Raw genomic sequence first — 143,403 nt, 5'->3', positions numbered from 1 at the left:
AAAGGCAGCCAAATTTTTACAGGATTTAAACCCAGGAGTCCTGAGTCTTGTTCTGTGTGTTAGGCTCCAAGACCACAGCAGTCAAACCCAAGAGACTCATTTTGCCATCAGCCTCCCCATGGAGCTGGCAACTGTTCTAGGATGCCACATTTTTAGCAAGCTTTGTTGCCAGCATGGTGTCTTCAAGGTTTCTGAAGGTTCAGGCCACACACGGCGTGAAGGGCTCATCTGTCCCCTCCCAAGGGTATCTGTGCCACCCCTGCCTCCTCTGCTCGGAGCGAGGCAGAGCACGCTGCAAGCTCTGTGCCTATGAAATTCAGCAACAAGACTCACTTTCAAGTGACACAACCAGTTCTGAAATGTCAGAACAACCCAGGAAATTAACTTTCAGATCAAGAATATCTGCTGAGGGTGAACCCTTGCGAGGCTGAAGCGATGGCACTCAAGAGGAGGTCATGTTCCAGACACACAGCCAGGACAGTTTCTCCTTTTCGCCTCCAAAGCTCACAGCCCACAAGGCTCAGAGTACCAAGGAGCACTGAGGCACAGATGGACTCCCTACTGAGAGCAACGAGCTGAAAGCCTTGGTTTCTGACCTGTGCCTTTTCAGCCCCACCTTCCTGTTCCCTTAGATGAGAATCCAAAAAAACCCATTCATGCCCAGAAGAGGGTTTGCCATAGAGATTGGGGAATGACAAGAAGACATTTCCTTTTCCTCATTTCTAAATTCTGGTCTCCTAGTTCTTGTTTGTGCCTTGGCACCCCTGAGACTCCCCACTGCAACCCTGCAGTCCACCCATATCCTACCAGCAAGTAGTGGAGTGGGAGATGGTTCCTGGGAAAGCACAAAGGTGAAGTGCAGGTTCACCCTGCCTTGGGTGATGGCAACTGAACACCCCTTTTCCCATTAAGGCTATGACTTCTTGGTGACTTCAAGTTAACTGCAAGTTGTCCCTTGCAGTCAGGTCACTGCAGCCATCTCCTACAGGCTGTAGCTGCAGCCCAGAGCAGCTGTGACACATGAACAGCAGCTGGTGGGAGGCATAGCTGTCTGACAGCTCCATGAATTGGGCAGCCCTGAGCACACCGGGGCTGGGAATAAGGCCCCTTCTCTGTCACCACTCTGAAATGGAGGTCCATTTTTCAAAAAAATCCACAGATGGACCCGTGGCTATATCAATGCCTTCACTTCCCCCTGCAAAACACACCCTGTGCACACACAGCAGCTCTGCTGCCTAGGGCAGTGCAGACCCCAAGGCCCCCAGCAGCTGGGAAGAAAGGTTTATCCAGCCAGGGGGCCCATGGGGACTGACCCCCCAGAGAAGACCAGGTCCCTTGGATGTCTTTCTCCTGTGTGAAAAACCTTTTCCCTGAAGTAATTTAAAATATGAACACTGTTTCTGTCTGTTCTCTTTCTCCCCACAGAAAATCCCTGCTTTTAACAGACTTGAAAAGGGAGAGAGAAAAGGGCTGGACGTGTCAAAGGCTACTATTATTACTGCCTCCTTGTGACAGGCGCAGAGGAAGGTGGTTGCTTAAATTTCTAAGACAGACAGACAATGATAGGTAGCAGATGGATGGACGGGCTCCTGCTGGGAGCAGACAATGAATTTCATTTTGTTACAGCACATCTACTGCAGAAGGGGGATGATACTGCAGTATGTGTGCCAAGTTCCCTTCACTGGAATGGATCCTGCACAGACCAGACTCGCACACAGCAGAGATTTTATATATTAAACAGGAAAGTAAAAGGGCTGACTTACAGCTTTTGTCTTCAAAATCCATTCACAGTAAAAACCTAACGGGAAAAGGAAGACTGTCCCACTTTCTGCAGCGCCAGGAGATGCTTTCGATATAACCAGTCCCTCAGGACGCTTCACAGGTTTGCACAGAAATTGCTTTTCTCCTCGGCGGAGCACGGGCGCTCATTGACAGAAAGTTGGGAGCGCCGAGCAGCCAGGGCTGATGGCAGGCGGCACAGCAGGCACCCCCGGCAGGGGACACCCGGCCCCAGCCTCCCGTCCCCGGCAGCCGATCCTGCTCCTCTGAGCTCTCAGAAGCCTCGGGGCTGCAGCCCTCACGTTTCCCAGCAGTGCCCTCGCTGTCACAGCCGCCATCCCCTGCTGTCCCCTTCCTCCCCGATCCATCACATCCTGCCACCTGCAGTCAAGGTGAGATGTGAGTGACACGGGGGAAAGGGGAGGGAGGACTTTTGCTTGAGTCATCTCAGGCACTGCAAGGCCTTTTAAATTATGTTGCCGGTTTGAAAATGGGTTTAGAGCCCTTCCATGGTAAATTTGAGTCTAAGCACGCTGCTTTGGCTGTCTGAAATACGGTGTGTACACACACATAAATATCTCCAGGCTGCAACCAAGCCCATCCATCCCCATCCCGGGGCTCCCTATTAGCTCCAAAATCCTGGCATGCAGCCTAAAGACCTTTCAAGTGATGCATTTGGGAATGATTGGTTATTATCTATAAGAAAAATAATTCCCTGGGCTGGGGGAGGCAACCCAGCAATGAAGACTCACATAATCCACCTTTGCCTGCTTTTCAGCCTCAGGATGTTCCCTAAATGACATACCTGCACAGCACAGAGATGGGCAGTGCTCCTGACCAGTGCCTGATCTGGACAGCACCTCATCCTCGTAGTGGCCAGCTAGACCATCCAGTTGAGGCTGTTGCTCCTCATATAAATGCCCTTTAAGCAGAAGAGCTCCTTTTCCATGCGTTTTGTGCTATTAGGATGCAAATCACCTGTGTCTCCCTCAAACCTTAGAACCAAATCCATCTCCCACTGCAGCCCTTGCAATGTCACTGATGGCCCCCGGCACTGGAGGCTTTCTAAGTCTCACTACTTAGGACCAGCTAAATATCAGCTCTGTGGCTCTCACAGTATTCTGTGTCATTTAAAATATAAAAAAAAAAACAAAATAAAAAGGAGAGTGTTGTCCTCAGTGTACGCAGTTAACTCCTTCAGCTCTGGAAAGTATTTTAATGTTAAGGCAACTCCTTCTAATAAGCCCAGAAATGCAAAAATGTGTAAGTCTGAAGGCAAAATGTGGGAGGGTACAGAGGTAAAGAAATTAGCATGGAGCCCCTCCTGAATTCTTTGGAACCTATTTCAAGCAAGATTGATCCCCTTTCTTCCCAAGAAAAGTCCAGCCGTTCTTTTCAAGTCCCCAGACCAACAAACATGGCAGTATTTGAAATCTGCATCCCAGTCCCCTGACCTGGGAACAGCAACTCTTGCTCCTGATTCCCACTGGTGAATTAGCAGGGTGCTTTCTACAGGGAGTGCCTGAGGGGAATGAGCTTGGAGATGCACTAACAGCACTATCATCCCACAGCGTGAGCCACCAGAGATTGGGCATTCCCTGGAAGGCTCCACCACATCACAGTGAGTGCTGAGCAACCCAAGGCTGAACCTTGAGACCTTGGCTGGCCCCATTTGCAGGGAGGGTGCTGCAGGTCTGTGCTCTCAGCTCCCTGCAGACACCTCAGGGAGCAGCTGCAGAGGCAGTCTCAGCTAGGATGGCTCTGGTGACCACCACTGTGATCTGCCCCACTCCAGTGCCAGCCTGCACACCCCACAGTTTAATTACCAGCAGGTATATTGCTCTCCAGAGACCAAAGGCAGCTGCTCAGCTGCCAGTGGCAGGGATGCTCTGGTTTGCAACAGAATTGAGTACTCCATGTGCACATCCTTTGAGCACATGTCCTACTTCCCGTGTCTTTGTCCACATTCCTGCAGAAATCTACCAGGCACTGAATATCAACATCTAAAACAGCAGAAGGTCCATAGCTGCTCAAAAATTTTTGCTTTTCTTTCCCCTCATACATTGACTGATCATTTGATCCCACTTTTGCTTTGTAATAAAGAGAATAAGGACAATGTTAAAGAAATGAGATGTGACAAGTGACATTCCCTATAAACTCCATGGACAGAAAATGAGGTTGAGCAGTAAATTAGAAAGTACCTGTCAGAGCTGCCCTTCCAGATCACTTGGAACCACAAGGGAGGAATTGCAGCTATCACCACAGCAACTCTGCAGACTCTATTTTATATTGACCTTACGGTACTACTGAGTGGATAGTGCTAGAAGTGAAAATGGGTATGGATGGAGTGGAACCATATGTACTGTCACTGATTACCCTTCCTGAAGAGACTCTGAGATTCAATGAGGGAAAAAAAATCCTGCTTTTTTTAGTGGCAGTGACCCCTAAGGATAGGAGTGCCTGGATCCTCCAAGTAGTTCTCATTCTCATGAGAATGTCAGAGGAGTTTGGTGCAACCTGGCAAGTAAAATCTTCTACAAGACATCCATCACCAGTCAGTTTTAGTTGACAAATTACAATAGGTGCCTCACATTTCCATGCACAGCAACTATTTCCATAAAAGAATTAGAAAATAGGAACTGAAGTTGCAATACTGTTTGACTTTTGGAAGGGTTTTTTTTTTAATTTTCTTGCTCGGCACAAAGATCTTTTAACTTGCAAGTTGAAGCAATTTATCTTCATGATGCCACCTGCTGACCACAGGGAAAAGGTCACTGCTGTTACCAATGACAGCATCCCAGCAGAACATCCTCTCTTAGCATTTCTCCTCCTCCCTTCCCTCTTTCAAGAGAAGGTCAAGCATCACCTCTCCTCCAGGGAGGAGTGACTTCTAACATTTCCTCTTTGCATTAGGAGCAGTTAATGGAAATGGAAATAAATCACTGTTCATTTTCTCATAAAGACAGTTACAGCGAGCAAAACCCATCTGCCTCTGTGCACTCCCAACAAGGAGCCATAAGATAAGGGGAAAAAATCACCTTCTTCACACAAACCTCCATTTTTAACCCACAGCATGACTAAAACTCCTAGTCCAAGCCTCTTTCACTCCTGTCCTGGAGGAGATGCTGGTGGAATCTTTTGTGCGGCATTGTTAGCCACGTTGTAGCAGTGTGTCACTGCTCTGACAGAGCCACTGCACTCCACACTCTCACAGACCCAAACAGGGTATAAGGAACTTATGATCTCAGTGTAAAGGACAAGGTGGGAGTGGGAAAACCCACGTCAAATGGTTGACTGAGATCCCAATGTGAGGCCACACCTGAGCTGGACACAGTCATACCAACCCACAGCTGCATTGCTGGCCAGCTCCAGGACACACTGACAGCCCCCAGACTGCAAAGCTCATCAGCTTTCCTGGACTTGGACCTGTAACAAGGTGTGGGGGGGGAGTATGGAACAGTCCCTGCCTCTGCAAGGGGGTGCAGAATGGGATTGTCCTGTTAGTCTACACAAAGACTGTACAGGAACACAGGGCAAGAAGACAGGAAGTGATAAAGATGAACTACATCCAGTCCCTGCTGCCTTTTTCAGACAGATTTTGAACTCAACAGAAAATACAGAAGACAAATTCAGGTGCCTGGTGAAATGAAGGAGATGTGCAAACATTTTAAAGTCTCTGACAAAGAGCAGTAATGGTAGTGCAGTACAGGTGCCAGCTGTGGAGCTCTGTTAATGAATTTCCTTTTCTCTCAGATGTTAATGGATGCCACAGACTGGCAGTACAGCTTATTTGAAACCCCATATGACTGTTCATTGCATTTTTCAAGCAAAGCTGGTGGTACTTGTATTTTATCACCTTGTTTTTGTTATTATAAGTAATTTCATTTACAAGGTATGTGGCATGAAACAAGATGCACATGGACTTAGGTGAAGGCATATTTAAATAGGTTATGTTTAAATAGCATCTAAGTAGGTGACAGGTTGTGCTGAACATGTTTAAATAGGCTATTTACTTTTTTTCAAGTTTAGCACTTAATCAAATGGTTTGCTTGGCAAGTATAGAATGAGCGTCCCCAAGGCAATAGGAGCCAGACAGAAAGTATAAAGATTGCCTTTTCTGGTGCTAAAATTGCACACAGATTTTTCACACCCATTGGCCATTCAAGCAAATCAGGAACCTCATCTATCCTCACATGCTTGCTTGCTTGGTTTCTTTCTTTATTTATTTTTATGTGGCAAACCATTTGGAAAACCAGCTTCCAGCTGAGCACATCCATCCCTTGGCCCCTGGAGCCATCCTGCAGCCCTGGTGCTGCTGCCTGCTCACAGCCCAGGCACAACACAGCCTTACCGAGGGAACCTGGCCTTCAGCTTCATCACCGCCCTGCTGCACTGAGGAATGCACAGCAAACATCAGTATTGCTTCTGCATTCCCAATTTACATGTATTTCTGATGCAGACCATCTTCAGTCAGGAAGAGAAGATTCAAATATTGAACAGCATCAAGGCTATTAGGATCTGTATACCCCACATCAAACAAGAGCCTCAAAATTTCAGCTCATCAGGAATTTCATCATCATACATTAGTGCACCCTACCCCTTCTTTGCCAGAAGTGTTCACAGACTTATCAGTTACCTTTGTGTTTATCTGCCAGCACACTGAAAAATGTGGGATTTTAAAAAATTAGTTTCTAAGCAACACCAGCAAGTGAACAGTGAACTAGCTTTAAACAGATGGCACATTTGTAGGGTGACAACTAGAAGTGATCACTGACCAGCAAAAAAACCTCTCATATTTCTTTCCTATTCCTGACCATTCCCAGAATTCTTTGAAATTGGACTGGCATATGAAGAGTAAATCAGGGTGGGGGAAGACTAATACAGGTCTGCATTTCAAAAATATCAGAGTTAAAAGTTATTGGACATTTGTTCCTGCTGAGGTCTCCTGAACTCTTTATTAGATACTTTACCACCTCCACCTAAGATCAGACAACCTGATGAAGTTACAACTCCTCATTCTGTTCTTTTCTAATATTTTTCTGTCCTTAAATACAGAAGAAGGGTGCTTAAGGGAAGACTTAAAAAATTCTTAGTGATTTTTGTTATGTACCATGAAAATATAAAGAACTGGAGCACTGATACAGCAGAGGTTGATAATTCCTCTGTTTCCTCTTTCCTTCTAGAATCTCTCTGTCATACTAAAAAAAAAAAAGGCTGTTTTCTTCCTATCAGTCCCCAGTCCTTTCTTTCCCTGACATCCCATGTTCAATAGCACAGCTGTGACCTCCAGGCTGAGGAAGAGGCAGGAAGGGTATTTTGACTTACTGACCAAATAGGCAATTTTGCTGTGAACAGCCCAATTTGTTTCCCTTTGTGTCTATCAGAAACCAATGAATAATCTGCTGTGTTCAATTCCATCAAGCTTTGAGGGTTGATGTAGGTCTCCTCTTGCTTTCCTTGAGTTGCTTTGAGGGCTTATAGTAAAATAATGAGGCATTTAAAATATTTTCAACCTACCTCATCCATTTCAGACACTTACCTAACTGTGTCCCTTTGATCCCCTCACACTGGGAGGGGAAGTGAATTTGAAAGACAATAGAACATTTTTTAAAAAAGATTATTTTCTGAGGCCAACTCACTTTATGTCCCACTTTGTGGAGAAGCAGCCTCTAAAACAGCAGATAAAAGCCTGAGCTTCCCGTCTTGCTCAGGGAATTCTGGTTTTATGGCTGAATTATAAATAGTTTTTCTTATTTTAAAACATGTGAAAGACATCAAAGAGACACAGCCAGTCCCACTCTCTGTGGCAGAAATACAAATAGTAAACTGAATCTTTCCATGGATGTTAGAGCTACACAGCACCTTGGTCACTCAGGGCACTGGGAGGAAACCAAACCCTGTTCAACACTGCCATGTGGCCCTGGATGAGCCCTTCCCCTTCCTGTTTCCCCTCGGTTTTATCTTGTTTAATCCACATTACTGTAGTTTCCAGTTTCAGCAAGACACCAAACAATAAATTTATAGAAAAGATTGGCATTAACTTCTGATAATGCCTTCAGATGTCTTCAGAAACACCTTTTGTAAACATCCCTCTCCACAGAGCCTGGCTTTGTGGCTTTTCTTTGCCTTTGGGAAGCTGATCCCTGCTCTTGCTTCCAGGCTTTGATCCCATCATCATTCCTCCTCTGCAGGCTTTGCCTGTCCTTTCTCTTGCACAGAAAGGGCTTAGAAAAAGAGGCAGCACCTCTCCTGAAGCTGCAGTTCTGAGGCAGAAGACTGAGTGAGAGCTGCTGAGGACACCCTGCCCTCCCCCCTGCTCAGGAGCCCCGTGCAGGAGGGGTGGAGGTGCCATCATCCTGCCCTTGCTCCCATCTCCAGCCCTCAGTGCCCGTCACAGCACCCCTGCAGGCGGTGCCACCTTTCCCCTGGGCATGGAGGCAGGTGCTGCTGTGCCACAGGGCAGGAGCAGGGAGGGCATTGCTTTCTTTGTTGCTCAGAGCCTGCAGCACCTCAGAAGTGCAGTTTGTAGAGCTGCCCTTGGAAGGTGAACCAGGCAGAGCTGATGTTTGCCAGCGCCTCTTGTGAGGCACCTCCTTTAGTCTGAATTGTTAGACAGTTTAAGAGCTAGTGGACGTGGGGCCAGGTTTTGGCAGGGCTGCTGCTGCTCAGGCCATAATCTCTCTGCCTCTCATTTGTTTTCATTTGCTCCAGCCAGCAGCTCTCATGACAACTCTGTGGCAGCACATCCTTCAAAGGCCAGCAGCCAGATAAACAAACTGGACTACCAGGTATTTCAGCAGCAAGCCTCAGCCAAGGAAGGAAAGACCTTGAGTCCTTATAATAAGGCAAGAGAAGGTAAAGCTTCCTTCCTCCCTGCAAAGTTTTGACCCTTGAAGGTAGTTGCTGCCTCAGAGGGGAGTCAGGATATTTGGGATTGCCTGGACAGGAAGGAGTGAGGTAGGGTGAGCAATGGTAAGCAGTAGGAAAATTATTACATTGTAGGAAAATAGGAAAAAAAAATAGAGTTAAGTAGCAGGGGAAATTCCCTTTTCCAGCCCAGCTGTTACATCAGCATTAGGCAAGGAGAGAAGCAGCAGCACCACTGGAGAGTTTGATGAACAAGCACTGCATTCCAAGGTGCTGGGGAGAAAACACACTTCAGGATTTATTCTTGCTGCAAGTTCTGCAATTCAAGTGTCAGGCTTCCCCAGTGAAAGCTGCCAGTGTCATCTGCTGTGATTTAAATTCCAGAATCCTCTCCCGGTGGGTGTGATCAGTGACCGAGGCAAGGCTTTGTTTGCTCTCAGTGCCTGCTGCTGCAGAACTCCTCCCTTCCCTGGGCATCTCAGTAACACAGGGCAGAAATGAGAAGATGTGTTACGGTTTCACAATGTAATGCATGCCTGATTACCAAGCAAATTTGGCCTTGGTGTCAAGGTAAGCAAAGCACAATAAATTCCTTGGTGAAGGATAAGTCCTTTTTACTGCAAAACATGGGTGTTCAAATATATTTGTCCCAGTTTAATTAGTTTTCAAAAGTGGCTTTAAATGTGCTTTAAGCCTCCAAACTGCTGGGGAAGCCCAATATTTTATCTCTGGGCAGTTAGACAACAAATAACCTTAATGCCTATTCTTCCACACAATTCGCACCTTCTCAGGGCCAAGCACGCTGTGTATTTATGTTACTGACTGAAACAACAGTTTAGTCCAATGCTCAGTTTTGCAGATCTACCTGAGAGCCATCAGTCCTGCTCAGCTCCATCTCCCAGCCAGGTCATGGCTGCACCATCCGTGACAGCTGCACCTCCCTCCCAGGAGAGAGACCTTTAGGGTGGCAATGCAGATTTAGGCACGCCCAGACAAGTCCATTACTCCCTGCAGACCACAGGGCAGCTCTGTGTGATCCCCATGACCCACCAGGGGAAAATGATCATAAAGGACAAGCAGAGGAGCAGCTGCTGCTCTCAGGAACACCCTTCCTGCAGGCAGAGCACAGCTCACAGGGATCTCCTGACGCTGACAGGGAGAGCTGCAGAGCTGCACACTTGCACTCCAGGCTTGTCTCAGCAGTGGGATTTTGATGGTGTGGGGAATACCTCTGATCATGCCCATTATTCTCCCCATTTCATCATCTAATGGTCCCTGGCTGTGCAGCAGCTGCATAAAGAGTTTGGGGCTCATTTAATTTGCCAGAGATTTCATCTGGCTAGCTGCAAACACAGGGCTGTGATTTCTGTGACGTGGCACAGCAACAGCTGCTCAGCCCCAGCTCTGAGATGGCTCTAGCCCAAAAGAAATATGAGGTGCTCATTGACATCAGTTGCAGTTTTGCTTTGGAAAGAAAATAAATTCAACTAATAAAGCAGGACAAATCCCTCTGACACATGCACAGAAACAGCTGCCTAGGAAAATAGAGCAGCTGCATGAGATTGTGAAAGAATAGGAAATATTTCCATGGATTGGTAAAGTTAGTCTGCCACTCCTTAAAAGCAAGTCAGATTAAGTCATTATTGTAGAAAATACTTATATTCTAGGTAATCAAAGCACTTTGGCTGTGTTGTCACTGTTCTGACCTCCAAGAGGATCCACACAGAGGCATAAGTGGAGAAATGTGCACCTTTAGGGGCTAATTCTGACCCAATTACACCCTCTGATTTTTGTAACAAAGAACCAGTGATGAGCCAGTTCATTCCTTCTCTGGAACCCCAGAGGCAGCTCCCTGCCAGCCCCAGACAGACGTGTCTGAGCACAAGTGCCATCCCGAAGATCTGAACTGGGCAATCCAGGTAAATTGTCCTTGGTTCTCAGGCTGTAACCTCCACTGAGGGCAGGCATACTAAATCCCTGGCTTTCCAAACTCTCTGCAGAGGTCTTCAGGATCATGGATTTCATTTTAAAAGAGAGAGAAACTGAGGCACAGCAGTAACGTCCTGGAGGATGTGTGACATTCAGGAGCTCAGATCACACTGAGCACACCATGCAATACCACCTCATAAAGAAGAGCTCAGAGCACCAGGTATTAATTCAATCCTGCTGACTCTTGTGTTCTTCTTTTTCTGACCTCCCTGAATCCCTCAGCCAAGCCCTTATCTCTCCTGCCTCAGCTCCCTCTGAGCCTGGAGCAGGTCAGGAGGGGAAAAAAAGCTTCATTTCTTGGTGGGGCTGTGGGAAGAGGGAGAAAGACAAAAGGAAAACAAGTCTTAGTTTGGAATTCTTCAGCCTTTCCTTCTATATTTGAAATTTTTTTTTTCATTTTTTTAATTACTTCCAGTTTCTGGGCAAGTCACCCCTCATGAAACTACCTTCAAGGGAATCAGCAGACAATGAAGGGTCTTTTGAGAGAGATGAAGAAGGAGCTGTGGTGTTGGAGACGTGCCAGATTTCACCAGACCACCTAAAAATCACAGAGCCATGGGAGATTAGTTCAGCTGGTCAGAGCATGGTGCTAATAACACCAAAGACACGGCTTCAATCCAGGCCATGCACTTAAGAGTGGGACTTGATGAACCTTGTGGGTCCCTTCCAACCCAGAATTTTCTTTGATTCTGAAAAGGGAAACACTCTAGACTAATTTGACAGTTGTCAAAACTGAATCACTTAAACCCATTCTAATTTCTTTCTAAAGGAATAATAATATCTTGTGGGTGAAGAAGCACAAATACCAATTAATCCTAATTTCCTGGGGTGTTGCCGTAGGCAAGCTATGGAAACGTGAACAGGTAGAGCTGTGATGAGCAGAAGGGGCTAGGAAAAAAACAGACTCCAGGAGCCATTTCCATTGGCTTGCTGACAGAGCAAATGGCAGCAGACAGCAGCCCTGGTGTGCTGCTGTCGAACACTTCCAGCACAAATGGGAACAAAGAAGGGACAAATGTGTTTACTCCATCTGTAGACACTGCTACGCTGGGAAGAGCACGTTGTGGGATGTGAAACAATTCAAAATAGTTGTGACAAATGATGGCAAAAAGATTCAATAAAGGACAAACAAACAGTGTCTGAATTTCACCTGGAATAGTTCACAGACATCAAGGCAAACTGGAGAGCAGCTGGTTGAGGCGGGAAGGATCACAGGATAGGGAGGTCAAACAGCTGCTGGTAAGCCAGAAACCCTCCAGGATGAAGAACTCCCTCTGCTTCCCAGAAGACCCAGTTAGAAAGTCTTCCTCTTTACCCAGCACTGCCAGAGCTGTGTCCAGGCCGGGAACCACAGGTCAGAAACGTGGATGAAATGCAGACTGAAATGTTCAGAGGTACAGAAAATTCAGTAAACTAGAAAAGGATGAAACAGGAACTGTTTGGCTTAGAAAAAGGAGAGGGGAAGCACTCAGTGCTCTGCAAACAAGAGGTTACTACATTTTCAAGAAAATAAAGTTACAAGTTTGTCTTTGGTGGTCTGGGCAAGAAGGGAAGGGCTTGGACTGTAGTAGGGGAAATTCCAAAAGTATTCTTAATATTTAGCCAAGGAAAAAAAAATGGAGGAGGACTGGAAATTCTTGTGCATGAGAGATCTGGATGCTCCAGGCATAGAAATCTTACATGAACAGTTTAGAAAAGGATCTTTCAGAGGCACAGCAAGGTGAGTCAATCCTGTCTTTAAACAGAAAGAAAGGCACAGACTTATGGCCTTTCCAACCCAATTTTCTCTAACTCCTGTGACTTCTATTGTTAGTACTTGCCCTGCTAAAATGGAACAGTTTCTCATCTTCCTCAAACATACTTTGCGAAAGACAGAGCAAGGAAAAAAAGGCATTTTAATTGGAATCTTCTCCATTCACCTCCAGTACATCTCCCACAAAATAGAAAAACAGTTAAGTCATCTCTTCCTAACCACATTCTCCCATGAGGTTTTTGCAGAGAGGAAAAAACCCAGATCCATTAAAAAAGCAATATTGCTTTTTTTATTGAAATGAAAAGAACTAAAATAGTTCTTTTCCCCACTGAAAAATAAAGAGGTGAATGGAGAAGCAGCAGACAGGCTTTATGGAGGCGTTTATCTCTGAACTCATCAAGACATCAGTGATGCTAACATTGGAGAAGGACAAGGTCCTGTGTGCTTAACAACCCAGAGCAGCACTGCAAATTGGGGAAGGCTTTGAAGTACAGCAGACTCCTGCAGCCAGTGAAAACTGTGGCAGGGCTGTGGGGGTGGACTTAGGTAAGCAGAAAGAAATTTCCTTCTCAGGTAAATTCAGCCCAGGTATTTCTGAAGGCCACAAAATTGGCTCCAGAAAAATCTCTTAAGCAGCAGCTTCAAATGGATTATTCAAGCATTTTACATTTATACTACAGTTTGCAACAAGTAAGGGGGTTTAACATTGTATGTCTTCATTCCAAAAAGAGAGTTGCCAAATTCAATTTGAGGGCCAGATTTTCCTAGGGGAAACCAAAAGATGAGGCTTTTCTATGGGATCATACTGAAGTAATTCTGAAATGTAATCATGCAAACTCTTTGCAGACATTGACTTTGTGTCTCCATTCTGCAGCTGGCCAAGAAGAATGGTCTTAAACTTTGCATACACACATACACACTTACGATTGTGCATTTCTTTTTCTAGCTGATCCCACAAAAAATCCTTTTTGCAAATATTGATCTGAGAATTCTGGCAAGAAACAAAAGCACTAAATGAGGCAAATGGAACTATAATAGGAAAAAAATAGGAATAGAACTGGAAAGCCACATGGAATTTTGTCTGCCATCTCTCTTTTAAACTGCTCCCAACAAAATTAATGACTCTGGAAGATACTGAAAACTCACATGCAAGCACAGTCCACAGTCATCAATCCCAGTATTTTCTGTGCTAGGCAGAGTCTTGGGCTGTAACATTTTTCTCCTCCCACCCATGTTTTTGACTGGAGAAGCTATCAAAGTTCACCTGGACTTCTCATTCCTTGGCAAAGCCCAGAAAAAAAGCACCAGCTATCGGGGAAGTCAGTCACAAAATAGAGCCTGCCTTTGTCCAGACACATCCAGAGGATTTCACATCACCCCTGGTTCACTGAGTCCCTCTTTCCAGAGGCTTTTGGTACAAGTGCTAAAGAGGCCTTGTCACTGGTGCTTTATAGACACACACACACAGGCAGCCTGACTGGGGTCTCACAGCATCCCAGAGAGCAGAACCCAGGGAACTCCAAGGACCAGAGCACTCCTCTTGCTTCCCCTCACTGTTTTCTAATAAAGGTCACAGGCAAAAAAAAAGTGCTGCCACTTAAGAAATAAGTTATTAAGAGGAAAGGCTCCAAGAAATCCCTTTGCAGGTTCTCCTGAGGACTCTGAGCTGTCATAACTGCCCAGATGGATGAATGACACCCTGCAGAAAGAGACAAAAGTTCTCAGGGAAGCAGAGGAGCTTTATTCAAGATAATTGAATAATGTCTTATATAGGAAAATTTGTGATGAACTGATGGATCACAAGGAAGGAGTTCAAAACATAATATCCAGGGTTTTCTTTAGTGTGAAGGTAGTGAGACATTGGCACAGGTTGCCCAGAGAAGTCGTAGATGTCCCATCCCTGGCAGGGCCAGATTGAGTGGGGCTTAGAGAAACCTGGTCTAGTGGAAGAAGTCCTTGCCCTAGCCAGGGGGGGTTGGATTAGGTTCCTTCAGGTCCCTTTCAATCCAAACTATTCTAGGATCACAGGACAGGCAACAACTCTCTTAGAGCTGGCCAACAATGTACATCCTCTGAGGCAATGCTTATTCTCTTTGCAACTGCCTCAAGAGATTTTTAATTCAACTTTTTATCCTTTTCACTAGACATGTTCCTGGCTGGAACAAAATTAATTACCCTTAGCTATCCAAATGAAAATTAAAAAGCATCAGTAAGACTTGACTAACACCTTAACACATTCCAAATTTCTTCCAAACCCGTATTATCATTCTTAACAGGACAGTATAATCAATCCCCTCCTACATTATTTTCACTGTTCTAAGTAGCCTTTTCCTTTACTTATAGCTGTGGTGTTGCACACTTGCAATCTACCAGAAAAACCTTAAAATATGAAAACTATTTTTGCTCTTTCCCCCATAGTCATCAGGCACAAAAACAGCACCAAAGCCAAAAAAAAAATCATGCAAGGTCACCTTATTCATGTGCCCTCAGATTGGTCTGAATAGTCTGACTCCCTGTTATCCAAAGCTTCATTTTCTGAGAATGGCACTGATTTCATTAAACCAATTCCCACAGGTTAAGGACAGGCCAGTGAGTTTATTTGAATGACAGCTCCACATACCCATACCTTCATCCTGAGAAAGCAGTCAAAGATAGTTGAAATGGTTCCAGTCTAAAAAGATTAGGTTTCTTCAATCCTGAAAAGAAACAACTAAGGGAAGTATAAAAATATCCATAAAATCAGGAGTGGCATGGAGACAGGGAACAGGTATAAGCTGCACATGCACTGTCTCCAAATCAGAACTAAGAGCTATCAGACAAAGCCATAAGAACAGCTTCAAAACCATCTAAAGGAGGTGGTTCTACATAAATGAGTATTGCAGCCAAGGAGCTCATTGTTCTGGATGTTCTTGTTGTGGATGACAGAAGTTGACACAGACTAAAAATTGGAACCTTTATCTGAAGAATAAAGTACAAAGACAGGCACTGCCTTTGCTGTACAAAAGCCCTGCACCCTGTACAGACTGCTGGAAGCAAGACCATTTTGAAAACTACCACTGTACTTGCCTGTATGCTGCTGTAAATGAGACACTGGGCTAGATCCAGCATGTTTATTCTCACACCCTTATGAGATTTTTTTTTTTTTTTTTTGAACGAGACAAAAGATTGCTGGGAGGAAAAACAAGGTTAGGAAATAATGTTACTGAGTGCTTTCAGTATTCTGCTAAAAAGATGAGAGAAAGAAGTATTACTTTTCCAGAAACTTCAATGGAAAACAGTGCCTACAATGTTTTTCCAAAATGTAATCATGCTTCTTGTTCCAGTAGTAACCTTGGTGTCATGCCATGTGCTCCTCATTACAGTTTCGAGTGAAGCTTGCTTTGAAGTGTTACTGTGCCATTCAAAATGCACTTGCTCTTTATGTGTGTTCTCACACAAATCTGCTGGCTTGAGCAACAGAACACATGTCTGCTCCTCCTAATTCCTGCTTGCCCTGAAATTGAAGAGCTTTGCCCTCTTCTGTGTGTCACCAAGAACACTGATCGCAAAGACACAGTTGAGTACCCAGGGAAAGCCTTCCTGAAGGTGTCAGATGTTGCATAAGGAGTTTACATTCTGCTTGCAAGAATCTTATTGATACAGGTAAGTCACGAGAAGGAGGAGACCCAGGACAGCTCCCAGATCCCTGGTATATCTTTGGGATAGCAAGCTAGCACAAAACTTGTAAGGAAATATATTTCTAGTTATAAGATCAGGCATCACTAAGAGATTTTTTGTGCATGGAAAGTTCTTTCTTATATAAAAGCATGTTCAGATTTGCAATGGCATGTACAAACGTTATCAAAACTGAAGGGGGCCTGATGCTGCTCTTTCTAGAAGAACAGGTCTCTGTGGGATGAGCAGGACCTCCATCCCTCACCACTCATCACTGGGCCTCTCACACACAAAGTGTGAGCTCTTCATGAGGCATTAAAAACAAAGGGAAATAAAACAATTCTACCATTCGGCAACAAAACTTAGGAGAAAGATCTCTCAATTTCATATGGAGGAATGGTTCAGTTACATTTGGATGTGGCTCTTCGCAACAAGTCAAAATTCTGGCCTACTATTTCTCCAAGGTACGGGAAGATGGAAAATATTAAATAATCTATGAGACTTCAAATGATATTTTTTTATAACTACTATGGGATTTAGAAGACTTAACCCAAATCTAAAGTGTCCAAATAATACTTCATTTCTAACCACATGTCTGCAACATAAATGACATTCACAACCCTATAAAAACCCTCAACTCTTCCTTTTCTGATTTTCAAATTTATTCATAGGAAAACACTTCAGTTATCACTGAGCTGTGATTGCCTCTTGGGTGGCAGGCAGCACTTAAACTGCTCAGTGCTTGAGGATGCAACCAGATGAGACAGAGCCAAGAGAATTATACCTGGGCAAAACAGCCCAAATCCCCTGGAGCACTTTGGCTCTAACTCTCGCTGACATCCATGGCAGTGTGGCCCTAAATAACTGCAGGCAGCTGTGACAGTGCAGTTATTCCAAGCAGAGTTTGGTCAGCGTGCAGCAGTAAATGCCCTGTCCTCTCCAGGAGTGATGTTGGGTAATGGGAAGTTGAGACACTTTCTGTTTTACTCCTCCTGCCAACAGCAGCCTCCAGACAGAGCTGTTGAGACGATCATGACAGTCTCCAGTTTCAAGGCAGCTCTGCTGGGTGGATGACAATGCAGAAGGCCACCCCAGTGTCCACAGCAAGTCTAAGCATTAGCATTCACATGTCTGTGTCAGCACAGTCCAGCTCTGAGCAGCTCACAGCAATCTGCCAGCCCAGCTTCTGCAAGCCTGAAAAATTCCACTGACAGAACAAAGTGTGTAGACAGACATTATGGGAAGCAAATTATCAGGATTACTATGGTAACAACAGGGAGTGAATGATGACTTCAAGGTCATGACAACATACGCATCTTGTAGGAACAGCTAATTGTCTGACTCTACTCACTGACACCACAACATATTTTTCACTAAATACCTTAGTATTTGAATTTTGCTGCCTCCAGCCACTATTAACATATTTTGCATTCATTCTTTGAATAAATCCCCACTAATGTTTCCAGTTAAAGTTCACAAACATATATTCAATTTATATTTAATGAGACAGTGTGAGTTAAGTAAATGACTGCTAATTAATTGAAGCATATGTATAGTGGGCTGAGAGGATAAATTAGTTAATGTTTGCAGAGAGCTCTAAAAAATGTAAAAAACTATCTAAACATGAACTGTGCTTTGGAAGAAAGAAGAGTGAGGAGATAAGAGATACAGAGCATTATACCTAACATTTAATGAACATCTCAAAATCATGCATGGTTTGTCATCAGTGTTAACTGCAAAGAGAAACTAGCCACACATTAGTTAAAATCTGGTTAATCAGTTGTTACTTTTCAGTTAAAAGTAAAATGGGCCAAATTCTCCAGTTCTGTCTCCACTGGCACAGTACCACATAACATGACTAGCCAAAGTTATCCAGAGTTACTGGATAAGCACCATGAGGGGCCAGCGTGGCCCAAGGGCAGGAACAGTGTTTGAAGAGTTCCCAGTGCTGGCTTGCTGAGTCCCAGTGGTCTCCAGCTAAACATAGAACACAAATTTTTCTAATGGTCCCACCCATTTCCATGGCACCCAGCCAATCCCTGAGCTGAGCACTGGGGCTCAGCTCCTCTCTGGCTTCGGGGTAGAAATCACCAAGGCTCAAACCTTCTGGCTGCAACCCCTATACACATCTTCCCTTTCCTCCTTCCTCCTCTCAATGATTTCGACTCCTGGGCACTGTCTGTATACTTGGAGACCTGCCTGGCAGCATGAATGAAGAGAAAGAGCACTTAGAGCTTTCTAGCACAGTCTGCCACTGGCAGGAGGAAGGCAGCTTGGTCAGAGTTACCTCCACTGCTCCCTGGGCTGTGCTGAGACAGCTCAGACCCTACAGCCCCAAACCTATCCAAATCCACACAGCCCCAGAGCTGAGTCTGCTCTGCAGGCACCATCTCAGGGAATGATGGACCCATGAGCCAGAGGCAGCCAAAGCTGCCCCACGTGCTTTCACCAGCCCTCCCCAACACTCAAAGGATAAGCAGGGAATATTTGTGGGCAGACAGCCAGAAAGATTGTGTTTCTTTGACTTTTGCCAAGGTAGTTCATTTTATACAAAGCTGGAGAGAAGGGGCAGAACAAAGTAAGTCTTTGGGAAGATTTCTTTTGGCAGGGTAATTGATGCAGGGCAGTATAATTGATGTAGGTTTGTATTAGAAGAGCTTTCGAGGACAGCACACTGGTAAACCTTATGCTCCTGCTAAACAGTCCTGGAAATTAATTTGGCTGTCTGCAAACAAAGAACAGAACAGTCTGCCTGACCTCAAGGAGTCTTTCAACCAAAACAGGGCAAGGAATGTGCTTCCCCCCTTCACCTCCTGAAAACTTAATAAAATATGATGAAGCAAGAGAGCCTACCTGTGACAGGCTGCTCAGCACCTGGGCTGTGCTGTGTCCTCAGCAGACCCAGGGACTGAATGCACAGGAGCCCAGATTTCTTCCCACCTTCATGTGAGGCACTGAGTAAGAGGGAAAACCAGCACAGTATCTGTGAGGGGTCCTGCTGGGGCTTAGGTGGCACTCTGGTGCTGTGGCTGCAGCTCTCTGGCCACAGAGAGCAATGCACAACTTTTCCAGGCATTGTCCTGTGACAAGAGCAGAGAAAAGAATGAGAAACAATTCTCATCTTCACTTGCTGTAACCTGTTGTTGTGAACATGTGGAATGTGTTATGGAGATTTGTTTACCAAAGGGTGGTTTCTTAATTAGCCAATGGTGATGGTGCTTGGATTGAAGGACCAATTGGGTCCACCTGTATTAGACTGTCTGTAAGGGTGATGGGTTTCTTAATAAGTAGAGTATAATAAAGTGATGGATCAGCCTTCTGAGAATCATGGAGTCAATGCTAATTATTACCTAGCTGGGGGCTTGTGGTGACACGGTACCATGCGTCCCATGCAGGTGAGCTCCAATACCAGCACCCAAAATCCTAAACCAATCATGTACCTATTAACCCCTGAAGTCAGGGGAAACCTCCCAGCTCTAACTCCCACAGATGGAACAGTTTGTTTAAACATTTTCGGGGCTGCTGTGATCTACCTCAAAAGCCCAGATCCAAAGCAACATATCCCTGGAAAGATTTGGTTAGTTATACACTCCAACAAATGGCAGCCTCACTCCCATAGGTGCCTCCTGCCTGCTGCAGAGAAAGGCAGCTCATTGCAGTTTCAGGGAGAGACTGTGGCTGCTGCCCCAAGCACAGCTCCCCACAGGTCAGGAAAAGCTTCTGCAGCTTGTCTGGATACAATTTTGCAGCAGCACCAAGGAAGAGAAAAGCCCTTGTTGCCAGGGGCAGAGAAAGCAGAAAGCTCAATAGCCAGATGCAAGGATGCCTGGAGAACAAAGCAGCACAGGACAGCTTCATCTCTAGAATTGTCTGCCACTGGGTTTCATTATCCCCCCAAAAGGGCTAATGACCTGCTTGCATGATGTTTCTGCTGTCCCACCTGCCACCCTGCTAACTTGAGGGGCTCTCTGGGCATCATCCCCCAAGAAAAAAATCCATGTAAGCGCCAAGCATGCCTCCAAGCAGCTGCTGCCAGCATGCCTGGCATGCTGCTCAAAGGAGAACCATGTCTTCTTTCAGGAGAATAATCCTCATTTGTTCAGTAGACTTAGAAGGGTCTCATTGGTAAGGAATGCTGCATAATTTATACAGCAGTGCCTTTCTCCTGGAAGGACATAAGCCATTCTCTTAGGAGGCCTACAAAAATCACATTAACACTAGTGTGTTCTTTGATGATTAGAGAGTTTCCCTGGCAACACTCCATCAGTACAGGCTGGCAAAATATATTGTCATAACAGGAGATAGACTTTTCCCCCTTTTGCATTACAAAGTAATCCAGTTGAAGGACTCCAACTGGATTCTTCCACATATGGTGTCTATTTTCAAATAAAACCATCTCCTCTGAGATTAGGGAAGAAGCAAGTTTTCAGGAACTTCCCCACACTGTCAGTTGTGTGCTCATGTGGTTTTGTTTAACACAAAGCAAGAACTGGATCTCCCATCTGTTGCTCCATGGCTCATGCAACATTTAGCTGAGTGTTTTGTATTAATGATGGTCACTATTAATAAAACAGTTTGTAGATTAGGAATTTATACCACCTTTATACTTAATAGGAACCTCTTGCTAAATCTCCTCTATGGTACTTTCTGTCCTAAATCCTCAACGCACTTCCTATCTAGATCCCACTGGCAGGCCATAATCTACCATGGGGAACTGGCTCAGCTTTTAATTGGCAAAAAATGGAGACATGGCAGGGCACCAGCTGGTGCAGCTATTGCAGGAAATCACAGCTATCAGACTTAATGAGAGAGACCACAGCAGCTATTAGAGAAGCTGTTGCACCAAACATCAGTAGAATTTCTTTATTCTTCAGTAGATAAGTGCAGTCAAAACCTCAAACATTTGCTAGAAGCATTGATTAAGCTTGCAAGCACCAGCACCCACTCAGGGATACCAACCTGACCATAATTATCTGTGTAACTAAGTCCTGACAAACACTTCCCTGGAAGAAGATAAGAGGCTTTAGGGACTGATACCTGCCAAGACCTGTTCCATATTCCCAGTCTGGCTACTGAGAAAATTCAAGCAGTTTCAAGCCTCAAAGAAAACTTGAGGCAATCACTGGTGAAAAGACAGAGCCTTGATCTCTCCCCAGAAGTTGGACTTGAAGACTAATAATGGGTCCTGAAGAAGCAGAAAGCATAAATTATTTCTGTTAAAAGTACAGAATTAAAGCTATGTTAATAGAAGTCATTTAGCCATCTGAGCAGTCTCCTAGCAATTGCATAAATTACTGACTGAACAAGGAGTTTCAACCAGAACATTATTTCATGGACAGACCCTGACTGATTTCCAGGCAAGCAATAACAAGCACTCTGGAGGGAGCTGCTCAGATGAATGGAATTAATAAGACACAGAAAGCTGTTCAATAAACAAAGTCCCCCTTTTTCTCCTGTGAAGTGTACAGGAGCAGTGTATATGAACAGGGAAGCCTTTGCTATTTCTCTGGATTTCCCAGACCGTTTCCTCATCAAGCCTTTGCCACTCACTTTAAGCCTATCACTTCTAAGCCCCAGCTGCTTTGATCTGCAGCAGAGAGCCCATGGCACTGCTGACACCTCCTGAGAGGGTTTGTCACCTCTACAAATCCATATGCTCCACTCAAGGCAGTATTTTGACTGGTCTCTCTCTGCCTCCGGGGACAGAATGGCAGAGTTTTGGTTTAAATCTGTTATTCCCCTCTAAGACTCAGCCATTTGTAGTTCATAAATTGCAGTTTAGCAGATAGATTGAGATGCTCAAGTTTATCTTCCCACACAAGTAACAGCAAATTGTAGTGTGAGCCTTGTGTGCAATTTTGCTCAAGTGCCCTGAGGCTGGGAAGTGGCTCAGGGAAGCTGTTTTGCTGGAGATGAGCACTTTCCCAGGCACCATCTTTCCAACACAAAGCTCTCCTCCCTCTGAAGTGGCTCTGGGAAAAGTGATGGATACACTGCAGGCAGAAGCTTTGTAAATGGCCCAAACTGAAAACAGTGAGCTAAAACTGCTTGTTTAAGAAAAACATCTCAGAACTTCTTACTGAGTTGGAAAAAAGGTCATTGGAACTTTTTTAATTGTGCCTAAAAAGGTTCTGTACATTCCTAGGGAACAGCAACAGTCCTGCTGAATCACCATGAGGAAAAGCCTGTATCTAGGCAGATCTGGCTTTGCAGACAAGAAGCTTCAAATTCCTTAGGACTAGAAAGATTTGAAAGAAGAACCAGCTGTGCACACATTTCCCACAGGAGAGCTGGATCCTCCAGCTACTATCACAGTGAAGTTTATCACCATGGGCAGAAATGAGTATGGGAAACTTCTTTTCCTGAGGCACTTCCTTGTGGAACCATGGCTGTAATCACATTCAGTTTATCTATGAAGTGCCTAAAGCAATCTCAGGCCCATCCATGTCTCCACAGCTGAAGGCACAGAGATAGCGCAGTCTGGCTGATATCCCAGCAAAGGTAATCTAGATTTTAATAAGACATAAACTAAAGACTTGTGGCAAATGTTATTTTTAGGACCGTGATGGTGTCAGACTGGAAGGAGCATTTCTGTCCTACCTGGATTCTCAGTCTGTGCCGGTGTCATGGGGCGGTCAGTCCCAGAGGACAGACTGGCACACCTGCAAAGCCACAGGAACATCTCAGGTCTCCTTATGACCCACTCCCACACAGAGCTGGATTTTCTGTTCATGGCAGCACACAGCAATTCCCCCATGCAAGACCCCACCAGGCAATGGTGAGGATTTTGGCCTCATATTTGCTAAGCCTCATCTCCTGTAGGGAGACACTGCAACAGTCTGGCATCTTGGCCCCCTTCTCCCACTGCATTTCTGGGGAAAGCAGAGAGAGATGGGGCTGTCCAAGACTCCCTGTCCCAGACTTCTGTGGCACGTTCCAGACCTACAGCACTGGTGGGTGCAGAGCCTCATCAGCTCCCTGTGGAACCTGGCTAAGCAAATCTTCCTGGTTTTCCAATTAACAGGAACAAGCAGGGAAGGGGAATGGCACAGTGCTCTATCAAAGGTTCGTCTCTGAGAAGCAAACCCATCACTGCTGCTGCTTCCATCCAGCTCCAGCATGACCTCTATTTATTTACCCGCAGCTCTCCACAACCCACAGAGACACCAAGTGGCCAAAGAATCCAGTCGCAGATACTGAGCAGACTGCAGACTTGCTGAGGAAGGTTTGGGAGGAGAGGGGAACATCTGAGCTTAAGCAAAGTTGGGACATTCACAACCCAGCAAGGATTATTTTCTCCACATTTTTTCCTTTCTCTCTTTTGATTATAACCCTTGTAAAAACAAGCAAAAAAAAAAAAAAACCCACAAAAAACTCCACCAAACAAAGCAAACAGAAAACAAACTATGTGATCCCTGAAGACTGAATGTACAGACCCTTCAGTCCACACAGACACTGCCCCTGTAGGGTGTGTGACAAAGCCCCTCAACACAACGATCTGCTAAAGGAGACCCTGGCACTGGGGCCTGTGCTCAGGCAGGAGAGGCATCACAGGAAACAGGTTGTGCAAATTTATTTCCTGGAGTCTGCCTTCCCTCTCCTTCTCCCTGTATAAAGTAAAATGCCTATTATTATTATTATTAGTATTAGTATTAGTATTATTACTATTTGTTTGGGTTTGTTTGGGGGTTTTTCCCTCTGAATCCCTGCTGTGATGTTATCAGCAACACAAAGCAGAACAGAACAGAGGGGAGATGGCTTTCTCTAAGAGAGTTGGAAAAAAACATTTCAAAGCTAATCCTAGACCAAAACTCACATCACTTGCTCCTTTCTACACCTTCCCTCTGATAGTGACAGACTGTGGCTGGGGACCTCAGCAGCAAGTCCAGGAGTCCCAGAGGTGCTGGTAGGTACCACCCCCAGCTGATGATGCTGTCAGGAGCCTGCCAGTACCTTCTGGGAACCAACTTACTAAAACTTGTATTAAATCAGTTGATTCAATCTCACACCAGAAGCTAAGAGGGTGAGGAATTTATGGGACAAGTGTTGTGTGCAGGTGTCAGAGGTGAAGGACACAGTCACAGCTTTTGCAAGCCAGCCTTACAAGTTTCCTGTGCTTCAACTCTAAAACACCTCAACAGGGTCTCTGCTTCCAGCAGTGCTATTTCAGAAGAGACTTTTGCTTTCCTGCTCCCAAGAACTCCCATCATAGTCTGCAAAAGAGCTGAGACCATTCTCATGCTTCCAGGTCTTCAGCTTGCTCAGGAACCATCTTAATTAGATGCACAGTCAATCCCTCCTGCTTGGAGCAAGTAACTCCTCAAGTGTTCAATTTCCTAGAAGGAACAAGAAGGAAGAGTCCTGGGACAGAGACCATGGGCACTTGAGCAGAGAGGCCAGGCTGAAGGCATAAGGAAATCTGTCCCCAGCCACAGAGCAGAGAAGAAACCATGCACCAGGACCCACCAAGGACGTGGCTGGGTCAGCTCTCAGTCTCCCTGCTGCTGTAAGCATGCCAGTGTAAAGGGAAAGCATGTGTGCTGGGATTGTTACAGAAAACCTGGATTAAACCTGCCAAGTGTTTTACACAGGTTCAGGCACTCATTTGAACCAGCAGCCTTTGCAGTCCTGAAACATTAAATCATGACAAATTTCCCTCTAAGCCACACCTTCACTTCTCCTTCTCCCACTGTTGCCTGTGGAGGTTTAATGCCCAACTCAAATTCAGCTGCCTGGCTCTGGGGAGAATCAAATATGCATTGCTTCCTGAGCAGCAGAACATGCCAAACCTGTTTTCCTTCACAAGCACCTCTGTGGATTCTCTTGTTGAGCACCCACAGCAATGCCTAAGATGCCTCTGCCCAATTTCACTAAAGCTCACCTGGTGTAGGTTCAAAGGGTAGAAGAGCACTGACAGAGTTTCAGCTCAAACCACAGGAAGCCAGGCGAGGAAAAAGGAATATCCCAAAAGAATTTCCACAGAGGAGAGTTCCTCCAGCTCAAACAGCACCTCCACAATAGCTAGACAATAACTGTGTTTGACAGAGCAAAGCTTGTTTTACTGCACTGTGGATGTCCTCTCTGGGGAGAGCAGAGCTCCCCAGGGCTCCCAGCAGTGTCCTTTCATACGTTTGAAAATAACATCCAGATCAACTCTTTCCAGCTGGATTTGTCTTTCCAATTCAGGTTTTGAAAGCTGTGCAGTCTGTAAGAACTGACATTGCTGCAGTCTGAACTGCACGAGGAAATTCCACATTTAAAATGCAAAGTTTGTTTGCAATTACCCTCAGTTCAGCACAGGTCCCAGGAGTGCAGCTGGGATAGACATCACCCATGGATGTTCCCTCTTCTGGCAGTGGCACCTCTCTGAAACTGCCCCAATTGTCTGTAAGTCAGGACAGAACTGCACAGAGCTGCTCCACCTCTGTGGATGTCAAACAGACATCTCTATTAAACCCAAAGGACAGTTGTCCTCTCTGTGTTTCAGATTGGTCTAAAACTGTGCTATAGGGGACAATTAATCTTCAAAATCAATTTTTTGTCAGGAGGCTAAATTTCAATTGTCTCAGGAATGGTGGTGCTGGGCTGGTAATAACTGTCTGATGAGGCAGCCTCTGAATTCACTGCCCAAGAGAACACTTTTTATTAATAACTTTTGTCACAAACCACAGGTCCTTTTTTTGACTTTGAGAAAACATGTTGGTTTATTTACTGTGTTAAAAACCTCACGCTGTCAGGAGTCAGAAGATTTGCTTTGGGTTTTCATTGCATTGTGACACAGGGATTATTTTAAGTACGATATTCCCTTTTCCCCAGGAAGGCAAAGCAAACCCCCCCAGTTTCTTCTAGAAAAAACACAACAAAAATGCTCTTTTTCCTTCCTTTGCATTTGTGGCCTTTTCTTCCATGCCCCACTCCACAGTAATCCTGATTTCCCTGCATCTCCCTCTGATTATTTATCCACAGAGTTGTTTGTTGTCTGGCTGCTGCATTTGGCCCCCAGGCTCATTACTTGCCATCATCCAGAGGGACACAGCTCCCAGCAGATCCTTGGAATCCTCATAAGCATCAACTCCATCCATGTGCTGAAGGTGAGGCTGCCTCAGGACTACACATCCAGCCAGTGCTGAGCTTGGCTCCCTGCAGCCTGGATACTTCAGGATTTAATCCAGTGACTCTGTCAATGCCTGAATCACTGCAGAGGCAGGACTGATCCAGGGCTCCCTTCTTTCCAAGGGACACCAAGGCTCCCCCTTGCACCACTTCCCTTGGTCTGGGGCTCAGTTCATCAAAAAGCAGCAGATCCTGAGCAGCAGGGCCTGGAGAGCAGAGTGTTATCAGAGCAAACCTGTGTAGCCAGCACACTCTCCTGGCTCAGTGGAGACATGGCTTTGCATCTCAGTGTGCAGGCAGAAGAAACCCCAGCTTTTCAGCTGGCCAACCACTCCTTTCTGGATGCAGAATGCTGCTGTGCTGATGCAGAGGGTGCTGCCTGGAGTGTGTCTAGATCTCCTGGAGCCGTGGGAGCTGATGCCAGCCTGAGCCAGGCACATCCCACACACATTTCCTTCCTGGCCAATAGTCCAAAGTGTGTCAATACACTGAACTTGTAAGTCATGCTGCTGAAATCCCAGATTTCCCCAGGAGAGGTCTGGTGTTGGCAATGTGTTTCATATACCTTGCTTGGCACCAAGCACCCCTCACTGGTACCCTCAACCTTGCCAATACTGCACTTCCCCTGAACTAGAAGATGGCCCCAGATCTCCCATTTTCTGCTACTACTGTCCTTTCTGTAGAGGAATCCCCAGTGTTTCAGGAAACTGGGCTCTTCAGGAGCTACTTTTTACTAGCAGAGGGATACTAATGAATTGAATTGCCTTTAAGCCCCTGCATGTTCTTTATTTCCAGCTTACCCAGCTAAAGCTTATTTGATTTCAAAGATAATCCAATAAGCATCAGTTAATAAAATTAACTTTGCAAGGATTGGATTTCCCTAGTGCAAGAGACAGATTAAAGGACAGGCCAAAAGGGAAAGAGAGCTGAAAATTCTGTTATAAAAAGGCATTTTTGTTAAATCCTGGACATTTTCCTTTGTGCAAGTGAAGGCTCCTAAGTGAAGGTTCAAAGGACTCCTGCCCTGCAGAAGGCCAGGCCAACACTGTGGGTGAATAAATCCCTCCCAGGTATTGAAAAAGGTTCTGAAAAATTAGGCTTGTCCAGACTGGTCCTGCAGGCCCTGAGAAGCAGGAATGATGCTGCAGGTCCCAGCTCAATGTTGCAGGCTCTGCTGTCCCCAGATCCACTCTGAGCCCTGCCCAGCCCACACAGGCTGGAGCATCTCCACCATGGGAGCACACAGGGATTATCCTGAGGAATGAGACAAATGCAAGACTCAGGAGGAGAATGGAATATGCAGTATGCTTCAAAGTGAGGACAACAGTGTCTGAGAGACCTGTAATAGTGCTCCTTTGCATCCTGTAACATTTGTATTGCTGCTTGCATTACCTGATCACAGCTGGAAGAACTCATTCTCTGTTACTGAAGACCAAATTGAGCTTTCTATAAGCCCTGAAAACAAGGGTTTGGTAAAAGCTGTCTGCTGTCCAAATATGCTTCTGAATGATTAGCACCAGATTAAGCTCTTTCACTTTTAACCACAGAACCACTTTCTTACGACAGCCAGTGTACTTTTGAGACAGTTAACTCTGAATGGCTGAAGGCAAAACCCATCACAAGGACTCTCCTGAGCTGCTGCAGTAATTTCAGAGCAGGTTGGCTTCCGAGCACTGAAACGGGAGTAATCCCCTTAGTGACCCCAAATACATTCTCAAGCACAAAACATACTTTGACACTTCAAATCATATATCATGAAAACACCATTTATGTCAAGAAAAAAAAAGAAAAAAAGGAGCAAGATGCTTAGTTACAAGGAAATGCCATTAACCAGTAGTGTGGGGTTGCTGCAAGCCTGAGCACAGCCCATGAAAAATTAAAGGCAACAGAGACCTCTAATGCATCACGTATCAGGAGAACCATTAAGTAATCAGTCAGCATCCAGTTTTATAGGCATTTTGGGCATAATTCAATCTCCATTCATTTTAGATCATTTCCTTAATGAAGTAATGCACTGGACATAAATATTTCAGTGCAACTCTCCAATGCTCTTTAAGTAGTAAGCAGCTTTCAGTAACACAGAACCCAATTAAGCTGTACAGGATAAAAACTGACATACAAAAAAAGCTAAAGAAGGACTAGATGCAGGAATAGTGATATGCCTAAGTCCACAAGACTCTGGCATATACATACAGCTCTGCTCCTGAAGAGCCATTAAAGACAACAAACAAAATCAGAACAGAAGAAAAATCTGGGGTTATTAAGATGCTAGATTTCCTCTCCCTTACATGTGCACCTCAAGCAATTTGAGGTAAGAATTGTTTTTCTGTTTCAGGTTTGTACATCACCAGCACAGTGGGATGGGTATTTTGAAGGGAATTTCCCAGTTTTCTGCACAGCAGTGATGCTTTTCCTGCCTTCATGCTCAGCAAAAGGGGAATGGGTTAGTAACAGGTTTCCTTCAGCACTAAGGGGTAGTTTTGCAACAGAACATCTCTCCTCCACAGGTTATGGTAGCTCAGTAAGACATTTAAAATACTTACTAGGAGGTTACTACAGCAGCAGTGTCGCAGCCCATACCCCACCCAGACCCTCCTGCACTGCAGGACACACACTCCTGTCCCCTTTGAGGGGAGGCTGCCAGGCCAAGCTCTCAGCTTGCTTGACACATGGGTACCCAGTACAGCCTTACAGAGGTGCCACACATCCAAAAGTCACTGCAAGCTTCAAAGCTGCAGCCGCAAATTTCTCTGGGATTCACACCACAGTATGATAAGAGTCTTCAAAACAGAAAACACTGCAAGTCCAAGAAAAGCTTTTACTGCCTTTGAACCACAGGCTGAAGTATTTCACACCAAAAGTTACAACAAACACGGGGGAGGTAAGCTAGGGAATTAATTTTAGCATGTAAGAGTCCATTTTGAATCCTCTGAAGAGTAAACCAAAACATTTCACGACAAAAGGAGAGAAAAGTTTAAATCAACCAGAAGGATGGGAAAGAGTCTTTCCAAGTGTGAAAAAGCCTATTCCCAGGAGAGCAAGCTGGGAAGGGCTGACGATAAAAGGGAGGAGTCACTTTCTTCAGGGCAGTAAGAGCCTATAGGGGAAGGTGGTGGAGACTCTGGCTCCCAGCAGGAGTTGGGTGTAAATGGTTGTGTTATTTGTCAAGCAGAACTCCCTGTTCTTTGGGGAGTTTCGACTTCATGTAATGCTTTAAAACTTGTCAGTTTTTTTTTTTTTTCCATAATGTCCTAGTAGCTGATGTGTTGTATTGGTAGTGGACAACATTCCCGTGACTGCCACCCCAAGTCTGAGGTCATGGCATCTCTACTCACAGCTCATCACACAGTGAGCTTGCCCTGGCCTGAGGCAAGAGCCAGGGAAAAGTACTGCCCCTGATCTTCCCTGGATTACACTGTGTACTGCCAAAGGGGCTTCTATTACTTCAATTCTGCTAAATTTTTTTTTTTAAGTTTTTGGGTGTTTGGCTTTGCCACATATTCAACACTATTAAAATCCACATTTTCCTGCACAGTTTCTGTAATGAGATAAACAGAAGGTGTTCAATACTGCAAATAAGAAAATTGCCTAAACACTACCCTGCAAGCTCTCAATACTTTAGGTGCCAATGGCTACTACCACCTACGCTGCCAAATGATATATATAAACAAATTTAAAGGAACATAGGACTCCAAAGACTGCTGGTCAGCCTAGAGGAGGAGTCCTCTCTGCTGTCAGTTCCCAGCTGCAGTGTGTTGAAAGGCAGAGTGGCAGCTCAAACTGAGCTCTGTCCGTGAGCAGCCTGGCACAGCCCTGCAGTGAACAACTGGCCCCATCCAGCTGCCCAAGGGACGCTCAGCCCAGCAGTGCTCCACTCCTGGGGGGTTCCAAATGCCCTCCTCCAACACAACCCCCTTGCACTTTTTTTTACCCTGAGGACTTTGCAGGATTAAAGCATGATCGACCCATCAGTTCTGGGTTTATTCCTCTCTCTGCACACCCCAAAAGTGTGGGCTGCATTTCCCTGTGCTCCTCTGGTCCAATTAGGAGGCAGATCCGTGAAAGGGGAGCCTGTGGCTTCTCTGCTGTGTGCTGGGGCTGTCAGCACCTGAAATCACAGCCCCTGAGTGCACAGACAGGTGTGTGTCCCTAAACCCACAGACAGGTGCGTGTCCCTGGGTGCAGGTGTGTGTCCCTAAATCCCTAAACCCACAGACAGGTGCGTGTCCCTGGGTGCAGGTGTGTGTCCCTAAATCCCTAAACCCACAGACAGGTGCGTGTCCCTGGGTGCAGGTGTGTGTCCCTAAATCCCTAAACCCACAGACAGGTGCGTGTCCCTGGGTGCAGGTGTGTGTCCCTAAATCCCTAAACCCACAGACAGGTGCGTGTCCCTGGGTGCAGGTGCAGCGCCGCCTCCGCTGAGCGCCTGCCCAGCCTTTCCTTTCTGGCCGCTAGAGAGAGCCCTGGGATAGAGCTGAATTCTCTGGGATAGAACTGAATGCTCTGGGATAGAACTGGATGCCCTAACTCAAAACCTGCACAGAGTGATGCTCTGCACAGCTCGAGGTGATCAGCACTAACTTCAGTCTGGGCTGTGTGGTACCAAGGAATAGAATTTAAAGAATAAGGCCTTCAGCTTCTTGCCTGGGTTTGTACTGCTTTTCTAAATATTCCAGTAACCCACTAAAATGGTGACCATATGTACTTAAATTTTTTGTTGTTTTATTTCTGCAAGAACTGCCAACACTCTGTTTTTCAGGTTTACTAGCTCATTTTGTTCCTGGACATTAACAGGCACCTTCAGGCTGATCTTCAGTGTTTCATCAGTTGTGAGCAATTAACAATTAAATGAGAATACACAAGTGAGATGCTTGAGTGGGGTTTATGTGTCCCTTGGCAGGCTGAGCAGAACCTTTTGGGATAACTTGCTGTGTGGCCAGTAACAGGCAGCCAGTACCAGTGGTGGGAATAAATTTTGTGTGTGTGGGCATCTCATCCTCTCCCCAAACTCCACCTCCCCTTAGTAAACTTCCTACTGTGGTACCAGCACCTATTAAAGCTCCTTTTCAGTTTTGCTGGGACAAAGCTCACAGTCCCCAAGCACCCTCTGGTGTCATGCACATGCATGGCCATGTCATCACTCTCTGGACACTGTCTGCACCCGGGGAGGATGAAGAGGGGATGAAGGCAGCAGTGTAGAGCCCTCTTGGGTCACAACCTGTCCCAGCTCCAAGCTCAGCCTAGGGAAGGGGGTGCTGGTGCACTTCTGTTCACCTGGTTATAAACCCCACCAGTGAGACACACACAGGCTCCTCTGGCTCACAATCAAACCCTGCATATGTCAACCATGTTTGCAGTAAAATGAGAAACCATTCAAATCTAAAATAGAGAGGAAAAGCTTGTCCTGTGACGTGGCATGACGCTGTTTGCACATAAATAGAAATCATGTGTAGCATGGCTTGGAGCCCTCAGCCCCAGCCAGGGGCTGGCTGTGCCTGGCCTGGCCTCGAATGGCCACGAGGTGAGTCACTGAGGCGGAGCTAGGATCTGTCTGGGGGGAAAAGGGCAGGGTGGGAGCTATTACTAAGCAAAAGCAGTGCCAGGGGAAAGGAGACTTTGTGAAAACTGGTGTCAGTACTCAGAGCTGCCACTCACCAGCAGCAACATGAAACAGGAGCAGCTTTTGGCAGAGCTGCTTGGGTACTTGTCTGGGGCTCTCTGGGGTCAGGGGAGCACTGACATTCAACAAATGCCCAGCTGCCAGATACAAGTTCTGTGCTTGTTTTAAACTTGGTTTGCAGCCTGATCCCAGGTCTCATTTAGTAAATCTAATTTTTGCCATTAACTGTGACAGTAATTCTGGCCAGAGTGATTCAGGATCAACTCAGGGCACTGCTCAAGGATCACTGTCTCTAAAAGAAGAAATCAGTGATGGACACGTGTACCTCAGACCTGAGATAACTGACTAGTGCCAGGAGCTATCACTTCTTTGCTAGCAGGATGGTGCAAAGAATGTAGGGACTGGCTTTGCCCAATACTGAAATTGAGAAGGAATAGCTTCAGGAATAAACCAGGGTTTCACATGGCAGACAGGATGCTCTCCACCTCCAGCCATACTGTAACCCACCAGGTCACTGGAAAATGAACTGGGAAGGGTACATACCTACCATGTGTACTGCAGCAAGTCATTTGTGCCTCAGATACCTCACCTGGTTCATGTTCTGGGTCTCTGCAGCCATGATTTGCCTTCTGAACAAAAGGAGCATTGGTTCCAGGTAGGTAACCCCTACCAGCATGCAGCTGGGTGGGAGATGAGGACCTGGACATACACACAGGCAGGAGACTGCAGCTGCCACCTGCAACTCCCACCTTGCAGAGCAGTATGAAGCAGCCAAAGGGACAGTCAGGCTGCTGGGCACCCAGCAATGGTGACTTTTAGCAATCTCCAGTGGCTTAACTTTTTTCACAGATGGACGATGTGGTATCCGCAAACCCTCTGAACAGAGAAAAACTTAAGCTTTTCTCAAGATTTCTTCTTAGAGAAGCTGTGAGAGAAGCAGAGAAGAGAAAATCAAAACAATTCTTATCTCACTTGCTACTCCTGTGTTTATACCCATGTAGAATGTAGTATAGAGATTGTTTACCCAAAGTAATGACTTAATTAGATTCTAGTCATAGTGTTTTAAATTCATTAACCAATTAAATCCACATATGTGTCAGGACTCTCAGAAGAGAGTCACGAGTTTTCTAGTTAGTTAGTGATAATTCTTGTTAGTATAATATAGTAATAATATAGTTTAATAAAGTAATTAATTAACCTTCTAAAATCATTAGAGTCCTACACATCATTCTTCCCACGTCAGACATCCCAACACCAATATGAGGATACATGGGAAACCTTGATCCATCACCAGTGGCACACTGGATCCACCCACCATGGCACACCCACAGCCTGGGAGCTGCATGCAACTTGGAAACTCAGAGGCCAAAGTTTTCTGCTACAGAAAAAAGTCCCCAGGGGCTCTTCAGTGTTTGTTTTATGGTCCCCACACCCAGTTCTATGTGCCCATCACTGCACCAGGTGGAAGATGTTTCTCAGGGCTCCAGCTGGCCCTGCTCCCACCACAGCCTAGTGCTTCAACAAGTGCCAAGGCTGGCATGAAAGAAGCCTTTCAGAGAAAACAGGCTGCCCCAGTCACTCCAGACAAGAGGCTGCAATAGGTTGTAAGCTGGCAGAGCTCTTGGCACTCCCAAGAGCCCTGTTTTTACAACCAGGCTCTTCCCCTGCCAGCCACGTGTGTTTTGCTGACTCGTACTTCCACTCACTGATAATACCCAAGGGACTCTGAGATGCAGCTGGTGGAAGATAAAGATGACATGGAGGCACTGGGAAGCACTGGGGTAGTGGTGTGACACAGAGCCTAATCTAGCCCAGAAGTGAACTCTGTTGGAGTCAGAGCGCTCACTTGTGCAGCCCAAGCCCTGGCCCAGAGGGAAAGCCCAGTGCACCCTGTGCTGGGGCGCCAAAGGGCTCTCTGCTCCTCTGTGCAAAGCTTATTCTTGGCAAGCAGAGAGAAATGAGTAAATAAGCATTAAAGAAAGGTTTACAGCCCAGATGCAAGATCTGGAATTTATGTTGTGTAACCTCCTCTCTATTTCAGAATGTTCAGTCACAAACTGAATTTGTGACATGACAATGGGATCAGGTCTGCTCATGTTTGAGCTGCATGTGGCTGCATCCTCAGCTGATGCCTTTGAAGACAGCAGTCAGTCCCAGGGCATTTGCCATTTGTCCTTCTTACATTCTGTCCCATCACTGTAGGTACATGTTGTTTGAAGGAATCTTCAAGCAGACTTTTATGTTATGTTAATGAAATAAGAAAGAACATCCTATCGTTGCAAATAATCATACTGCTTTATTTTTCAGTATCACAGTCTCAGGAAATGAAACAGTCCAGATCTTTTCCAAGATATTACATAGCCTTTTTCCCATCTGTCTGTCGACAAAATAATCAAATCAAATACAAATTTGTTTGTTTGCTACATCTATTACAGTGGAAGAACATAATTGTTGGTAGAAGCAGCTAGATTTCAGGAACAAAGGTGGTTTCCTCAGCTTCTGTGTAACCCACTTAGGTTTCCAGAAAAGCACACGGAGGGACAGAAGGAAGTGGTGAATAACAAAATACAGTGATTTATTGAACAAAATGGGGCAAGGCAATGTTCCCTTTACATTCTATGACAATTCAGGAGTACGAAGTAAAACATGCTATACACACACACACAGACATGATACTTTGGTTAAATGTCATTCAGAAGTTCTATGCCAAACCTGGTAAAATTATAGAGTGAACAGTCAAAATAAAACCAAGAATAGGCTTGCATAGACAGATTATTGTCAGTGTGCAATTCATATTTAAGGATTAGCTTTTACAATGCAGGATACACTTGCAGCTGTGAGAAATTTAAGCCTTCTGACTAATCCACCTCATTGCATGGCTAATATTTAGATTCAACAGGCTGAAAGTTTACCCTGAAGAGCTAAATGAGACAACTGCAGTTATTTATCTGAGGCAATTAACTATATTGCAGTGCACAGATGCAGCTGGAGACAGACCATGGAGTCTACTTAGAGTGAACACTGATACAGTGGAACTTGTTTCCCATGAAGTAGAAAATACTCATTTGTGTGTGCCACTGTCCTCTCTGGGACTCTTCTGAAGAGCCAAAACTGCCCAGCTAAGCCTTGCCCTGTGCTACTGATGGAAAGGAGGTGGCTGATAGTATCTCCAGCCCAGAAACTGAGGCTTGGGCAGCTCCTGAACATGAAACCCACGTCCCTCTGCCTGTCCTGGGCAGGGCAGTCCACGTGGCACCTGTGTACAGCACAGCCAGCACCTCCCTAGCAGTGCTGCACAGCCACAAATGTGCTGGAGTGCAGCAAAATGGGATCTCTGCCTGTCCTCTGCAACAAAAAGAAGACAAGCTACCCCTGGTGTGCTCCATGTGAGGGATATGTCCCATACCCACCTCCCAAAGCAAGTGCAAAACTAAGCCCTGAACACCTTGAGAGAGTGGGGCAAAACCAAGTGTCCACTGGCTGGGGACAGATAAAGAGCAAAGCTCAGACACCACCACCCTACTGGGCATTCCTGCCAGGCACAGGGCAGCACTGAGCTCAGGCACCCATCAGGCTGTGCTGGGAGCTGTGCTCCAGTTCCTATTGCATCCCACACAGTCCTGCAGTGTCAGTGCTGCCAGGAGGGACAGCAGGAGCCATCTGCTCAGGGGACAAACACACAGCAGATTGCTCTGAGAAGGAAACAGTGAGTTTCATGGACTGGCTGTGCTCAATTACAAGAGTGTAAACTAAGTAGGGGAATCCTCACACTGTCTCCAAGTGCTCCCCTTTATATATATATAAATTAGCAATCCACAGTTAGTTTGCATACAGGATAATATGAATTAAAATAAAAACCTTGATAATAAAAATATAATATACACATTGATGAACAGCAATAAACTGAATGAAAACACTAGAATGTAACAGTGGCTGTAATTTGGCACAAAATAAACACACAGACGTCTAGCACTGTAAAAATAACAATCCATTTTTTCATAAGTAGAGAATCCTGATTCAAATCCTGATAGATGGGAATGCAGAGATATAAAAATACTGTACATACAAGATCCCTTTTATAGAGAGAGAAGCAGACTGCAGCATCTAACTTCTATCATTCTTCCCCAAGAGGAGAAATTCAATTATGAGAATTCATCTATTCCTTAACAGCTGATATTTCCTCACCCCACCAAGTTCAAACCCTTGAAGTTCTTTAAAAAAAGATGAAATCAACCTGTTGGATCTATCCCTGTGGCGACAACTGCTTCTTGCTGCAGGAAGCTGTACAGTCCACATTAAGACAGTGTTTCATAGCAAGGTGACTCAGGTCAGCCTGCTGAAGACATCGAATATCCCTGCGTGTAAGGCACGATCCCTCCAGGTCACCCGACCTCTCTTCTGCAGACCACTGTGCTTTAGACGTAGGTGAGGAGGTGGTGAGAACTCTTCCTGCTGAGATGAGCCTACTAGGAAGGTCAGGAAGTGCCAGGATTTCAAGATGAATTTTCCATGTGGTGCTGGATGCCTTGTTAATGCACAGAGTCAGAAAGGGATGCAGGACCCAAACAACCTTGGCAGGGGTCCCAGCAAGGGCTCCAACATGCTACTAAATCCAGAGCAAAGCCATAGGCAAAGCTACTGAAACTTGGCAAGAGTAAACAAGTAAAAAAACCAAGATACTTAAATATTTCTCTGTCATAGGAAAGAAATATTGCTGAGTGTTTTTTTTGAAAGATCAGCTTCATTGTGCCTCTTTCCAGGAACACATGTCCAAGGTACTGATTTTGCATCTCACCTACACAAACTGCATCTTCTTGACTCTCAGCAGAACTGTGGCTGCTGAGCCCCAAGGAAACGTGGCTCTTTGTTCATCCATAATCTTAACTCTTGTTGACCTCAGTGGGACCATGGAATCCCTTTTCAAAAGTGGTCACTAAAGATGCAAGTCCAGTTGCAACCTCTGCCTCAGGAGGTCTCTAACATGCATGGCTGCATGAGGACCTGCTCTGTTCTTATCCCATTTACTACCTGCTTTCCTCAGATACCATTCCTAGCATTTCTCTCCCTTTTCTAGCAAAGCCTTAGGAACCCTCTTTTCACAAGGACTATGGAGTAATAAAACAGGAGAAACACTTACAAGGAACAGCAAATGAATAAAGGTAGGGAAAAAGAATAAAGGATGAGGACTAAGGGAGGATACAAAGCAAAACATCCCATGAAGCATTCAGCAACCCCAAAGGCATCCAAGGAAGCAGCAACTGCTTCTGGGATCCTTCTCTTGGGCTCCTGTCTCTTGGTGTCTTGGCCAGAGAGCTTGACTAGCCACTAAGGAGATCCTACAGCTCCACAGAGGAGGCACTGAGGTGTTCTTCAGACTACCCAAACTAAATATGCCAGAGTTTTCCCTCACATTTCTATTCACTCCCATTGACACCAACAGCTTGCACACTCCCAAGCATCCTTCCTGAATTGATAGGCTCTTTGAATGTCAGAGGGCTCAGGGTCTTCATGACTTCTCTGAATAGGTTAAAACAAAAGCTACACCAGCCAACTGCAGTGTAAGAAAGTCCACCACAGCCAGATACAGAGGCCCATGGAGGGCTGAATTCCTAGCTGGTGATTTCCCCATGCCTTCTGCAGAGAATCACCAGTTTTTCGCAAGCACAGCCAATACAAAGCTCAACCTCTTTCTGATTTGGCAGGACTTTTCTCCATCCAGTTTTCACAAGTGCACCAGGTGGTACAAGCAGAAGTGCCTGGACTAGGGTGTTTGTAGGAAGTATTAATTCTTACAAACCCACCAGGGATCCTTTTCACAACAATAATTATTCTGATTTCTGATGGCAATGGAAGAAAAAAGCCCACAGGACAAAAAAAAAAAAAAAAACAAACCAAGAAAAACATTTTCAGCAGTAGAAATTTTGACTGTTACATGAAATAGAAAAATAAATTCTTACAAAATAAAACCTTGGTGGATGAGGTTGCCACACTGGGCCAAGTTATCAAATAAGAAAAAAAATAGCATCTATGTTGGCTTTTTTCCTGAATGCTTTTAAACAACATGAACACTTCTGAATGGACAGAGACAGAAAGAGAAGCTAGAACAAGGCAAGGACAGTAAAATCTAGCTGCTGACTGGCATATTTCCTGAGAAGCAGCAGCAAGCAAGACCTTGCAAGTCACTTAGGAGCCCATGCAGGCAGGAAAGCCACAGTCTGGAAGCAAGGGTATGCAGGTAGAGGATTCTGCCCATACACAAAGTCCTACATGACAAGGTTTTTGATTAGGGTATCCCTGGAGCAGAGATCCACTGGGGTTATGTGGTTCTTCACAGGTACTGAACTGCTGCCAACGCGCCAGTATGAGTAGGAGATGGAAGTCTCTTGAATTGTTGGTCAAGGCAAGACATGGCCTTGTTATGTGCTATTAAACCTGCCCCTGCAACTTATGTGAAAAGAGTTGCCCTGTCTTCCCAGTGATTTGGCCCAGTAATTATCCTGACCAAGAACAGCCACGGTTAAAGCCTTACAGCTGCCTTGGGGCTTGAGCTGTGCACTATAGGAACAGCAGACAGCCATGGTCTCTTCCTGTTTCCTAGAGGTGCTCCCTCCCCACAAAGCTCCAGAGAGCTACCAAGGCCCCTTTCCCAGACAGATCAGTGGTGAAGACAAGTCCATGTTTCCTGCTCTAGACACAGGTGTCTCCCCTCCTCTGCAGAGCCAGAGGCAGAACTGCAGCTGCCAGAGACAACAGAGAGTGGTGAGACAGACTTGGTGCTGGCACTAAGGTTGGGCTGCAGGGGCAAGGCAGCCAAGCTCTCTGCCATGAACTGGGCTGGCCCATGAATAACCAGCCTGCCCTGCCCTCCAAGACAGTGTGCAGATGTTCAGCTTTGTGGTTTAAAAATACACCTGAAAATAACGTCAAAAAATTATTAAAAAGACCAAAGAATTTAAATGAGAGGAGGCCAGGGGAAAAGGCTACTTTTTGTGTAAGAGAAAAATTATTTTCAAAGAGTGGAGGGAAAACAAGCCAGGATGGAATCACTGCATGGGAAAATCTTTACAGACAACAAACCTGCAGACGCTGCTGGGCCCTAGAGAGCAATGATTTTTTTATTCCTGACTGGAGCTTGCCTGGGGTGCTGGATGGAGCAGTGGAGAGGAAAAGCAGTCAGCACAGACATCGTGTGGACTGATCAGCACTCTGTGTCTGGCTCAGGTTGCCTCTAACTGTACATTTTGAATTTGATGCTCAATGTCCATATGGCACTCTCTCCATCAGCCCCATGTTTACAAGACATATCCAAGTTCAGAAACAAGTAACTCAAGTGCATCAGCAACTGAGCTAAGAGTTACAGGAGATCCAACTTGGCTTTAATAAAATTCCTTGGCTTCTACCATACTGAAGCTCAAAGGAGGTGACCACAGAGGTCTCTTCAGACACATAGATCTGTTTGTATGAGTCTTCTCAAACCACAGTTCACAGCTTCTTGAACTCCCTGGCAAATCCTAAGTAATGCACACAAGGTTTAACTTCAGTTGGAATTGTCTTTCCTTTTAACTGTTCTATCCTATATCCTGGAGCTAAATGCCTATACACACTCTATTCAGATTGTTGGAAACCCTAGAAAGAAATACAGCAGTTAAAAAAAAAAAAAAAATCTGTTTCATAGGCCACTGCTGCCTCACCAGTCTCAGAGTTTGGCTTTTGCTGGCATATGTTTGACAACGCTCTCTCCTTCCTGCAAGCTCATATGACTGTCAGGTTGGCTCAGCTGTCCTATCCAACACAGGAAGAAACTCAATTCCTCTTATAGCTCTCTTTGCTAAGCTAACCTAAAGTAAAAAGGACTTGTACTTCTGATGTTCTGCTGCATTGCCGTAACCCAAGTCATTTCTTCACTTTTCCTCCATTGTACATGCATCTCAATTTGTCCTATTCATCAGAGCTCCAGCCAAACTTAAAAATAAAAAGAAAGCCCAAACAGAATGCATGAGGGAGCTGTTGAGCCAGCTGGTTGATTCGCACAGCTCAGTGGCAGCTAGATTATACTGCACTGCTCAAGTCATCACAGATGAGTAAGAAATTGAAACAAACAATTTTCCTTAATATGATGACACTTAAAGAGATGATCCTGGGAGTGGAGGGTGGGCCTCCCATTACGTCAGGAATTGAGAAAGTTGCCTGGCAATTCCAGTAATGTTTGCTACAGAAGAGTCAGTACCAAAGCAAAGGCTAGCACAGTTTAGTGCTTCCTACGGGAACCTGGAAAGCAAAACAGAAAGGAAACAGTCTGTGAGGCTATATCCTGGTGAAAAAATTACTACCTGCAGTCATATTTTACCTGGCCTGCTCTCTTGTCTGTCTGACTGACTTCTAGGGTACTAGTAAAGTCAAAGGCCAAAATGGGAACTATATGCTACATGACTCAATCAAAAGGAAGGATAGATCCATGAAACAGGCAGATGTGCATTTCTTCTAGTGTGTGAATGGTGCTGCAGCCCCATTGCACAGTCTCACTAAAGCAAACAGACCCTACAAAGTGCCATCAGCTTCCAGCTTACTTAATGAAGACAGAACATAAGTTTACCAAAGTAAATTTTGGAAGGGAAAGTGTCCATATTCAAGTCTCACTAGTGGAGTTGGAAGAAATCTGAGACTGAGTTAAACTCAGACTGCCCCCTTCCTTCCCCAGGGGCTCTACAGATAACTCAGACAATGGGCATTCAGATTTAAAACTACTGCAGGGGCAACCCTACCCGCACTGCTCTGTGCCAAGTGATTTTAGGAAACAAACCAACAAAGCAGTGCTGAGATGCTACAGGAATAAAACCAGCCTGCTCTCAGGACAAGTTTCTGTCTGATCATCCCATCTGCTTGCCAGACAGGCGAGGTTCTGTCTTGTATTGGATTGTTTGAGAATAGTGAGTCACCTAAAATCCATCATAATGTTGTCTTCATGACATTTCTTTGTCATTTGCTACCTGGATTTACAGTCATTCATCACTAAGAGATCACAGAGGACATACAGACAGCACCATAACAAATTCCAGGCAAACCAATTCTTTTTTTTTTTAGTGTCACAGCCTGCAATGTGCTCAGCAAGTCCAACCCAAACACTGCCTAGCATCACCTACCTGCTGGGGCATTAATTCCCCTTCTTTATTTGCATCACTTTCTATTACTCTGTCCCCTGCAGGCTCCTTGTGTGAGGAAAAGAGCTGACAATAACCCAAGTGCTGGGCAGCCCTGGGGGTGGTCCTACCTTTAGGAGAGTGCTCAGGTTTGGGGATCTGGCGCAAGGGGCTGGGCTGGCTCGTGTAATACCGAGAGTGTTCAAAATCATCGAGCAGAGGCTGTGACCTGCCAAGCAAAGTGTCAAAAGGAGTGTTGGGAAATAACTCAAAGTTACAACAGTGCAGCAAGAGCAACATCTCAGCTGTCTGGTCTGTTACTGTCAGTTTGATGCCAACCCTGCCTGGCCCAGACCTTCCGCCTGCAGAACAGCTCCTCTGAGCACAGCCCAATTACTGTTTCTGCAGTGAGAAAGGCAGAGTACTGCTTGTCATGGAACTCTTTCATTTAATAATGGTTTAAGTTATCAGGAAATAATTTCCACTATGAAGTTTACTGCAAACTTCACCCAAAAGGGCAGCATTTTAAAATGGTTAATGCTTGCACAGTTTTACCCCCAGAGTATTTTAATATGATCTCTCTCAGTCTCCACCTGCACCTCCATTTGTTGTTTCTTTTGCAAGTTCAACAAGAATTTCTAGGTTTCTTTCTGGAATGGAAATCAAAGCCACTGGGGTCACTTTCATGGTTTAGTACCTCATGAAGACCACAGAGCCAGAGTACCAAGGGATTCAGAAGCAGCAGTGGGCTACAGCATGTTCCCAGTTTGGGATGAGACACCCCAAAGCACAGTGCTCTTGTTTGCAGGGTGGTGTTCACATGCAGCAGTGGGAGCTGTGCACAGGGCTTAAATGGGAGCAAGGACCAAGGGAGCAGCTGTGCAAATGCATGGTGATTATTCCTTCCTGCCCAGAGATGACATTTGGTTTCACATCCCCAGAAGCTGTTTAACCCTCTCAATGTTTCTCTGCCATTTAACAAATGTCACTGCACAAGCTCATCAATCTCCGTCAGCACCGGGCACGGGGGCCAAGATGGACAAGTGCCACGAGCACAGTGAGTGACGCACGTCACCAAACACCTCATGAGCTCCGTGTCCCCCATCGCCCTGCTCTCCACCAGAGTCCCTTCTGTGTGGGTCAGGCTGGTCATCCCACACCTCCTCTCTAGGACTCAGCTTCTCAGCAGCTTCCCAACTGCATTCCCCATTCTTGCCAGCCAGTTCAAGCTCACCTTGAAGGCCTGTCACTTCTGTGTCGCTGAGTTTCAGGCCCTTCTCTTGACCTTGAGCGCGTGGACTCACCTGCATCAGGCTGATGGGAAGAAGGGAAATCAGCTTGTCTGTGTGCCTTGCTAGACACCAGCCAGTACTCTGGGACTGCCACAATTTCACACAGCCCTTTTGTGCTTGGTTTACACACAAAATGAATTACAGCCAGACATGCAAATGGCAGCATCAGGACTCGTTTTCAGTAAAAACCCAGCCTTGCTGAGCCAAACTCCATCTCTGCGCTAAAATGTGACAGCAGTAAGGGACTGTTCCGAAGCTGGGCCCAAACACAGTCTGGGTGTAATGACAGTGCACAAGGCTGGGCTGAGCAGGAAGGACCAGCTGCAGGCAGCTGTGCTCCTGCAACCACTGAAACTCAGTAAGGAGACTGAAAACACTGGAGCTGCTGCCATCTGGCCCCAAGATTAACACCACGTCCCCTTTAGCACCTTAGCAGTGCTGTTTCCTATCCCCGTCCTTTTGGTCAGCCAAGTCTCTCTGGTGTTACTCCTACAAAGCCAGGCATGATAGACTCAGGACTTTCATTACACAGCCAGTTATGAGGCAGAGTGACAACTAAAGCAGCTTCATTGCCCTTACACAAACAGAACCAACTACTGCTTTTATTGCTACAGTCAGGATTTCAGCAAAGGGAAGGTCTTCCACCAGGGACTGACAGTGCTTCAGGGAGGCCACAAGGTGCTGTGACATCCAGAGCCATCCTTCAAGGCCAGAGCCCCAAGGACTACCTTGCTTGAAGTTGAAGCCAAAAGCATCTAAGCAAGGAGGTGCCTCCAAAAGGCTCAGGAAGCAGCTGAGTAACAGACAGCAAGACCTTTTAGATGCATCACCACCTTTTGCTCTCACCATACACACTCTAATGTGTTAATGTTATCCCTCTAAAAATAGGAATAACATTATAGCACCTTATCTGTGCTGCCTCCTGAAGCCTTGGCATACCTTCCAATCTTGATCATGCCTCCTCTTTTCAAAGGAAGACTTTTCTCTTTCTTTCTCTTTTCTTAAAGCCTTTTTCTCCTCAGCCATCAAGAGACGAGCAATTTCCTAGAAGGGAAACACAGACTCTGTCAGACAGTTTTACTCCTCTTGTAGGTTTGAGCTATTCAAACCCTTTCCCATGGACAGCTGCTGAATGGGAAGGGTGCAAATCCAGGATTTCATCCATCTGTGATCAGAAACCAAGGGACAGGGCAACATTAAGACTAGTGACATGCACCATGTCCAATAACTCCCTGATTTACCAGAACTGCATTTCCAGAGCCTTTCTGCCCTCTATCCCTTCTGCTTAAAGGGGGTAGTGGTTTATCTCACAGCATCTCGAACAGTCTCCCATGGGCTTAGTTACAAGAAATGCTCTTACAGAACCATGAACTTCCTGACTTTGTCATGATTGCAACAGGCAGTGCAACTCTCTGCTTGGCCAGCCTGAGCATATACACAAAGCCTAACTGGGAGAAAATCCCACTGGAGCCCCATGCTCCCCCTACAAGGAGAGAAATTAACAACTAGAGGATCAGAGAAAACAAGGGCTGTTGAGCAGCTTCTGCAAGTAAAGGAATTCCACAAGCATTTGACTTGTTGCTCACCTCATCTTGGGCTACTTGAGCTGCCTTCTGATCTGCTTCATTAGCCTGGAAGGGGGAAAAAAGTGGGGAAGGAAAAACAGAGACAAAAAATTACAAATACAAATACACCATCATCCTCTTCAAATACACTTAGCTACCCCAACTTACCTCACAACCCAACTCCAATCTGCCATTTCAGCTTTTCAGCTGAATTTTGCCCTCATGTATGTACCTGGCCACACCACAATGCATTCTCCACTCTGCTGCCTTCTCTCTCAAAGATGGGCAATGGCCTGTCTCATTTGTGAGCTGCTTACACTGACTACATGCCATCTTCACCTGCCTGGAAACGTCCATTTAATATCACTTTGCTTCAGTACTTTAATTTTGGGGTGCTTATTTCAAAAAATAGAGCTTATTAGTTGGAAGCCAGCTGTCACTTCATATTTGTGTGAATGGAAGACAAAGGTAATTAGCAGAATGCACAGGAGCAAGACCTTAGTCTTACAGTCACTCTTATATATTAAAGGTTTACAAAGTAAAGTTGTCCGTGCTCGTTGCCTTAGTTCCTTCAAGTTGCACCCTCTCTCCTTACCAGGAGCTCTTCCTCCTGCAGCTTCCGAGCCATCTCTGCATCAGACAACTCCTGTTCCATTCGGGGTCCATCGTACATGGCTTGTTTCCTCCCCCTCAAATTAGTGCCTACAGAATTGAGAGAAAACAATCAACTCAACTATTCTCCAAATTCTTTGGTAAGGAGATCCCCACCATCTCCTCAGCCACCTGCAAACCACCCCACCCCTCAAGAGAACCAGAGACCATCACAGTGTATGTGCCACACCGCTGGTGTGAGAGCGCCTTCAGCTGAGGTGCAGCACACACCTTAGGGAGGTTTCTCTATGCACACAGCAGTACCTGCCACACCCTGTCTCAAATAACAAATGCAACTCCAAGGCAGAACAGGCCACGTCCCTTGAGGCAGTCTTTGGTGACAGCAGTGCTAGCAAAGGAATTATAATTTGTCACTCTCTGCATTGATGCAGATACAGTGGCAAAACTGGGCAGCAGAGAGCAGCCCAACATTTGATACGAGCACAGCAGAGTCTGAACACACTGCTGAAGCACCATGGGCTGCAAGGGTTACCCAGGACAGGCTCACATGAGTTTTCAGACAATTTCTTCCTTGGGATGACCCATTAATTTTACAATTCAATGAGAAAACAGAAAAGTAAGCTTTTTTGAAGTTCATATAATGTTCAGTTCTTGTTTTGAGTATAAAGTTCTGTTATTTTAAAGCTAAACCTGATTAGCACCTTCTATTTCCCTAAGGAAAGTGTTTGTATCATGAGGAAGAAGAATAATTGTCCCAGTATCTCCAGAGACAGACACACATTATCTTCCTCACCTTTTTCATGTGAAGATCAGTTAGATGGCTTAAAGCATAAGCTGCCCCACACTGTGACAGATATAGATCTCTAAACTCCTACTTTCACTAGGTCACCCCTACTCCACTGTGGCTTTAAAAGTAGAAAGATGGATCTGGATCTTTAAAGCCAAGTGCTTGTTGAGCAAGAACTACATAGGTATACATTTCCCAGAAAATTCCACCTGCACAGAATTTGGCAAGAATCTTGCAAATAGAACCCAGTTGGATGCCCAGTGCCACTAGTGAACTTTGCCCAAAGTGAATTAATTAAGTTGCCAGCAGGGTTTTCAATAAGAAGTGTATGAAAATTGCTGGGTTTTTTAGTGCTTAAACAGTGTCCTCACTTACAGTCCTGTATCTCAACTCCACAAAACACAACCATAACCTAACATTCAGGGCTTTGTTCCTTTTTTTTTTTCCTCCTGTACAAGGAGGCCACCGCACAAAATGTATCTCAAAAACAAAAGCTGGGTGTTGGTTGGAGTTTTCTGAGGGGGTCCTTCTTTGCAGATGGTGTGGTGGTTTTTTTGGTGGGGGGGAGAAGAAATTTGTTTTCTTAAACAAAAGGATACCAAGGGCACCACCTCCAACAATACCTTCTTACTTATCCTCTCCAATGCCATGGAACATCAGGATATAGAGCAAGAACATTAATGGATAAGAAGAATCCTGCTAAATCAGGGAGAAACGTGGGCAAGATTCCCTGTGTACATTGCAGGTAGATACTGGAGAGAAGCATCTTCAAGGAAGGCAAACATATCTCGGACACCAGTATGGGGCACGCAAAGGTCCATCCCCACACATAAGCACACCTTCCCCATCACTTGGTTACCTGGGTCTCGCTGGCAGTCTCCAACCTTCCCCTGGCTCTCAGCATGAGGGGAGGGGGAGTGTCTCCTGTGTCCTGCCTTTTTGTAGGCTCTTGCCTCACCCCTCCTATGGTCATCTCTAGATTCAGCATCATAGAGCTTCTCGTCACGTGCCATCCTGTGTGACGAGTGGCCCTGATGGTGAGATCTGTGTTTCTCAGGGTGCTGTCTGCCACCCTGATGCCAGGTGTCCTGCTGTGCCTCCAGTTCCATCTCAAGGAGGGGAAGGTGCTTTTCTCTGTCTTGCCTTCGTGGCTTTCTGCTGTGCTGTTCTTCCTCTGTGAATCCATGCTCCAACTCCAGGTCAAGACTGAGAAGTCTCCTCTCCTTCTCCCTGCCAGCTGTCCTCTTCTCCTGCAGCTCCCAGCTATTGCTGTGATCATAGGCACGATGCTCAGTCTCTCTTTCCAGGTCAAGGCTGAGATGTCTCCTGGACCTTCCCTGGCTGGCTGTCTTCTGCTCCTGCTGATGGCCATTGCTGGCCTCTCTCAGCTGAGGAGACCTTCGGCGGCCCTCTGAGGTGGAGTGCCCATGTTTGGGGGCATGGCCGGGCAAAGGTGAGGGGGGTCCTCGGCGCTCTCTCTGCTGGTGCCTGCACCTGCCATGACTGTGTGCTCTGGGAGGTTCAGAAATCTGCTCTCTGGGGTCACCCCAGGGCTGCTCTGAGCAATGGGGGGACAAACAAGGAGGGGGTTAGTGGTGCAGGGGTTTAATGGAGGTTCGAGACCAGACTCACAGCAGGGAGAGGAAGGAGCGTGATATAAGGTGCTGAAAATGCAGGCAAAGCATGATGAAAGAAAGAATAAGAACAGGGACAGATAAGGCTTGCAGGATACAAGAGAGGACACAGTGAAATGGCAGCCTGGCTAGCAGGGCAGCACAAGAGGCAACAAGGTTGGAGCAGAAAGCACAGGTCCAACCCAAAAGTGTCTGAGCACTTCCTAGACAAGGACAAGTCAATACAGAGACAAATGACTTTTAATGATGCCACTGGGGCTGAAAAACTGCCAAGAGAGCAGCTCATCTCCTGATGACACATCACTGCTGCAGGATCCTGAAACCACCTGGGAAAGATTTGCAAAGAAAGGCACAAGATGCAGGAAAAGTTGGGAGACAATGAGGAGCATAAGGCCAGGAGGGGCCAAGCAGAGTGGTCAGGTTGGACCCTGGTTTATAAGCATGGGTGAGCCTTGCCCTGGCTTCAGGCACAAGGTTTTTCATCAGAAAAAAGTCTCACCTAACCAGGGGAAAGACCCACATAAAGCAGAAAAGAAGTGAACAGGTAGGATAGGATTTTTTTTTTCTTTAAAAGCAAGAACAGGATAGCTGCAGCATCCAAACATCCTCCACCAGACTGTCACATATCTTTTGCACACCCACAAGTTTCAGGGCCTGCACTTATTCATTGTCCAAAAAGAAATTTCAGCTCTGAATGCAAGACAGTTATAGATAGAAATTTTAAGGCAGATTAAGACTTCAGAAAACCCAGGCTCCTGACCTCAGCATTGTAGCTAGAAAAGCTGCTTACTTGGCATTCTGGTGGGGTTGTTTCCTCTGTGCTTTCCAGAAAGCAGGTAGAAATTTTCTCTGCTTTTAGTTTCAGTAATAAACCTGAAACAGCTACGAGGATGCAGCAATCTGTCTGCATACAATCTACTAATTGATTTATTTTTTCAACTAACCTATTTGCTAAGAAAAATCATTGCACTGAGTGAACCATTATCTCTCTACAGCAGCTTTTCAAAATGAAAAAAAATGCCTTGAAGCAGAGATTGATTTGAAACAGGACTACACACACAACCCCCCACCAGAAAAACCCTGCAGCAGAGACTTTGCTCAACCATCCAGAGTTTGTTTTATAGTATCTCAAAATATTTAAAATAGATTTCACTGCACATGAATTGCATTCTGTTTTAATGAATAGCTCTGTCTCACAATCTATCTAGATTTCAGAGAGAGAAAAACAACCTCACACTAAAACTGAATGTTCCCTTCTAGTCATTCTATTCAGAAAAAACTTTTTCAGAGCCAGCAAAAATAGAGCCTACAAAAATCCACCTTCAAAACAAGTCTGTATGACTTTTATCCAGAACAGGTGTATTTTTAAAAGTCCAAGAACTGTAACAGGAACTGCTGCGGTTGCTCTTTAACTGGTTGGATTTTTTCTGTTCAGTTTTAGATCATACATATGATTTACAGAAAATAAATACCCAATCAAACAATCCAAGTGACTTACTGAACAACAGAGACCAGAGCCTGAAAGCCAGAGTCAATTTTTGAACAATAATCACAAGAGTGTGAAAATTAATTAAATGTTGTCATTGAGGAAAGCTCAATAAATACAACAGCAGAGAGCAGGAAAACAAAAAAGAGCAAAGCCTGGCTGTGCTGGGAAAGGATTGCTGCAGGTAACACAACCATGCCAGACAACCCATGCAGATAATTTGCTTTTTGCAGATAATTTGCAGGGTGATCTTGTGCTGGGGTATCAACAGGTGCTGGTTCCTGTGGCACCTTCCACAGGGGTCATGTAAACACTCCAAAGACCCTGGTGTTACTCTCTGAAGCAGCAAGTGACTGAGTGAATACCAAAATGTTTTTCATGGCACGGGCAGTTCTGGGAGGAACTCTGCCTTTTCTCATGTTTATTTTTCCACTTTTAAAGAGCTCAGATTGCTTTGGAGCAAGAGGCCTAATCCACACTCCTCCTGGATGTGGATAAATTTTACCTCAGTCTCAAACAATTAAAAAAACCCGAAAAACATACCCCACCCCCACCAAAACAAAAGAAACTTAAACAAAGCAAGGGCTTATTTGTTTCAATTTACAAATAATGAGGACAATACAAACCAAGGCTGCTGAAGCCTAATCAAATGGTACTCAAGTAATTAAGAGTTCCCAGAACAACAAGCTAGATGATCCAAGCATAAAATCCACTCCAGTCCTTTATAGCTTTTAAGGAGTGCAGATCAAGTGCAGCACTGCTATGACTGGTCAGGCAAACACCTCCTGCCTCACCTTCAAAATTATGGATTATTGCAGGAAGAAAACTTAGACTCACAAGATACCCTTCTCTCCAAATCCAAACCACAGTCTTACTTCAGGAAGTCACAGCTGATTGTTACAAAAATCCATCCTGTCCTACCACCTCTGCATGCACGCTTTTGCCTATGTTGTATTTTTTCAGACTTCTCCCATTTAATTCTGAAAACCTGAAGAGTGGGTTTGCCGTAGGACTCGAAGATCAATTTTTCCCAGCTTTGTACATGTAGAAGGACTTGTGATCATGAAGTTTCCACTTGATTACTGTTTTGCACTTTTGAACTTTGTGCTTTGTACTTTCTTGGCTATCTTTGAACTTCTTCCAAATTGAAACTAAAATACTTTGTGTAAGTTCAAATAAAGGACTTTAAAACTGCCAATGGCATTGATGTTAAAATGAAAAATGAGGTTTGATCTTCATCTTCACAATCTGTTAATCAAAAGCAACCCATCTTCCCCACCACATTTTTGAAGAAAGAACACAGGAACCACCACCAGCATAGCAAAGCCATCCCCAGATTGCTCCATAATTAAATACACACTGATTCTCTCCTCCCAGTTTAAAGAAGGTCTGTATTCAATCACAGAAGCTGACCAAAAGGAAGCAATAGAGCACCGTGGATCAAATGATTTCCACACTGTACAGTCCCAGATGATAATCACAGCAGAGACATTCTGTGGAGATGACCTTGTTCTTCAGTAAGTCATTCAAGGCAGTTGTGCTAATTTTACAGCTTGGGTACATACCTGCAAGGAGCTATTTTTGAAACACATCTCCATGAACCAGCATTTATTCCTTCATGTAGCTGTGCCAGCATCACAAATGAGCACATGGAACTGTCTCTCTTCAAATGCAAGCATGGAATTTCACCAGCATTTCTCCCCCACACCCTTGGTGTCACACAGCAGTAACTACCTTATCAGCCACTGTCTTTTTCCACAGGCACTTCTAAAACATGCACATGTGGCAGCACTTGCACATACACAAACCACACTACCTATCCCTGTCATTCAGGCCACCTTCAATGACAATAAAAACTATTAAATTGTCTTCTCTGCTTTTTTCTTTTTTTCACTAAATACTTCCCGATTATAAAATAATCTGATTCTGACCCTGGAAACTGATGTAATGCTACAGTGTTAAATGCAGGACTGTAGATTAAAGTTGAGTCTGAGGGATAAAGAGTTGTCAGACCACCAGGTTCACCTACACTGCCATGATCCTGAGCTTTTATCTTGCAGAAACATACCTCCATTTTCTGCATAATAGCTCTCTTCATAGCCTGTGCGTCCCTGGGACTCTGGGTAGTGTTTCTTGCGCATTTTTTCTTCCTGCAGTTCTTTCTGTTGTAGGAGACGGGCAATATCCTGCAGAGATGGAAGAAAACAGACATTAAATCACCACTAAAAAGTATCTCCAGATTCTTTTGGTCAAATTTTTTATTCAATTATTAAAATCCTTACAAAAAAAAAGTTTAATTTTTCAGACACAACAACAGTTACTCAAATTCAACCCCTGGACTGGACAAGGCTTTCAAATTAATGAGTGACACAAGGGACCATTATCAGCAACCAGGAGTCAAACCAGTATTCAACCAGCAGTCAACTCAGCCCAGTACTGAGATTCCAACACCATGGCAAACTCCCAGGTTCCCACTCCTCTGCACACAAGCCTGCTAAGCCTTAATGGCCAAAGCAGGGCAGAAGAGACTGCATGTGCAACCTCAGGCTTTCAACAAGGATTTGGAAGTCACAGAAGTGCACAGCCGCTAACGGGAGTGGGCTTGATCTCCTCCCTGCACTCTACCAGGGAAAGAAAAGCACAGAGACAAAGACTGTCCAGCTAAATGCACTTCTGACTGGAAGGAGTTCCCAGAGCAATCCATGAACTCACTTCACACTGGCTGTAATTTGCAGGGACAACAGGATGCCAGGCAGGGAAATGCATCAGTTTGACAGACAGAGACTTGAAGGAAAAGAAAATCGAAAGGACATTAGGAAGAGCAAACTAGGCACAAGGCAGGAGCACAGTGGGGACTGCAGCTATTTGTCTTCTGTCACAGTTTTGGTAGATATGCCAAAGAGAAGAGCACTCCATTTTCCTAATTGGTTTTCCTTTGAGATGACTAATGGATCAACAAGGCCTAGGAACTGCAAACAGCTCCCAGGGGCTTGCTCCTCTGAGGCCCACGAGCTTGTGAGTCAGTGAAGCCAATCTGGAGCTAGGGAGCAAAGCTGGGAGATACCAGCAGGGCATGCTGCCCCTTTGGATGCTATTCATTTAAGCCTTCCTAATCCTCAGGACCTTTACAGAGACATGCATGTAAAGTGGACACTGCAGGCAGGAAAGGCATGGCTGAAATGCAAACTAAGAGTCAACACCCTCCAGAGCCAAGCCATCACTGGAGGACATTGATGGCTGCTCAAGTACAAACTATCATTTCAGGATTCAGGTAAGATCTGCTCTGAAACAAACTTTGTGGAAAATCTGGGGATGCCACAAGCTCCTTCCAAAACAAAAAAACAAAAAACCACAAAAACAAAAACAAAAAACCAAAAAAGAAAACAAAAAAACCCACCAAAATAAAAATTAAAAAAAAAAAAAAAAAAAAAAGACAAAACAAAACCTCCACAAACTCCTTCCCCTGACAAGGTTAACCTTTCTACTAAGTACTGTAAGTCTATAAATATATGAGCTAAAGCACATTATCTCCAGGACTGAGACAGCTCAGGACTTGCAAATCCACACAAACTACTTCTTACAAACAGGATTTATAAACAGGCAGGGCAGGCAGGCTTAGTGCTTCATTTAAAATACCTGCACTCCAGAAAGGATCTGCCTCAGTCCTCAGCTACATTTCAGACACACTTGGGAACTTCCCATGTACCAGCAGGAAGAGAGAGAATATTTATGACTTCTCTTTGCTTTAAGCCACAGTCAGCTGACGCCTGCTCCCAGCTGCACAAGATGGTCAGCAGGCAGGTTTGACAGGCTGCAAGGACCTGTTGTCACATCACTGACAGCCCTGAATTTCTCTACATAAAGCAGGAAGGAAAGGTGTAATTCCACAAGTCAACATTAGTTTTGCATCTCCTTCACCTTCCTGATAAAAATATGACAGGTCACTACCTTTTTTTATCAGAAATTCTGTAGCCAAAGTGCTCCTCCCACCCTGTTAGCACAAGCTCCTCTTGGAAGCCAAGCCCTTCCCATCTGTCTGGGCAGTCTTTCAGTACTTGCTTGGAATTAATGGTAGAAGAAGAAGAAAATGAAGTCTTGCAAAAAAACCCGATGCATCTGTCAGGTAAGGGCAGATTTTTATTTCAGGCTCTGCCAGGAAATATAGTGTTGTGTTCAAGCTCTTCCTAATATAGAGAATGCCACCAGGTGCCTCTTGAACATCTTGAGACAACTCAGGCTTCTCAGGAAACCATCTGATATCAAAAAAGGGGACAAACTCCAGGTTCGCACATTCCTCTACTTGTGGGTTTCTTGAAAACTCTGACAGGCTGATCCATTGAGGTGACCAAGAAGTAAAACCCTTTGTACACTATGAACAAACCATACCACTCACTCTCAAACAAAAGGAGCAGAGAAACATTCTGAAGTCACAAAAGGAAACTGCTTACAGATTCCTTACAGCAAGAAACTGTAACAGGCTGTTCAGGTTCTGAAAGACTAAACTGAAGAATGGAGAAGCCAGAAACAGATGGCTGGGCTGAGAATCCCACTGAAATCTTTGCATTAAAGACAAAGAAATAATGACCCAGGATTCTCGCAAGAGCAGTACCTGTCTTGCATTTGAGAAAGCAAGCAGGTCTTAGAGTGTATAAACAATTACAACTTCCTACAACAGGGCAATAAACACCTCAGCAAGGCTTACTTATTACTTGACCTCTTCATTAGCAAGGCCACTGTCATCAACAACCCTTATGACCCTTGAGTGTGAGGACTATGACTGTATCTTATTCCTGTAACAGGACTCCCCAAAATCTCTGTGCATACAGAGATGTATGTCATGACAAGGACTGCCACCATGCAAGCCAACTCCTGTGGCTACTGGCCAAGAAATGTGTGGCCTGAAAGGGCTGCTATAAATAGCCCTGCCATCCCTGCAGCTTTAAAGGTTACCTCGTCTTTTTCCTCTTGCCTGCGGCGCTCCTCTGCTTCAAACGCGAGCTTCACTTGGATTTCCTGAGCAATCTCGCAGTCCTGTCGTTCCCTAGAAGGCAAGGAGACAGAGATTACAGGCAGCTGCAGTCACAGGCATCAGTCAGCCTGTAGAAAGGGATAAAAGAGCTAAAAAAAAATCCACCCGATTTACACAAAAGAATTATTACTCAGTGTTAGTGCAGAGCTATGAATCCTCACCAGGGACCAGGACTCCCTGTACTTACTGGTGGCCAAATTTAGAAAATACTTCCCAAAACATCCACAGAGTAAAAAGTAAAAGAGATTCATGGGCAGATTGCTAAGAAAGGAGATAGGTACCACAAAATAGGGCAGGCCAAAGTAGTGCTCAGGAGTCTGCAAACAGCCTAATTCTGCTGAGTTTTTGTACATGTGGTATCTAAGGAGAGGTTCAGGACTATGGTTAATGCAGGCACTTCTGGGAAGTGGCTTTCACATGTAAGCCAAGGAGAAGGAGGTGCAGGAATATGGTACATAAGCCAAGTGGAGTTTGGAGGTGGCAGTTCAGTAATGAATGAGAAATTCCACTGAGGTGGGACAAGATACAAAAGCAGGACCAGTGCCCAGAAGCAAGGGAGCAACACGTGTCAAAACAAGGGGGAAGGAGCCGCTGCCACAGTGCCAGTGTGGATGGAGGAACACAAGACTGCATTAACTGGGAACAGGGAGAGATCAGAGCAATTGAGACATGAGAGGTTTGGCTGTGCAGACAGACCAGGAAGGCTGAAAATCATCTGCAAGAACAGTGCCACACTCAGCAGCATGCTCTGATGTCCAACAAACAGGCTAGAACAATTGCCAAGGACTCATCAGGGCAATTCAGAAATGGGTTGGAGGATCTGAAAAGAAAGACTAAAAGTTCTCTCTTTCAGCACTGTTGAGATTGAGCTGAAGACCAGCTCTAAACATGTCAGGAAAGTCAATCCCCACAACTGCAACTACTGAGAGGCAAGGCATAGGAGGAAAACAGCTGTAAGCAGCAACAAGCACAGTCTGCCTTATTAGAATACAATCTTTTGAAGAATATACTGACAATGATCAGATAGGTGATAAAAACACTACCAAGAGTGGAAGACAACAAATTAACTGAAGCAGACTGAGCTGTGTCAAAGCTGTGCTATGTGGGCTGGAGCAACTAGTCCTAGGTTTGAGCAAGAATCTGGGCATAAATGACCTAGTGAATCTGGAGGCAAAGGACTGGAAGACAATCTAGGACATGAGAAGAGGAAGTTAAAACACTTAAGTGCAGACAAGCAATTTTTGTTGCAAAACCAAGAAATGTGGCATGGCTGTAGCATCCAGTGGCACAACAGAACCTTCTTTTACAGAAAGTAAAGAAGAAGGAGAGAAGCAGAAGGGCTGGATATGTGGCAAGGGCAGAGAGGAAGGACACTGCAACAAGAGGGTTTAGAGGATAGATGTCACTAAGAAACAACTCATTTGTCGTAGGCAACAAAAAGGCACACACAGCAGGAAAGAAAAGAAGATTATTTCTGTCAATAGATCCTTGGAAGCAGACCTTTGGACTGGAGTTATCAATAGGTCAAACATTTCAGGACACGAGTTTCTTTCATTCAGGTAATAAAACCTGGCAGTTTTTATGTGTGCCTGTGTGTGTTTCATTTGACTCTGGGGACAGATCCATTCAAAGCCACAAGAGTTCACACAGCAGCAAATCTAGTTCTTGAACTTGCTTTTTAAAAAGAGACTTTGGCAAACCTGGCACCAGCAGAGAACCACAGCTCCCAGGAAAACAATAGCTGAATAAGCAAATCCTAGGGAGCAGGCTGTCAGTGAGCCTGGTAGTGGATCCTTTACAACCCCAGGCTCTGAGGACATGAAACCAGGTAGAAAGTAAGTTAGAAAGGTCAGACACATCAAGGCATTGCACGTCTCCAGTTCCCCTGGCACCTGTGAGCAGAGCTAAGGTGCCAAGTTCATCAGCACAAACTGACTTGCTAAATGCTTAAAATACATCCTATTGAAAACAAACAGGACAGAAAAACAACTAATCATCTTTCAGAGCCAAGACAACAAGGTCATTGCCTCTCCGTTACCAGCAAAGAACCAGAAGTATTGCAAACACAAAAGCATTTTCTTCTTTCTGATGACACATCTTGGAATACACCACATCAATTCTTGAGAAGAACAGTTACAGAGGATTAGATTTGGGGGTTTATTGCTCAGCAGTAATTAAATACTGAAACTTGATTACTTAGTCAACATAAACGAATGTATTAACATGTGTGAACATAAGAAAATAGGTTCAAGAGCTTTGACAGCTCTTCTTGCCCTTCAGGTTCCTTAATGTGAGCTCAAGTGCCAATCAGACCCCAGAAATCAGCCAGAGCAACATAAACACCACAATTCCTGAACATCCCACTCATGAATCCTTCACTACTGGGTAGCCAGGAGTGATAAGAATGTTGGGAAAACTCTACATTAGTTTACAAAAAAGAGAAAAAAACTAAAAGTTTGTGTGATCAGAAAGCTCCCTCCCATTCACAGTGACTGCATATACTAGTTGTTGCCAGATGAGGAGAAAAAAAGGGATTGTTTAAGGGAACTGTTCACATCAGTGCAACAGAACTATCACAGCACTGGGAGCAAAACAGGGAAAGAACATATTTTCACACTATTTTATTTTAGTAATCTTGCTACTATGCTTAGCAGTGTGCAGGCTGCTCAGCTAGATGCGAGAAATGCTTTTTAAGAAGCATGAAAATCAGGTTTGATGCTTCCCTGAATTCTCAAAAAGAAATGTTTATATTCACTTATTTATCTTCACAAAGTCTTTCTCAGAGAAATTAAGATTTGAAAGGGAGAAGAAAGCCAATAAATTTGAAGAGCTTTTTTGTTTCCTGTTTCTAAAAACCCCTTAGTTCTGCCTTCTTACTCCTCCCATCACCTTGTAGCATCAAACTGTCCTACATGACACAGAAAGCAACAACAACAGGGATTATTTTGTTACCAGAACATGCTACTCTTGGACAGGGAAGAGACAGTGGGAATGTACAAAGAATTAAGGAAGAAAAAGATCCAATTACAAAAGGATGCCTCCAACTTCTTTTGCTATTCTTGCAGAAGAGCTCCTGCTCTCAGTAGAACTGCTGCTGACATAATGTTTTATATCAGCAGTTCTGCCTGTGCTTTGGCTCACAAAGTTTGTAAATCCCATTTTACAGAGTCCTACAACAACAAAATTGTTTGCAGCTCCCAGCAAGTAACAAAGAAGAATCATGTCAGCCATACAAAATCAATTTTTATGTTGTCATTTACTCACTCACATCTCTAATTGGTAATAAAGACAAAACTATTGAAAAAAGCACAGACTTGAGAGATACAAATGTACACAAGGTCTGTCCCAGTGTGCTGGGAACATTGAAAACAGTGACTGATCTGTCACACCCCAGCTTCAAAGCTTTTATGAGCTGCTGCTTTGAAGCCAGTCCTGTATCTCCCACATCTGCAACACAGAGCTCTTTCTGCTCTGTCACTGGTCCTGTCAGATGAGCCACCCAGGCTCTGTGATCTACCACCAACTGCACCTGGTGGGTGGCATTCCAGAACCCAACAGAAGTCAGGAGGCAGCACAGCTGCTGGGAGATGCATCCTGCCTTGCAGACCTTGTATTTGCAGGGACCCCCATCCACCCACGTCTCATGAGTGGGATCTGACTGAGCCCTGTCCCATGAACCATCTGTTACATCAGTACTCTGCAAGTCCACTCTGGATTGGAAAGCACAGTTTGTTTTGCCCTGTGCTGCCATGTTTCACTTCTACACCAGCTCCACAGCTGAGAGCCATGGCACACAGAGAGCCAAACCACAGACCACAGGGTTAAGATGTGGCATGTGGGGACTGAGCAAACCTGCAGAGCAAACTGGATCAGTCATTAAACACCCTCCCATAGAACATTAAAATATTAAACACCCTCCCAGTTACTGCAGAAGTCAGTGACTGCAAGAGAAGGCCAATTCCCCAACACCCATCCCCACTGAGCCACCCTGGAGCAGCAATTCCCCTTCCCAGGTCACTTCACACTGAGTAGCCTCAAGCACATGCAGGGGCTGTCAGTGCAGCAGGACACCAAAAGCATCACACCCAGCTCCTCAAAAGCACTCATCAGGCACAGGGCAAACACACCAATATCTGCAATTTCCACATGAGACAGATTCCCTGTAGCACTGGGTATTTCTGTGGCACAGTTCCTTCACTCTCAAACTTCAGCCAGGGACAAGGTCAACACAGGTGGCCAAGTTGCCCTATTTTCACAACAATAGAATGGGAAGGCTCCTTCTCATGGACAGGCAACAGTATCTAAGGCAGGATGGGCTCCAAGACCACCTGCTCCCACGCTGCTCTCATTCCTCTGTGCCAGAGCCTGGTATCACTACTTTTACAGCAGTGGACAGCCAAAGAAAAAAAGAAATAAAAGCAAAAGGCTGATGAACCCCATACAGTCAACTCAAAGCAGCTGCTTATTAGTGCTCTGACCAAATGGGACTAGCATTCCCATTCCAAGATCTCCAGCACAAACTCACAAGTCTTTTTGATGTTTCTGGATTTGAGCACGGGCTTTCTTATCCTCCTCTTCTTGCAGTTGCTTGGCCATCTGCAAGTCATGTTGCACCAGACGATTACGCTGAACATTTGTGGCCAAGTGATGCTCAACTGGAAATAAACACAGACAAGAAGCCTCAAATCAGGCTGCAGAACTTCACTGCATGAACAAGATAAACCAAGTGGGAGGGAGATTCCAGCCTAAAAAGGAAGACAGATCTTGGCAGGGAAACACCAAGCAATCTCTCTAAAGGTGGGAAAGTCCTGAACTGAAATTATGCTAGCAGCTTGAGATTGCCTCTTTTCAGCACTGAGGGGGCTGTATACGGGTCTGATACCAAAACAAGTTCTGCATATCTTAAACACATCCAGGTTTATAGGGAATGGTTTTTAGGCTTTGAATTTCATTTTCTGACCACATTAAATCACCCCAGACAAATGAAGTGGGTCTGGGAGGGACCACCAGAGACCAGTGAGGATGAGCTGAACCTAAACCACTATTATGGATACTTTCCTAATTTGTTCTCAATAACCTCTAAAGAAGAAAACTCCTCTTACTCTCAGCAGAATCAGTTCCAAAAATCTCCCTACTCTTATATTTAGCAACAGAGCAACTTAGGGCTCCAGTGAGTCCTTTACCATACATGGATATTGCCTGCCAGAAAAAATGGCTACATGAGCTGCAGCCCAGAGTCCTCTTTAATTCAGTGGTCTCAAGTTCCAGCACCAAGGGCGCAAGCAGCTGCACCCTTGGTGCAGCAGCAGGAATGGCATTAGCACCTGGTACTGGCAGATACCAAATCCGTGAGAAGCTGATTAGAGAAGCCACCACACCTGAAACTACAATGTAAACATACCCAAAGTAACAGATAAGCATGTAAAAAAAATTTTTTTTAAAAAAGCACCAGTCACTTCGAAGCTTCTGGCTGTCCTTTTTTTCCTCCTTTATAAACTCTTCTAGTGTACAGCTGCCCTACCTCAAAATGTCTGAGAAGGAAGGCTCCTTTCAAAAGGCAGACACTGGTAATTCTGAAATAAGTAAACAAACAGACCTCTTCTGGTTGTACTTCAGGTCAGACTATAAAACTTGAAGCTTCCAAAATTGCTAGTCATTTCTAAAAACCTTGCACAGCAACAAAACCCCAAGTGCACTCCTACATGCAATTTTATCATAAATGGCATAAACAAACTCAACTCTAAAGGAGAGCACAAAATTGAAATATAAAATGCAGCTATCTCTGGGGTACAATGTGAGCTGGAGCAGAGCGAAATGTAGTGTTACAGGATAGTGAAGACAGCAATAATAAACTGTATTCCATTAAAAGGAAAAAAATTAAATAAAGCAGGAAGCATTTTTCTTAGCAAAAACAAATAAAGCCAGATATCTGTTGGGACAAGCTTGCTTCAGTTTGTTCTGAAGATCATTGCTACTTACTCTCTTGTTCCTGTAAATTATGGGCCAAGGTATGATCTTCCAGAATAGCGAAGTCTCGACATACTGAACAGGGAAACAAAGTAAAGAGAATTAGCACCAGAAAAACCAAAAACAAACAACAACAACAACAAACCCAACAAAAAAAAAAAAAAAAAAAAAAAAATCAAATGAGCTATGGCAGTCAGGGGAGCATATGAACTTCTGACAGTTTCTACTAGCCAAGGTCTGGAATTGTGTTTTTTTCCCCTCCTGCCATCATGTCTATTTTAGTGTGTGTTTATTTCTTTGTCCTTGCTGGCATAAAATGCCTTCTCCATTTTCCCCTCGATCTCCACTTCAAGAACAGAACAGTCCATGCTACTACTGGATCAGACCTTATGTACAAACCTCTGCATTCCATTCAAACAGAATGTATATTATATATTTTTACCAATGCCCACACTGACTGCATTCAGCTAAAACCAAGGGCAAGCATTTGTGTTTACTGTGACTTTCTGTGCCAGGTTGAAGAGTCTGAGAATAGTATTTTCATGGCACAAAGGGTACGTTCACACTGGCTGCTCTCCAAAACTGAGCAGACTGTGCTCCATGGCTCTCACTGCAAGGCATTTCTACCAGCTCAGGTATCATTTTCAGTTGTTTCTTGTAAGCTTCACTGACTCTAAAAGCAGATGCTGGATTTGCATCTAGAACCCAGATATGGGATCAATCACAGCATTATGGGCAGAGATAACTACATCTTCTTCAAAAGATGATGAAAATGACTTTGAGACAAGTGAAATGGGAAACAGACGAACTCCCTTTGGCACCAGTTTAGGAGCAGCAGATTTTTGCCAATGCCTATCACTTTCCCACTTGAACTTTCAAAGGAATGCTCTACCTACACTGAAGAAAAACACCAGAGTATATTTTCAACTTGTTATGATAGGCAGTAGGGCAACAAATCACAAGCCTCATACATACTGGACAGGGACAGACACAGCATCAGGCTCAGCCTTTTGGTGACAGGTTCACATCAGCTTCTCTGTGAACCAAAGACAGACAGTGACCTGTCCCCCCAGACTGCAGAATGGGGCCCCTTTTCACAGAAGTGCCAGACCTGGGGTTTCTGCCTGCTTTGAGGGGAGTTTAAGGCAGTGGCACAAAAAAATTTACACTAGAGAGGTCTGTCATTTATTTTCCCCTCAATGTGACAAGCTAAGAAGCTTAACAGCACCCACAGAGGGGAATATCTCCCACTTGAAACACATCACAAAGCAGAGAACTACAAGGTGCTTCTGAAGCCACAGAGGGAAGTACAAACTCCTCCTGCTGCACTCCACTGGCAAAACCTCTGGGGAAGACCAAGAGTTCCCTTTAGCAGAGCACAGGCACAGCCTCAAAGATAAACTGAAAATAACCCCAAAACCCCCAGAATGCATCAAAAGTACAAGGGGAATTTATGAAGATTCTGTTTGTGAAAGGGTTCAGAGTCAGAAAAAACATTTCCATTGCCACAAAGGAAATGAGAAAGTAGCTGCATTTTCCTAAGCCACGATCCCACAAGCCTTCCCTTTTCTCACAGATGCACACGTTCCACTAGAGAAGCATCAAGACATTACTCCACACCCAGGTATCCTTCACAAAATATCTAGAAGAGTTTCTAGGTGTCTGTACCAAGAGATCAGATAATGCTTTACCATATTCAATGGAATTTTTGGTTCAGTCTGCATTGAAAGGTGTTTTAAGATGACAAAAGCTCCTAACAGCCAGGGAAGGACAGTGACACGCAGCAGGGTAGAGATGAGGACAAAGGTTACAGTTATATGATCCCACAGTGGCCCACTTTAAGCATGAATAAATCTGGATGGTGTAATTAAGGTTTTGCTGTTGCTTTTTTTCATTGCAACTTCTTTTAAAAAAGGAAAGATGATATGAAACTCAATAGCATTGAAATACTGCCAGTGGCCATTTCTGTACAAAGAAAGAAATGTTGCCTTGAGCCACAGATCTGGAACAGCCACAGCTGAGTCATGGGCAGCAGAGCTGTTCACAGGTTACAAACCCGGAGTGCTTGGTGGTCACCAACACATGCTTTTTACAGAATAGGGCAAGGGAATCTTGCCCTAGAGACTAATTCTGTGATCCCTAATACTACTTCAGCTTCCTAGAACGACTGTGGAACAACCACCATCTGGCTTGCTGGAGGATCCATCCAACACATCCAACTCAGTGCTTTGAGCCTTACCGTGAGTTCAGACACCTCAGCACAGAGCAAATCCGCCCAAATCTAGGTTATTACTGCCATGTATTCAAGAAGCAGTGCTTGCTCTTGACTGTTTAAAAAACAAACAAACAAAAAAGAGAATGGGAGGATGGGAGGGAAGTGTTATTTTAACTGCAATAGGTCTCTGAGCAAGTCCACAGCACAGCTGCCTGAACAGCTGTACCAGCAAGACAAGGCACGCAGCACAGGAGCAAGGATGAACATTTCAGAGCTACACATTTTTTTGCGTAAGGATCACTGCTACAAGAAATGCTTAAAAAAGTACATCCTAGCCCTTCCCAAACCCATGCTACACGGGCTCACACACTGCTCTGATCCCTCTGGTATTCAAGAGTTCTGACTTGTCAGTCAGTCCCAGTGCTGGCAGACCTTTGCCCCATCCTCCCCAAAGAGGCACACAAGCATAGGAGGACTTTAGCTTTGTTGGTTTTTTTTTTTTTTTTTTTTTTTTTTACTCCATTCTACCCACACCCAGACACACTTCTCTGTTTGGAAAAATACACATTACAGAAACATGCTTGGCACATGGGCAAGAAAGTGGGAGGGCCGTGGTAGGACACTGCTCCTTGTCTTTTGACAGTCTTGCACCCACTCCAGAAAAGCCTCACCTCTGTCAATGAGCTTTATTCCTACAATGCAGCAATGATTGTTTAACCATTTTGGATTGACAGGCCACTAAAGACTTCCTAAAGAAAGCATGGGCTCAAAATAAAAAGGCAAAGTCCATATAGACTTGTGTTGCATAGACAGGCCTGCTTCTTCTAGCTGCTTCTCCAGAGAAGTGCTGGGAGTAGTCCATGTCTCCAAACAAACAAGCAAAACAAACTCCTCAAATTCTCAGTTCTTACAGGCTACAGCTGAAAGCTACTGGATGTCACAGACATAAAGCAAGGACAAAGGCTCCTGGTTTAGGTTGTTTTGAAGCTCAGTGACTGGGTCACTGGGCCAATAAGCACATATAAGCCAGAGTACCACCTTCCCTGGTGCAACTTCCAGCTCCTGGCCCAAAGCCACCTAAGTCCAGTGCCATCCCTAACACAGCCACACAGCACCCAGACCTGGGGCTGTGCCCTGCCACCACCTGTCCCACATCCACACAACACTGACAAAACAAGTGGGAATGCTGCCCTGAGATGAGCCACCAAGTTCCAGGGCTTAGACATGAATAAAGGGGCTGGGTCTTAAATCAGTGATATTGACCCACCAGTACAGAGAGAGGAAAGCTGGACAGTTACCAGTGACATGCACACTGGAAACTTCTCAGTGTCTGGGTTCCCTGGTTCTCCCATCTCACAGAGGACAGACACAGCATGGAGCAGACTGGTGGGGCAGCAGAAAGCCTTGGGTTTGTTCACACATTTGGAATTATTTGAGCATTGCTGAAGAAGCCATTGGGCTGCACACACTCTCCTGTTACAAACCCAAGCAGACAGCTTGAGCACACAGCCCTCTCTTTGTGCTGCTGTGGCTGCTGGCAGGGCAGGCAGCACAAGACCTTTCGTCACTGTCAGAAACTTGGCTGGGCTGGCTGCCTCCAACTCATCTCAGCATATTATTCTCAAGTCCCATCAGCCTGAGAACAACGTGCTATGGAAGATGAGAACATCCCATTACGAACACAACGAAGCACTGTCCGACAGCCAGGTGGCAAAGGATGGGGACACCTGCACCTCCCTAGCAGATTTGGGGCTGATGGCAGTGCAGAACATTCCCTCACAATTAGACCCAGTACCCATGGCACCAAGCCAAGCATGACAGCAGCTGCAAGTGAGCCCAAGGAAACCAATCCTTGAAGACTCACATCCAACAATGAGGCAACTATGAAATTACTGGAGATGTGGAGTGGCCAGGCATGGTCTGAAATGAAGTTTCGTCAGCACTAGTTCTAATTCCCTGCCCAGTCTCAGCAGGGTACAGCACAATCATTACTAGGTATTATATACACTGGATTTGTGCTGAGAAATAGGATGGCCTCAAGGACAACAGACTCAATTTCTCCTCTCTGAGAGGCTTTGTATTTAAGGGAACAGAAATCCATTTCCTTGCTCCCTAAAAATGTCTAAAAAATGAAAGGTGAGATTAATATTATCTTCACTGTTGCAAATTAACTTAACTTCCCATCCCTGAGCCCTGGCTGGGAGCCACCAGGCAGTCAAACAAGCAGCAGGGGTGCAATCAGAGCAGCTACAATTGGCAAGTCCAGCGAAGCATGGAACATTCACAACAGGTTTACCAAGACTGATTGAGCCAATCTACCTTGGCACAGCAGGGAGCAGACCAGGAATACACTCTAGCACAGCTGTCAATAAAAAAATGCCTGCCCAGGAATTCCAGTGGCTGCTATGGCCAGCAGAGGTGCCAGCTGGGGAGGATGAGGGCAGAAGCATCACCCTTAACAGTGACAGGATCCAAAACCCATGAATGGAAGAGGGAGCTCACTTGTCTTGAGGAATCCCCAAAAGCCTCTCTGCAAGCTCCAAACACAGGTCTTCTCTGGTAGTTCTCACTGGAAATATGCCTTTTTGTGCATTGGTGCATCTGAGGCTCTTGGAAACGTGGCTGCAGCCCTGCCTTTATGGCTGACATAAGAAAGTCCCTAGGTACAACAGCTCAGCAAAATTTCATGAAATAACCTCTTCCATTTTATGTTCTGCCACCCATCTCACTAAACTTCTCCAGCATTACCTCAGCTCCACAGCTCAGTATTTTTAACACCCCAAACTGTTTCAAACAGATCAAGGTAACCACAAGAGAGGAGCAAAGGCACCCTTAGATGTTGCTAGTGATACTCAGGTATGTGACAAAGAGGTAGGTAACACCCAGGAATGGGTGTTGTGGTGCACTGTCTCAACAAGAGGTCAGCCCCTACTGTCTTTTCAAGCAAGGTTCACAGCAAAACACCGCCCTCACTTCTGCCTGAAATCTTAGATCATGTTTTGACATCCACTGTGGGTCCCAAGGGCCCCCTTGGTTCACGTGGCCCATATAATGTGTCCAGGATACATGCCAGTTCAATGACCCAGGGACCACAGATGCATGTTCCAAGCATTTCCTTTTGGGTCTTAAAAACCATTTCTTGCTCCCCACCCCCTCCACTCCCAGCATTTTCCCGACAGCACTATGTGCTGGGTAATTCACAAAATAAACTAGGTGTGAGTCATACTTAGTTTAGAGCATCTGCAGTTCTTGAATTCTAATCTAAAGGACAGGAGGGAGAGGAAAGACAAAAGTAACAGAAAAAAGCAGTATCATCAGCTAAAAATCACTTTTAGGACCTACAGAGCTGATAAATTAATGGCAAGCAGCAAATGCAGCCTTTTATAAGCCAGCAGTCTCAGTAGGATGCCTGAGTGATGTAGATTCCTGCAGATTAGAAAGCAAGTTGGGATCTCTTACAGACTCTTACCAGCAGGGACTGGTCAGGCCACTCCAAGACAGATAAGCCTTCAAAATCTGGGATTTCCTTGAAGCAAAGCCAACCTGACCAAGTAGCCACCCAGCTGGAGGTGAAGGGCTGCCCTGAGGGCAGCTTCCAGATAAAATGTGCAACAGCTGGGATCTCAACCCCAGCAAAGCTGCTCTGTGAGATACATGGCCCAGCCTCGGCAATTCCCATTTTTGCCCTGCCTCTCCCATCACACCAGGAGCTCCTTCCACCACAGTGGGTGCTGACAGAGGCTGGCTAGGACATGCCTGGCTGCTCCAGTTATACAGATGACATTCCTAAGGCCTTGCTCACCAGGCCCCATTTTGCCAAGGAAATCAGAAAATCATGCAGGGAGAAGGTGGATCCCAGATGGAGGGCAGGTCTGGGCAGCCTGAAGAAGGGAACAATTTCTGCTCCTCAGCCACAGCACCAGAGCATCACACATAGCTAGGAGCTATGAGGCAGCACAAGGATACAGGGTGACTCTGTGGGGAACCAAACTGAGGGGTCTCAGCCGAATTCTCAAAAATGCAAACATGCAAAATAATAATAATTAAAAATAAATAAATCACCAAACCATCATGGTTTTTTTACTAGCAGTCTTGGCCTGGAAGCTAAGAACCTCCTGGGATTTGGGAAGGAGTTTATCCTCTCTGCTCTAAGCTAAATGCCTTGAGGTCAAGGCCATGAGATTTTTGTGCTCTGTCTGCACCATTCTCCAACATTAAGCTCTCACCTGCCTAACAATGCTTTAAGAACAGACGACTATGCATTTTGGAATCAAACCCTCAGAACTTCATTATATTTTTTAACCTGCCTTGGGACAGAAATCATCAACATTCACAAAGTGCCTTCTCCAAGGCTACTAGTTTGGCAATCTCACTTCTGTAAAGAAGCCTGCACACTGTATCACAGACTAGTCCTGAAGCTGAGAGAGTATCTGCTGAAGACCTCAAAACAGAAGGTGACGTGCTTTCAGTGTAAACAGGAAGCTGGAGATACTCAAGAGAGTGGAAAAATAGCATAAGGCACCTCAAAAGGTTATCCTTTGAGCAAGCCCCAGCCACAAAATTTGATAAGATTTATCATTCTGCTTTTCTACAGAAGGCTGCCATGTTTTTCATCACTGGATAACTCCACCCTACCTGGTTTCATCTGCAATGTTTCTAAATAAGAGCACATCTTCTTATTCCCAAAGCTTAAAACACAAAAAAACCCCATAGGTCGAGAATATTAAAGACCATCTCTTTGACTTCCAGAAGAGAATGCTGAGTTGGTGCATTTCAATCACAAAATCCTAAAATAACTTAGGTTGACAAAAACATTAAGTATTAAGTACAACCACTGATCTGGCACTGCCAAGCTCACCACTAATGCATACCCTTTAGTGACACATCTTTTTAGTATCTCCTAGAATGGTGACCCAAATACTTTCCTGTTTCGACCAGTGGTCATCCTTATGCTGAAGATGTTTTTTTTTTAACATCCCATATAAACTTCCCCTGACAGAACTTGGGCCAATTCCTCTTGTTCCATCACTTGATACTTGGAAGAAGAGGCCGATGGCCACCTGGCTGCAACCTCCTGCCAGGAACCTGTAAAGAACAATATGGTCTCCCTTGAGCCTCCTCTTCTCCAGGCTAAACATCCCCAGCTCCTCAAGGACTTGTGCTCCAAACCCTTCCCAGCTTCATGCCCTTCTCTGGACTCATTCAGCAGCTCAGTGTCTGCGCTGTAGTGAGGGGCCCAGAATCAAGCACAGGATCCAAGGTGTGGCCTCACTAGTGCCCAGTACAGGGTGACAGTCACTGGCCACACCACTGCTGATCCAGGCCAGGATGGCACTGGCCTTCTTGGCCACCTGGGCACACACTGGCTCATGTTTAGCAGGCTACTGACCAGCACACCCAGGTCCTTTTCCATTGGGAAGCTTTCCAGCCACTCTGTGCCAAGACTTTCAGATGTACCTAAAAATGGCATTGAGCCTTAAAAAGTAATGACATCCATGCTTTGAAAATTCACCCTTTTCAGCCATGCCCAGTTGGGTCCCCAGACACAGAGTACCCTGAGTCACAAGAGCTGTCCAACACTCCCAAGTCCTACAGCCAACATTGCTGCTACAGCTGCTGCTTTCTATTGCAGGGGCTCAACACACAGAATAGATTAACACTTTAAAGCAGAGAGCAGATAGATAATATGATATATGTTAATGTCTGCAAGTCGTTACCTGCCAGGCTCAGAACACTCATCTCTGTAGAAATTTCTTGATTGCCCCAATGTCCATCTACCTGTCCAGGACTGCCTACACCCAAAAGATCACCAGTGAGCTCAGCCATTGTAGACCCACCAGTAACACACAGGTGGGTCTCTACCACAAAAACTTCAAGGTAGGTATACTTGCCAGGGATGGCCTGGCTGGTTTGACACCACAGTCAAATAGCAGACCTCAGGCAGCCAAACACTTCACTCACAACATCTGAGATTGTAACTGAGTCTGTGTATGGAAAAAGATAATCTCAATCACCAGCGAGAACAAAAGCTGTTTGTGTAGTTCATCCTGTCCAGCATTTGACACAGCTTCAGTTGACTCAGCTAAATACCATATATGCAAAAGGAACAACCAGCAATAAAGGCAGGGAGTTTTCCTAGGAGTCAGTTTTAACAACTACCTCCCAACCATGGACCACAGCAAAACAAACAACACTTGACTCCAACAGCTGTGCTTTACCCTTTACCCCAAAAGCAAACTACCATACACATCACTGGAGAGCAGGGCAGGAGTTACCTTCACCAGGAGAGGTTAAAATCCCTGGCCCATACAGGCCCCATGAGCATCACTGTAACTGTAAGACACGCCTTTAGCTGTGCCCCATGGATCACACGACACTCCTTTTCTGGAAGGTTTTTTGGTTTCTTTTGCAGACACAATGTCATGGCACCTTTAGCTTTAAGCCCAACACCACTCATTTAAATTGGTGTATGGGAGGGTTAATAGAAAAACAGTCTCTTATCAAGTGCAACTCAAAACAGCCACCCACTCAGAAAACTGCTGGGGCATGGAGCTTGCATCTCAAGAGATTTGCACTGTATGTACACTCCCTTACCCCACACCCATCTCCAATAGCAATCACTGCATTCTGTTGTTTTATCTATTTAATTCAGCTTTTAGTTTAGCATTTTACCCAATTTTACACCACACAAAACTTTTGGAAGGACATATTGAGTTTCCCGGATAAGCAAAATTTCCGTTCTCTTACACACAGTAAGTTTCCCAGATAGGCAAAACTTCCATTCTCTGATGAATGCACAGCGAAACCCCTTGCTCAGTTCAGCAGTTTCTCTGCAGAGAGCTGGCAGGCCCACTTTGTGGTTCAGGGTGGCTTTCAGGAGCCATGGCACCCTGGATTGCAGATATTTCACCAGCATTTCTTAGCCCTCAGGCTGTAGTGAATAACTTCACACAGCAGCTCCAAAGAGGCAGCTGAGAGCAGAGATAATGCAAAGTGTCAGCTCTCACAGGGGTCTCCTCTAGCTTAATCTTGGAAGATAATGTAGAAAAATACAAGGGAGACAGGATGCAAAAAGGGAGGTTTGAACGCCCCTCTGGTACAACTTCATGCCCTGACTCAGTTTGGCGACTGCTTACAAAAGGCTGACTGCTGGAAACCTCACACCCACACAGAAGCTGCCAAGTGCCAAAAAAAGGTTCAAGTTCCTCTCTAAACCCACAGTGTGCTTTTACATGACAGTGACCTGCAGTTGTACAGAGAAACAATAACTTCTGGAAAAAACAAGCAGAATAAAGAGTCCCCAGGGATGCCACCTCCTCTTCAGCCTTTGGACGACTAGAGCCAAGCCTGAGACTGTTCCATGGCTTGCAGCTGAACCAGAGCTACAGCTGAAAGGACACACCACAGTGTCAGTGCACATTCCAACCAGCCAGGTTTTATTCCTCCAGATCAGATACTAAGAGAAGCAAAGCTCCAGCAGGATGAGCCTCTGAGCAGCCTCCCAGCCTTGATGGAAACCCTGCCAGCTGCTGCATTCAAAGCTGAAGGTATCTGAACTAACCCTGCAGTCAGCTCCAATTCTTGCACAGATTCCATCAGCTTCCTTTTCCCTAGAAAGGTGGCTGCTAGGATGCAAGCAAAGACTCCTGTCTGCCACCTGTTCAGCTGCTGCCAGCACTGTAAAGCTGCTCTGCAAGAACAACTACCCTCTACTCAACCAACCAAGGCCGTTGGTTTGTTTCAAAACCTTTTTCCTTTGCTCCGCTAGCTCCTCACAGGTACTCTCCCCCCTCTCCCTCCTTGTTTCCTGTGTTTAAGTTCTCCAGGTTTATTAGTCAGCTCTGGGGAACACAAAGTACCAAAGCTGGCCCCAGATCAGTCAAAATTCCACATCCATCTACAAGTCACAAATCAGTAAAGCTACAGCACTAACAATACATGTTCCTTTTCCTGTCACAGCCTGGTGTTGGCACACTGCCCTAAGTGCAACTTCAGATTTAAAACACTGGCATACAAGGGTAAGAATAAGTCTCTGGCTTCTGAGACCAGATAGACAGGGAGGCAGAGCTCCCTGCATCATTTTGAAGCAAACTGCTTTGTGGCATCTGAGCCCACAGTTCATATACATTGCAAAGCACGAGGGAGAAGCAGGCTGGCAGCCTTTTCTCTTCTTCGAGGGTACTAAATGAGCTCCAGGTCAGTAAAGGTAAATTTTTTTGCTTTGGGAACTGTATCACGTTCAGGTGATATTGCATACTCACAGCTTCTTAAAAACAAGAAAAAGTGAAAAAAAAAAAAAAAGAACAGTTAAATCAGAACCAAGTTAAGTTCACCTGTTACACAGCCAGAGTGGATGCTGTGGGCAATGTCAGCTGCCTGGAATACCAAGTAACTGAGCACTGAGCTGGAGACAAACCTGCTTTTTCCACCTTGCATCAGGGATGTGTGGAATCCAGGCAGGGCTTTGCAGCCCTAGCCAAGGACTCAGTCCTTCCAGCACTGCAATTAGGGTCAGAAGAGCCCAGCCTCTTCCCAACATCAACTTCCTTTGGAAACCTGGCACCTGCAGGAGAGCACGGCCCTGAGAACAGCAGAGCTCTCTGCCTGCCATGAAAACAGCCAACACCCTGGTGGCTTGGAAAATTCCCAGGCCTTCTCTGCGCTGTGCTCCACCACCTCACCTCAGCAGCACTGCCAAAGGCTTCAGGAGCTGCTGGTGAATTTAGGTCATAAATCCTTCCCATCCCACCAGCCAGCACCCCAATAATAAAACTAATACCAGAGCAGAAGGAGAGGCCATTTCTTTGCACCAGGATGCTACAAGTAATGCTTGCTGTAACCAGAATAGATAGATGTAATAAGCTGCTTTTGCAATGCAGTCATTGTGCTGTGCAGAGATGGAGAAGCTTTCTATCCACACGAGGGGAGGCTTCCCTGAGCCGGACCAGCATTACCCCAACCCATGTGCCAAGTCAGTGCAACAGTCCCTCTGCAAGGAGCATTTCCAGCCAGAGCACACTCCAGCCTCTTGTCCTGTCTGGATGTAAAGAGCCAATGTTACACATATAATGCAGAAAGGAATTAAAACCCCTGCCTTCTCACTGCCAGGAAACACTCCTGTTTGCATAAACTTCCTTCCTCCCTTTTGCCCCATTACTTCTCATGTCACTCCTGTCAGTGTCCTTATGGAATGTCTGTGTCTCAGTGTTTTCAAATATTTCCTCACTTATGTCCTTTTCCCCTTTGTCATCACTTATTGAACACCACATACTGAGCCCACATAACATTTCCCCTTAGAGTTGATTCCTCTAGTTACCAAGTTCTGGTTCAGCAAAAAGTCTCAGGAAAGGATGAACGAAAATGCACACAGGAACTCGGTTTTACTGCACATGGCTTGTTACACCTCTTTTGAAAAGAGAAGTGAAAAAAAAGTGACTCACTCACAAACCCACTTTGACTTTCTATCCTGAAGAGCACATAATGCACGGTAGAGCTACCAAGTGCACAAACCAAACCTCTACCAAGCCAGACCAAAGACAAAAAAATCTCACTATTTTAGTTTGGGTGACAGAGCATTGTGGCAGTGACATCATGGGTTGGTGTGCAATTAAAATGACCATCAGTTGAGCTTCAGGAGTCTGACACAAAATAATTGGGCAGGTGCATATGGGCTGTGCTAGGCTCTGAGCAAGCTTTCATCTACACCTTTCTCCCCAGGAAGTGTAACACTTCTGGCAAGCTTAATTCACAGGGTGCCTGGGGTTACAGGGTAAATTTTATGAGCACTAAGGCCTAACTGATCCCCTTTGCTCAAGGTAAGGTTCACAACAGCACTGCCTTGCACCCCTTACACAGCACTCTCCTGTTCTCTTCCCAGCCCAGCTAAAAGTCTATCCCAGCAGCCATACAGTGTCAAGGCCACACAACACTCACTCAGCGAGCTCTGTGGTATCTTTTCGAGTACTGAGAAAGAAAACAGCAGGAAGGCTCCAATTTCTACTTCTCAAAAAAGAAGTATAAATGAAGTGTCAAGGGACCTTGACAAAGTCCTATACATGTTCTGTGGAAAAGCCAGTGCTGTAAGGTGAACAGAGAGCATCACTGACACACATCAGCCTCCTGGGAGACTGCAGCTTTCCAGGTGGAAATGTCCAGCAAACATGCCCTTTGCTCCCTGAAATGCAGCCAACCAGCAGCAGAACAGCAGCTGTCGTTATCACCTTCTTGGAGAACAGCTGAAGGTCGAGCCAGCCGTGAGTGTCACGCCAGAAAATGGACCTACAGCTTCTCAAGTTTTAAGGTAATTTCACCAACAGATCAACCTCCTCCCTCAGTCCTTCAGCCTTCAAACCAGCACTCCACAGGAGTAGCAGTGAAGGAGCAGGAAGCCAACCAGCTGGGACACTCTGGAAAGGGGAGAAGGAAGCAGGCAGGGAACTTGTCACTTTGTCCTATAAATCAGCACATTCATGTGAACTGGATGACTCTGAGCAAGAAAAATAAAGCTTATTCCAGCAAAACAGAAGTTTCACACAGCTCCACGGCATATCCCATTGTTTTTCCAAGTGGGGCTTTTCTTGCACCAGAGAGAGCAGAACTGGCCTTTCCTGCTCCTTGCAGCAGCCATCTCCAACTCCTGCCTGGCATCCTCTGACTCTTCCCATGGCCACAGGAAATGAAGGATTAAACAGAGGCCCGTGGTGACCGTAAACACACTGCTCAACTGGGAGCATTCCTCAGAGACCAGACTGTGATGGATGACACGATGTCGTGTCATAAACAGGAGAAAACCCCCCACTGCTACCCGTGTACCCCCAGGAATCAGTGCAAAAATAGGTTGTGTCCCCTCTTAGCCCTGTCCAAAAATCTGTCAGGAGCCAAGGAAACATCTCTGCAAAAAGCCTCAGTTTAACCTCCACAGCAGCTCACAGAAGACAAATGTTAAGGATTTAGGGATGGGAGGAGGCAGACCTGCTTGTTCAGCTGCCTTTCAGAGCCAAGAGCATGAAATATGCTAATCTTGCCCATCTCTGCCAGGCACTGCAGACCCAGAACCACTGAATGCAAAATAAAACTTTCACCCAGCTTTAACCAGAAGTGAAATGAGTGCCACAGCCTCAGCTACTGAATTCATGCATGCTGGAAAAACAGATCTCCTATTACCCAGAAGAGCTGGATGTGAACCAGTGACCTGTGTCTATGTCCCATCACTCTCCACCTCCCTGCTGCCCTCAAGCCATCCATCTTGCCTGAATTTCTCAGAGCCACTAAACAAGGAAGTCACAAAGCAGAAAATCATGATGCTGCAAGGAAAAATCCCAGCTGGAGCCAAAGGGCATGGGGCAGGTGGCTTCACAATGACCCGGTTGACCCTCAGCTGCTCTCAAAATTGTTGCCCTGATTATACTAATCCAGTTAAAGGCCAATGCTTCCTTCAGATGAACACAGCTGACAGCTCATCCCTCAAAACCATTCCCCTGAAAAACCCCTAAGCAGAATCTTTCCTCATCAGACACCGTGCCAGCCATTCACACTTCCTCAATCCCCTTCCATCTCTGACATACATCAAATTTCTCCTGTCCACTCTCATGTTGCTGAGCACAGAGAGGCACCAAAGGCCTCATTATAAGCCAATAACCTCAGTCTGCTCCATGGAAGCCTGACACATTGCACCTCAGACCTCATCCACCTCCCCAGTCACTTGGAGGGTCAGTAGCCAGGAGGTTTTTATTGCAGGAGTCTCAGAAGAGGTCATGAAAAGCTGCAGAGGTCAGCAAAAAGGTCTGTAGCTGGGAGGAAGAGGAAGACTGATGCTAACAGCAAACTTTTATTCAATTTATGCTAAGGCAAAAGAGAGCCAGCCAGACTACCTGCCCCAGAGAACACCCTGCCAAGACAGAAAATATTCAAGCTCCTCCTGTTTCCCCAAGGTTGCAGTCAGAGCTGTATCTTTTACTACCACGGTTTGGATACTGGCCTCTCGGGCAGCAGATTACAACCAGCAGCATTTGAACGTACAGCTCCCAAAAGTCAAATCAGGTGCTGAACAAAGAGTAGAAAGCAGTGTGAGCATTGTTGTGTCTCTCCATGCACAGGTGCCACAATCAGCCTTTGTCAAGGCTGGAGCTCCAGACAGTAGTGGCAGGGTCAGTGCTAATCATCAGCCCAGACATACCACCCTTGCATTTCCTTACAGTACTACTAAAATTAAAAGTCAATAAAAACACTTCACCCACTGCAAATTTCCACAGTTCTCCAGAGCTGCACACTACTGAGGCAGAGTTTAGAGTTCCCCCACCCGCCTCCAACCCCACCTCTCCCTTTTCTCTCCTCACAGAGGATTCAAACTAGCAGGAAGATGAGGAGGCCCTGGGAGAATGCCTGGACCTGGGTTTTTTCTGCTGCTGCCAATAACTGATGGCTCTTGGAGACTGCAAGGGATGAGGGACTGAGCCTCAGCTTGAGCAGACAGGCATTCCTCTCACAAAGATGTTGCCTCAGACCTTTGGAAAGGCAACAGCAGACAGGACTACAGGTACATCCTCCAGAGAGGGCTACGGTTTGCACAGCTCCAAAACACCTCCCGTGCAGCTCAATCTGCCTGCATGCAGCCAGAAATGCCTCTCAAGTCCAAAGGCTCACTCACAGCAGGCAGCCAAAAGAGGGTGGAGCCCTTCCCAAACACAGCTCCTAGTAATGCATCAGGTCACAAGAGATGAGAGGCAGTTAGAGATCAAGCAGAGCCCAAGACAGTTTTATTTGCTTTATAAGTAGCTAATAAAAATAATGTTCCTAGGATGTTTTTTATCACCAAAAGGCTCACAAATGAGACCTCTAGTAAAAAAAGATCTACACACACACAAAGCTGAGCAATCTCCTGAGGTAGGTCAAAAGAGCAAACAGCAAAGGCTGCTTTGTGAAAAGCAAATATGTCACAGACGCTTGGGAGATGAACAGAAATGCAGGCAGAGAAGCACAGGCCACAGATTGCTACCAACACCAAAACCTTCAACAAATAACTTACAAGAGGTTTACTGGCCACAGAGGTCAGATCCACTCTACTACTCATGGAAAAATGGGTCTGTAACACCAGGCTGCAGCAGCAAGGTGTAGTTTATACTAGGAAAAGTGTCTTTTGAGGGTATATTTTACACCAGTAAACCGCTGCCCACAAAATAAGCTGGACCAGCTGAAGTGGTTTTCACCAGAAAAACACCATCCACATCAGGCCTTGAGCTGATATAAATGTTTTTAGAGATAAAAGAGGAAAGTAAACACAAGAAGCAAGACTTCCTGCAGCACCTAGCTAGTTACCAGATTTTCACTACCATCGCTGCACTGAAATGATCCCACTTTTAGAAGAGCTTTTGAGATCACTCCAGAAGAGGAGGATGACACTGTCTTTCAGCAGTCCTGGCTACCTGCAGACAGGGGGAACTCGGACACAACACCTCCTGTCCTGATGCAGAGCTGGTGAAGAACAAAGTATTCAAACCAAAAGGCTGTTCTTCATTGTTAATGAATGACTAAGCTGACCTTTACCCCAGATAAAGAAAGGGAATGCTTTTTCCAGAAAGATCAACAGTGATTTCTCTATTAGGAACAATAAATATTTCCCTCGGTATGGCAGGCAATGCTTTTCTTTCCTTGGCCGGCATTGACACAGAGCACGAAAAGACCTAATCCAAACCATAGCTCAGTCTCAACACTTTCCAAAACAACAACAAGTGATGCCATTAAACTAAAAGCGTGACAGATGCCTGAGTCTTTGCAGAACATGGCTCAAACCTCATCTACTTTGCACGTTGCTCTGGCAAACGACTTTAATCCCATTGCTATCAAGTAACAACAGATCGTAGTAACAGGACACTCTTGAAGCTCAATCCACACTATACCATAGCTGCAAATTTCCCAGGGACTGGTTGAGTTACACTGTAAGGCAGTAAATGTACTTTCATTCAGCATGTAAACGACCTTAGCTCAGTCCAGTTAGTTCAATTCAAAAAACTAATAACGGCAAATCAAGTTCAGCCTACTTAAATTGTGAATATGAGCATCTACAGAGGGATTTAATTCACTTTAATCAACCCACTGGAAAGGTTAATTGGATTCATTTTCTTGAATTACCAACCATGTGTAGACAGACACTAAGGATGAGAGCTTGACCACACTAAAATGGTCAAAAACAGTTCTGCTAATGACTTAACAGGACGAATATTAACCCCTAAAACGTCAGCTTTAGCTTTTGTTCCAGTAACACTAAGTGAAGCATTAAAGGTTGACAGGAGGTCAAAAGGAACCCCCAGCTGCCTGCACAGAAATAGGTTTTCTACTCTTGTCCTGCTAAATCATCAAATTCACAACTGCTATTTTGTAAGAATTGAAATTTGAAAAAAAAAAAAATGACTAGTGGCAAGAGAAACAAGTTTAAGGAAGTTTAACTTCTTTTAGGCAGGAAACCATTGCTCTCTATTACTAGAGAGTAAATCTAAACGAACTTGATTATGACAGAGCTTCTACTGGTTTATATCCCAAATCACTGTCAGAAAGAACAAACCATCGCCTATAAAGCTTTCTAAACCCAAAGCAGCTCCAGGGCACATTTAATTGAGCTCAAAGGCACACGTGTGAGGCAGACACTGCGCTAGCAGGGAAGCCGAGGCCAGTCGGCCCAACAGAAGGTGAATCCGTGCTCTGAGCACAGGCCAAGCCAGCGGGACCCCTGAAAGCGAGGGGGGCGAGGGGGCTCTGCGGGGCTCTCTTGGGAGCGGCTGCTTGGCGCTCCCAAGCTCAATGCAGGCCAGTCTTCATAAAAACCAGTACGTTAAGCGTTTGTAACCGGGGCCTCAAAATCACCAGTCCCCTTCAAATCGCCAAATCTGTGAATATTCACAGTTCTGCTCCCATTTTCCAACGCCCCGAGCGGAGCCTCCGGCCCCGGCCGAGCCGTAACTGCCAAGGACAGACAAACAGACAGACAGACAGACATCCTGCTGTCCGTCTCCCGCAGGGTGCCCGGGCTGCCTCATCCCCCGCGGGAGCGCAGCCCCGGCCGGCGCCCCCAGCCCGGCTGCCCGGGCGCGGCGGGGGGAGCGCGGCGGAGGCGCCGGCGGCGGCCTCGGCCCCGGCGCAGACAAAGGGCTGCGCCCTCCCCCAGCGCCGCTCCCCTTCTCCCGGGGAGAAGCGGCGCTGCCAGCCCGACCCCCGCCGCTCGCCCGGGGAGGGGAGCCGGAAGCGAGGCCAGCAGCGCGGCCACGGCTCTCTGTCCAGCGGCTGCGGCTCTGTCCGGCGACTGCCCCTGCTCCGCCGCCGGCCTCCACCTCCCGTCCCCTCCCGGCACCGGACACCCCGCACCGGCAGCGGGACGGCCCCGCCAGCCCCGGGAACCCCGGAGCCACGGCCGGAGCACGGAGCGCCCCGTCCCCTCCCGCTGACCCGGCTCCCCGCCAGCGCCGCGAACCGCAGCGGCGCCTGGAAATTGTAAAATGATAATGTTTAAGAAAAACCACCCCAAACCAACAGTTTCTCTCCTGCCTCTGTCCCATTTCCCCCCACACCGCCCCGTCCCGTCCAGCGCCCCCTCTTCTCCGCGCCGGGGTGAGCCGCACCTTCCTTGACTCTGGGCAGCTTGGAGTGGTCGATGCCGATGCCGGCCATGGCCGGGCCCGCGCCCCGCTGAGGGCGGCCCCGCTGAGGGCAGCGCGGCGGTGCCGCCCGCGCCCCGCACCACAAAGTTGGGAGCGGATGGAGCCGGCGAGGCCGGGCCGTACGGCGCGGGAGAGCGGACAGAAAGCGCCGGGCGGGGCGGAGCGGGGCGCCTCGCCGCCCCTCGCCCCCCTTCCGGGGAGGCGGACGGGGGCGTCCCGGGCTGCTTCCCCCTCCCTTCGCCGGCGGGGCTCGGGCGGCAGCTCAGCGGGACGGGCAGCTTCCGAAGGCAGTTATTTATACATTTGGGGTTTTATTATTATTATTATTATTATTATTATTATTATTATTATTATTATTATTATTATTATTATTATTATTATTATTATTGTTGTTTTATTGTTTGGCGGGGATATGTGTTGGCTGCTTTGAGGCTACGGCCGGGAGGCCGGGGCGGCTGTCAGATCGCTCGGACAGCTCCGGTCCCCCGGCGCTCTCCCGTACCGGGTCCCCATGCCTCTGCCCCTTCATCCCCAAACCATCCCACCCCCGTGCTCGCTCTGTTCCGCCGGCCTGGGAGAAGCAGACGTGTCCCGGGGAGCCTCAGAGCCACCGCCCAGCGGTGTCACGGCCCCCGCACCGTGTCCCTGAGGGCGGGGGCGGTGACAGTGTTGGGACGGGCACCTCTCGAGGAGAGGCGAGAGGTTCCCGATCAGGAGCACCGTGAGAGGCCTGTGAACCCGGCAGCGCTCTGCCACACACGGGATGCTGCCAGCTCTCGGCGGAGACGGGAGGACTTAGAGCTGCTGCCCACCTTGGTTTGCCGGCAGCAAAGAAACAGAACGAGATGATGTTCCGTGGGCAAAGGGGAGAAGATAAGAGGAAGAGGATTTGGGGTTTAGGGATGTCTGAGCTTCTCTGGGCTGTGCTCAGCACAACCAGTCAGTCATGTCAGCTGTTATGTTTGATCAAAATGCATGACACTGAGGACTATGCAGGCAGCAGAAGAAGTTAATATTGCCACATTCGAAATGAGTTACTCCCAGCATCTGTTCCAATGACCCATGGCTCCTGTGCCACTGGTGAGCAGGGAGATACTGAGGCTGAGCCCATTTGCTGCTCCCCCTCTCCAACAGGCTCTGGGAAGCTCTGCCCTGTGGGTGACTGGGATGCGAGCTGAGAGGGAGACAGAGGAGGATGTCAGATGTCAGAAAAAAACATCAAAGGGAACAATATTTCCATTTTATTAAAAAGACATTGAAGAAAATGACCAAAAAAAATTATTTCCAGAAGGTTAACCTTGTGCTACTCCTGAATTTTCTAGTCCTGTTTCCTGAAACTCAGGAACTATCTGTCCCAAATTCTGCTGCTTTCAAACGATACTTCACCAACCCCAGTGTGGGTATGCATAGATTGAATTCAATCTGACTGCCTTCACCTTCCCTTCAACTTCTTAGCCTCCTGCACAGAAAAAAACCATGGACTTGTGTGTATTTGTGATCCCTTCCCACATTGCACACACCTAGTACACCTCTCCTGTGTGCTGGCACACTCTCAGAGCTGATGGGCCTCCTGCCTAGAGGGATGTAGCACCCACTTACAGAGAGGTGAGCAGTGCACAGCTGAGCCCCACTCCACAGGTTCTCCATATGATCACACAGATGGGGATTAGTCACAGGGTCTTGCCCCTCCAAGGGGCAGCTCACACAGATTATCTCCTGTCACAGTCCCAGCTCTGCCCAGCTCCTCCTTCTAATCCCCCTGCCATCCACACAAGCAATACAACTGGACTACTTGCAAATAATCCCCATGGCTTCAGCCAGCTCTGGGCTAATGACAGGTCTAAAATCCATTTCTAGTTTTTCCTAAATTAGTGTTTTTCTGAACTCAGATATTCCTCTGGACATCCTTCACCTTTTTCAAAATCAAGCTTTTTGATCACTTAGTAAGATTTTTTATTGGACAAAAGTGAGGACAAAAGAAGAGGCCATGCAACCAGGACTATACAGGAGAAGTGGCAATGAATGTACTGATCTGACACAGGTCACACCTTTCCTAGCCCAGAGTATGGTTTTCTCCTGTCCTTCTCTCATTATAAAGTATTCAAGTCAGAACAGCAGAAGCTGAAATCCTGGAGCATTCACATTTACACAGGAGCTTTAATGCAACAGAGCCACTTTATGGCCCTACATTTATGAACAAAGCTTTAAAGCTGTCCATCCCAATGGTCATGCACTTTACTCCACACACACAGCTCTTTGCTTTAGTCTTCAGTAATGAATTTATATTATATTGTCTGTCTAGGGCCAAAACCAGCAACATAAATTAGTGATAAATCTGCACTGCATTCAAGAGATTCCATGTTTGGATGGTGTGGATTTGGCTATTGTTATGAGTAAACTGTCTTCCTGCATGTGTTTAACTTCACTAAAATAAGATCTGGTACCCAGTGCTCAAAGTCACAGCAGAGCAGTTCCTGATTTCAGGTTTGTAATACACAAATTATGGGCTCCTAATACCTTCCTGTAGCTATATTTATTTATTTTGCAAGGTCTGCTGAAGCTCAGTGATAGCCAGTGGATGGTGAGCTCTGCTAGAACCTAAGGAAACTACAGGAACACAAAGTAAATGACATTTTGTTCTTGCTGCTGGAAATGTGGAAATGCAGGGAACATCTCCAGCTGTCAGAGCACAGAAAGGCTGGAGCAGGCTCCTGGGAAGGGTAACACAGGCAAAACCCTGTCAACACTGTCAACCTGTTCCCTAAGGCAGTGTATTACACACCAGATATTTCCTTTGCCTTCTTGACATCAGATTTCTCTCTCATTTTAGCTTGATTTTTGAGAGATTATTCAGATAAAGTCTCTGAAATTGGAAGATGGGATGTATCACTTGGTTATGCAAGGTCCAAAAATGACCACAGCAGGACTGAGGAAGAGAAGGAATTAAACAGGAACCAGGGCATGAGTTACTGATGTAATGCTAGCACTGCAGCAGCATCACATCTTAGGCTCCCCCAAAGGGCTCCTCAGTGTGGTTGATCTCAAATCTCCCTCCCAACTCTCACTTGTATCTGCAAGCTGCAGCTTCTAGGCAAAAAGCATGAAGGGTGTTTGTTCTGAGAGACTGTCATCAGCTTTTCCTGTGCAAATTGTACAGCGCCTAGCTTGACAAGTAGAACGTGTTGCAGTGGGTAAGTGAATCCCAATAAAGCTGAGAAAAGTAACCACTTCCTTTTATTGAAGATAACAAGACAGTGACCCTTCACTCTTTTATAAAAGCAGGTACTTATTCTCACAGGACCTTCTGTTGCAAGAAAAATCCATATCGTTTCCCATGAAAAAAACAGAATTCAATCTGACTTTAACTCTTCTCTCATGGAGTGATTTAATTCAGAAGATATTTTGCAGTGCACTAGTCCAATCCCCTGCTCAAAGCAGGACTGGCTTCAAAATCTGATGAGGTTGCTCAGTGCCTTCCCCAAGTGAGGTTTGAAAATCTCCAAGGCTAAAGATCACACCACCTCCCACTGTGATTTTTCTCTTTGTGTCTTGGTGGACTTCTCCTGGCTGCAGCCTGCAAATCTGAACCCTTATCCTTGCACTGTGTGCCCAGTTTGGCTCTGCTTTCCAGCTGCCTCTCTCCATGGCAGACCACATACACCAGGCATACACCTGTGAGGGGTGTGCTCCACCAGACAGCTGGGGCAGGGGTCAGACACGGCACTGCAGCTGGACTGTGCCACCACACAAGTATTAAATGCCAGGGAGTTCCAGCATCGGGCACTTTGCCTACCTGCATCCAGGCATCTCATCTGCCCCTAAACCCAGACTGTTATGCTGGTACACCACACAACACTTTCCCAGCTTTCACAGCACTGAAAACACTCCTGAGAGGATGCACAAAGGAGTGGCTGGGATAGTTAAAAACAGGAAAAAAAAAAACCCAACACAATCTGGACTGGCCATCAGAAAAGTCACCGTGAGCTTTGATGAGCAGGAGCTGCCAGACAGAGCTTTGGGGCTAGGAGCTAGGATTGCTTTATGCTGCTAAGATCTTTCTCCAGGCAGGGAGAGACTGTTTTGTGCTTGCTTCTTAAATAAACTGGGCACCTCTCCAAGTCTCCTGCTGTCATTTTAGGTCAACAGGATAACAACAACTGTGAAATAAATTAAGTCTCATCAAGATGTTCACTTTTGACAGAACAGCCTTTGTTAAAGTCTCCTTAATGACGGCAAAGCTCACTTCCAGCTATGGGGCTGCTGTCCGAAGAGACACAGAGGATAATAATCCTACAGGCAGAAACTTGTGCATCCATTAATGGTTAATGCAAAGGGATGGGGAAAAATGGTTCTAGGTCTCTCATGCTATCAGGCAATGCACAAGCCTATATCCAAAACTAGTCTTTCAGAGGTGACTGATGCCAGGGAACTTCCTTCTGGGGACATGGGCTCTGGTTTTTCTCTCCAAAGTCAAATTCCTGTATAGAACTATAAAACCCAGTGCATGACTCCATTCAATCTGCAGGAAGCCTGAAGGATGTGAGTGCATTGTTTCCCCCCGTGATAAATAAAAATCAAGGTTTGGGGGCTCAAACAGAATCTGTGCCCAGCCCAGAGCAAGGATGCTTCAGGGAGGGAGACAGGTGATGTAGTGATGCAGGGGAAAAAACAGACAGGGGAAAAAACAGACAGGGGAAAAAATAACACTTCATACATCAGCCTCCCTGCATTTCTAAGCTAAGACACTTTAAGAGAGGTTTGAAGTCCTGTGCCAGAAGGGGTGGATGAGAGGAAGCTAACATTACAGCATTGGCAAAGAGTGCCAAGAAGCAGGTGTGTAATTTCCTTAGGTAGCTGAATGGTGCCTTTGGGAATTCAGGCTCCCTGAAGAACAAGGAGAGCAGAAACCTGCAAGGATTAAGGTATTATAAAGCTCACCAGGTGTAATGAATGGGGTGATTGCAAAGAATGAGCAGAGGAAACATAACTTGTGCTTACATGTAACATAACAAGGAGCACTAGGAAAATCATGAGCCGTGCCACAACAGATCAAGGGGCTTTTCTGACTGTCAAATTGGAGAGTAAACATGTGCAATCTGAAGTGAGATATGCCTTCCAAAATCTCACTTAGAGGAAAGTATTATTAAAATTGTTACATATTAGACGAGAGAAGAGGAAAGTAGCTAAATGTGTCATTCCTTACTCTTATGTCAGAAGAACAGAACCCACAGAATAATATATTATTCACTTAGTGCACTGCAGGGAGCTGCCTGCAAGCCCACACAACTGAGACATAAGAAGCATAACAAATGCAGCAGCTAGTGATGAAGCACCTTGGTCATTCTCAGATATTCATAGCCACTACTACCTGGATGAAACTTCAACACACTGATGTTGTAAGAGGGAATTTGATGAGGGCTGAAGTCAGTGCAGTTCTTGCCTAGCAGTGACTTTGCTATATTCCACTCAGAAAAATTTCTAGGTCTACCTAAAAAAAAAAAAAAAAAAACCACATCTAATATGATTGCACCTGCCCCTCCTCTTCTGGATAAAAAACACAAAAAATGCCTCAGTTGGAGCCCTCATTTCAAGTCACTTTATATGTGCAAGTCTACAGCCATAAGATATTGGTGTTCATTCAACAAAATATCCTTTTGCATGTGCAGAACTCTCACAGAGTCTCAGTAGATCAGGATACAAATGAAAAGCTAAGTTAGAAGACAGGCTGTCCAAAAGGCAAAGTTAATGGTTATCTGCACAAGTTTCACCAAAACACTACAGCTCTGTGTATGCTCCAAGTCATCCCTTGGGTGACTTGTAGTCACAGTTTTCCAAAAAAATGGGCAACATTTATCAATAAACCATAACACCAGATGGTAACTGAGCAGGAAGAGAGGGAAAGGGGAATGTCAGTCAAAGTTGGCACTGTTAGCAGATAGAGCTGACCTCCACAACCTTAAAAGTGCCCTTACTGGTACTTTTAGCAGGAAATTACCAAGTCTTGTCTTTACTAAAAGTAATACATGCACAAGCTACATTCATCACCCAGGATGAACCTGGGGCTTGGAGAAGGCAAGTCAGAAGAGAGAGGGGTCAAGCTCAGGGTAAATCTGGTGGTTTAACCAGGTCATACCAGATCATGCCTCTTCAGGACACTGTCCTGGCATGGAGGTCAGATTAGTCCTACACAGGCACCAATATTTACCATTCAGAATCATCACTGGAAGTTTCTTTGAGACCAGCAGATCATGGCACATTTCAAAGCAGAAGAGATTTCCACATTGCCGTCCTCTCCTCACCAGGAACCTCAGCCAAGTCACCCTAGTCAGTAGGGAGGCTGATTCTGGAAGCGCAGAGGTGCTTCAGCTCAGGATTAAGAAGCAGAAGTGAGAACTGGGGCATGACTGCCTCTGCTCCGTGCCTTCTCCCTAGGTTGCCTCATCCCACATCCAACACCTTTAGATTCCTGATTTGCTCTTTCAGCCCCTCACTCCAGGGCAACACTTTGGAGCTGCCTTGTTCTCTGAGAAGTTGAATGGTTTCCTAGCAAACCCTGGACTGGAAGCAGGCAACCAGGCTGAGATTAAACGGGTCTCATGAGCTGATGGGCAGAGAGGGTGGCGAGGCCCCACCTGAGGACACTCAGGACCATTAACACCCTCCAGGCACTGACACTCCTATTCATCTCTCTCACACTGAGAGCTGGTGCAGCTGGATTTGGTGGCACTGCTTGAACCAAGTCTTCTCTATTCCTGCCCTCTGGGCTGTTGACCCTTGTCAGTTTTCTAGTTTGGTTATGTTGGGTTACCTGAAGTCTGAGTAGCTTTGTGGAAAGAGAAACTTCTATGTGAAGGGACAGACTGGGATCATGGGAGGTAGAGATGGAGCTCACATCTTCATGTTCTCGTTATCCTTGAACTCCAGACACAAATGGATGATTATCAATGACATTATCAGTTATTAGACATTATCAATGAGTGAAGTAATAGAAAGACTGTGGAGACTGCGCTGTTTTCCTATGGAGAATAAAATACAGAAGAACAATAAAATGTAATATTATTTACAGCACCTGGACTAATGGGGTAAAAGCAAAGGAATTTTCCAGGTGGGAGCCTTAGAGAAGCCCAATAGTACAAATCAATTATCCTCTAAGTTCAAAAAATAAAAAAATTCCACTAGTGCCTGGCAGCAACTGCAAGGCTTCTCTCCAGCAACCCATCCCCTGAAAGCATCCACTCCTCACAGTGGATCTTCCTTATCATACACAAATGTAGCATGGCAGTACTGCACCTTCACCAGAGCCATCACTTGAAAGGTCTGGCACACTCTCTACATGAGCTGCTTTGGGGGCTGAACAGTTGCAGTGATCCAGAACTGAAGATTCTCTGCAGTGAAAGAGGAAATCCCAGGAATAGCTCAACTTCCTGAAAGAGTCTGCCAATAGCCCATGAAATCTTGTATCCAAAGGTAGGGAAAAACAGTCAGAGATCTGTGGATTTTGCCTAAACTTAGATGAGATGGAGAAACTAATCTTCTGTATCCAGGCAAAGTCAATTTCACAGCAGATCTGAAGACAGATTGAGATTTAGCCCTTTAGCACTAAATTAAAACAGATTTGACCTTCCCTTAGGGGTATAGTTTTGAGTCAGAACTGCTATTTTCCAGACTAGAATCCTGTGCAAAATGGTGCTCATCAAGTTATGGCCTCTGCTTCACAAGAGCTGCTCACCTCTGACCAGTTTGAAACTGGCACCTTACAGAGATGGAGGTGGCTGGAAAAGTGTTCTAGTAGGACATATCTGTCCCTCAGTCCAAACAGAACTTTGTGAAGAAGGTGAGCACTTCAGATAGCTGTTCACTAGTTCACAAGTCTGAGGGAAACAATGAGTTTGGTTAATTTGTACATATTATATATCCAGGGAAAATTTTAGAATGTTTCCTCAGTAGAGAACTCTTCATTAATGAAAGCATCACATTCATTTTTATAGGCATATCCCACAAAAAAATCTGAGCCTCTCCCCCTCCATTTTTGTTAATACTATATCAAATAATAAAATATTACAAGGGTTATTAAAATGCTTGTCATTCAATACCTATCCAAGGCACAGAATGAGGGGGAGCTGGGGACCTGAAGCCAAAAGCCCAAACATGGAAATGATGCTGTCTTTTAGTTGAGATGAAGAGCAGGTACCATCAAATGAAGCTATCTTGGGTAATCTGGCATGATGTGGTGTCAAAAAAGCACACACAGTGAGTCACTAGGAGTGTATGTACAAATCAGAGCTTGCCCTGATCCTCTCCCCCATCCCACCACGGGGGGAGTGAGCTGGCAGCTCTGTGGTGCTTAGCTCCTGGCTGGGCTTAAACCACGACAAGTACAGATGATTCAGTTCTGCAGGAAGAGAAGTGAAGAACAAAGCCCAGCACTGTTACTATTACAATATTTTTCTTGGTAAGGTTGTTGTGGAAAAGTAGTAGCAGGTCCCTGATCAATACTGATAGATAGGCAAGAAATGGAAGTCAAACCAAAATGTAGTCATGGCCTGAGAAGGCATGGAATATATGCAGTGTGTATTAGTACTTTGCTCTAAAATTATAAAACAAGGCTGTGTAGCCAGAACCAGCATCTGACCTTCCACTTCTTTTTTTTCCCCAAGAAAAAAACTGAAGACTCTTGCCCATCCTTGACGTATTCCATACCTACTGCCAAATCTGCACTCCCCCACTCAGACATAATCCCAAAATAGGGTGTGATGCCTTTCCCGTTGACAAAGCCATAAGTCACAGTGAGCAAGACACCCTCAACATTCTCCAATCAGTTAAATGAAGAGAGCTCTCCCCCTCTGTTTCCCACCACTTCAGCACTCATTATAGCTCACATTAATTAATATAGGCTCTAGGAAGTGAGATGATAAATTACAAAACCCCATTAACCCGATTCTGTCCAAATTGGTAAAATATGGCAGCTTGTACATTAGACGAATCTTCCTTGCTAACGTGGGAGTCCCCATGCCTGAACTCTGTTAAAGCAACAGCCCTGAAAAAGTATTTTTAATGTGTGCATGTATGGAATGTATAGCAACGTGCGTGAACAGTGCACGCCTGTGGGAACATCAGAATTCATTAGATCAGTCCGATATGAGATATATTGAAGAGGTTCCATCTGACATATGTTACTGGGCTGTTCTGTCCACTCCCAGCGGAGTGAATCATATTGACAGGTTGAATTATATCTCAGGAGATATTTTTCTCCCCTCCTCCAAAGGCCATTTGCAATCACGGCACATCCACTGCCTCTTAAAAGTGAGCTCATCTGGCGCTGGTTGCATTGAAGTCCTCCACTGTGCCTGAAGGAAGGATGCTTTTGGGCTCTGGGAACGTGGAGAAGATGTGGTCTGCCCAGCTGTGTCTGGGAGTGCTGACCATCCTGACCATGGCTCTGTGTGTCCCATCAACGCATGGAGACCCTTTTTTACTCCAAGGTAAGCTGGAATACAGGCTACATGACACAGGTAGGTGGTTATCTTTTTGCTTTGCTGCTTGCCTTGGCCAATGCAACACTCTCTTCTCTGGGAAAGAAAACAAAATGAACCTCTAGCTATACTGTCTGTTAACATGGGTGCTAGCGAGAGGCTTGTTCATATTATCATGAGCCAAAGCTGTCCTTCTGCTCTGCAGCTGGCTGTATGACACCTTCTGCTAATCAATGAAAATATCAGATCTGGTGAAATCTGGTGAGGGTAGCTCTTTCTCTCCCATAAGAAAATGAAAAAAAAATTAGAATATCAGAGAGTAGCAATTCCAGTATGTACCATAAGAGATTTGACAGCTCATAAATGTCAGTAGTACGGCGATGCTGAACTTTTTTTTCTTCACATAACTTCTTTTTATATGTACTTCTTCCATAATTTAAATTAATCTTAACTTGAGTTTATACTGCAGGGAAATGTCAGTCATTAGTGCTCTTTTTTAAAGAGGCTTGGCAGTGGAAAAAAAAGAAAGTGCCGCTAAGTATGGGCTTGAAAATAACATTGCTTTTCAAATGATTTTTCCTCTAATATCACCTATTTATTTTTGTAATTACAACCAAAACATTCCCCAGGCCACTCTATCTAAATCCTGCCTCTGTTTAGCTTTTACTGGAGTGTTTATAGCGTTGGGGTTTTTTTCCCTGTAGCAAATCCTCCAAAAAACTTAAAGTAGCTATTTTAAAATTATAACTGTCCTTCATACTTAGGAATGAGGTTTATGGCACTCCACACTAACTGCATGTTGTTCTGCTGGCTCCTCTGGGTTTATTTCCAGAGATCACAATCAGGACCAGTGGCTTCAGCCGCAGCGTGAGGCAGGGTTGAGTCTGGCCAAATACTTGGAGCATCCCTTTGGCCAGCATCCCTCAGCTTCTGCAGATTTGTGTGATGTTAGCTAATGGAGCTGATTCGCACATGCTCTTGAGCATCCTTCAGGCTCGTCTGGTACAACGTTTTGTTTCATGGGTACCAAGAATAATTGCATTCATCCCCTCAGAGGGGCTGATGGCCTTATGAAAATGCATTGAGGAGAGGTCCTAAAGATCCTGGAAGAGGAGAAAAAAAAGCCTTTCTGTATAATTTCTTAGTATATTCCATGGAATTCTGTAGACATCTTCTAGGGCTTTGTAGGGTCTGGATGTGGGGTAGGGCTGTTCAGACCAAAGATTTTTTTGAATGCTCAGTCTCCCTTTAAATCTGGCTCCTATTCTGTCCTTCTCAAAAATTAGTACAACATTCTAGTCTCAGATGATTCTGGAAATCTGTTAAGCAGAGCTGGGAGGGTCTCAAAGCTTCCAGGGAACTGAGCAGCCCCATCCCCTGTGTCTGTTGGTTTCTGCTGAACCATTGACCTTCACAACCATTCATTTGAGGGCATAGCCACAACCACTAAAGTAAAACCACTGAGAAAGTGCCCTGAAGGGACCTCTTAGAGAGTTCTAAATTGCTTTAGGACAGCAGCTTGGGGAGGCTTTTCCTGGAAAAGTTCTGCGTGGTCTTCCTTTAAGTTCCTCCACATGAGTGAGCTCAAGAAAGGGCTGTGGGCTGCAGGGCTTTTCAGCGGTGGTACCCACACCTCAGCCCAGTGAGGAGGGACTTCCCACCTCTGTCAGCCCTGGGAAGGTGCATGCAGTGAGCGGGGAAGCTCCTGCAGTTTTGAGAAGAGAGGATGTTGTGGGCTCCCGTCTGGCTTTGCAGAGGTGCCCACTCCACCCGCCTTGCAGAAGAGCTCGGGACAGTGTAAATCAAGGTGCTGGCTCCAGCTCTCTGCAGCCAGTCGTGCTGATGAGGCTGCAGTGGAACTGGCCAGCAGCCCGGGGCTGGCAGGGAGGGCTCCCCATCCCACACCCTTCCACTGCGCAGCCCTCGCTGCCTGGACATTTTATCCTGTGCTCACACACCTTCCTTTTCCACCCTGATGAGTGCTGACAGGAGACATTTTCCTTCCACTTCTCATCCTTCTTAATTTGATTAAGTGATTAACTGCATCAATTGATTAATTGATTCTTAATTTGATGAGATTGAGAAAGATGTGTTTTATGTGCTGCAGAGAACCGAGTGCTTCCAGAGAGAGAAGACACAAATCATGAGAACACATTGCTGACTCTGCTTCTTAATAAGAAATTCGCATGGCGGAGGCCAGAAAGTATTGGTAAGTGAAGGGGAGGGGAGATCTCTGCTTCTTGAATCTGTGTTTGCATGAATGCAAGGAACCTGCTTCTCTGGTTCTTCAGAAATACCAACTGCTCAGAAAGTGGAAGCAGCACTCAGTATGATGCCTACATGTGATTAATGTCAGACACTCTCCATCATGGGGCTCCGGGACTGCTTTTGCAATGCAAAGTAAAGCCACCAAAACCCATGTGCCCTAGATCCTTAGACACTCAAGACTTTGCTGTGAACATGTGTGTGTACATAAGTAAAAACAAGACATTTTTCTGCTGAGTCCCTGTGGCCCTACTGTCCCTTAGATGTTGTGTGCATTGCCTGGAGCATAGACCAGCTTTGGGAGTCACCTCTCCACGCACACCCCACACAGCCCCGTGTGCCTTTGAGAGACAGCAGCATCTTGTTATCATTTGGGGCAGGGATTTCACCAGGATTTTCCAGTGAGATCCATTGGGGTCAGGTGTAGTTTGGGACAAGGGCAAGGGGAGCTCCTGCCTGGGCCTAAGCCCCTGCTGCTGCTGGAGGAGGTTGAGACAACTGGCTTTTCCCACACAGCCACCAAAGATGGGCCAGGGAGAGGCTCTTCCTGTCTGTGCTCTGTGAACAGACACCAAATTTAAAAGCCACCCATCTGTGGCTAAACTCAGACCTGCTGAAGAGAAACTTGGGCTTTCCCTGACATGAGGCACAGCAATCACAAGCACCAAATGGATTACAGAGGTCAGCTATTCCCACGGCCACTGCAGCCAGGGGAGGGTTTGGGCTGGATGTGGTGGTCTCAGAGCAGGAAGCTGCCCTTCCCTGTGAAAACAGCTGAGAGGGGGCCCAGCAAAAAACGTTGTTATGAAAATCCATTTATCAAACTGACTCAGTGCTCTTCCCCAGACCCTTGTTAATGCAGCAAGGCAGTGGTTAAACAAGCTTGGGACAAATAAATAAACATAAATAAACCAAGCCCTTGTACTAACAAAGGCATTCTTCTTGCAAAGGGGGTGCATTCAAGAAATAACATTTTTATGATAAGTTTATGGATTACTGCACTTATTACCCCTAGAGGAAAGGCTGCATTTTATGCCAGACAATTGAATATAATGAATCTCCAAGCAGAGCACAGACAGAGGATTTACAGCAGGCAGTTTCTCAAAGCTTCATCCATAAATTAACTTCCTTCTCCCTGTCTGAGATAGTCTGTTCCAAATTTCAACTGCTGTTTATTTTGTATTCGTAGCAGTCATTGGTCAAACTTACAGTTTCCAAAAAATCAAGCCAAAACAGTCACTTGAAACTCTGAAAGAGGTAAAACTGCTAATAATAATAATTCTTAAGTGATACTTTTGACTTACAGATATGCCAGGGTCTGTCTGTCTCTACCTTATGGGTATGTAAAGATATGCTTAGGAAGAGTCTGCCTGGGGTCATTGCTGATAGTGCCAGGAACAGAACCCACACCTTCTGATTCCATCCCCATCCCCATCCCCATTCCCATCTCATCTCTCAAATTGTATCCTGATGTAATGGATTTGCTCAGGAACTGCTGCTTTTACTGTTGAATGAATATCAGAAAATATTCGGGATTTTTCAACAAAACTGTTCCTTTCTTGAAGGAAGAACCAAGAAGGCAGTCAGCTCTTTCTTGGCACCCTCCTGCTCAGTTTCAAACGTTCCCAAAAAAAAAAAAAGCCCAAGTCTGGCAATGTGTCTGTGTGCTGAAGTCTTATCTGAAATCTGAAATCAAGGGGAATTACGTCTTAAATCCCCCTGATGATCCAGACCAATGCCTGCTGCCACACTAGGAACAGGGAAAAGAGTCAGCTCCAGGGCCATTTTTTTGTTTGCTTGTGGGCCCAGCAAAAACATTCTTTTCCTGGCTCTTCTGCTTATTTTACTGCATTTTTCCCCAAACTAGCACTTAAAACCAGTTGATCATTTTGCAGTCCCCTCCCAGGAGAGCTACTGTAGCCAGTCACTCAGCTTTGACTGAATTCATCTGTCTTATTAAAAAATTAACTGGTTTTGACATCAATTTGGGTCTGGAATAAGGTACCTAAGTCCTCAAGAGGAGTAAGACTGAAATTCCCCACCACTGCAGCTTTCCCTATTGCTATTCCAGGCTCTTCTCAGTTCAGCTGGATGTTTCAAATCCTGTTCTTAGGCACCTAACTCTCTCCTCTCTCTGCATGGGCAGTTCATTCATCCACCTGCATAGCTTTTTTGCCAGCAGTACAGTACTGACTAGCCTTGAGAGCTCTAAGTCTGATCTGTGAGGCTGGGCCCCAGCTCCTCATGCTTCCTTAACGTTTAGAAGTGTGGAATCCGTGTGCTTACTGCTATGTGACTTTTCCTGTTGCTCCACTCTGCCAACCTGGCTCTTTGCTGACTTATAAATCAGTAAATTATGCTAGGTTAAATTTGTGTCTTCTGACTTCTGCCTGCATGGGTGATGTGAGGATAAACAAGTCTTAAAGGAAGCAGTGGGATTTCATATAAAAGCCAGTGACAAAAAAAGCCAACATTAGAGATTTGTAGTTAGCAGGATTAAAATTAAAAAGCAGCAAAGAGTTTCACCTGAATTGGTATCACACAGTAAGTGACCTCATTGGCCCAATTCCCCTATGGCCTGGTGAGCAGTAAAGAAGCCTCCCTCATAATGGAGAATTAGGATAAGGTCCCATAGGATTCAGCAGAGAAAACCTGCTTTTCTCTCTGTTTCTGCTGTCATTCATTTGAAGATCACCAACAGGAGTTAAATGATAACTACGTCTTTGCTTGTTGACCTCTGGAGAGGGCAAATGAAGAAATGTTTTTTTTAATTTGTGCTTCAATAAGCAATGCAGATACTGATGTTACTCTCTCCCCTCTTGCAGACTGGGAGCTGGCAAAGAAATTTGAAGAGCTTGAAGAGGTGAGAGGAGCAAATGCACAGACACATAGAGGCATTTTCTTGCATGGGTAGTTAAACAATTGTGTAAGCTGTCTTTATGTCCTATCCTTCCATCTTTGCATCCTGCCACCCTTCCACCTGCTGCTATAATGTAAGCATGGATTGAGAAAAGGGGAAAGCAGAACCTGGCTAAACAGCTGCACAAGCTGGAAAAGGTAAAAAAGAGAACAGGGCTATAGACTGGTGCAATAAAAGCTGAGCAGTTCCTGTCAGTGAAGGCCAAGCCAGGAAAGAATCAAGCACCAAAGGAAATCTCCATAGGAGAAAAGGAAATCATGCTGCCTTGTATGAGCTGGCTGCATCAAGTAACAGGTTGGAGGGAAAGTCACTGCCTGCCTAAACCAGATTTTTTTCTGGACTCTCCTTGTAAGAGTGGCCCTACTCAAGGTCAGAGCCCTGCTGAGCTGATCAGAGCACACATATACAAATAGAGTCCCCACTGTCCAGGAACAGGGAAAGGTCTGCAGCAACCTTACCATGGCTCCTATTGTGCCCCAAGCCCTACAAGCAGTGGAAGTGCTTTTTTTCCCCTTCTCAGGCCAGGTCCAGCTGTTCCAACTGTTTGCATGGGTGCTAGAGGTCCTGCTAAGTACCACATGGCACTTTAATTTCACACTGAAAAATCCCAGTGCATCATGCCAGACAGGAGGCTGCCAGGTCCTCCACTAGCCTCTCACTCCAGTGCTGAGGGACATAAGCTCTGACCTTTTGAGAACAGCTCTGTCAGAGCAAAAGTCAGGATGGTGGCTGTCAATGTTCTCAGTCCACAAGAAGAGAGTAGCTAAAGATGAGGAAATGCAGCAGAACTGTCCACATTATAATCAAGGGAAGGTAGCAAGAATTGTGAGGGAGAGAGAGGAGGGACAGCCCAGGGCAATGGAGAAGCAATGTCCTCTGCTGCAATGTCTGGATGCCTGGAGACTTCCTGTCCCAGCACTGTCCTGACTCTTAGTGCTGCAATATCCTTCTACACAGCCTCCCTTCCACAGGGACTTACACCTAGGGCGGAGGGAAAGAGCATGGAGTGCCCACACCACTGCCACCAAACAAGCAGCTTAATGTAGGAGGGCATGAGGAGCTACAAGTGCTCCAAAGGCAGATCCTCTGGGAGTGGTCCTGCTCCAGGGAACACTCCATCCTTCCAGTGAGGCTGCCAGCCAATCTACATGTAGCTCCTCTGCCCTGCATTTCCCAGCATTCTGTGGAGCTCCTCATGATGGGGCCCTTGTTTACTGCTGTGTTTCTGTTTAAACAGCTGGAGAAGTTGAAGGATCAGCTCTCAGCTGAGGATGGGTCAGAGGTGGCCTATGCCTTGGAAAGCCTCTCAGCATCCCAGCCCAAAAAACGCGGTAGGTTTTGAGTTTGAGCCTTGCAGCCATCCTGTCCACCCTCATTTCCAGGGCTTGCTTTGTGCAACAAAGACAGTCACAGTAAACATGCCCCAAATATGCTGAAATGCAGCTGGTTGGCAGCTTTTCAAGCAGTCCTGGCCCTCTCTTATGGCTGGCTGGTTTAGCAGCTGCTGAGAAGGATTGTGTCCCCCAACCCTGTCTGCTGTGGAGGCAGATAAGTCTGCACACCCAGGACCTCATGGAGGCAGGCAGTGTCACATCCTGCTTTTCACAGAGGAGTGTGGGGTTATATGAGCCATGAGTGCCTGCCCTGGAGGGGGGAGTTCTGTATGAACACATCCCCACAGTGCACCCCTCCTTTGCTCTGGCCTCAAAGCAACTGCTGGAGGCATAATGAGGCATGTGGACTGCAGGCATTCCCCTCTGCCAAGGTCAGTGCCTCCCCACAGAGAAAAAAGGAGCACTTGTCTGCTGCTGAAAAACAGCTAAAAAGGATGTGGAAATCAACCAAGAATGCAGAGAACTAATATGTGGTATATCCCTCAGTTGGTCTCCCAGCTTTGTTTGCCCAGTCTGTATCCAGTGGCTCAGGAGCATTTTGCATGAGTGCTCCTGTGAAGCTGCCCCTGACAAGCACATGGACAATGCTGCTCATGCTGTCTTTCAATGGATTCCTCCACAAAGCTGTAGCAGCTGTGAACCAGAAGTCACTGATGACAGATCTGGTCTAAAACCTAAAGAGCTGGTTCTGCCCTTAGCCCACATGCTCTGTGCACGTGGAAGCTGACAACTGCCAGAGAGCCAAGAGAAAATCCCTTTGTGCAAGAAAATCCCTTTGTACAAGGCTTGCTTAGATGCTTAGGTGATCCTTAGGCAATATGCAATTTGTAAGCACCCCTGGAGGCTGTCATTAATTTGGCTAATGTAATTCATGCCCCCACCAGTCTGGAAGGTTTAATGTAGATAAAGCTACTTCCCGTTGCCAGGTTTAAATCAGATTCTGACAGGTATGAAAGCAGGGAATCTTTGTCTTCATCTAAAGTCCTTCCAGTCTGGGAGGAGCTCGTGTCTCAGCATGAGCACTGCTGATTCAGTAGGAGTTTTCTTCCAAGATCCTGCTTTCAAAAACCAGGTATAAATCTCTTCTCATATTTGATAACAGGAAACTCACATGGGATTCATGCTGGTTATGATACAGTTACTTTTTCCAGCACCAAAATATACATCCTTCCCTAATTTAGTCTTCTTAGAAGATTCTACAGAAATCCATGTTGTTTGTAAGATGGTTGATAGTAGAGTGGTAGTGACTGGGTATAAAAAAGTAAGAATCAGATCTAATCTCTCCAAGTCAGTATCCTGCTCTTCCAGTCAGCCACAGGTGCAAACCCCTGCACACACCTCTGAAGCAGCAACACTGCTGACCAGTAGGCAGTAAAGAAAAAGCTAGTTCCTGACATTGCTGAAGTGGAAGAAAAGGAAACCTTTTAAATCAAGCAACATGAAGACAACTTTTAGACCCCCTGTACACTATGAGCAGCTAAAAGAAACACCTTCTAAAGGTGTTGTATGAAGTCAAAGCTGGTTATTGAGATAACCAGTGTCCTGAAAGCAGAATGCTGGCTGCATGCTCCAGCTCTACCAAGACGTGGGTCTTTTGAAACCTTCTCCAGGGCAAGAGTGGGAAGCTGGAATTAGTCCCTTTTATGCTGACATCCTTCTTTTGTATCCCTTCACAGCCTGCTTTTGGAAATACTGCATCTGAAGGCTTGTCAGGACAGGAGGATGAAGATGAGCCCTTCCCCAAACTGCCTTGCTGGGTATTAACATGTTAAGAGTTTGTTCTGTTCCCTCATTGTGCTGCTAATCTGGAAGCCATCCTCCATGAGTGCACCACAGCCAAGTCTAACAGGGGCCGTGACAGGAGCTGGCAGCCCACTGCCACTCTCTACTGTTCCTTTCTTCCAGGTTTAACCTACCATGATCTTCTAGTCAGAAGATGCTTCCCAACTTTCTGTGCTGTCCTGTGTGTGCCATTCAGGCTGCTGCCACTGTACACTCTCCCCCTTCTCACCAGGTCCCCTGAGGCACTGAGCACTAACTCAGCTTCCCTGGGCTTGGGGCTCTGCCCACACCTGCAGACGTTGCTCTCAGTGGTGTCTGGGTTTCCTGTCACCTCCTGAGCAGGTCTGTGCTACCCTGGTGGCTGCTGCTGGGACAAGAAGGCAGGCTGGGTGTGATGTGGAGGGCTCAGGGCTGGATTGCTGAGCCAGAGCTGCTCCACGCCGTGTCCCACAGTGTGCACAGGGGAGGGCAGACAGTGAGCTCTGGATCCTTTGGATACCATTCCAATAAAGATTTTCTGTTGCACAGAAGCATGCGTTTCTCAGTATTTGCTTTCTCAGGCCCCGCAGTGACCCAAAGTGCAGCACATTTCCCTTGATGTTGGCTCCTGTTACCTTAATAGTTCATGTGGAGTTCACAATGGAAGAAAGGCTCCCATTAAACACCTAGGGTTTTAATGTGCCTGAGAAACAGACCCTTCCTTTTGGCCAGGATCAGGAATGAGAGCTGGATCTTTTTCAGAGATATTTATGGGATACTGTCCTCATTGGACTGGACCAGATCCAATCGTCTCTACCTACTCACCCCAAAGAGATGTTTTGAGCAGAGATTTTTGGTTCATCTGGCTGGTCAATGCAGGTGCTAGCTGGCCTTTTCTACTGCAGAATTATATCTGGCCCTGTCCAAAAGGAAAAGATCACAATCCATTAGTGATTCCTACATATATTCATCTCCAGTCACATTACCCACATTTATTTGCAAAAGCAAAGGACCTCATTCTTGAAAATGTAAATTCAAAATAAATCCCAATGTTAACTTTGAGGTTTCCAACAACCTAAATGAGAGCAGGATCTGGTAGCTACTGTGAATGTGTGGAATGATTTTGACTAGCGTTGAACTGCCTCTCCAGCTCTGTTGAGCCATGTGATTTAACTGCAGCTTGCATATTACATATTCTTCCAAACGTTACCTGTGCCAAAGCTGTAATTGCCATCCTACGCTCACTGCCTTGGGCTCTGGCAAGAAGCACAGGCTTACCACAGCAGTGCCTTGCATGCACTTCATTAACAGGAGCCCTATTCATCCTGTTGCAGGCCAAAGCCAGCACCTAGGGAATAAGGCCAGCTTACTTGATTATATCAGTGAAGTCTAATGGCATGCAAAATACAGTTTCCTGTTACCATTAGTTGTTTGTTATTTCTTTGGTGGTGATTTAGAGCCCATTTCCCAATTTGTTCTTTATTGCTTTTGTGTGAGTGAAAAAGGTATGTGGGAACACACTTCCACATACCCTCACACTGGCACCAAATCCAGGAAAAAATTATAACCTATGGACAAGAATAGTCTCTCGCTTTCTTTAAAAGTTTGGTGCTCCAGCTGAAAGGGAGGTGTGTTCCAAGAGTTTCACTGAGTGCCCCAAGGTGGTGTTGAGCTCAGGTGATTTCAGCTTGCAGGAGATCCCAGTGTAAGGAAAGGCCAGAGCAGCAGGTTCCATCTGCTACCTGCTTGCTGTAGCCATGCCTTCCTGAGCCAGTGTGACAGCTCGTCAGCAAGTCAGGAAAATGAATACTGCATCTGCAGATATTTAACAGCCTGCTCTGACCCTAGACAGGAATTCCCTGGCGTGCAATGCATCATGCTGCTTAGTAGTGATTTTCTGCTACATCCTATCAGTGCGGTTATTTAAGTGCTTGTGGTACTCAAACTACCCCCTATTTCCTGACAGGCACTCTATGCTGCTGTATTAGCCGCTTGTGTTGCAGACATCAGCATGTACTGAATGCAATTTATTAACTAATTAGAAGCAGAGGTGCTGTTGTTCCCCCCAGGCTTACCCTCTACATGGCAGTGTGGGGGCCCTGTCCTTTCTCCTAAACACACAGAACAGAAACCCTTCTCCTCCACAGAGTGGCTGCTCACAACCTGCTCATGCTTGGGCAGTCACTCTTGCTAAAGTTAATGACCCACAGGCAATAATTAAAGGGATTTCCCTGAGACATTGTAGTAGATCATGTGGATTTATTAGGAGAAAATCCTCACAGACATCTGAATGGATTTGCAAATCCAGGCAGCACAGGGCAAGTCTGGTGAGCAATGGATGCCGCAGTTTATCCTCATTTCACATTTGCTGATCTCCATGCTGTGCACTATGGCTGGAGCCATCCAACATTGTCTACAAAACCAAATTGTGGTGTTTGGCCTTTCAGACATCACTGTATTTGAAACAGCACTTGCCAATGTACAGATTTCAGAGTGCTTCTTGAGCCACAGGAAGTCTCAGTGTGCTCAGTGATGGACAAGGCAAAAGAACAGAAAGACTGTTGTTTTCTCCCAGGTAATCCACACAGTGACAGGGGAGCAGGACTGAAACTTCCAGCTCCCAGTTCTACCAACACCACCAGAGACCCCTCTGTCCTGCTTTGCTTTCACATTTCCTTTCAGATGAAGGCCATTTCTGCACACAACTTTCAGCCTTTAAAACTCTGCTTCTTTTTTGGAAGCCTCGGCTAATACCTACCAATTATTAAATACTTCTATGATCCGGCAGTGTCTTTGCAAAGCTGCTGTGTTTGCACTAAATTCCTCTGGTCTCAGTCTCCAAAAATATGTCAGGCACTGATTCTGTCCATGGTTCTTTTGACTGGCAGCTGTTTGAGTGGTCAGGTCACCACTTCCATAATCTGCCCATGCCCCATACATATGGCTACCCTGCAAGCAGATTATCTGCAGCCTGTCTGGATGAACTCAGTGCAAGAAGATAAATGTTCCCTAAACTTCAAGGCAGGCTCAGGATGGATGGTGGCAATGCACTCCAGAGGACTGCCTGGGACTGCATTTGCAGGCTTGCTTCTAGCATGGACTGAAACTCTTGAGTCAGTCTACATGCACCCACCGAGCCCAGCTCTCAGACCCTTCACCTGGAAACTTAAAGGCAGAAAATTAGCAGTGTGACCAGGAGAAAAGCAGGAAGCAAAAACTCAAGATCATCACATATGGACTTACAGGCCTTCTTTTTTTCTCTGGAAAGCATCTGCAGTGCTTCACCTCACACACAAGCATGGACAGCTCACCCACTGAAGGGGAAATGATCTCCTAACTCAGCTGCAGTGCTCTGGCAGATGGCAAAGATAGGGACACCTCTTGATGTGAGGATGTGAGTCACTGGTTTGTGCTGCTGCTCTCAGCAGCTTCAGCCTATATTAGAAATATCAATAAAAGTGAAGTTACTTGAAGATTTTCTATGCCTGAGCCAGTCTTGGTCTCTGGGCAGGGCTGTAGGCAAGGAGGAAAATGGAAAAGACCCCTGTTATGTCTGAACACATGAATTAGATGTTACCTGCCCTTCTGAGTGGGAGCCTCATCTCTCACCCATTGTCCCAAAGTTCCTCACAACAGCTTTTAAGTCTCATTGATTTCCCAAATACTTTTTTTTTCATACAAGATCAGGAAATTACCGCTAAATTCCCATCTCCAGCATTACTTCCTGCCTAACACAGGGTGTTTGGCAAGAATAACTTTTTTCCCCTTAATCCTGCATAATCCCTTTCTCAATGGATCTTCTTTTGCAATGCTAAGGATGATTTATACCCCAGAATAGCTATCCGAGGAATTTAGCTGATATGGACCAAAGCCCAAGAAGGAGAGAGAATGTGAGGGTTAGAAAACATCAACTAGGAATCTGAGCATTGAGATGTCAGCAGAGAGCTCTTCTCTGCTGTATTTTATAATCTGGAAATAAATGAAAAGGATGAAAGAGGATTTAAGATAACCTGTTTTACTCTGAAATGAAGTGGAGAGGACATGTTTACATTTTACCAGAGTGAGAAATACTTGAACTTTTAGAGCTGGATTCTGACCATGCCCTGTGCACACATCAAGAGGCTAAAATAAGGCATATGATACAGATGGCCTTGGAAGTGGATGACTTCATATTTGGACACTATCCTATGTTATGCATAGGGAGAAGTGAAATGTATTCATCAACTAAAAGTCTCACCTCATTTCAGGATCTGCCATATGATGAAAACATGTCTAAATATGGTGCAGAGATAAGACTACTCAAAACATCAGGACAAATACAAAGGTCTTGTCACTGTTCTTGTTCAGACTAACTCCTAGTAAAGGCAGAAAACATCTCCTCCCAAACAGCAGTTCAAATGCATTCTAGCTTTGTCCCGTAACTGTTATATCCTCCCTTCATCTACTGATCAGATTCCCTCCAGAAAGAAATGTGCAAAGCAAACTCTCTGCTTTTCATGGACTGCTGTTGGCATCTCTGTAAGTTTTATTTTCAATCCAAAAAATCTCAGTCTTGCCTAGGATAATAAAATTCTGCAAGTTTAACAGATACATGCCATGCCATAAAAATATATACATATTCTCTGTTCCCTCCTACCAGTGACACTGTGCACAGCTGTGAGAGTATTCTGACCTGATGAACTGAACATGTTATTATTTGTAAATGCAACATTTGTAAAATGCAACTTGAAACGGATTTTGCAGGAGGTCAATTCCTTGAGTGCTGTATCATTAGGCAAAGACAAGACATGCTGTGAGGCATCTTCCAAAGCTCTGTGAAGTTTCCAATACAGCATCACTCATTCAGAATAGAAGCATCTGTAGGCAAAAAAAAAAAAAACAGTAAACGTTTTCCAATATCAGAAATGCAAGGCTTGGGCAAACACACTGTAAGGTAGAGTGGAGGAGATTAAAATTAGGAATACTTGTTTGCTTGTAGAGAGGTACTCAGTGGGAAATTAGGGCATTCCATGTTATAAGAAGCCATAATTCCCTAAAGCCACTCCTCCCGAGCCTGCTGACATGACTGAGTACCTGCAGCAACAGAGAACACCTGGGTTCTCCAAGCCTGCCCACACCTGGAATGCTTTAGCTTACCTGCAGGAACTGCTAACCCCTGGTGCTGCCAAGGTGGCTCACTCCAATCCGGTCCAGAGGAACTCCAAACCTTCTCTTAGGCAGCTCAAGCACTTTCCTGCACGAGGAAAATGAGAAGAGAGGGAGGGAAACAAATGGGAACAGGCATCTATAAATAATCAAGATGTTACTACATGTTTGATTCCTGCATTCATACCACTAACACCTTATTGTTCAGACAGAGCAGTGTGCAGGAACAGCCAAAGATGTGAGCATTTAAAAATAAGATGCTGCTCTTGTCTTACAAAAGGCTGCAGTTGCAGCTGTTTTACAGACTGGCTGAGCTTGATCCACTATCCCTATTTTTTATTTGGCAGCAAACTAACTTCACAGGTTAACTGCTATTCATAAAAGAAAAGTGATACACTGCATTTCTAAAGGGGAATTGTTTCCTGCACAGTATAACATACTGCAGGTGACCCATTACCTGGGTCTTTGAAAGCTCCAGGGCCAGCTGGGGCTAAGATTAGCAAGGAGGTAGAAGGTATTGCACAGCAATAGAGGGGACTAGTCAGAGATGCTCTAAAAGGGTTTTTCTATAGATTCTTTGGCAATGTAGTGTTCATCAAAACTGAATAGGAGCAGTTCTTTGATGAGATTGAAAATAGGAAGATTTTGGGGTTGATTTTTTTTTCCTGTATATGGTAAATTTTCTGACAATTTGATGAATGAGGGCATGAGGAATGTGTGAAAGAATTTATACACAGCAATATTTTTTTGCAGATCTTTTTATATCAAATAATAAGTTTTCCCATCTTAATTCAGCATTTTTGGAGCATTTTTTCCACCAGCAGAAGTTTTATTTTAATTAGTTGTGGAAATGGCAAGAATTCCTGCAGCTGAGAATAACCTCAACTTTTGCCCTCAGAAATACTTGTCAGTGAAATGCAAGGCCAAGAGAAGCCCTGGAAGATTAATTCTTTATCAGTCCTTGTTGAGGAACATAAATTAAAAAAAAAAAAAAAAATTGTTCTGTAAGTTGGCAACTGCAAAGTAACAAGAAAGAGACAATGCTGTGGTGCACTGGAGTCTAACTTCGTGCCAGCGCTGTTAAGCTGCCTCCCCCTGAGGCTTTGGGGCCGTGCACGCCCCACCCAGAACCGTGCAGCCCTCGGGCTCTTCGAGCAGGCTCCTTCGCTCACACCTCTCGGGCACGGCTGCAGTCAGGATCATTCCAGCACGCACAGCCCTGCTGACTCTCTCCTAGCTGCTTTTCACATGAGCTCAGGGGTTGGGAACTGGTGGTGTATCCCGTGTGAGGGGAGCACCACATCAGTGCTGGAGCAGCTAGGGAACATCGCAAAGGAAGGGGAGCCTTCTGTTTGGCCTGTCCCTTCTTCTGGCACCAGCGTACCCAGCACGGTTGCACCAAGCCTTGGGGAAGGCAAGGGAAGGAAAGCCAGGATGCTCAGCCTGTTACCTCGAGGGAAGCACTGCTTTCCCCGCAGCTGGGGAGGCACAGGCGGGACACTTGGGCTGTCAGAGCCATCCTGAGCCTGCCTGGAGAAAAGGGGAGTTAACCGCCCGGAATGGAAGTGGATGGCGAAGGTGGGACGGGACGGTGTTTCTGCCCCGTGAGCTGTACCAGTGCCACGCTGTGCTCAGAGCAGGGACGGGGAGCGGTGCCCGTGAGCTGGACCAGTGCCGTGCTGTGCTCAGAGCAGGGACGGGGAGCGGTGCCCGTGAGCTGTACCAGTGCCGTGCTGTGCTCAGAGCAGGGATAGAGAGCGGTGCCCGTGAGCTGTACCAGTGCCGTGCTGTGCTCAGAGCAGGGATGAGGAGCGGAGCCCGTGAGCTGTACCAGTGCCGTGCTGTGCTCAGAGCAGGGACGGGGAGCGGTGCCGTGCTCGCTGTTCAGCGCAGCCCAGCGTCCCCTCTTGCGGCCGCCCCGCGCCACGGCAGCCCCGGCACCCTCCGCTCCGCAGCGTCCCCGTGGGCAAAGTGGTTTTTCTACTTAAAACAAACGACAAAGTGGCTTTTTTTTTCTACTTAAAACAGCCTTGTCTAGGATTCCCGCAGGTTCTTTCTCTCTGTCTGCCTGTGGATCATTCTCGTTCTCCTGCCTCCTGCACGCTTTTCCCGTGCTTTTCAAAGCGCTACAAACCGATGTTGATGCCGGACCAGGATCTGGGCTCTCCTGTCATCAGTGGGTGTCAGAACAAGCTGTTACGTGCACTAACATTTGATCTGCTCTTTTCAAAAAGTTTCTGCTTTGTGCCAGGCACTGCACACACTGCATTGATTCGGGGGGCTCAATCTATTTATCAGCTCTCACAAATTAATTTCCTGGCCTCTAAAGGTGACCGGCTCAGCTCATACAGGAATGAGCTGGTATCTGCTGGCTGACCCCTGTGACAGGGTGCTCAGTCCTCGGTCTTGCTCCTCCAAGTGCAGCAGTCTCTGCCTGTCTCTATCTAAAGGTACTTTTCTATCAAAAGCCTTATTACTCTTTCGTAGCATCCATCTGATCTGCGGTCCATGCTGGTGGTGGTGTCAGGCTATCACTGCAGTGATCAAAGCAGCTCAGGTGGTTCTAATAAATGGCTCAACCCCAAACTTAAAAGGTAAACAGCTCCCCCAGAGTGATAATCCCAACTCAAAACTGCAAACTGTGCTGATGCTGCTGGGAAAGGGGGAATTTTGTGCAGCGTGTCACTCATTTTCATGAGCTCATTATTCAGAGACAAACTGTTTTTCATCACCATTTCCCTTTTTGCTTTTTGTTTGTTTGCTTTTTGCTGTTGTTTTGGGGAATTTTTTGTTTGTTTCTTTGTTTAGTTTTTCCCTTGTACTGCATATCGAATGAAAGATTTCTATCCAAAAAAACATGAGAAAAAATGGGAATAACGTGTACCTTTGCAAAAAAGTATAGCTTCAAAAATGACCTTTTTTTTCTTTTCCTGGAAAGAGAAAACATGCTAAAAAGCAAATGAAGCGTGAGCTGATTTTGATATCTTCAAGAGGCAGACAGAACAGAATAATTCTACTTAAGATTTAAGAATTTTGTATTTTATCACTTTTGGCTGCAGCCAAACAGTCCTAGTGGCAGACTGGGTGGATAAATGGAAAAACAACAAGAAATATTACAAAACTTTGTTTGAAAAAAGTACTTGTAATATTGACTGGCTCTCGTGAATACTTTCCATTTCCAGATTAAGCTTTAAGCATGTTATTAAATACTTTGTAGCATTAGGGATTCCATCCAAGAGAAGACAGTTACCAGAAGAGCAGAACAAGACAGGCAAGCTCTCTCAGATACAGCCCCTAAAGCTGTGCCCCAAACTCTCTGTCTCTTCCCAGCCACATCGAGCATCATTCATTGCTTGGCCCTGTTATAAACAAGTTTATATTCAAATACACATTGCTGCATTGTTTAAACCCTGACTTATCCAAAGCTAATGGAGGTCTTGAAGCTCATTCTACTGTCTGCCTGCCCATTTTCATGATGTGTCCTTCATCTTTCTGTTCAGAACATCCACTCCACCACACCTTCTTTCCATCCCAGTTTCAGGAGCACCCAGCCCTGCCCCTCTGCTTGTGAACCTCAGGCACATTTCTTACTTTAGCAAAGCTCATGATCAGAAATGTTGTTTTAAACTGAATGTTAGTTCACACCAGTGGAAAGGAGTGTACTGGAAAATCACATGTACTGAAATATTGTCTGGTAGCTGTGCAGCACTGTAGGGATGAATGAAATAGTGCATGCTTTATACAGCTGAAGGGTGACACACTGTTTGAAAGGTTTCTCATCAGAGGCACCTCACAACTGACCAGCAAACCTGCTGGGGGCTAAAGCTAACCCATCAGTGTCCAGAGCACCTAGCAACGGCCTCCCTCCAACTTTATCACTGGAAGGAGCATTTAAGAGTTTACCTCTGTTTGCCTTTAGCATCCTCAGAGGATGAAGAAATTCTGTCAATGGGGGAGCCAAATCCTGGGAAGCTTCTTTTCTTCTTGGTTTCAGTCACCTCATTCTCCAGAGACACCAGGTCATCAAGAAGGAACAGTTTGGCTGCCAGGTTGGTGGCTGACTTCTCTTCACTGGCAATGGGATGGTCTCCCACACCCAGAGCAGCAGAAGGCTCCAGAGGCTGCAGAAGAAAGCAGTAAAATTTCAGTTTGCTGGCTGCTCAAGTCCCAGGGGAAAAAAAGAACTCAACCAGTGTCATAGGAGCAGTTCTGTAAATACAGAACTACCAGGACACTGAAATTGGGACAATGTTTTAAAATGAAGTTCCTTCTCTGAAATGCGGCCTGTTTCCATCGACAGGATTTTGCTGTCAAAATCTGGACATATTTTTTAATAGAACTGACTTTGCTTTCATTATTGTTGCAAGAAATATTAAAACTTGTTACTTCACAAAGCCTATTTCTGTAGGACATCCCATTATCCTTATCTCAGCACTGTGATTAGCATCATTTATAGCATGAGCTGACTAATGTAATAATTCTGAAAAATGCAATCTCCATTGCCCTACTCCAATAGCCATTCTGATAGTTTTCGGGAAACTGATTTTTGTTTTTTAAATGAATGCTAATAAGTAGCAATGAAAACTTCTACAGAAGGTTCCATCCATATCTGACAAATGAATTAATTGCTATGCAAAAAAAAGTTGCTCAGCCCTGGCATTCAGAGAAATTATGCAGTAACACTACATGGGGAGAAGGAAAGGAAAGAACATCCTCTTGAATTGAACCTTAATTACAACATTAGGCTTAACACCATTTCAAAACTAAGCTTTACTATAAGAATAGATGAGAATACTGGGGTCTGTCAAGAAAGAAATGAAACGAATCAAAGTGAAATAGTTGCTTTGAATGTGACAGAGAAACACAGGGCAGCAGTTAGTCTACAAAAGCAAACTCAGATAGTTGTCCTTTTGAATGAAATGCACCTTCTTGTTCACTTGATCTTCACAGAATTAGATAGAAACATTACAACTTACACTATCAAACAGGTTTTATTCTCTTTAGAAGCACAGCACTACTGTTGCTATTCATACATGGTGGGTTTAGTACATGTGTGAAGGAAGGCAGCACATGGATGATGCAGTATCTGCTCCAGTTGTGGTGGGGATGTTCCCCATTGCAGATGGGTGGCAGACAGTGATGGAGTGCATAAAACTGTGACCTTTAAATGAGGAGGAGCACACGACCATCATGATCATGCCAATGGTGTAGCACTGTTGAAACCTTTATAAAGGATCTCACATTGTCCCCTGACTCTGCTTTTTGTAAGCCTCAAGTCCACAAAACAGTCCTTTCTGTTTTCTTTTAGGGTTATAAAACTTTCATAGATGTTGCAACCAAATGATGCTTTCAAAAAAGACTGAACCCTTCCTTCTGGTTAGTGGGGATAAGTATCTACAATAGCAGTTGAAACTAGAAGAGCAAAAAGAGCCTCTGCTCTTGAATACCTTGCAATTCCACTTTGTCTTCAAAAATTATCATGGAATTGTAAGAAGTGACAGCTAAAATGATAATCAGAAGTAGAAAACAGTTTTCTTCTGGTAAACCACTGAACAAAGTACAATTTCACAGATAAGCAGAGATGAGAGTGGGTGTAGGTGGTATAGTGGAGGGTTTGCAAACTTAGGAACAGCAATGAAATGAATAAAAACTAGTAATTTTTTCCTCAAGACAAAGAGCTTCCCAGTCCACACAGTGAAGTCACCAGATTGTGGATTTAAAATAAATATAAGGAGTAACTTTTTAAACACAGCACACAGATGAAGGGAATGCACTGGCAAAGAATGTCATGGATACTGAGATTTTAAACTGGTTCAAAGACAAATTCTGGCCCATCAGCAGCTAAAACATGCCCTGATCCAGTGCAGGTCTCTAAATCTAGAAGTCTGCAAAGATGTTCTGTTCTTATATTCTTTTCACAAAAATCTGTCACTGATGGAGGCAGGATACCAAGTGTCTGTGGCACCAGAACAGCAGCTGCTGCAGCACTTTTGGACAATCAGGTCATGCTTATGTGAAGACAGAGAGCAAGATTCAAGGGATCCATCAGTATTCTTCAGTAGCCATCTAATGTTAAAGCTGACCTTAAAACCTATGTAAAAACCCTAGAGGCAAACAGTGCCACTTTGAGTCAACTTTTAGATACTTTTTTTTTTATGGTATGAAACCATTACATAAATACCTTTTCTGCCAAATCTGCCTTATGTCAAGATGACATAAAAATAGGGAATGCAGTAGAAGTATTTTCAGGTGCAACCCCTACATATCATCCTGGGTGAAACAAGAGACAACTCATCCATTTCATCTGCTGCTTTCCTTTGCAAGCTTAGGCAAGTGACTTGGCTCCCTCCCCCTCCTGGTCTAGTCCATCTCCTTTAATTTGTAATTTTTGTGCAGGTGGTTTTCTCCCAGGGATCTCCTTATGGCTTCTGAAAGCTTCAGCTTTCTCATGTTATTATTTGTCTGTAAGAAGAAGAATTAAACTTTCCCTTCAGTGTTAGAGAAGTTTGCTTCCCCCCTTCCATCACCTCCTTCCCTTCTTCAGGAAGTTCTCTATCCACTGGACAATGTTTTAACACACAGGAAATCCCCAGGTGTCTTGGGAGAGGCTGTGAGAATTTGGGTGAGGCCTCATTCAGTCTGTTCCCCCAGTGCCATGCAATTTGCATCTCTCTCTTCTTGAAGCTCCTCCTTGGCCCTTACAGAGTCAGTACTGATCCCACACCTTCCAAGTGTTTGGATACTGCAGTGTCCTTCTCACTCTGTGGCTAAAAATGCCCAAGGAAGAGCAGTTATGTGGCAACCACCAGAAACCTTCACCTACCTCTGGAGCTGCCTGTGCAAGGAGCACAGAGCTGGAGTTCCACCACAGCAGGGCAATCACAAGGGCCAAATGCGCCACCACGAGCTGGAACTGCAACATCTGCAAAGGAGAACAATCTATAAATTAGCAGCAATCTCTAAATCCACAGCTGCATCCCCTGAGGAATCTTGCTCCACAGGTCTTAAAGAAGTAAAAACCAAGGGAGACTCTCCCCGTGGCTGTTAATAAGTTGTATCTCCAGAGTCACTGCATAAAGATAATGCCAGCTGAATGCTCTTCATCCTTGCATGCAGAATCAGCTCCCTCCTCTGCTCCTTCCTACATAGCCATGCCAATCTTTTGATTCCTTTCTGCACAGTGGTGCAATCCTTGCAGCAGCAGCAGTGAGGAATGCAAACTTGCCTTAAAAGCAGATGAACTGCATGCTCACTTGTAAGCAGGGAGACTTTGGCTAGTAGCTCAGGCTGACCCTGACCTCCCCACATGCTGGAGAGGTGCTTAAAGCTGTGACAGAAGTCATTTATCCCTCCAGTAGTATTTTGAAGGCAAGGCTGCATTTTGCTCATTCCCAACACGATCTAGTGGGAGCCACAACTTCCAATGGCATCCTGCAATACAATCATTCACAATAAGCTTGCACAGGGATGTGTTGCTGAGACTGGGGGTGGTCTGACCACATGTCACAGCTGCAGGACTGCAGATGCCCACCAAGCCTTTAAATAATGCAGGGAGTTTTGGGAGGCTCAGGATGGGGAAGGTGCTTGGTTACCTCTGGACATGGGTTTAGCCTACATTGTTTAAGTCCTTGTTTGGATCCAGATCTTAAAACCTGATGTGCCTTCAGTTCTCCAGGTGGGAGTGTTTCAGATGATGTTAGGAAGAGCTGGGCTGGGGCCTTTTGCTAATTTGCTGTTTTCTCTGTCTGCAGGTCCTGCCCCAGAGTATAATTCAAGTCTGATTCTGCCATTTTTTGCTGACTCTCCACTTGGCAAAAACAGAAACACAAAGAGTGTATGAATATATATATATATAAATACCCCTATATAATTATATAATTATTATTACTATTGTCCATAGGGGATGGGCAGTTAGGAAGAAAGCTGCTGGTCACTTTGCAGGGGTGAGAGGCAGACAGCTCACTGGAATCAAAGGACAAAGTCAAAGCACTAAGCCACCTGGTACCACTGTCTCTCAGCCCCACAGCAACAGCCATTTCTTGACATAAACACAGAGGTCTGCCTGGGTGTTTTTAAAGCTGGAACCCTCTACAATGTATATTTTTGTATGTGGGTGTGCATTGAAATTTGAAGTATCAGTCTACTGCCTTCACAGATAACCACATCCTGATTATTTGGATACAGAGATGTAAAAATAAATGGCAAGGTTAAAAACATATGTTTATTATAGTTTAAGATCTGTGCTGGTATTCATTCAAGCCAAAGACTAAAGAGCTAAAAATAGCAACTGGTACACTAATGAAAATAAACAGTAAGGCACCTGCAACACTAAAGACATTTGATTAACTGGTCAGAACTCGACGCCAATGAAATTAGAAGCAGAGGAAATTTTAAGGACTTGAAGCTTGGCTCTACTTCCCAAGGAAATAAGCAGCTAAAGAGGTGTATCACTGACTGAAGAAGGAGCAAAACTTGAGTCCAGCAAGACCCTGTTGTACTGATTTTCATGCAGCAATGGGACCAAGGCAGGAGAAAAAGGCAGGGTTATTCTAGTGGAACAGTTTGGATTTAGAAAAGCAATTGCAAAACTAGTAATGCAGTGAGGATTATGTAAATACAATTAAAATCACGCTTTCTTCTGCCAGTCTGGGACTTAGTTTTACCACCTTCAGCCATGTTATAGGACCTTAGTTATTAAAAGAAGTTACTGGTATTTCTCCTTGAGCTTATTTGTTGCAGTTGGCCAAGCAGAGCCCTCTGGCCAAAAAGGGGTTTTCCCAGCCATGCACTGGCTATTGCTTCATCCCATCCATATTTTAACTTGACACATTCCAAGAGAGGCTTTAAGAGAGGCTGGACAGTATTTGTTCCTGAAGGGGAATAAGCAAAATTCTGACAAGCTTTTCAAGATGCACCCTTAATTGAATTTGAAATTCATTGTATTGAAATTGTATCCTTCCAGAAAATTCTTCACCACCAACTTCACAGAGCTAGGTCAAGGGACTAGTGTATAATTCCATGTCTGTAGTATCTCAGGGTCTTGTGTTATCTGACATAAAATATGGTTTTCCCTTCTCTAAATGTAATTGCAAGTCTGAAATTCAGGCATATTTATGTGTCTTAGTGATACTTTAGCTTGAAATGTGTCAAAACTAAAATTCCTCATATAATTAGGTATCTTTGTTGCAGGTCCAATTAAAATAAAATTAAATATTAAAGAAAGAACAATATTCTACCTTATCAAAGCAGGATAAACATACAAAACTTTTACTTAGGAAGCGGTGCAGAGCCACTTTCCAAGAAAATATCACAAGAAAGCAAAACGCTTTACCGAACAGAAACTGTTAAGTCTCCAACATCAAACCAAAAGACTTAAAAGATGTTTTTCTTACAGAGAAAAAAACAAAACCCAAAATGACATCCTGAAGATAAGTGGCTTGAACAAACCTCAGACAGAATGCAATTCATCACCAAGCTCAAACCCATTGCCTGTCAAAAATGGTAACAGCCATCATTGTTCTTACCCATTTGAACCACGATATTTCACATTACTGTGGAGATTACTCTGCAAGCATAAATCACAAGGGGCTTATTTTTTCTTACTGTCTTGTTAGCAAGAGAACCGAGGCAAGACATCATGCCTTGCTCTGCAATCCTTCACTCCAGCTGCCAGTCTGTACTGATGGCTGTGCTCTGCTCGTTGCTGTGACACCAGCACGGGACATGCCCAAGTCACCTGCAAGCGAGGACCTCGCTCTTGCAATGAGCACCTTGTGGCCAAGCCTAGAAACCCCTCCGGTTTTGCCTGGATGCCACCAACATGACCTGATGCAGAGCCAAGGCTTGGCTGTCCCACAGGCATTGGGAAGCTCCTGGCAGCTCCTCTTTGGCCTCCAGTGCTGCTCTGATAACTTTGGGATAGCACTGGGAAGCCTTCATCACCTGCGTGCCAGGAAGGTCTCTGGGACTGTGCAGATTCTGGCCAGCTGGGGGAAATCAGAGCTGTGTCTGCAAGCCAGTTACTGAGCTATTTTGGTACTGCTCCAGCACCACAAAATAGAATATTAACTGCTGCTACCTATCTTAATTGAATTGATTAATCAAATTGAGTACTCACACTGGCTTTGCTATGCTTGCATTGCACACCCAATAGGAATATGCCTTGGCCAAAAAAATTATGATGGATGATTTATCTTACCGAAAGAACAACTTAAAAATGGCTTGTGTGAAGCTCTTAGAAGTCTGCTTCTGCTGGAAAATATTTTCCTTACCTTTTTAAAAGTTGTAAAAGGTATCCTCTGATCATATATATCACCACAAAGCCAAAAATACTGCCCCTACCACCAGCCCTAGTGATTTCAGAACTGCTGAAGGACCCTGTGTTTCTCAGGTGCAATCTTGTAGTTATGTAAATGTCAAGGAAAAAGGATAAAAACCAAAACAAATCCCACCCACAGAAAAAAAAAAAAAGCAGATCTCAAAAATAGGTTAGAATGGTATTTTTGTTGTCATCCCACAGATGAGATATGGAGCATTTCTCACATATTGCTTTCTAAAAGATACTGAAGCCACACATTGAAACATGGGACTTTTGTGACAAAATGAAATGTAAGCTGCCAGTGTCAGGCTCTTTATGTTACTAATAATGTGTTTTCTGGAGTAGGCATAGATTTTTAAACAATGCCATATATTTTCTTATACATGGTACAGACACTGACAACTTCTACAATGTATTTTTCCTTCTATTTTCAGTTTCATGACTATATAGATATATAGAGGCAGGTAGGTTTCATCTAGTGGAACCAGAGAGAACTTAAAATTCATAGACTTATGCAAGAGCCTTATGATTAGTTATTTTGAGATAACCAGGTATTTTTGTGTCCCAAAAGAAACTTTTTGTCAGACAGTATTTCAAGGCCAAGTATGCTCCACTTCCTGAAAATGAAGTTCCTTCAAGGTTTCTCAGGGTAGTCAAGATTTGTTGATTGATTTCTAAAGCCTTCATTTCAATAACTGCATTCCCTGTGCCATGATTTCTGGTGTTCAGTCCTGGCATGTTCTCATATCACCACGTTAGTCACCTTTGCCTGCTTGACAGCTGTGCTTTGGCTCAGAAGATGCTCGAGCACACAGCACTTGTACTCAGATAAAACAGAGTTTTGTGTCGTGGTTTCAGTCGTGGTTTAGTCACTGCAGGCTCGCCTGGACCCTGCCCACACAGGACACAACATCTGTGGGAGCAGCACTCGCATCATGAGAAGAAAGGATGGAAAGGTGATCTTCTAATTCCCATGAGGAGCTCAAGAAGTGCATAAATGAACACAGCCCTGCCAGGACACCTGTGCTGAACAGACTCAAGCATGATTCAGAAGCAAATTAACTGACAGAGGTGTGCAAACACTTGTGAAAAGACTAGTCAGTCATGGTTCTCATCTCTTCCTTTGAAAACAGGGCATGAAACCAAATGGTCATACAGAGCAAATGAGGACAATTTTCTTTAGAATGGGCAGGAAGGACACAGGTTGGACATCCTGCAAAGCTGGCTACACATTTACACTATTATACTGTGTAATAAATCCATTTTTGGCAACAGATTTCAAAAATTAAAACCCCCAAACTTGCATTTATACCATAAAAGTAGGAGACATGAAGCAGCAGACAAACAGAAGTGAGGAAGCCCATCTAGAAGCTCAGGGGCTATTAAAAAAGAAAGATGTTATGAAGTGTAAGAAAATATCTCTTAGTGGGAAAAACCTACCTGCACCTTTCCTCAAAAGATAATTGAGTGAGCTGCAGTATTCCTGATATGTTCAATGGAATACAAAACATTATTAGACTATTCTTCATTGCCAACAACTCTCAACCCTATACTGTTTATGTATGTACTGACTAAACATGCCAACTTTTCTCAACATTTCAAACAATTTGACATTCAGCTTTCTTTCTTCTTTACCACAAGAGCCAAAAACTTTTCATTGTTAGAGTGCCATCTTCAGAATTTGAAGCAAAAATAAGAAATCATTCCATGAAGAAAAATGAAGAAATAGATTGTGGTTTTCTATATTAGAAAATATTTTTTTTCCTAACATCATTGAAGTGATAAGTAGAAGATCTTCACACCAGGTATAAAGAGTATGTTAGCAAAATAGGTCATCAACAGAAAAACAGACCATTTAAAGTATAATAAAAATATCCCTCAAGATCAGCTTTTAAGAGATGAGAATGGCATTGGAATTTCTTAACAAGATTCAAACACTGATACTGATTTACTCGAAAAACACTTAAACATTCTGATCTAGGGTATTACTTGAAGAAGAAAAGTCTTGGGGGAGATGCATTGCAAATGTAGATTAGAGAGTAACCCATTTCTCTGAGTTAAGTAAGAAGAGAAGGAAAGCTGCATGCACATGCAATCTTTGTCAGGGTCTAACAACAGAGCTCTTACCACTGCTGTGTATTTTAATTGGCTATTCAAGAAGCCCAGAAAGGCACTTGTCATTCATTCACAGAGTGAAAACAAAGTCTTAAGCTGCTGAAATCAGATTGGCAGTTATTTATAAAAAAAATGAAGAATGCCTGGTCCAGTCAGAAATATTTTGCAGTTTTCCCATCATTTACACCATAGATTTACTTGATTTGAGCTGGGGATTTTTGCCTGTTATTCCTCATAATGTTCAAAGTATTTTACAGGAAAAATATGCTGAGCTGCATTTTGAATACAAGTGAGCAGAGACAGATGAATGCAATAATAACTTTCTTGAGTTAAGCAGTGGGCAGAGGCACAAAATGTCCTCTCAGCTCCTCAGGTTTCAGCTCTGCACTCCCCAAGAGAGAACAATTATTGCAAATTGAAAGACCAAGTAAGGAAAGCTAAGGGCACTGCATGCTAGTGCTTCAAAAATTAGTGGATTCTGAACTTTATTGTAGCCTCTGGACATCTAAACCAAACGTTATTTGCATGTATTTACTTGTACAACTTCAGTGTGGGAGGAAAAAAAAAAAAAACAGTGAAATAGTTTTGAACTCAGAATGGAGAAATTACAATGACTATCACAGAATCAGAGTCTGCCTTCAGTTACAGGGGTACAAAACTGAATTAGCCAGACCACTGGACAATGATAATTACTCTGTTAGTGTAGGAATGTTTTTACAGTTATTCTATTATTGCAGGAATGCAGCAGAATCTGGATGAACATTTGTCTAATATGGGATATAGTTAAACCCTTTTGCAGATCTATAAATTAAAGACTTTTCCTAAATAATTTATCTCATGTTTTCCAATATATTAGATGTAGCAAACTTGTCTACTACATATGATATTTAGTTATGCAAAAGAATTATTCTGTCACAGCTCTTTAGCTTATTTTAAGAAGTAATATGCATTTGACAATAACTTACACAAAAGGAGAATCCAGACAGCAGTTTACTGCAAAGCACTGCAGCAGCATAAAATTAATTTGTCACTGTTGCAAAATGCACTGACACATTCTGTTTAAATATTGGCTGATTAACTGAAGGAAATAAGTTTCCACTGAATATTTGTAGCTCAGTTTTACTACCAAATATCCTAGGTGAGAGGCACCTTATTATCTTAATTACAAAGTAAAAAGTACTGGAAAAAGTACTTGTGCTTTTCCCATTAGATGTGGGCATCTTTATACCTTTTGCATGTCTGTTAATAAAAAAAAAATAAATTTAAAAAAAAAAAAAAAAAAAAAAGAAGAAAACATCAAAGAGAGGAAAACACAGAAGGGAAGAAAGCTTCTGCAAAGACAGCAGGAGAAACAAAACATCCCCAGCACATTCTGCCCTCACTCCCCTTACCTTGCATTGGATGCAAGCAATTCCAACCTTAATAGTCCTGCTATGTTCTTTCTCCTAACCTATCCTTAATGTTCAGCTTTCTTTCAGAGTTTTTATAGTGTCTGGTGTAGGCTACAAACTCCAATCACTGCCTTTGCTTTCTCTTACATCATTTCTAAAGATTTTCCACTGATCCTTGCCCTAAACCTTTCTCTGTCCTGCACTCTCACACACATACTTGCCTCACATTTGTTATATTTATTGCTGTGATCAAAATTATTAAGTTATAATTAAAGGTCTAGGGGTTTGTTCTGGTTTTTTCCCCTTATTTTCAGTTAATTTCAAGATTCAGACAGTCATGGGAGTAGAAAGATTTTCCGCAGCATCACCATTCCTCTAAACTCTCACTTTTGTAAACTGCAGTACAGAAACACGATGTCCTTAGTCATTACTGAGAGGTTTTTTTTTTAAACTTTGTTTCTTGGGGACATCAGAAGGATTGTATTAGCTTCAGAAAGAAATCAGCATGTTTTTAGTAGACCAAACACCACTGTAAGTTAAGCATTAGAAAAGGATTGTGCTTTGTAAAGCAAGTGATAAGAACTTAAGTCTTTCAGACATAATTTCTATTATTGCACTGTTAAGTTATTGAATTGTAAAGCATGAGCTGTGGAGATGCCTATCTTTCCTAGGCATTACCAGAGGACTTGTTTCTTTCCCTGTTTGCCTCCCTAGAATAAGTCTATCTTCCTTTTTGCCCCTTTTTAAAAATCTCAGATTTTATTAGATTTGCTGAGCATTTTAGACCTGTTTCAGAGTTTAAAATTCTAACCAGTGCAGGCTCCTTAAGAGTTAATTCACGGTAATTTTATTCCCTCAATAGAAAAACACACTACTTTGAAAGTATTTTTTACTCCGACTTGCCAAAACTGTTCCTACAAGCCATGGACAGTAAAAGGAAATTTGCAGTATGTGGGAAAAAATTGCCTGTCAGGAAGCAAACACTTTGATTTCATTTGTCTTGATCAAAGTGATTAGAGAAAAATAAGAGTTTGGTCATATTGAGGCAAAGCAAGGACTTCTGCCCCATATCTGGACATGTCCCAGGCCGGGCTGGATGGGGCTCTGAGCAGCCTGGTTTAGGGGAAGGTGTCCTTGCCCACGGCAGGGGGGTTGGCACTTGATGATATTTAAGGTCCCTTCCAACCCAAGGCATTCTGTGTTTCTACAGCATCTCTCAGTACAGGCCAATATGGGAATGTGGCCTAGAGCAGATCTGCAGAAATCCTGCAGGAACACACAGAAGAGCTGGCCAGAGGAGCAGCCACACCAGCGTCAGGCAGGTCGAGACTCTTCTCCTTTGCAGGGTGTAACAGAGCAGTGATGGCAGCTGCAGAAGTACAAATGGGCTCTGTGGGTACTGGAGGAGCAAAAGAATCAAAAGAGCAGAGCCAAACACCACCAGACTGCTGAAACACAGCTGAAAATGCTGCTGCACAAAGAGAACTGGACTGAGGTCCATTTTACTGCATTTAGGTGGTGGTTTGTTGCTGTAAGTCCAAGGACATAGCAGAACTTGACTGATGTGTCTAAAACAAGCAAGCAGGATCTCAGGAAAAAAAAAAAAAAAGATCATGACAATCTAACAATGAGGTATTACCAGTTTATGGGCTACCTTAGTGATATATGACCACAAGGTGTTGCTGACCAGCTACTGCAGTTCCAGGCATCGAGTTTCTTCTTCTTCTGTTGGAGGGGCACAATGTTACACTCACAGGCATTTACTCCTCTTGGGAGTTATTACAGGTTCTATCTTAAGGTCTGCAAGCAGAATCTCTGCAGGACTCCATTCTGCCACCATGGTTGGTGTTGATGTGGCTGGTAGGAGAGCTGGGCTGTGACACTGGGAGTGAGCTGATGACAGAGAGCTGAGTGCTGGCCGTGAAGGCGTTTCGGTGTTTCACAGCACAGGGGAAAGTCTGGAAAACAGCTGAGACCCAGCCATCCACAACTCAGCACCTCACAAGAGTGAGGGAGAAGGGGGAGGACAGCAGATAAAACAGCAGGAGAAGTGCAGCCATAGTGTCACCTCCTTCAGCTCCAAAAGGATGTCTAAGAACTGGCATCAAAATTTTCTTTTATCCTCTCCATGTATCAGTGATGCTATAGCAAAGCTCCAGCCACTTTTGTTCTACCTATTGGACCTACTCTGAGGTTGAAGGCTCTTCCTTTAAGAAAAGTTATTTTCTATTTCACAATTTACCACTGTATCCTTCCTACAAAATCTAAAAGATTTCACAAATGGCTGCTGATACACACAACTATCATCAACTCTGACTAGGAGGTGTGAAAGACTCAGATCTGGGTAATTTGCCATCTTCATGGGCTGTTTCTGACCTTAGTATAAGACATTCTACCAGCACACATGTGGGTTTTCTCTCTGGGGAAAAAGAAACCCCAACAAACAAACCAAGAAAGTAAGCAAACAAACAAAATAAAAGAAGAAACACTACTAATAGAAACGAATCCTATGTTAGAGTGTCAACATTTAATTTCCTGCTCTAAATTTCCTGTGATTTATTAACACTTTTTTTGACACCTTCTAGTGAAGACTGCCAAGGAAGCTTCCCAGACAATGAAAAAGGTATAAGGTGGTTACTCTGCTGCAGAGCATCTAAGGAACAGATATCCTCAGCAACACTGGGGTTTAATTATACTTACAATAAAATTAAGTTAGGACAACCAAGAGTTTGGAAGGAGTCTTTTTTTGTCTTAATAGGGAATGAATAAACAAATAGAATGTGATTTTTCTCAACTATGAAGACAAAAAAAAAAGGAAAATTGGAGGAGGTAAGGACACAAGACATGAAGCTCTTTTTGTTACCATCCAAGAGAAAGACAAACTTACCTCCCTACTGCCCTCATAGTCCCACAAGAATTCCCATAAGTCTTTCAACACTGGTTTGCAAATCAGTTGAGCTGGCTGTTTTCCTTAAGTAGACAAGTTCTGATTCAGAGAGCAGGAGTTAGCAGGTGCTCACTTGTGCAAGTGTTGAGCAATCTTGCTCTTCAGCACTCTTGCCTGTGGAATATATATTTGGGGTTGTCAGACCTTGTCTGTAAAGGCTTGGGAATGGCACATGAATACAATGCTTGATATTTCTGCACTTTTAGTCCTTCCCTTCTCCCACTAAAACACACAGCAGTGCTGTTACATCTCTGTGATCTAAGCCACAGGAGCCTCCTTGTTCTACCACTAAGCTGTCCCATGGGAACTTCACCTTCCAGTCTCTTCCAAGTGTGCAACCCTTTCCAGCAACCACTGGTTCCTCACACAACATCACACCATAAATCAACGTGAACAGTGCAGGGTCCAGCAGGTGTCATGGCCTTGTCCTCAGGAATTTTTGATTGATCTGGCATGGAGTAAAGGCTTGTGACCTGAGGCATTCTGATTACTTATGATTATACATATTATACATATTTTTGCTAAACACTGAGTGTGTCATCAGGAACAGTCCAGTTCTCAGTTTAACATGGAAAAACAACACCACACTGAAGTTAGCAAAAGTGGACATTTTTCCAGGTTTGCCCCAAAATTCTAAGAAATAATCAAAAAATTTTTTCTTTTCAAATTAAAAACTATATTCTTTAAAATAAAGAGCTGATTTTCATGAGCTGGGTGCTCAGCTGATACTGATTCATATAGCTCTGAGATAAAAAACTGAGATACTCCAAATTACAGTGATTTCAATTTATTTTTACTTCTTGAGACAATAAACTCCTCAGATAAAATTGGCCCAATTCTGACACCAGTCTGAAAAAGGAATAGCATTCCATCAGATTAACCAAAACACAGCATGTTACAGCTACATTATTGGAACAGGGAGAACATCCAACATTACTTTTGTTGCATTTACATTCATATCTTGTCTGGAGAATGGGAAACATTTAAAAATAACCACCCCAGATTTTTAGTCAACACAAAAGAGAGAATTTCAGAAACCAAGCTAATTCTGACCTATTTGCATGTAGATACAGAGAGCCAGAGAGCAGATGACTCACTGTAAGACAGACTATGGAAAAGAGACCCTGTATTAACAATGTGCGTGAATGTTTTCCAATAGAAGGTACATTCTACCTTGGAAGGAAAACCTATGTTAAGACAACTATTTTTAAATCTGCAAACTATCAAAGCAGGCTTTGCTGTGTCACTTCCATTTAAGATGAATCCTTGCAGCTAGATAGAGTTGGAGAAACAAAACCCACAAAGTGAAGGTAGAAAATAGCAGTGAAGACAGTAACTTTAGGAATGTTAGGCTTCCTATGAGCATTTTCTATTTATGTACTTTTTAAGAGTCCTTTGTGCTGGAATTATGTGTTTGTGATAGGTGCTGGGTCATGGCATGTATGCATCTATGAAAAGATCTCAAAAACCAAAGCAAAAGTCCCAAAAAGGACAGCTTCTTGAAAGGCAAGGCATGCTCTGATGCAGAAGGTTGTTTTTGGAAACAAAAGACCTCTGGTGCCCATGCCATTGGCTCCCAGCCCAAGATGGACGTGAGGAGTGAAGATGGCCAAGAAAAGCAACAGGATCTTTTGTGCTACGGACACAGTGGTCCATGAGCTGATGGAGAAGGGGTAACAAAAACACACACAGGTCTCCATGCACCAAGCAAACAGTAATAGTTCCAGGCCAGCGTCAGCCTGGTCCTGACTCAACTGGCAACACAGAAATGAAAATTAGTAGATTGTGTTTCCATCCCCTCTAACTATGCTCCTTGGAGTCAATGCTAAATATAAAGATAAACTGGGAACCAGCCCCATCTTTCTGTGCTAAGAGTTTTCACACTGCCTGCCTTGTCAAAGACACGTGTGCTGATGGCCCCTGCCACTGAAACAAACTCTCTGCGGCCTGTGAACCCTGGTGCCACAGTACACAAAGCACAGACCAGAGAAGTGTGCACCTTGGCTGCAGAGCACACACTTCAGCTCCAGAGCCAGCCACAAATGTGGCCATGCAGCCCAGCGCTGAATGTGCAGCAGCAGCTCAAGTTTAAATATGCTCAAAGAAGAAAAAATGTGTCTACTCTTAAGCTGTGCTCACCTCAAACTTTATTTCAAACAGCTTTTCATCATTTTCTTGCAGAACTGAGAAGTACGGTGGAGTTTTGATTACTGGCACCAGGATGAGAGGTGTAGAAATAAAGAAAGCAGCTAAGCAGCAAAATGATGACAACAGCCTGCGGAAAAGGAGGAAGGACAGATATTCTTCAGTCAGATGCAGAGGTGTGGAAGCTGGGCAGAGCCATGTGGACCACTCACAGCATCACAGGATGCAGCAGGAAATCTCACCACCCATTTCCTACCTGACATGCAGGTAAAGGAAGTCATGTGAAAGGTGAGGCTGGGAAGCTGTTTCTCCATGGAAATAGTTCCTGCACCAAATGGTATTAATAAGGAAGGTTCTGTCCCCTCATTCCTGGTAAGTCCACCCCTGGGATGGTGGCTTGCACAGCAGGACTATGCTGTGCTGGAATCCAAACAGAGCATGCTGTTAGTGTAAACCCAGGAGTTCAGAGCAATTTGTGCTGGCTGATTTGATTGTTTTACTGTTTTGTTCTAGTATAAATGTGCTTATGGATTGGTTCTTTCAAGGGAACCAGCAAACAAGGGAAATAGCAAATCTTCATTATAGAAATGAAGGTCTCTGATATTTCTCAGAATTAACCATCTCACAAGTTTGTAAATTTGTCCTAACATTTGAGCCAAATTCTGGTCCATGACTTGTTCACTTCAGCTTGTCTTTCACTTCAGCCGGACAGAGACCTGACTCTGCTAGACTCTGCACCTTTCTGCAGCAAGCTGCAGCTCCCTGAACAGCTGCAGTTCCGCAGCTGGATTAGTCCGGGATATTTCAGGAACCATCCCGTTGCAGCAGAACGTTCATCAGTCAATCACCGCCCTCTAGAGGTGGCCACACCGTGCGTGGGGCTGAGCTGGATTTGCTGCCATCGAGCCATCCCACAGCCCCAACATTCCTGCCAGAAGCAGGAGGAGGGTGTTGGCTGGTTTGGATAGATCCAGGTACGCTTACGGGTACAAAGGACTGAGCACCGATTCCCAGCTCCTCCATTATTCCTTCCCTCTCCACCTCCGAGCTCACCCATCTGGCAGCGTTTTCCCTTTGTGCATTTTGCAGTTGTGCCATGCAGAGAGGAGTGAAACACACAGAGAACCGTAAGACACAGCTACAATAAAAAGCAGTCAAAGTAACTGCCAGACTAAACTCTTGTTACAGCTTATTTTTTTCACAAGCAATGTGCATAAACTAAACCAGTGGCACAGCTGCAAGAATTGACTGTGCCCACATGAGCTGGATATGCTTGTATGAGAAAAGCAGCAAGCCTTTCTGTACAGCTACACACTCACATTGCTTTCCCTTGTCTGGACTAGCTTGGGAGTTTTAAAGAGAAGAATACAAAGAGTGATGAATAGTAAGTAACCTGCCACATAATCAAGTGATGAAGCTACTGGTGTGCAAAGGCCCTCTTTGATTAGGTGAGTATTTAAGGAGAAACTGCTCTGTACAGAGACTTAACATAAGATCCTGGAGGCAGGAATAGCGCATGGCCAGGTTTCCCCAGACACATCCTTCCTCTTTTCTTCCAGCTGTAAATTCTGTCTAGTTGGAATTTAGCAATCTTTTACATTTTTTTCTGACAGGCTGGCCAGATGTGCTGGTTTGCCTGCATGTGGAGGGATTCTGCAGGTAGCCATGCATATGCACAGACCAATATTACCCTGGGATTCAGGAGAGCTGTGTTCTGTTACAGAATCACAGCATGGTGGAGCTTGGCAGGGACCTCTGGAGATTGATTAGTCCAACACCCCTCCTCAAAGAATGGTCAACAAAAGAACAAAAGCAACTTTTTGCCAGTGCTCTCCATGTCCTCTCTGGGCAGCCTGTTCATTCTTCAGTCACTGCCACAGTAAAAAAAAAAAAAAAAAAAAAAAAAAGAAAAATCTGATGTTTAAATGTAATTTCTTGCACTCAGTTTGAGCCCTTTGCTTCTTTTAGTGCACACCACTGAAAAGACTCTGGCTCTGTCTTTTCCTCCTCCATGAGGTGCTTACATGCATTGAGAAGATCACCTCTGCTCTACAACTCCAGCTCTCTCACCCTCTGCTCACATATGATAAATGCTCCAAGATGTGACCCTCCCAGTATGCCCACCTGTCCCTTACACTGGGAGCCCAGCACGCCAGGTGTGCACAAACTCACCCAGCCCAGGATGCTGCTGGCCTTCTTTGCTGCAAGGTCACTGCTGGCTCATGGTCAGTGCCCCCACCAGGACCCCCAGGTCTTTTCTAAAAGCTGTTTTCCAGATATTCAGTCCTCAGCTTGGGTAGGTGCATGGGCTTACTCTCAGCTTCACTTCTGCCTTGACTAGCTGGCCTTGGATTCAGCTCCCTGGGCCTTGCTGTCCATGGTGTTGATACCACTGATCTCTTCTGTAAAGCAATTTCAAACTTTGTTTATCTGATGTAGGTGTTATTTCATTTGTCCTTCATAGGTAAATATCATACTCCTTTAATGTGTGGCTCCTCATATTGGCAACATTCACTTCCATGTGGGCTTTTATAGCACCTTCACTGCCCTGTACTCCCTGTAGGATTAAAACTGGAGCTTCTCCCTCACTTTTTGTCTAGAATACAAGAGCCAGAGAGGAGAAAAAAGCTGGTAAGATGAAAGGACATTGTTCATGTCATAATGTTCTGAACAGGACTTTATAGCCCTTGGCTATAGAATACAGTCCTCAGTTTTCTGTCCCAGTCTCTAGACTTGCAGTGTAGTGTTTATGTGTGCATAAACACCTAAAGAAAACATAAACCAAATACAATCTGAGGCACCTGAGCAGCAGGACAGTGAACATTATCCAGTTCCTTCTGCATGGAACTGAACAACTCGTGCTTGATTAAAACTGAGAGACTGACAGCTTCAGAAAACTCAAGGTCCTGACACTGCCTGCTCATTCTTGCTGTGTTTCCTTGTCCACCTCTGCACTGTGCCAGCCACACAGTCAGACCTTTCCTCTCTGCAGGCTAAAGTTTGTCTTTCATGAGGATCTCTGGGTTCCTTCATGGGTTTTTCTATCTTGGTCAAAGTTACAGTGTCCAATGAATATATTAATATATGATATGAATCATAATCCATGATTCATATATTTTCACACCACCTTCAGGAGTAAAGAAGCACAATGATCCCCTGCCAAATTTCAAAGCCCAGCTCTAGAAGTGCAGGTTTGTCACAGCCCCTCAGCATAACTCTTCCCCTGGTCACACACAGCAGGAAGCAGGCTCGTGCCACGCAGCAGCAAGTCCCTGGAACTACAGGCATTGCTGCTGGCATGTTAACCAGCTGCATAAATCACCAGAGATTCATGTGAGCCGTGTAATCCTCTGGGCCTCAGTTACTCACACCAAGCTGGGCGATGTCCCAAAGCCACACACTGCCCTCCCTGCAACGTGGCTGCTCTCTGGAGCCTGTTTGGTGCCTCTCCCTACCTGTCCCTTGTCTTCTCCAGAGGAGGCCTCCACATCTTATAGAAGGACCTTAGAAGAGGAGACAAATCCACCTCCCTTGCACTTGCTTGCTTCATTAATCCCAGGTGTGTATCCACAGAATTGTGTGTGGAAGGTTTGCCCTCTACCTCCACAAAGGCAGGCACACTGCATTTGTGCTTACTTTACAATTACACTTGGAACCACGGAGCAGGAATATAATACAGTTTCTTATGTAACCATATATTTATTTTGGTTACGTGTGGCTTCAGGACAAATCTGAAATGGTGCTGGACCGTGCTGCTGCCCTCAAAAGAAGTTTGTCAGCAGAGTAACAATAATGTTCTGCTCCTGAAAATGATGTGCTGGGCTTTATGGTCAGCTTTTAGGTTTGAATGCTTTTTTTCCACTTTGATATTCGAGCCCTCCCCCCAAAGCAATTCCTTTGAGTGCATACCCAGCTCTCCAAGCAATGGTCACGGGAGGACAGAGACAAAGCCCAAAAAAAAAGATGCTGACGACATCTGAAAATGATTTGCAATCTCAGCCACAGGAGCTCAGTCTCATTAACACAGTCAGTTATATACTGGGAACGGTTTTCCTTATGTTCTTCTAGAAATTTGTTTTGGAATTACTAGGTATCCAAAATACATTCAGAACTAACCAGCCAGAGGGGTGAGATGGAACAGAAAATGCTGAATAAGCACCCCAGTCCCTGTCTCACAGACCCAAGTCAAGCACATTGCCACCAAGCACACAACTGCAGTGACCAGTCAGAGAGGATCTGGAGCTGGGTACTGAACTAAATCGTGTAACACAAGCTGGGATGTTGCATCATAAGAGGATCCTTCTGGGATCTGAAGCATCTACCCTCACCACAGCCCAGCCTTGCCACAGCAAAGCCTGGTTGTCTTGGAGGAAAAGAAATGGTATTGGGAGAGTATGGAAGCTCTGAACATCAGATCTGCTTAAGGTAAACATTGAAGAAGTGGCTGATCTTTTTTGCAAAACCTGCGGTAAAATAACAGATAATAAAAGTACATGATAAATAACACAAAGAGCATATAAACCAAAACAAAACAAAAAAGTGAGGCAGGTTACTAAGGCTTCTGCTGAAAGAGTGAGAGACCTGGCACACTGCCACAGATAACTCATCTCTGCTCATCCCGTGGGGCACAAACCCTGCCCTGGGTGGTGCCAGGTCTGGCTGCACACAGACATTCCTGGGCACACAGCAATGTCAGTCCTGCTCATACAAACTGCTTGGAGAGCTCCAATGCTCCCAGGAGCAGGGAGTGCTGATTTGTGGGGAGTTTAGTTTAGTTCTCAGTAGACCAAAAAAACAACCAACAGGGAGAAAAACCAGCCAGCTACCAGCCATCCCTTCCTCCCAGCCCAGACAAGGGACTGGCTTCTATTCAGGGACGTTAGAAGTGGAATAACTGCTCTCAAGTCAGCACCTTGATGGCAGAGAATGCTGTCATTGTGCTGAGGCCAGCGGTGGCACTGTGACTGACACCAGTACAAACAAGGCCAAAGCCTGGCTGCACAGACTGAATGGAGAACAAGTCAGACCCCTTTTCTTCAAGGCTTTTATCACACACAGTCACTGTCTGAAGCACCTCAATCCTGCCCTTCTTCCATCTCTTTTTTCCTGTAAGCTCCTTGGACCAAAGGGGATTCCCCCCTCCCCTCCATCTCCTGCTGAATAACTCGGTATGACCAGCGTCACCCTGAGAGCAGCCAGGGTTAATGAACTGGAGCCTCTCCCTCCTCCTGCTGCCTGCCCGGGCTCTGAAGCCTCTGGGCAGCCAGGCACATCACCCAGGGACTCTCCAGGTTGTTTTCTGTGGCCATGGGAAGCACAGTGTCAGAAAGAGCTGTCTGAGCCATGCAGCCCCACGGTTAGGGAGGAGAAACCTCAGCCCAGGGCTGACAGTGACTGATGACTTTAGGTGCTGTGAGAATTCACTGCTCCTCACGTTACCAAAATGTCAGGGGGTAGCAGTGGTGTACTTAAAGCACCACAGGAGTGCAAAGATCTGTGTAAACTGAGAGGATAATCACCATGCAGGCAGAGCAGAAGTGTTTGACAGTGTTGAAATGATGTTCTTTGGTAGCCCTCGGATTTGTCACGTGACTTGATACACTAAAAACTCCCATATTGTGTTTTTATGTCCATGGCAATTGCTTTTCCTGCAGCAGACAATGATTTGTAAAATGACATTTCTTATTTCCAAACCACTCAAAATTTTGGAAATTGTTTTCCACAAACTAAAAGTGGTTTAGAACTAACCTTGGCTCAGGGAATGGCTCTGTGGTGGGGCTTTTGCTGCCACGACAGCCAGCTGGGAGAAGACAGCTATTTCTAAATCACTCTATTTTTACATTAATATCTCTTTTAGAGCAAAACAGCAGCAGAAGCAGTATTATTTCCGTTGTGTGCTCTAAAACAGGACTGGCTTCTAGGAACCACAACTTATGATCATCCCATCATAGGCGTCCCTGGCCATTTCATGTGGCAGTATATCCACTGTCTCCCCAGTCCCAAGCCCTGAGATCACTCTGGGGCTACAGAGGCAGCTCCTTTTCTCCAGGGTACTGGGAACTGCCATCAGAAACACAGATCCCACTTTACAACAGACAGCCTTGTGTGGACAAAACCCTGCAGCCCAGTATCACAGAAATGGTTGGGTTGAACTGGCCCTTAAAGGTGATCTAATTCCAACCTTCCTGACAAGGGCAGAGGAAGGGGAAAATCCATCTATGCATGGGTTCAAACTTCAGCTTTTCAGTTATGAGCTGAACATGCTGATGGATTGCACCACAGAGACTCCCTAGTTACAACTATCTTCATAACAAGAAATAACTTTCCTACCTAAAATAAAACTACTTTCTGAAAAACATTGATTCCAAGTAGCAGAAACATCACATAGACCAAGGTGGCCTTTATCACAACATTAACAGTGGTTCAAAACTGCAAGGCCAGGAGTTCTCTTTTCCCAGAGACCCATCAGCAGCTTCCCCATCTGCAAACTGACCAGCTCAGACTGACAGCTATGGCACCTTGCAGGATTCGATCCCACATTTTCAAAGCTCTTGTTCCAGTAGCAAGGACACAAATCTGGTGTCTTCTGAGCACACTGAGGACTGAAGCACTAATATGCCTCAATCATTTCACTGGGCTCTTCACATTGCAAGAGATCAAATGTGAAATCTTAAAGATTCCCAGAGAAATTAAAGAAGTTATTTAATGGATCACTTAGAATTTTTAAATATTTATAATTTAAAGAGAAATCCAACATCTTATTGAGGTGGGAGCAGAAAGAAGGGAAGAGAAAAAGGAAACAAATGAGGAGAGGCACCAAACTGTATTCCAAGTACACACAGTGGAAAATGCAGGTCAGTGCCAGCAACCTAATAATCCAAATTCTCTTTCTATGCACTGACCTCTTCTGAGTAAAGGAAAGAATTTAAAGGCACATAAATGATAACTGTACATATTCTGGAAGCAAACCTAAAAGTGCTGCCAGGAAAAATCATCCTTCTCCACACAGAGCCATTAACACATCCCCTTCCACCAGGGCAGCAAAGGTCACACCTACTCTGGAGGCAGGGGAGAGAGGGAATGTTCCTTACCTGCCACACAGTCAGTCCTCAGCACAGCAGAAGGGTGAGCATCAAATCTGAGCGGCAGAGATGGATTTCAGGGCTGGCAGGACCGATGCACACCCTGAGCATTGGCACCCAGGCAGGCACTGCAGCTTTCTGGAGAGCCCAGCAGTGGAAGCAGCACTGCACCTCCAGGAGTCCCCAGCAGACACGGTGCTGGTCACTTGCCCCTTCCTCTCCCACAGTGAAAGACAAGAACTACTTTTCCAAAGAGCTGCCAACTAAGAAAATTGTCCTAAATGTTTTTTTTTTTTTTTTAAATGACGAGTTTCATGCCCTTTACGTGCTCCAGATGGCTGTAATAGCAGCAACAATTCACCAAAATACCAGCAGCTAGATCCACCAACAGCATAATTCTGTACAGGACTTTATTTTCCCTTGTTCTTCATGCAGCTAAATGCCCACACACATCTCTGCATTATATTTCTCCTTTCATGCTGTTCAATACCTCCCCTTGGCCCCAGTGAAATGGAAGTCCCACTCATTTTGCACACCCACTTCATACAGCTATGTTTAGGTACTTTTTCTGGCCAGCTTACACACTGATTGGGTCAAATTTGCACAAAGAGGATTGCAAAGTCTGCCCCAAACATTTCCAGTGGAGGATATTCTTGCCTACCCCAACTTTGCCTTTGGCCCATCTGCCACGGCGGTTGCAGGGTTGAGGTTGGGTCAGTACTATGAGCAATGAACTAAATGTTCTTTAGAGGGGATGAAAATCCTGAGAAATTCACGAAAATCAATGGAGATATTCCAGATGAGGGAGGTATATGGCTCAACAAAAACAATGAAGCAGAAAACATGCACAAATGCAGGAGATGCTGTCCAGACAGTTAAGCCACCCCAGCTCAGTCTGCCAGGAGCACAGCCCTTAACACCCCTGCAAAAACCTTCTGCACTGCAGCTTAACCCTGACACTTCTCTCCCTGGCACTGGCCCCAAACTGCTCACTTTGCTGGCTCCTGCTGACTTGCACTGGGGGCAAGCTTAACTACTGAAATTACCTTAAAAACACATTTGGGGTGTTCAGGAGGGGTACCCTGAGTGCCCCTGTGGGCAACTGCAGAGCAAACCCTTGCCAGGCTCAGAGGGATCACTGCCAGGGGAGGCTTGGGGCAGGAACACTGAGGAGATCCTGCTGGACAGTGTGAGGGACACACAAGGACACAAGCACAGAGTGAAGAATAAACTAGCAAAATAAGTATAAGGTTCCTTGTATCTCACAGTATTATTTTGGTGTTGTAGCTCCTCCGTCCTCAGTAGCATTTACTTTGATGTAACTGAAATGAAAACGTGGTTCAGGAGGATTGGAGGCCTCTGAGACCAGCTGAAAACAGAGAAAACACTACTTTATTCCACCAGCTTAAGCAGCTTTCCATGGGGCACATATCCTGAAAGGGGAAACAATTCACTGTACTGAGTTGCAGAGATTTTCACAATGACTTTAAATCAACTAAACTTGCCAACAGCTGAGATTTTGGGCAATAAACTTGGCTGGAGATGAGCCAGCCTCTGTTAGGCTGGGATCCTGCCCTGTAAGCTCCTGAGCAGAGGTGCTAGAGCCACGTGTGCTGAGTGTGACAGGGAAGATGCTGAGGGGACAGAGGCTGAAATCAAGCCCATAGCTCCAAATAGAAAACAATTTGGCTGCAGCTGCACAAGTAAGGATACACAAAGGAGGGCAAGACAGGGCTCTTGTCTTTGGACAAGAGCACCTGGACTGGAGGGGTGAGCTGGGTGCTCACATCTCCTCTGGGAACAAACATCTGAATTTAATGTACTCGCTTTGCTCACATTTGAGAACATTAATCCAGCACAAGGAAAACAAGAGAAGTCACCAACTGTGTGCTGATGAAACCAGAGCCTTTGGCTATTTCAGGGACTTTACTAGGTGTGTATAAATAAACATGGAAGACTTTACTGCAGCAGTTTAACAAAGTGCTAGAATCCCTTCTGAAATCTTTATGAGGTGAAAATTAGTAAGCAACCTCTGCAAAACCAACTGACATTTTTCAATTTATGAGGCTTCCCATGTCACAATGTCTATTATTTCACACAAAGATTTTAGTTTAAAAACCACCACTCTGACCTATGCTGAGATGAGGAGGCTGCTGAGATCCTGGGCTGACATCCCAGGAACCTCAGTAGAGTGCCTGGTATTCACAGTTGAATTTTCTAATAAGCTGATGCACATTTCCAAAATATCACTGCACAAATGTCCATTGGTGGAGTTATTTTAAGGCAGTGGTTCAGGAAGGCACTTCTTGTGCCTGTTCCTGAATTGACAGACATGCTTGCCTTAGAACTAGCTTAAGACCCTGCTGTGAAGAGAGACTTATATGGCAAAGACAGCTCCAGGATCACTTACTGGAAGAGATTTTTATCAGTTGATTTTCTTCTCTTTGTATTGGTGTCAATTAGAAAAACAAAAATTTCTGAAATTCAAGGAGTTAACCCTGGATAAAAGAAGACTGAAGCCTGAACTGAGCCATTTAAAGCAGCTTCTGCCTTACAGCAGTGGTGTTTTCCACAGATAATCTGCACTAGAATAGATGGAAATAACCATTTTCTGTTTCCCTTTCCAACATCACCTTGTCAGGGACAGCTCTGAGGCAGCTGTGTTGAAAGTGCAGCCAGCCAGGTTGTGGGGTATCACAGTCAGTGTTAGCAGTGCCAGGCAGTGATCTGAAAGGCACGTCCAAAGAATCTCTTCTGAGCCTCACGTCAAGGCTCTGAAAGGCACATACCTTCATCCCACCATCCCTCACATCCTCTCTCTGGGAATCTGACTCATTTCCTTGGTTTTGTCTTTATCTCTGCTCCCTGAACATTTTTAAAGTTAGACTAAATGCTCATGAAGTTGCTGCTGTGGGGGATTGATTTCCTTTTCCCTTCTAGAACTGCAACATCCTTCAACCACTGCTGGTAAGTCTTTCACAAAGATGCTCATGAAGATCAAAATATTTTTGTTCCCTAAGTGCAAGGTAGAAAATCCAGGGAGCCTTAATGTATCTGCTGTTGTTCCTTAAGACACACTGGAAATAATTTTATTTCTATTTTTCTCCATTAGACTAAGGGTACTGCAAACAAATCAGATCAGATCAGCCTCCTTTAATTATTATTTTCCAGCACAGAAAAGGCCAATCATTTTCACTTGTGAAAGAAGGTGCTTTAAAATTTGCTCTGGTGTCTTTGTCATCTATATAAATTATGAACTTTAACTGCCCTTTTCTACGAAAACAAACAAACAAATCAGAAACAGTGGAATTGTAGCTTTACATGTTCTCCTACTCGTGGAAATGACTACAGGAGATGTACTTTGGAGAATGAGGAGCAGTGTCCCACCTATAGTCAAATACTGCACATGCAGAGCCACAGTTGGTGTGGAAAGGACATGGCAGCAGAGGAGCAGAACTCCTTCAGGATCTCCCTCACGCTCCCTGGCCCTGCCTTGCCACCAGACACATTTCTTAGATGATTTAAATTCTACATTTTTTATACATTAAATGAGCTTCCTGCCTCTCCTTATCTCTGTTTCTACTGCATTTCAGTGAAATTTTACTTTGTTATATTCCCAGAAGAAATTTAACAGAGGAGTCTGCAGAGCAGACAGCAGAAATAATACACTGGAAGGCAAAATACAAGCAGCAGGGACAATGTAAAGGGAGACATTTAGAACTATTTTAATTCCTTTTCTACTAACTATTGAAATCTCCTGCTTCTGTTGTTATTTCTTTTCTTTTATGCTGGGGAAAGACTATCATGTGAAGAAGGAGCAATGCCTTCTGGGACACTTCAAAATTCCCTTTTACTGGCAGGCCAGGATTGAAAAGTCCCTGTAAAGCTGTTAAGAGGTGACAGCTGCCCTGCTCAGAACTTCTGAGCATCCCATCTCCAACAAAGATATTCACTTCCTTTAGAGCTGGAGAGGTTAAACTGGCTCAGCAAAGGAGCCATTGCCCTGGAACAGATTTCACAGAGGATTGGAGAGCAGGAGGCTTGGGAGGGAGTCCCCAGTGTCACTGCAGGGGCAGAGGGTGCTTCACCTCATGCAGGGTGCTGGGTTTGTTACCTTACAATTCCTTCTCCCCCTTCAGGTATTCCTACATCTGCCTGACAATCCTGCATAAGGAAGCCAAGTGCCACAGAAGCCACTAGGACACTTTCATGAAGAACTGTCTGGAAAAGGGAATTTCTGATCTACGGGAAGTTCCAACATTCTGAAATTTGCTTTTCTTCCACGTATAAATGAGAGGCCAAAATTCCATGGTCTGTGTGGAATGGATCTCCTGGAGAGGAACAGGGGGAAGGAATGGAGAAGATTAAGAAACTTTTTTTTGAAGGAAAAAAAAAATCCTGTTGATATTGTTTTGGTGAACTTTACCACTTTTAAACTTCCATGGGGACCAAATCACACCCCTGAGAAGACTCTCAAAGTTTGCAGCTCACAGGGAACCTGGGAGAGATGCATGAAAAACAAACAAATAACTAATGATCAGTGAGTAGCCCCCTGATAAAGAAGTTATTTTCAAATGGTTTTTACATTTCAAACAATTCACATAAATTCAGTATTTTCAGACAGCTATACAACTCCTCAAAGAGTCCAGCAAAGGCTTTAGGTATGGTTTTCAATTTCAAAATATGTGTCCCCACTGAAAATATTTACTCAAGCATGTACAGTTGAAGGTTCATTTAACTTTTTCCTGGACTAGTTCCTATTTATTCTTAACCCAGGAACATTATTTTTACATTTGATACAACATCCTACTGATTTCTAAGCAAGTTTCACTCTCAGTTTCAGCTAGCTCTGGGTCTGCTATTTAATTTTTTAACCAAAATCTATTGGCCTTTGGTATGACAAGTCAGCCCTTTAAAGTTACATAAATAAAAGGTACTTACCTTTCATTGAAACAGAAAATCTGCAGTTTTCCTTAATCATTGCTGTCAAGAATCTGCAGCATTCCTTTTTGCATGACTCATGAAATTTTGGGATGCTCATGGGCATAGCAATATGCATATTCCTGACAGTCCTGACTCCCACCTTCCTCTTTTTTATCATATGGACTTGCTAAAGCTGCTCAAAAAAAAACCCTCTTGGTATTTTTATCTTGAGAAAAAACAAGCTTTGTGCAATGATCTAGAAAAGACAGAAAACAGAAAAGAGTTTGCTACCAATAATTAAGTATTACAAAGTATTAAGGAATAATTATGGAAAACTTTAAGTACAGGTGGTAAGATTGTTTGTCTGGCCCAGAAAATGGACAGATGACATTGTCAATAAATGTGAAGTGATGCACACAGGAAGAAACAATCCTAAATACTTCTACTTTGCCTGCATAGCAAAGGGCTTTGAGCTGACTGTTCTGATCCAAAATGAGGACCAAGAGGGGGTTTGGCAGGGCTGGCTCTCAAAATGCTTAGTTCCAATGTAACAGTTTGGGATCTTGAATTGAAAATGACAGGAAATATGCTTAAAAACCAGAAAGGACCTCTTTTCAACCAGAGTGTATTTTAACAGTGGAACTCCTCACCAAATTATGTTCTAGACACCAAAACCTTACACAGACTCAAAAACAAAGTCACTAAAGGAAAATCCCTCAAGGATTATTAAGCACAAAATTTTGTGTCTGGTTCTAAAATCCCTCAGCCACAAATTGTTGGAGGCTAGGAGAATATTTGAAGGAAGTGACAAATATGCTTGCAGGATTGGCACTGTCAGAGTGAGTATCCTGAGTGAGACAGATGCCTGGGCTGACCTGGTGTGACTGTTCTTGCATTTTTATATCACATTTTCCTGTTGCCTTCTTTTCAGAAAAATGAAAAAAAAAAAAAAAAAAAATCACTGAAATGATCATTTACATTCACACACGCCCCATATTTTGTTCAATAGACAGAGCTGGCATGGAAAATTTCAACACAAAGACTAAAAGTTTAGTAAATTCAATAAGCAACCAAAGGAGGGGAAATGCTAAATTTTTACAAGTTAAATAAGAGACAGAGCTATCTCTCCTACCTTTAATTAAAAAAAAATATATTTAGAGTTCAAGTGGATAGCACATATTAACAATTTAGGGAAATACAAAATACAGCAATTATATAACTGCTCATGAAGTGAGCTAAAGAAATTCAGAAAATCTTAGATTTTAAAGAAACTCAAATATACAGACACATGAAAATACATACATATTATGCATACAGACACAGTGTGGTGACATTTGCCATGTTTCCCACAGCCTAAAAGACTCTAGTGGTTTTACAGATATCCTTTGCAGTAAAAATTCAGAATCCTAGTAAACCTAATACTGTTCCTCCATTTGGTTGGAATTTCTTGGGTGCACATATAAATGCAATGTCTTTCTTTGAGAGGCCAATGCCAATTAAGTGTAACTGCTTCCCCTGTGGACTTAAATCATGGCTGGATGGTAAATTAATGTACTTTTATATATAGTCTGTTTATAAATAATTCTTCTTCAGCAGTTGCACCTTTTCCACATAGTATAGAACAGAAGCTGCCCTTGCTCTCTTGCACAACCTCTTCCATGAAAGCACCAGAAGAAAGTCATTACATTGAGCAGGCACATCCCTTGTTTAATGGTGTAGAAATGTCTTGGTGCCAGTCCTGTGCTTGGCATTCAGGGAAAGGTTGAATAAATTAAACATCTGCAGCCCAACTAGTGAAACAAACACCAAACACCAGTGAAATCCTACAGGACATGTGATAACCACAGAGAAGTACAGGAGAAATGGAAACACTAATGATGGAAGGGCACTGTTTAGGATAATTTGTAGTCATAGGAGGATGCTTTAAAAGTAAGTGCAGGGAAAATGATGCTGGAAATATTTCCTAATGGGGAAACCTAATAGGCTGTGGAATAATCACCCAAGGGAGAGGAAGGAAGTCCTTTTGACTGAGTCACTTCTTTCTGGACTGGGCAAAGCAGGGAAAAAATGTGCTGGCAGACAGAAAGACTACACACTCTGCTGTTCAGAAGCCTAAGACATTTCTGTTCCCAACAGTAGCAGTTTTATTCAGAGCAAAACCAAGCTCATGAAAACTTTAAATTGTGCATGAAGAGATGAGTGACTTCTGTAATCTCTCCCTTCTCTTCCTCAGATTTAATTTATTTACATACATTTATGGCTCCTTCTTAAACTACATTTCTAGAAGAGAGGTTTCCAGGGCTGCAGTCATGTATTGCCTTTGTCCATCTGATGATGTGTGGCAAGAACAAATGCAGCTTTATCAGGAACTTGTCCTGATCAGGCTCTGGCCAAACATGACTAGTTTAATGTGACAGATTATAGAATGAAAGGAGAGTGAGAAGGGAGGAATAACAAGTGCCAGGGAAAGATTAGATTCTCCACATTTCTGCATGTATTGACCTTTTCTTCTTCCATATACCATTAGTCACCCAGATTTACAGCTCGAGATGGCAGGCAAGCTGTCAGGTGCACTGCTTAGGTCATTGATGATGTTATGAACTCTACTGGAAACTGATTTCATTAAACAAAACTATGTGGCTTGGCATTTGATGTAGCAAATATCTAACTGACATTTTTAATTGCTCTTTGTGCAATTCCTTTGTAATTAGTGAGGTCATTTTAATAACCTTTTAGGGACTTAACTCTGAGGCAGGTCCTGTTTTCTGCAGAAATGCCTGTGCTGGGAATGGGGAGTGCCTGGTACACGATGTCCTTTAATCACCTCTATGGGAAGAAAGGCAGGACAGGCTTTCATTCTGGACTTCCAGCAAGACTCCCTCCATGCTGCTGGGCTCTTCTCTTCCAGGTACTCATTCCCTGTGAAATCCAGGGGTGAGGACCCTGCTGCAGGTGGTGCAGAGCAAATCACTGGCAGAGCCCAGGAGACAATTCTGTGCTGACCAGACACACGGACACATTTTACCTTCCATCACAGTATCACAATTAGAAAACACAGCTCACTGGCACTTGGAAAAGAAGCAACAAAGCGTTCCAGCACCTCAGCTGTCTTGTGACAAGCAAATGCAAAGGGCTGGTTGATGCAACCTGCACCAGGCACTCTGGATGTGTAGTTAATAGCAAAAAACATCCCTAGTTATGGAGAGGGACACGGCTAAGAACTGCCTTCAAACATTTCAGGGGCAATTAACAGAGTTTCTGTTTCCATTTATTTTAAATTCCTTTCTGGCTTGTCTTTTTTTAAAACGTAAACTTGTGAGGCAAGAACAAAATTAAGTCCAGTTGAGTAATTCAATTTATCAAGGGGCAAAAAACCTCCAATGAATAAGATAGTCCCACACAACAGCTTGTTTATATTCTAGACAAAATGCAAACTCAGCAATGACTACCCAGTAATTTAGAATAAAACCTATCAGAGAGGCATGGTAATGGTCACCTTATCAGGTGCTAAAACAATAGAAGAAGTGCTGTAGTGGTTCAGTTGAAAAGATCTCTTACCATGTGGAAAACTGAAAATGTGCAGGTTGGGAGAAAATGTCCCCAGACGTACCCTGGTCCAACATTAATTTAAATGGCAACAAAATTGCTTACATTAAAAAAAAAAAAAAAAAAAAAAAAAGAGAGATTAAAGCGTTTGTTTTAATCTAATACAGACTAGGAACATTAATATAGATATATCTCTCCAAACTAATATATACATAATCATTTTTCATGTTGACAGCATCAGTTTAAAGACTCCATGGCTGTTAGCCAAAGGAATTGTTGGCCCAAAATAAGTCACTATTATGGAGACAAAACCCACTCTTTTAGGTTATTTGGTGTACATGGCAGCATAGATGTGATTTTTGCAAGGCTGGCTCTGTCTCTGCAGTTAACTCTGCTCTCTCCAGTGCAAAACTGATGTCTACCAGTGCCAGTCGTCCTTCACTTTGGTCAAACACCTCTCAGAGCTGATGCTGGCAAGCAGCAAATTCTCAGCTTGCTGCTCTCCCCTGAAAGAGTTTCTTTCCTCTGCCTTTCACCTGAGCAAAGGGAGAAATCTAAATTCAGTCTCTAATCTTGTTGCTCCATCACTCTCAAGTGCTACCAGATCTAAGCAAAGCCATACCAACCCTCTGGAGTGACAATAATCCTTTCCACATAAACAGTTTTCCAGGACTGATTTTTCCATTAGGTTCTTGATCCTTTTGACATGCATTGTTCTGACTTTATGAAATGAAATCTGAAACTTCCTCCTCTTGAGGAAGAAAAGGCTTTTGCACACAACACAAAGCAGTACAGCTCCAAAGTGGCAGTGTCTGTGTGTACCTGCCTGCACATGCACCACGTCCCTCTGCCAGAGGGCAGCAGGAGCACCCAGCAAGAAACTCCACATCAGAGATCCCAAAGCAGGAAAGAGAATCATCCAAGCTATCCAGACTTTCTGCAGCTGAAGAACCTGCATTTGACTCTCCCTATCCCTCTGAAGGTTTAGGTGTTGCAGCTTTGCAGAAGCAAAGGTACCTTGAGCAGCCTGAGTGGCAGCGCTGGCAGGAAGCTCAGAAAGGACTGTCCCAGCTCTCTGCAGGCTGGGACTGGGCGGTGATTTGGGGGCTCTCAGGTACATTCCTGCCAGCTCCATATGGTGGGGAAGGAGCTGCAACCAGAGCTCCGAGCACAAGGGCAAATAATGACTCTGTGTTGGCACCCTGTGGTAAGGGAGGCAGGAAGCGCCAGATGTGATCAGTCCAGCAGAGAATTCCGACCACGACTCACAGGCTGGGACAGTGAATCACCAACCAGCCCAGAAACATTTCCTTCCATTAGTCAGGGGAAAGCCTCAAGAATGAGAGTTTATTCCACTTCTGGTTTTAATTTCCACTTTGTGGTTAGCCTTGAAAAACTAATAAACATTTAGTATATCTGCCACATAATTCTATGTTTGCCTGCCTGTATAGGAGCTGTAGGGAACAAACACTCACAACAGACTTTAAATCAAACTGACGGTCATTTGTCTGCACCAAAGATTTTTTTTTTTGTCTGGTGACAGCTTTTCAACCCCTAATAAATTTAAAATCAATTACATAAATGTGAAAACAGAACGGAAAAATAAATTTGCTAAAATATATGTGTGTGCTTATGTGTGCAGATTCAACACAGGCTGAAAGTCTTCCCACAATTAATTAATTCTACGTGTTTTCCAGTTTTTTAAGAATGCTACTCTCCTGAAGCCAGTCCAGCCACACAGTGGAAGGCTCCTGGAATTACATCAGCCTATTTCTGATCGCTTCCCATGTATTGACACTGAAGCTCTCTTAAATTACCAAGATGCTGCTATTCTTCAGTAGCCTACAGGTTCACCCCACGCTAACAGCCTTCAAATGACCAATACTTAATACCCTTAACAGCCAAAAGCCCAGGACATGGTTTGCCTTAGCTTAACACCCTTCCCATTTCCAGATCTTCTCTTCCTCCATCACTCATGAGCCTAAATAATACATGACAGTTCACACTAAGCTTTCACGTTCTGTGACAGTTCTGAGATGATTCCTCAAAGAGCTGCAACTCCCTTTGTGCAGCACGTTTTTAATGAGATTTAGGAAGGGCTTTATAACTTCTCAGAATCAATCTGAGCCCTTATAACCACTCCTCAATGACCTGCTTTTCAAATAAAGCCTTGTGGTTTTCAGCTAGGAAGATGCAGAGCTGTGTTGGTTATCTAAGCATTTATTGTAGTGAGAGAGGAAGGAATATAAAGACTGCCCCAACCTGAGCTGGCAGCTGGGCTTCCCAAAAGGAGCACCAGGAAAACCACAGAGCGTGGTACAGAGGGCTCTGTAGGATACAGGAGCCTGAGCAAGGACAGAGCCGGCACATGAAGGGATGTCACCGAGCCAAGGTGTTGCCATTATCTGCAGTTTCCAGGCAGGATGTTCTGTGTACACACGGGCTGCAGAATATCCTGAGGCTGTGCCACGGGCTGTGCAGGGAGAAGGGCTGGCGTGGGAGGCGAGTCATGGGATACAGAACAGCTCATTGGAGAGTCCTGGTTTGTGTCCATCACATCTCGTTAGGGGCCCTGGGTGGGATCACTGCTCCGCTGACGTCAATGGCAAAACTCCCGCTATCGCTCGCCTGGGCCGGGATTCACCCTCAAGAGCTCCTGACACATGAGGGAATCTTCCTAAGCCCACAGGTGGGTCTCCCCTGTGACCTACAACAGACAGCTCACTGTCCCACCAGGGTGACACAACCTTTTGCTGGATGTGTGAGAGGCTGCATCAGAGGGGACAGAACCTAGTAAAGCACATATAGACACACACAAAAATGCACTGTTGCCATCCCCACAGCAGCAGCATCCTCTAAAGCTGGTTAGGGCAGGAATCTGAACAAAGTCCAATGCCAGCTGTAAGAGAAATCACACCACAAGCAGATTGCTTAATAAACATTGAACAAACATCAGAATTTTGCTAAGCACATAGGAAAGGCTCTGTTTCAAAAAACCCAACTGAACAAAAAACAACCATCAAACAACAACTAAAATAATACCAAAACTCTAAAACCAGAATTCTCTGTGTTTTATGCACTCAAAAGAACTTCAGTCAAAGAACTTCCTCAATAAATGAGCTGTACCTTCATTTACAGTACTCAATCAAGTTTAGAGCAAGTCACTGCAATGACCTGACTATAATTACAGCAATAGAAGACACTGATTGCAACACTATAGTGTGACACATTCATCACTAAACATGCAACAAAGCATCTGCAGCCAGTCCCAGCACTCAAACCCCATCATTCACTGGAGCAGGATGGAGGCAAGGTCTTTATTACCATGACAGATTATGAGGTCTGCAGGTGCCTAGCATGCCAAGAAAGCATTATGCTTTGTGCCACTGAATGTGAGAGAGGTGACACACATTACAGTAGACTATTGCCATTCAGAGAAAAGGCCAAGTTACTCACAGCTGTAGCTACCACCCCACTCTGGAGCAGACTGTCCAACAAGGCAGCAGGGAAACAGGGGTGGATATTTAGCCAGTCCCCAGTTAGATGTATTTATAAGTTAAACAATGCAAAATGTTGCTTGCAGTATTAAAGCCACAGTGTCCTTCCCACGGGTCTGTTGCTCAGCCTTAATACACAATGGATCCATGCTCCTGCCTCAGTTTCCCTCAGGTGAGCTGGCTAATCATAATTGATTGTACATCTTCTTATAGATAAAATAACAGTGTTTGAACTAAATGAGAGTTTGGTTTTTATGCAGAAATTTACACTGACTTTAAATGTTGGTTCTGCAAATGGTTCCCAAAACAAACTTGCAGCTTTACACTTCCTGCAATTCCTCACTGACTGTAATATTGCTTTAGCAATTATATGGATGCTAAACGAGAACAAGCCAAGCACATAGTTTGGGAAGGGTTTTTAAATTCTGATAAAATCTGATTCAGATTTTAACATTAGTCAGTCTTGCAGTTACGTCAATGTAAAGCAAAAGAATCCCTGAAAATGTGTTTCCTACACAAAAAAGTTACAAGAACAGCGATTCAGGTTTGAGCACCAATGAGATGTTGCACAATTCAAGCCTGTGTTTACCTCAGGCAGCTCTCAGCACACAGCAGAGCAGTGTAAGGCAAACAGAATTCTCTCTTCACCCCTTTCACATATTCTATACTGCACAGCAAATTTCACCCCCTGGATTTCCACTTTTCAGAGTTACACTCTGAGATCACTTTAGAAAAATATACAGAGGAATTAAAGTCTGGACTTGATGGGCTGCTGCAGGAATATTTCTTTCCCAATAGCTTCCTGTGAAGTAATTGAAAACCCAGGATAACTGAGCCCCGTGCTGTCACACTCGGACATGCTGCAGTTAAGTGTTGCTGCACATGGTCCCATCAGCTGGGGGATGGTGATCCAGGGACTTCTGATGGGCAAATGCACCTGAACTTGTTTGCTGGCAGCAAAGTCTCTACAAACTCTTTGGGATTACATGGCTCCTGCAGTCCTCATTCCCCTTAGTTGAAAATACACGGGACCCTGCTGCCAGTGAAGAGTGGGCTCCAGAAGGAACGCAGCAAGGGCGATGGGCAGGGGCAAGGAAAAACGGGGGAGTCTTCTCTCTTCCATCAGGCAGCTCTCCCACTAAACCTTATCCCACAGCTCTGACACCCTCAGAGAGCCCAGGTGATAAGCTAGAAAATAGTCGAAGGTAATTTAAAAGAACAGGCAAAAATTAATGCTTGCAGTATGTTTGACTGATGGCACACTGAGGTAAGAACCACAGGAACAGGGACTACATCAATTATACTTCCAGTTTTCAAATACACTTATTCTGCCCTACTAGATTAAACATTTACTCTTTGTAGCACTCATAAAAAAGTATCAGTTTTCCACAACTGTTACTGTACCTGCTCAGCACTCACATGTGGCATTTCAGTCATTTCTATTGATACCTAATGATCCAGCATCACACAGGCTGCTTCCAGGAAACATGTGCTTCTGCCTCTCTAGCTGTCCCCATATTAAAATGGGGTCCCAGAATAAAAGAAACCTGATCTGTGAGGAAATTCAGATCCTGATTTGAATTCCAGTCCAAACATCACATCTGGTTTAAAGGAAATAAAATAATCACACACACATTGCACATACAGAGATCTGCACTCCCCTGCAGTTCCAGACCAGGGGCTAGGATGTATTTTACCTTTATCCAGTAGACTTCCCAGATAATATATTTTCTATTAATTTCTATCTTTACTCACAAAAGGTTTTCAAAGAAAATGGTGTGTGTCTTACTGGGGCAAACAGAATAAAGCCAGGGGAGGGTTCAGACGCCATGAAAAAGAGTCTCTCCTCCCAGAGCTGCTCGCTGGAGGAGGGAGCTCTTTTGCCAGGATTGCCAGGCTGGATCATTCCCTCCTGAGGCAGTGTAAGACAAAACGCTGTCCCCCGAAAGCCCCTGGCTCCCGGGAATGCCCTGGGGAGGCGCGGCCGCGCTCTGCTCCGCGTGTGCCGCGAGATGGGGCTGTGTGCGCACGGACAGACGGACACGGGACAGCCCGCGCAGATGGGGCTGTGTGCGCACGGACAGACGGACACGGGACAGCCCGCGCAGATGGGGCTGTGTGCGCACGGACAGACGGACACGGGACAGCCCGCGCAGCTGGGGCTGTGTGCGCACGGACAGACGGACACGGGACAGCCCGCGCAGATGGGGCTGTGTGCGCACGGACAGACGGACACGGGACAGCCCGCGCAGATGGGGCTGTGTGCGCACGGACAGACGGACACGGGACAGCCCGCGCAGCTGGGGCTGTGTGCGCACGGACAGACGGACACGGGACAGCCCGCGCAGATGGGGCTGTGTGCGCACGGACAGACGGACACGGGACAGCCCGCGCAGATGGGGCTGTGTGCGCACGGACAGACGGACACGGGACAGCCCGCGCAGATGGGGCTGTGTGCGCACGGACAGACGGACACGGGACAGCCCGCGCAGATGGGGCTGTGTGCGCACGGACAGAGGCCGGCCGCAGCCCCGGGGGACACTCCGGCGCTGGCGACACGGGACAGCAGCACTGAAGTCGCGTCCCAGCTGCAGACAGGCTGCCCGGAGCCCCTTTCACACCGCCGCAGGAAGCAAAGAGCAGCTGCTGCTCTGCACGACGGCTGTGGGGTCTCGCTGCCTGAGAAACAAGAACTCGGGGTCTCGCTGCCGCTGGAGGCCGGCAAGGGCCAGCTTTCCTGCTGAAATCCTAACCAGGAAGGCAAGATTCAACTTGGACGAGAGGCAGATAGGAGCTGAATACTGATGCTGAAACCTTCCCGCTGAGTGGCTGGGGGGAGGTGACAGGCAGAGGTGTCTGAGGGGTGTGTGTCACAGCATAAAGGGGAGGATGGGAGTGTCTGGGAGTGCCTTGAAGCAAAAGACAGTACCTGACTTTAGAAAGGAAGAGCTCAGATGATCTGCTACCAGGCAGAGCCATGAGGCACCCAGCCTAGCCTGTCCCTGGTCCCACTGGGCAAGTCAGCTGAGTCTGACAGGTACACACCACAGGTGGGTTATTCAAATGACCCAGACATCCAGGATGGGAAGTCCCACCTACATTTGGATGGCACGTTTTGGTGATTTCACATAAGGGGCCTGGTCTGTGTGGAATAGCTCCACACTGGCAGAAATACACAGAGGTGAGGCAGTAGAGAGAATCCCCTGTGATTCCACACTGCAAAGCAGATTGCAGGGGCTGTCCTTTGTGATCTCTGGGGTGCCTAGAGATGTATGCCTGGTGATGCAAGGTTAGAGTAGGAGATAAGAGACCAAAGAGCCCTGTAAGAAACATGAACACAAGAGAAACTTCAGCAGACACAGTATTTTTCTCTCACCATGGCCGAGCCAGTAGGTGCCTCCCAAGGAGTTTGTTCAGAGTGCTCCTCTTCCCTTGGCAGCAGGGTAAGTGCATTTACTAATGAATAGGGCTCTTAGAAAAGGCAAGGAATTTTTTTTCCCTCCCTACACATATTCAGAGAAGCAGAGAAGTTTTTTTTGTTGTTTTTTTTTCTTCACCCCCCTCCTCAAGATTCTTTCATTTGTGATTTCTAATCATCATTCCACTCTTCTTTCCCTCCTTTTCTTTACTCCCCATTCGTGAGTCACCCCCCCCTCGCCCCCGCCGGCTTGGCACCTCTCCAGTCCAAATGAACTCCAAGAAGGTTTTTTCCCTCTCCTTTCCTCACCACCACCACCTTCTTCTCCCTATTCAAGCTGAACCTGTGGACAAAATAAATGCTGGCACTGGGTCATTGTCCTTCCCCTCCCCATCACAGGATTCTGAGAGAGGATTAAACTAATCTCATACATTGACTTGCTCCTGGGTGCTGGCCTGGACTCCTGCCATGCAATGAGATGGCACCAAAGTGCAATATCCCAGCAAAGTGTTTCTGCAGTGACTTCCTATGCAAAGGCAGCAAAAGGATCCGACTCAGGAGGTGGTGGTTCTATATTGTGCAATGTCAACACAGTCACCACAATTAACACATTGCCTTGATTTAAAAGAAAAAAAAAAAAAAAAAAAGAGGAATAAGAATAAGAAAGCCTAGGAGGTCCAAGGGATTCAACAATCCAACCAAACCAATCATTTCAGTGCTTCTCCATTGGCTCATTTGTTAATTCATACTTAAGCAAAGCATACCCAAAGTTGTGCTGCGATAGGAGGGAGGCTACTGGGAGTGGGAATTTCTGAAATTACTTGGGCTCTTCTCCTGTCTCCCATATATTCAGATGATCAGTACCCGCAGCAGCCTCCTAGGAGCTGGCAGCGCCTGCCTGCAGGGAGCCCAGGATCAGCAGCCTTTGAGTGCTTCACAAAGGAGCACAACCATCGCTGCTGCCTCTCAGCAAGTGGGAGACTTCAGAAAACACAGTAATTCCCACAACTCACATGGGTAAACAAATGGGTTACTCTGGAGCTTTAGTTTCAGAAAATACCAGCTCGCTGCTGACATCTCTGAAAAGATACTGCTAGGGTTCAACTGCCTGGATAGCTCTAATGCAATAAAGCTGCTGGGCTGGGCTGTGTGTGCAACTCCAGCAGCCTTCACTGACTAATACAAAGCTACTTCTGTCCAAAGATGTCAAAACATTCAGCAGATAAGGGCACAACTCAGCAGAGTTTGTGAATCCTGTGAGTCCCATGAGACAATGAGTTGACTTTGATGCAATACATTTTTAGGCACTAGTGGGTTTTAATTGGTCAGGTTAAATCAACCTCAAGAACCACGTGAGCATTAAAGACAGAAATGCACAAATGATTGAGGATCACAGTTTGCCGTTGATGGGGAGTGTATGTAACACATTTCTGGTACAAAGTGACACTGCTTCAAGGCTTGGAATACCAAGGTGGATGCATATAGAGGAGCTGTGGTCAAATGCCTACAGTGGCTGTGTTAGCAGCATAATCCATAGAGGCACAGCCTGAGGGAGAGCTGTAGAGCTCTGCCAGGCCAGCTGAGCCCCCAGTGCAAAGCTCATCTGCACAGCCAAGGCATCCTGGTGGCTCTGAGTTGGGAGCTGTGGCTATTCCTCATTCCACGCCACAGATACCTCCACATCCTTCAGCAACACACTAACCTCTCCATGCTACAGGTTCTCATTTCTAGGTGCAGCTAATACAGCCAAGGACACCTTCCTATGCCATCCACCCCCACCCTTTGTGTGCAAGCTGGCAGAAGGGTGAAGGTTGCTGGGAAGAAATAACTGCAGAAAAATTGAAGAGGAAAGACATGACCAGAGCATAAAACCCTTCCTGATCCATCTCAGGCAGCAAGTGCTAAGGGAACGAATTC

The 143,403-nt window shown here is 45.0% G+C and overlaps 3 protein-coding genes across 7 annotated transcripts; 1 reads left to right on the top strand and 2 right to left on the bottom strand.

Annotated features, from left to right (window-relative positions):
- Positions 1-32,506: 32,506 nt before the first annotated feature.
- On the bottom strand, positions 32,507-77,237 carry CCDC50 (coiled-coil domain containing 50). Of its 2 annotated transcripts, none has more exons than XM_053951967.1 (11): positions 77,108-77,237; positions 59,297-59,359; positions 57,843-57,972; positions 53,239-53,329; positions 50,357-50,474; positions 44,365-44,471; positions 43,791-43,835; positions 43,144-43,248; positions 42,147-42,226; positions 41,044-41,141; positions 32,507-32,700 (listed from the first exon to the last, which is right to left on the bottom strand). In XM_053951967.1, exons 1-11 carry the CDS (start codon positions 77,154-77,156, stop codon positions 32,609-32,611), a joined length of 978 nt encoding a protein of 325 aa, XP_053807942.1. In that variant the 5' UTR covers positions 77,157-77,237; the 3' UTR covers positions 32,507-32,608. The 2 variants fall into 2 exon arrangements, with proteins under 2 accessions (XP_053807942.1, XP_053807943.1); XM_053951968.1 differs by lacking the exon at positions 32,507-32,700 and adding an exon at positions 37,645-40,043.
- Positions 77,238-86,376: 9,139 nt separating this feature from the next.
- UTS2B (urotensin 2B) lies at positions 86,377-95,538 on the top strand. 2 transcript variants are annotated; one of them, XR_008432628.1, is made up of 6 exons: positions 86,377-86,628; positions 88,727-88,828; positions 91,710-91,747; positions 93,042-93,135; positions 94,875-94,955; positions 95,104-95,538. XR_008432628.1 is itself a non-coding variant. In XM_053951932.1 (5 exons), exons 1-5 carry the CDS (start codon positions 86,505-86,507, stop codon positions 94,898-94,900), a joined length of 384 nt encoding a protein of 127 aa, XP_053807907.1. In that variant the 5' UTR covers positions 86,377-86,504; the 3' UTR covers positions 94,901-95,537. The 2 variants fall into 2 exon arrangements, 1 of the variants encoding a protein (XP_053807907.1); XM_053951932.1 differs by having other exon boundaries at positions 94,875-95,537.
- A 3,909-nt stretch (positions 95,539-99,447) lies between these two features.
- Positions 99,448-121,230, bottom strand: OSTN (osteocrin). 3 transcript variants are annotated; one of them, XM_053951810.1, is made up of 6 exons: positions 121,193-121,230; positions 116,816-116,989; positions 106,928-107,026; positions 104,008-104,225; positions 100,096-100,192; positions 99,448-99,816 (listed from the first exon to the last, which is right to left on the bottom strand). In XM_053951810.1, the coding sequence occupies exons 3-5, from the start codon at positions 107,024-107,026 to the stop codon at positions 100,108-100,110; spliced, it is 402 nt and encodes a 133-aa protein (XP_053807785.1). In that variant the 5' UTR covers positions 116,816-116,989; positions 121,193-121,230; the 3' UTR covers positions 99,448-99,816; positions 100,096-100,107. The 3 variants fall into 3 exon arrangements, with proteins under 3 accessions (XP_053807785.1, XP_053807784.1, XP_053807786.1); XM_053951809.1 differs by lacking the exons at positions 116,816-116,989; positions 121,193-121,230 and adding an exon at positions 113,929-113,973; XM_053951811.1 differs by lacking the exons at positions 116,816-116,989; positions 121,193-121,230 and adding an exon at positions 107,697-107,823.
- Between the last annotated feature and the right edge of the window lie 22,173 nt (positions 121,231-143,403).

Source organism: Vidua chalybeata, chromosome 10 (genome assembly GCF_026979565.1).
Source record: "Vidua chalybeata isolate OUT-0048 chromosome 10, bVidCha1 merged haplotype, whole genome shotgun sequence".
NCBI lineage: Eukaryota > Metazoa > Chordata > Aves > Passeriformes > Viduidae > Vidua > Vidua chalybeata.
The sequence above is the reverse complement of the archived record's forward strand: the minus strand, read 5'-3'. Positions and strand labels throughout refer to the sequence as shown.

What these genes read in the sequence shown, in the direction of transcription:
- CCDC50 (XM_053951967.1), bottom strand. Translation starts at nt 77,156, where the DNA reads ATGGCCGGCATCGGCATCGACCACTCCAAGCTGCCCAGAGTCAAGGAA. An exon ending in CAGAAACATCAAAAAGACTT is followed by an intron (nt 53,330 to 57,842) that starts GTGAGTTTGTGC and finishes CTTGCCTTCTAG; the next exon opens with GGAACGACAGGACTGCGAGA. An exon ending in AGAAGTGACAGGCCTTCAAG is followed by an intron (nt 41,142 to 42,146) that starts GTGAGCTTGAAC and finishes TTTGCTTGGCAG; the next exon opens with GTCACAGCCTCTGCTCGATG.
- UTS2B (XM_053951932.1), top strand. Translation starts at nt 86,505, where the DNA reads ATGCTTTTGGGCTCTGGGAACGTGGAGAAGATGTGGTCTGCCCAGCTG. An exon ending in GCGGAGGCCAGAAAGTATTG is followed by an intron (nt 88,829 to 91,709) that starts GTAAGTGAAGGG and finishes CCCCTCTTGCAG; the next exon opens with ACTGGGAGCTGGCAAAGAAA. An exon ending in AATTTGAAGAGCTTGAAGAG is followed by an intron (nt 91,748 to 93,041) that starts GTGAGAGGAGCA and finishes CTGTTTAAACAG; the next exon opens with CTGGAGAAGTTGAAGGATCA.
- OSTN (XM_053951810.1), bottom strand. Translation starts at nt 107,026, where the DNA reads ATGTTGCAGTTCCAGCTCGTGGTGGCGCATTTGGCCCTTGTGATTGCC. An exon ending in TTGCACAGGCAGCTCCAGAG is followed by an intron (nt 104,226 to 106,927) that starts GTAGGTGAAGGT and finishes TTTCTTCTGCAG; the next exon opens with CCTCTGGAGCCTTCTGCTGC. An exon ending in GATGCTAAAGGCAAACAGAG is followed by an intron (nt 100,193 to 104,007) that starts GTAAACTCTTAA and finishes TTCCTCGTGCAG; the next exon opens with GAAAGTGCTTGAGCTGCCTA.